Genomic DNA, 144179 nt, shown 5'->3' with positions numbered 1-144179 from the left:
GCACTACTTTGGCTTCTTCGGGCTTTTTAATGCCCTAAACTGCAAGACGCAAGCCAAGTTTTGGCCCAGAACTCGGTGCTGCCTGGGTGTTTATTGTCACTAACTAAAACTAAGAAAATATAGTTTATGTTTTTTGTTTAATCCACATATCCATATATCCATGCATTTTTATTAAATTTATTACAAGAAAGAACCTGCTTCTTCTCACGCCATGTCGAGAAATAGCCCAAATCATAAATCGCTTTATATTTTCAGAAAAGAAATCAAACGTTTTTCTTTTTTACATATTTTAGCCATTTATTAAATCTTGCGGAACTCGTTTTTTTTTTTCGTGTTATTTTGACCGGTCGATAATATTCATAAATATTAATGAACATCTAGATTGTTTCTATTTTAATGAGGCCTGGTAAGGAAACCAAATAAGAGTTGCTTGATGAATACTTTGCTCCCTTTTAAATCTACTCAAGCAGCACACCAACGTTCGACCAACATCGGTCTGGCAAGGGCAAGAATTGTCTCCAATATTGGCGTAACGTTGGTTTTCATAAAGGCGCTACACGATCCATTGTCGGACCACTCATTGATGCTACTGTTGGACCCAGTTTCAACCAATATTTAGACTGATATTGTACCATAATTCAGATGATCGCTGGACCGACTTTGACCAGCATTTAACCCGACGTTGGGCTACAATATAATCACCCCCTAAGCCATCATGGGACCACTATTGGTGTGGGTTTTACAACCCACAAGCAATACTGGTCCCATGTTGGCCCTTAACCTTAAGCCCTGGGCAGTTGAATTTCGGCATCCAATTTTAAGAGCGGGTTGCTATATTTTTGGCCGCCATTTTAGCGGGCATGCAGCTTATATTTAAGATATTTTTATAATGTCCTGCATAACTGTACATATCTGTCTGAAAAGAAAGCTGCATTAGGCGAGCCGCATTAACTGTGGAAAATTTTAAGTCAATTTTAAATGCACGAAAATATACAAGTATGCAATGCAAAAATTACCGTCAATATATTTTATTAGTAATTTCAACTGAATAAAAAGTAAAGCAAATATGAGGGGCAATATTCATCCCTGAAATTTGTGAACCGGGCAGGACCTTGATGGGATCCTTACGCAGGCCTCTGCGCATAAGGTTCTGAAAGAGACAAGCGAAAGCCTGAAATTAGTTGAAGGGTTTTTTGAGGCCACATTTTTACCAGGTCCCACAAGGCCACCTAATACCTCTGTAATTTCAAATTTTCCTTTACCTTTTTATCTTTAGTCGCTGAGAGTTTTCTCTTACGCATGTCAATAGTAAATCTCAAAATAAAATACAACTTCATTAGTCGTCGCCCTTTAATTAACGTATTGATTAATTGGTTCAGTTTCTATCCAAGTAGAAGATCACAGAAAGGCCCCACCTATTATTATTTACATTTACTTCTCAATGTTGTCGCTCCACCAATTCAACTAGGAATTAGGAGATTCTTTCTCAGCGAATTAATTCTTCGTGTTTTTTTATATAATAAACTTGAGTAATGTAGGAGACAACACTACCGCGTTCTGTAATAGAGGCGCAGGTAAAATATCTGGGCCGACTTGCTAGAATCTGCATCTTAGCAGAGACTCCGTGAAAGAATAATCCCTGCAGGAACCAGCGCACGAATGGAGTGGTACGAGAAGCCGAGTCTTGGCAGGCATCCTGAGATGAGAGTCTCCTCTGTGAACAGAGCCCATTTTCATCCATGGAGTTATCAGCTGACGCCGGCAGCTGACCCTCAGAGGTCGACTGCTTCGGCGGCTCCCCAGGCTTCTTTTGGAGAGCAGAGGTGAGAGGAGTTGACCTCGGACCCGAGGGGTCGAACTGCCAGGTAGAGCAGAGAGTGCCAGGCAGAGAAGTGCAAGGTAGAGGAGGTAGAGCTTGACGACTCATGCCCTGCCCAGGCTTGGATGCTTATGAGGCAGCATCCGCCTTGCGATTCGTAAGCGCTGGACACTGAACGTGACCCCAATTCAAACATATCTTTTACTGGAAAGTCATTTCCAGTGAAATATCAATTTTAAAGGATTATGGGACTCTTTACTTCCAGTATAGGCGGAATTTACCAGAAACGACTTAAATTTATCAGAAGTCACCGGATTTGACTGGATTTTCCAGAAACTTCAAGTAGTCACAGAAGTTGCCGGAATTCAGCAGAGTTCACCGGAAGTTACTGCGTTTTTTTTTAACGTCACCGGAAGGCACTCAGCAAGGAGCCTTTGAACCGTGGGCGGTCTATATATACGACATGCTGGAGGATTCATTAACCGGTTATATCATATGAACTTGAAAGTTCCACTTCTTTATATGACAAGGTTGCTTATAGTGAAACAATTTGCACAACCAAAACCATAATATCCATGTAGATGCTATTAAGAATGAAAAACCCATAATGTGCAACATAGTGCTGCCCCTGGGGGCAGTTATCTAAACACTTTGACCGAAAGAAACTATAAGGAAAAACTCGGCTTGTATAAATAGAACAATGCTTTTAGTACGGGGAAAATAAAATGTATAAGGAGAGAAAGACTGGAGGGGGTTGTTTTAGGTAGGATACAAGCCACTTCACAAGGTTAGGTAAAGGTGTTCCATAAACTTGTATTTAGCAGTGATATTAAAAAGTATATATATTCACAAATGAATTCGCCCAAAAACTAGGAAAAACAATGCGCATTAAAAGTACCGCCATTGGCTCTCGGAAGTCGGCATGACATTATAAATAGATAATAAAACAAAAACATTTGCAATAACAACTGAAACGCAAACCCGGGAGAAATTTGGACAATAACGTGACTCCCACGGGATATCTAAGGTAGGCCTGACCTAATAAATAATTCAAAAATGCACCTGCCTGCATAACTGGCTCACAGACAATTGAAACACATTACACATTAAATCTGCCTGCTATTATCCCTTTTTTGGCGTAGGCATGGCATAATGAACGAAATATATAAAATTGTCATTTACCGGCAGCACCGGCGCTCGAACACAGAAACAAATTGCATATTAAAACTACTGCCAGTGGATTTCTGAGGTAGGCAAGACATAATAAATATTATATTTAAAATAATAGCACCAACCAGCACAACCGACTCACAAGCAATAAAAACATTATGCATTAAAATGACTGCCATTTGCCTCCTGAGTTAGGCTCTGCCCGACAGGTCTGGTACCTGATCTGGCCAATACATTGTTGCCTGTCGCAAATAGCATGCTGTCAGCGATTGCTGCCCAGCTTTCTGGATCTTCAAAAGAGTTCGCTGCGCGCACTTGCAGGATTGCAACATTATTGCAGTCGTTCTCTCTGGACTGGCTACCTCCTTTACGATTCGCCCGCTAACCCTCTACAACAACCGCAAAAAATGTTTTTTTTTTCTAAAGACAGGTTAGCCCGTGCGTTTAGTGCGTGTGCCCAAGTCTGGGTAAACGCAATGAGCTCAGTCTGACACACATTGTTTCAAACAAGGAGTATAAATGTTTACTTTAAAAAATCGAAGTTTGGCGAATAAGCAACGATTGCACGACAAGAAAGCCAAGATTGAACGGAGAAATGCACAATTAGCGAATCCGAACAGACGACACTCTACCACATTGCTACCCAGGCAGCACACCAATGTTGGACCTACATTGGGCCAACAATGGCAAACGCTGGCTCCGGAGGTTGGTCCAACATTGGTATTATGGCCGAGCGGAACTTCTTCCAATGTTGGCCCATCCATTGGCGCCAACGTTGGGCCATCGTTCAACCAATGTTCCAGCCATCATTGGCAGCAAAGTTGGGCCATCGTTCAACCAACGTTCCAGTCATAATTGGTACCAACGTTGAGCCATCGTTCAACCAATGATACAGCCATCATTGGCACCAACGTTGGGCCATCGTTCAACCAATGTTCCAGTCATCATTGGCACCAACGTTGGCCCATCGTTCAACCAATATTCCAGCCATCATTGGCACCAATGTTAGGCCATCCTTTAACCAACTTTTCAGCCATCACTGGCACCACCTTTGTTAGGCCATCGTTAAACCTATATTTCAGCCATCGTTCGCATCCACACTATGTCATTGGCTATGCCAATTTTGGCTTTCACACTGATTCAATGGCTACGCCATCATTGGCATACAAGTTTATTCATTGAATAGGCCGTTATTGGCAGTCGAGCTAATTCATTGGCATGTCCCAATGCTAATGCCATATCTTTAATGCTGGCTATGCAATGATGGCAATGCGTTTAAATCCTGGTTATTCCAACATAAGGTTTTAAGAACCCCTGGCCCGTTTCTCATTAGCAGCCCACTGCAAGAAAAACATTCTGGGCACAAATGGCAAGGTCCTCCTATGCTTTGTCTATGCACTATTTTATCTGGCGAGCAAATGAGTAATTTAAGGTCAATTAATACTTTTTTCGGAACTTTTATCGAAAGGGCTAGGTAGGAAGCTCACCGAGGAGCCGCCTATGCCTGGTCGTGGGGAGGGTCTTGGGGAGGGTTTTGGGGCGAGTCCTGCGGCTGGGGAGCCATTACGGCTTCCGAACGCCTCTTCCTGCGGCCTCCCCTGTCGCAAGACCCTGGCAGCCACTTCAACACCATTTTTAAGCTGCCGATTCTTCAGTTTTTAGCTTCGCACTGATGGCATTTACGAAAAGATCCAAAGGTCGAAGATCAACGCTTTCAAACCCACATTGGTTTTAGTAAAGCCCCCTCCCAAGCAGCACGTTGTGAATGGGCCAAGGCTCTACATAAATTCACTTGTTTCTGTGGCATCGCGATGTTCTGAAGAGCTTTGGTCACAATAGACTAAAAGTTCTTCCGCAACCTCAACAAGGTCGTCGTGAAGTCAAGGATGACTGGCTGCCATTATTACCTCTTCTTGAACTATGTAGCTGAATCTGCCATGCAGAAGCAAATGAACAGACGCGATCAAGCCACGAAATGCAGTGCTGGCTCACTTGCTCTAGCAGGAGCCTAGCCGCGGCATCTTTCCACTGACAAATGCTAGCTGAAATGAATCGCTCTCGAGCTAGCATCTGGCACCCATGCCAATTATTCGTTATCTCTGAATGGGTATCGTCTGGAAGGTTGGATCTCTCAAACTTTCTTAAAACGTCCCTAACTGAATTAACCTATTTAATACACGAAGGAAACGCGCAAAGAAAAAGTACTCGCACATGAGTTTGTAAACAGATAGCAAAACAGACACGAAATATGCTCTTAAAATTTCCCAGAAGTTTATTACACGCAGCATGTTCCGCAGAGCAGTACAAATGTGCAAGTGATCTGCGAAATGCAAGGAGGTACGGTTTAATTCTAGGCCACATTGTCTGTTCTCCCGGCAGCTGGGAAAATATTTTCCCCGAAATTCTCCTGACAGACGCCTCTCACTGACGGTGGCAATATGTTCATCGAATGACGTGTTATTGACAGATCCTTTTATAGACACGCTGTTTCATCAGGAGATTGTTTTACAAAACATGATTAGCTTTTTTTTCTTTTTTCTGGTAACAAGTTACCCAAAATCGTCGCCGCAAATGGCATGTAGGGGAAAACCCTCGGGTTAACATTTTTGTAATGAGGAGTCTTAGAGCATCGCCACGCAGCTGCGTGGACGAGTCTGCCGGCCGGTGGCACTTCCGCGAAAAAAAGAAGTAGGTATTCTGCCGCCGGCACAATAGCCCTGAAAAACAAATGCCAGCAGTTGCGTCCTATTGGGTCGTGAAAACAACTATTTTAAGCTGCAGAGTAACTCCCTGGTAAGGTGCCCGTCTCTTATGCGGCCGGACCCTGGTTTAATCGTCAGTGTGGGATTACTTTTCTTTTTTCCTAGGCATATGGCGATACCTACGGCATTTCTTTTTTACGGTTAACACTGAAAAAAAATTATTAAAGTTGTCAACGAAACTTTATGAGACTCCCTTTCGGGCGGTGAATGGAGGACAGCGAGGCGTGGGCCGCCGGCGGGCCGCTAGGAAGCGGCTTATACAGGTGGGGCAGTTAGGTTTAAATTTTTCTAATGAGCAGCCGCAGACTGTGATACACACGCTGTCCATGTGATACAAGCGCCGTCCAAAACTGGCGGAATTTATTTTCCTCTGGCTGTGTCCTCCATTCTCCCCCGGAAATGGCGCAGTCCCATACCATTTGATTCAGCGAAGTTTCGTGCACAACATTCGTTTTTTTTTTTTTTTTTTTTTTTTTTTTTCTGTGTTAATTATTAAAAAAAAAACATGTTGTAAATATTGTAAAATGCTTAATATATGTTCGAGAGAAAAAAATAAGCTCGGAATGGTGGATTGAATCAAGATCACGCTGTGTATGAGACACACTTTACCAGTAAGTTACTCTAGAGCTTCAAATAGCCGTTTTCACGATTCGTTTTATACGAGACCCTATAGAGGCAACTGCCGGTATTCTTTTCCCGGGCTGCCGGCAGATTACCCACTTCCGCGAGAAAACTTCCCCGCAGCGTGCGATTTGCGTAGCGAGTGTCGGTGGTATGCTAGTGTCGACGAAACGTGTCCATGAAACGTGTGCTCATGAAAAGTTGTTCATGAAACGAGTTTCCACGAAGAGCCGGGAAAACAAGAAAGTCAGTATTCTACCGGGAGTTGCATAAATTTAGGCAGCTAATGGGAGGCGACTCTTCATATAATTTCGAAAAAATTATTGTCCCGGCTGCCGGGAGAATAGACACTGCCTAATTCTATAGATAATCTGGAAGAGTACCCGTAGAACAGCGGCCACTCGTTGCTAACAAGCAGGTTGCCGTGCACTTACCAAAAAATTAGCGGACTTCGTAGATGTATTACGAGATATTCGTTAATATGGGCACTGGAGAACAACCACGTACACACACAAACGAGATGGTAGGGCTCTGTGAAGATTCACCCCGATGCGGTACAAGCTGTCATTTGCCGAACCAAATCACATCACGAGAATTTCTGTGACTTCTTCGAAGAAATCGCCTGTTGCCAATATTCGCGTAGGACTTTTCAAACACTAAGCCACACAGGCCGCAGCCAGGGACAGGAATGCTGCTAGGGGGAAGCAGGTGGGTTGCTGGAGAGGAGAGGAGGAAGCACTTCCCTCCCTCCAGCATTTCGCCTGCATCCTGCTTTTTCAAGCTTCCCAGGCGGGTGCGCCCACAAAAGGCTTATCTTCGAGGGTCATCCGAACAAAGAACTAGGCGAGAGGATTTGTCCCTGGATACATTTGTGTGTTCGTCCCAAAGTTCATAGTGCAGTGGATGCTACGTGATTGGTCTACCAAGCTGTGTCGTTCAGGCAGGTGCCGTTCTCTTCTTGTGACCCGCTTGGAGAATATAGTCACGTGACCGTAACCGGAGACACGCTTGGCCTAAAATACGCATAGCGTCTACTCTGCTGTCAATAAAGAGAGAACAGGACAGCAGTACGAAGGCTACTCGGGGACAACTTTTCTTGGCAATGCAGTGGAAGATACAGGCCCGCCCGCCCTCTCCCTGTTTGAGCGCTGAATGTACCTGTGCGCGGGCTATCTTCCTTTTACTGCATTTCCAAGAACAGTTCTCGCCGAGATAGTTTTTAGAGTACCGAAGGAACTGCCCTTCCCAAATGTTAACCAAAAACGGGAGGCATGAAGATTCTATGTTTTACGAAAACCCACACTCTAAACTAAAATGCAAAAATAACAGCGTCTTCTTTCTGCGCACGATGCCCCCAAATAAACTGAAATTACAAAGAAAAAAATAGTACTCAGAAATAAGCTGTGCCGTAAGATTTGTTTTTTATTTCGCGAGGGTTGTGTACATGTAACGAAAACTGTACCATTTCTTAAACCCTGTAATCATAAATGCAACACATGCAAAGATTCCTAAAGCTGAAGTTAAAGGAAAAAAACGCGAATCTCACAAAACGATGGAAACACATGGAGGAGTTCTGGGCTCGAAAGTGCTAACGACTTATCATATCGCAGAATAATAAAAAAAGAAACATACCAGGAATAGCGTCTGCACATTTGAGGAATTTGCTGTACAGTGAGGTAATAGAACGTCTCTAAGGTGGAAAAATATTCATGATGAAGTAATTAAATATTTGTTTTGGGTGTTAAAAAGTGTTTTTAATGTATATTTCGTCGTTCTCGACGTGGGCGTCGACGGACACAGCGCCGCTGCTTGCGCCCCTGTCGAGGTGAGCACTACTTTTTACACGTTGTAACGACATTATATCGCGCTATAGACCCGCGTATTTGGCCCGCATGCAGCCTCGAGCGAGCTGTTTCGAATGTCGATGCAAGACAGAGCATCGGCGCAGCAATCGCGGGATGGGAACCGACTGCGCCTCGATCCGGCCGACCGCGCTCACTCTGCTGTAAAGTAAGCGTGGGTACTCCGAGCACCGTCAGCTCACTGGTGTTACAAGAGGCTGCTTTATAGTTGAGACCTTGCAAACGCCTGCGGAGCCATTCCAGTGCTTGGCGCATCTGTCGCGCAGCATCGCAACCTTTTTGGCGCCTGATAGGCCAAGAGAGACCGTAGCATGGGCTGCGGTTCATACTAAGCTGAAGCAGAGTAGCCGCGAAGTACGTGAACCGTTGCGACGATGCGTGATGTTGAAAAATAAACAGAGAAAATTTATCTTGCGGTTTTTCCAGTTTCAGATGTGGTGATGTGAGACATGAATGCTGTAAATGGTTATTGAGGGATCAATTTGTTGCCTCTATTATTGCGTTCATTCGGCTCGCACTCTACACTCATGAACTGATCTTTTGATTTTTGAGACTTGCATTTTCTAGAGAGCTTCGTGTCAACGCCAGTAGTTTCTTGGCGCACCGAATCCTGCAAAGCCAATAAACTCCACCCAAAAGCACTCCGTTGTAGTTCCGTGGGATCCTGAGGCCAATGATTACAGTGACACGTTACAATTTTTTTTTTATTTCTGGTGACCGCCCGCCTGTCTACCCTGGTCGACTCGGACCAAAAAGAGACAAAAGACGCCAAGAAAATTCCTTCCCTGGCAGTTACGTGTAATTCTGGTGACCGGGAAATACAGTGAGACGCCATGCTGGCAGTTCACCGAATTCCCTGGGCAGTCCCGGTCCAGTCTAGTATGGCCAAGGCAAAATCTTGGCCCCATCGTAAGTCTAAGCAAGTGTGCTGCCTGGGGTGTGTCATGTTGTAAACTTCTTCATCAAGAATCTTTTCAAAATACAACTTTTCAATTGACACCTTTTCCCTCAAGTAAGTATTTAATAAAGATTGCCAATCAGTTTTAATTCATAAATAACTTATTTAATTACAGCGTCTTCCTAGCAGCCTTTTTATCAAGACGCGTTCTGGCAAAAGTGATCTTCATTCCCTAGAGTACTTCATTCGTTTCTAAAGCTAGGTTCTAGAAAACGAGGCACCCTGATACCTTGCGCCAACACATTTGCAATGTTGGTAACCCATTGGCTAAGACAGGCCAACGTTGTTTAGCCTAAGCCAATCGATAACCAATGTTGGTAAGCCATTGGCTAAGACAGGCCACTGTTGGCCAGACTAAGCCAATCAATTACCAACGTTGGTAGGCCACTGGCTAAGACAGGCAATTGGTGGCGAGCTTAAACCAATCGATTGCCAACGTTGGTAACTTATTTGCTCTATTACAGTTTATATTTCTGCGGGTGTTGTCACTACCGTAGTCATTACTGCAGTTGCCGTATTTTGTACGCACTTTGAAGGCATTTTAGGCAAGGAGACTTAATGCTCAGCTCCTTCTGTTATATGTTGCGTGATAACCTTTCTTTGCAGATTGAAATGCGCATCAACTTTTTGTCACCTCCTACCTCAAACATAGGGTGTTCGAGATGTTAATTCAACGCGATGTTTTATTCGTGAAGACATGTAATTGCTTAATCAATCGCTGGATATTTTTTTAAGGTTTTGTTTTGTTGCTAACAATATAAGTGCTTTTTATTTATTTTTAATTTTGTCCGGTTTGGTCTGAATTATAGGCCCTGTTTTGCGGCTCAGCAAAGCGGGTTGCTTTAGTTTTTCAAGATCACATACAGCTGAAAATACACACGTCTCCTAGGTACTGGGGAGGCGGGTGGAGCTTTCGTGGTTGAACCCTGCCTCCCCCCTCCTTTGGAAAGGTTTCCCGGCTGCGTCGCTAAATGGGCTTAAAAGAAGAGGCACTAAGCTTTTTGCCGTATAAACATATACAGAAATCGAAGGAAGCGTGCATTTTGTATTTCGTGTGGAATTTACTGAGCATAACTATCAGTTTGGGGAAGACGCGTGTTAGTTATAGTCGGTGACAGGTGGTAGAAGCTCCTCCCATCTCTTTCCATATTTGTAGATCGAAAGATTGGGAGGAGGCGACATCCTCCGCAGCGTTTACTTTTAACCTGTCACCGACTGCGGTTTTTTTTTCTTCGTGGACGTTCAAAATTGCTACAGCTCGCAATGCATACAGCGTTCTAATTCAGTTGCTAACTTGCTCTGCATGTGAAAACAGAAGAATCGTTCCCCCCCCCGAGCCGTAGCTACAGACTGTTCTCAGCGTGCGCGATGAGGACATTAAAAAAAATAAGCCAATTAATTATAACATTGGTAAGCTACTGGTTAAGACAGGCAAATGTAGCCCAACCTAAGTCAATCGATTACCAATGTTAGTAATCGATTGGCTTAGGCTGGCCAACATTGACCTGTCTTAGCCAATCGATTGCCAATGCTGGCAACTCAATGGCTACCATAGACCAATGTTGGCCAGCCTAAGCCAATTGATTACCAATGTTTGTAACCAATTGGCTAAGACAGGCCAATGTTGGCCAATCGAAGTCAACCGTTTACCAATGTTGCTAAGCTGCTGGCTATGATTGTCCAATGTTGGCCTGTCTAAGCCAATTGATTGCCAACGTTGGTAAGCCATTGGCTGAGATAGGCCAATGTTGGCCAGCCTAAGCTAATCGATCACCAATGTTGGTGAGCCGCTGGTCAAGTCAGGCCAACGTTGGCCAGTATATTCCGGCGTGCAGCCAATATTGGTTGTACGATGGCCACATTGGCCCAACATTGGACCAATGTTTGCCATTGAACCTTTTCCACATACCGACGGCAGCAGGCGGTTGCTGCACGAACTAAAAATTGAGGAAGTAACCTATCTGCTCTACCAAACGATAATGGGAGCTACGCTACCAGTTTCTTCGCTCTTTGAGCAGCGGCGCCTGCCCAACGCGACTTTAAAGAGGGCATCCGTGGCGTCCACCCAAACGTCGTATTTTTCTTTCCGTCGACGTTCTTTTTTGTGTAACACAATGATACATATGCTGCAGTTACGTGTTATACTCGCTGATATACAGCCTCCTTCCGAATTTCCTCGATATTTTGTTCCGACTTCCGCCGCTTGGCATCGGGAGCTCGCGCGTGCGCAGAACGCTTCTCGGAAAAGGTCCATTAAATTCCAATGTTGGCCCGACGTCGTGTGCTGTCTGAGTAAGGTTCTAAAGAGAACATTGGACAATTCAATAAACGGACAAAACAGTGGAGGGGAGAAAAAAAATGGAATAAGACGTGAACTCCAAAAACTTCAAGAGGCAGGCATCATTCAAATGGAAGTCGAAGGGGCATTGCAGAGCTCTCCGCGGTTTGAGTCCAGCAGGTAGATGACTACTTTGAGTCCGACGATGAAGAGGCCTGAAGTATGACTTGACCTGGCCGCCGATTTTTGCGGATCACCGCGCAACCACTAACGTCGTGTTTACTTCCTGACCCCAAAACTGTGTCTGCCCGCCCTCCGAAAACTGTTCCTCTCTCCCACGCCGCGTTCCCTGCCTCTCCGGCCCCGAGGGCGCAACCTTCATCGGCGGAATTAAAATACCGGAATTCGCCTTCCCGTGCCAGGTCGCATCACGAGGAAGACCCACGCAGAACGGAAATTGGTGGAGCAGCACCGGCGAACAGGACAAAGATGCAAAGAAAAAGTCCATGAAAGCGTCGGTCGTGGCGAATGTTTGTGACAAATGTTGTCCTGAGCTAATCAATCACGTGAGTGAAGCTGCGTTGGCAGCCGCCATTACACACTCAATCCCATGTACGAGACTGCTTCGCCCAAGAGGTCTTGTACCCGAACTGTCCCAGACACTTCTGCCTGTCTCAAAGATCTAGTTGCCGGCGATCGCTGCGCAACTTTCTGGATCTTCAAAGCAGTTCGCTGCATCTAATTCAGTCTAATGATCGACTAAAGCAGAAAGATATTGGCTTTCTTGGCTTTAGACGATCCCCTCGCGTCGACTTCCAGTGATATCCGGTAAATGAGGGTAGCTGCCGGTGAAACTTCCAACAAAGCCGGGTACGTCTGGTAACGAGAGTGGCTGCTGGCAAAACTTATAGTAAAGTTTGGTAAACTACACTGGTAGCGGGTGAAAACTGGTAAAAACTCACCCGTTTTCTCCCGATGTCACTGGAAGGTTTGGCCGGAATGTTTAATAGGGTAACGCTCAGCGCTGACTCCTGTTCCTTGTCCCCCTTTTTACTGAGAGGCTTCCATCTGAATAATCTTTTGCCATATCACTGTGTAAAGAAGCCACATGTTCCCACTTAAGGGTCTCAAAAAATATGATGTGCTGAGGAGAGTGGTAAAGAACAAAAGTAGAAGCCTGCGCTCCAAAGCTAGAAAGTGTTAGTAACGTCTACAACAAAAAGCATGAAAAGTACGGACCACTATCATGAAAGAAGCTACCCAGTACATTAAAGCCCTTCTTCCTAACTGGCATGATGTGATTTAAAGCACATCTACACAAGGCAGCAAAAAGTCACTATTTATGTGTTGATATAAATTTTACCAATTCTGACACATAAGTTGAAAAATAGATACGCGTGTAGGTGATGTCTTTTAACTGGTATTGTATTACTTATATTTATGCATGTTCCGGTCATTTATTGCCCCAGGATCTTTCATCAATGCCTGTAAAATAGCGAAAGAGAAGGAGCTGTACCCTACAAAAGAGTGCGATGATCTGGTTTGCACAAGCTCTGTGATAACAGACTTTATATCATCTTTCCGATTTTTTTCTTTTTTAAGAAACCCTGGCTAAAACAAGGATCAGCCTGGTAACGCTACGCCGAAACTATCTGCAAGTTCCATCAAAAAATATTCAAAGTAAGTTCAATTCTTGCCTTTCTCAAATGCCTACTTTGGAGCCACAATCTGCAAACTCAACAAGGTTAAAAGTGCCAAAATATAAAAGCAAAACACAACCTTGATGATCTTAAAAGAAACAAAAACTAGCTCTATAAATGTGATTAAATCAACGCTCCATACGCTTTTGAACCAGAGGCGAAAGCTCGATGCTCATTGTGCCAGCCAACCGTCAGTCTTTGATCGCCTGAACCTGTTTTCTGTGAATACGTCTGGGCTGAAAAGCGATTATGTGAGGAAAATTCGCCGCACGGACTCTAACAAGCATGTGGTTTTTACCTTGCTAGCATAGCAGTGAACCGGCTATATACCTTTTCATTCCAGTAATTATTTGACCAGCAGATTAAAGGCACTTACGCATTCGGCGCCATAAGGTGGCTTTACCGTGGTTGATGTCGATTTCAGCCTAGCCGCGAGTGTGATGTGTCTTCAGTCATTTTCGAAATGGAGATAAATTGCGTGTCGTGTTGTACAGACCCAATGACACAGTGTGCTGGGCCAATTTGAGAAGTACACAGGGGTTTCAAGGTTAAATTTCGGAAAATTTTACAAACACCTTAATTTTGTCATGTTTCCCATTCGGCCAGGTTCCGCGCCGATACATATAAAGTGATGCAGAACGAGTATTGTCATTATCTGCAGTCGCACTGTCCATAACTCCTGGCACTAGATTCCACAAAAATAAACTAATGACAAATATTGCAATGAGGCGCAGTGGAATAACATAACGACATCTTGAAGAGCAATGTGTTGCACCACAAAATTTGATGACTTGTGTATTTCAGAGTAACAGAACGTGAATGTGCAGCCAGCAAAGGTAGCAGAAGTTGAAAGCTTTGGAATGTATACTAAGTAAAAACTTCTGCGATGACTGGTGTACTCCCGTCTTCGATTTGAATGTAAATGCCGAGCCGTCGACTGCTCCACACTATCAGCGCCATGACGTGGTGGCTGTGGTGGCTTGACGGTCTACCACATGCTTCGCCGAGGTTAAACGCTTTTGTCAAAAGCTGTTCTCAGCTCAGCTGGTACTCCATGGAGGATGGCGAGGAGCCTTTCAGACGTTATCGGAGGGGGACTGGGGAGCAGCCTGAGACTAGATAACCTTTCTTCAAATGTAATACGATGTCTTTCGACTCGTGCGGACACCTGGCACGTAGCCAGGGGTGTGCTCGAAGAGTCCGGACCTGTTTTTACCCTTCCCCATCTATGGTGTTTTGTCATATCTGACACCCCTCCCTATCCCCACCCACCACAAAATCCTGGCTATGTGCCTGCGGTACACGCTTGTTACTGCAAACTCGAGGCAACAATTGTGTTGAAACGCTCTAAATTCTTCCTTCTGAACAAATATATATATAGTTTTTATCACTGAATCGCTGCCCATTTCACATTATTTACTTTCTCCATCTATGTTGCTCCTTTAATTGTTATTACTTATAAGGTTTATAAGCCTCAGCACTGCTTTATTGCCGCATTGCTAAGACCACGGTTCTCCATGGCTTGCTCGAACGAGTGTCTCACCTGAGACTGAGTGAGAAAAAAAAAACCTGTTAAGCCTGAAGCTCACGGGCGCCTGTGCCGAAACCGAGTCTTCCACTTCGCGTTTGTGCTAGCCTCGGTTGTGCTTTCTTTCATCTAGACTCAGTTGAGACGCTCGTATGACCAAGCCGGTTCTGATATCCCCCAAGAGAGATGGAAGTTCGTCAAGATGCATATTGTATGAGAACCCCTGGTCTGGAATTTACCTTTTGCACGTTTTACGATGCAACAACTTCATAAACTATGAATATATGTTAGAAGAATCGTCGCCTGTTGTTTTGTGTTCATTGTGGGTTTATTACCTGATTAGCCTGAAAGGGGATAATGTTTTCCGTCCTCAATGTGGAGGCCCACGTGGTCACTTTCGCGTTGTAATTTTTGAGAACATCAGTGGAACAGTGACACGAGGATGTGTAAAGTATAATTTCTCTGCTTTATTTGAATTGTATTATCAGAGTAGCTTTTAGAATGTTCTTTCTTTTCAGCTCACAACATGGGCAAGTTGGGGGGCGAGAATATTATAACCGTGCGATCGTTCCTGCAGCGAAATTGTAACAACGTAGCCTTGCAGAAGAGACCAAGTCCTGCGGAGTGAACCTTTTTTAGTATTTAATTAGCACTGAAATGCCCCTTTCAGTCGTTTCAAATAGTTGACGTTTATGCTACTACTGCAAAAATTGGCAGTTAACACCATTGTAGACAATAGCAGATGACAGAGTCGTTTGGGCTCTGTCATCTGCTATCGCTGTTTGGTTGTCGTAGGTAGCAGAGATATAAATATCGTTTACAGTAATTATTGTTATGCTTCCGCCGTGTCATTTGTACGCATTCAGTAGAAGTTTTCTACCGTAGAAAAATTGCTTTTCCTTCATATTTAACGCTTACTTTACGCTGTAGTGCAAACAATTTATGGTGGTCCGCGTGCTCAACAACGAAAACGACCTACATTCGTCCGCCAGTTTGCCTGACCAGCGCGCTCCCATGGTTGGCTGGAGTCGCGAATAATCAGATACAATTTAAGAGCAGGGCGAAGGAATCGAAGGCTGGCGAGGTAAAAGCCGATGAAACGTATGGAGGAATGGAGGGTTCCCTTTCCCTTAAGCGTTCAGCCTGTTTCCTCCTTGCCAGCCTTCGTTTCCTTTGTCCTGGTCTTAAGTTGTATCTGACTAACTACACAAATTAGGATTTACTCTGCGAAAACAATCGGTACGTCATGCAACTTCACGGCAAAAAAGCAAACAACAAAACCTGTTCCGGTTGCAACGAGAAATATAATTATTTTACTTTCTTTTTTTTTCTGTTGTATGAAGGAGACAGTTTGTAACAAGTGCTGAATGAGAACAGCATTTTATTTCAAGAAACTTCTTTTTTAACCAAACGACACTGCAAAGTTTTTACTTGAAATTCGAGTGTCGTTGGACTCTTATTTATGGAAGGAGTGAAGGAGCTGGCATTCCAGCTTTTTTATCTTACCTGTTGTTTTAAGTGGCACAGGTAAAAATTGAAGACTGAATAAAAGCTTTTTTTTAACGAAATGACAACTATTACAACGTTTGCAGTGTTTTACACCATGCCACTTCAAATAACAAAAGCCGATGAGGTGAGTGTTTTTTTAACAAACATTTTTAGCGAAATAACACTGAAAAGATTTCTTTGTACAAAAAAATAGAGACCTTATTTTCTGTTACTACTCCACATGTTGGCAGTTGTTTTACCAAAGAGCAGCATTACGAGATTTACAAAATAGAAAATACATTATAAAAGTGCTTGCAACCTGTGAGGAAGGGTTGATCAATAGGTATGCAGCCATGTACTAACTCATAATGCCTCCTTCATGAAAAGCAATTTCTATTTTTTTTTCCTTTGTAATTGTAAAGGTTGCAGTGAAGTTTCTTGCGGCTTTTTTCCCAGAACTTTTAGATTCCTTAACAGTGGAAGCAACCCGTTCGAGATGTATATTGCAGAGTCAAGTGTACATACGTTTTTAACCCTGTATAGATAGGTTCAATGCAACCTAAAAAATGTTTCTATGCATCTAAAGTGTATATCAACTTCTTTATGAATAAAGTTTCCCTGTTGGGTGCATGCATTCATACTTCTCTTTGCTATCATAGTGCAAAGGGGCATTATCGTTCAACCCCATGTTTCTGACAGTGCATATAGAGAGGTACTGGCAAAGAAACTATAAATGGGTGGAAAACTGAAATGTGAGCCTTCATCGCCTACATTGGCAATTTGTTTTACAGACTAGGTTTGTGTCCACTGCTAGCAATTTCTTTTTACATTCTCATTTCAGTGTTCAAGTTAATATAATGTGTTTGCCTTTCCATTAAATCTTCGTTATCGAGTGCTTCAAGTGCCCTTTTAACAGAATAAGCTCACAAGCTTAGAGATCACTGCGAATAGGCTGCGTGCTTACCAAAGGTATTCTAACCTTTACCTAGCAGTCTGCATGGTGTGTCCTGATAACTATTGTGAAATAGAGCTAAAAGCATACTAATGGTATGCTTCTATGATCGGCGAGTATACTCGAAGTCGCAAAATTTAACACAAAATTATTTCAGGGGTAGCATGCATAATACGCAGAGCAGAAGTATACTAGAATTGAGCTACTTTTCGCTGAGGGTAGCGCTTCTGACATATGAATTCGTGTTGGAAAAAATGCCTTGCTTCGATTCCAAGTCGAAACAACCAGAGCTCAGAGCATACCAGTCTTAAAGCGAAATTTGTCGATTGATCGCCGCGTATTTGTATTCGGGGATACTTTTTCTGCAATTTTCGCAGAAGTACATTTAACTATCTAGTTAAATAAAAATCCAATGTACTTTTTTTAATCTATTACGAGATTTAAATACATATTCCTCATTACTCCAATTCCCCTAACATTTTTTCGGTATCTCTGCCGGGTGCAGTAGATAAAATCGCTATACCGATACCTTCTAATTGCAACACTGTCCATTCACCATCAACGTCATGACTTCATTGTAAAGAACGCCTGAGAAGAACGGAACAGCTGAATGCAATTAGTGGCATCAACATACGCGATAAAACTTTTGCAGTCCCCATCTTCAATTAGATTACTTATCTTCTCAGAGTTAGTACAAAATCAAATGACCAGGTAAGACCTGATGAATATCTTGTTTTGCTTACCCGCTCAGTGCAAACTTTAGCTCTTGGTTGCAGCAGCTCAATCTTCTTTTCCTGATGCAGGCCAGAGCAGGACCTGAATAAAAGTAACAAGAATCAAAGGCCAGAACTTTTTAAGGCTTATCAATCTAATAAAAAAATCAAACAACAGATAAAAAACCAAAGGTTTTTTTGGCGCCATGTGTAATGGCATGTAAATAATATATATATATATATATATATATATATATATATATATATATATATATATATATAGCGGGGAAGGGAAGTGGAAGAAAAAGTCAGGTCGCCGGAGACCGCCATCGTTCCAGTCAACTATCGCGCCATTCAATTAACCCTTCTACAGGTTGGTGGAGGTGCGAACAACTTCCTCACCTCTCGCAAACATCCTCGAGCTCCGCACTGGCCGAACTGCGCGAATAACCATGCCCGAAGAAAATGGGAACGACGCCGACGAACCCATCACGCAGCAGACCACCACTGCCCTTTCTTCAAAACACCGCCAGCGGGATACTCCAGTTTTTTTCAGGAACACTGAAACTGGACGATTCCTTCAAACTAACCAATGCCGTGTTTTTTTGTTGTTTTTTTAAAGCAACGGCGCTCCGTTGGTTTGTCAACCCCGAGGACACAATAAACTACTGGAATGGGTTCAAGGCCTCGTTTTCCGAAGCGTTCGGCAAACCAGAACATCGGAAACAGCAGGCCAGGGACCAATTGCTCCGACACTACCAAATTAAAGATGGGTCCACTACCGCCAACATCGAGGATGTTCTTCGCCTCTGCCGGCTAGTAGACCCCGAGATGACCCAAGACGACAAGGTCCGTCATTTGCTGAAAGAACTGTAAAACGAGCTTTTTTCGATCGTCACCCCGAAATCCCCTGCAGTTATCATCAGCCTTGTTGAAGAATGCAGGAAATATGAAGAACTCTATTGCACACAAGTTTTAAAATGCCCTTTTGACCGCATTCCCGAAGTGGCTCACAGAATCCCAATCAACAACAATTTGACTACCCTAATACGCATCATCATTCGCAAGGAGCTGCAAGAATTCAAGGCGCAGCAACGGACAGCTCACGATGGTCTGCAGTCTCACGGAGAACTCTGAAGTCTCCGAACTACAATCCAGAACGAGATGCGTGCTGAATTGCACCACTTGACGACCAGGTCACCCGCAAACTTACCAGCGGCACCCGCAGTCACCTTGCTCTGCGCCTACCAGACGTTCCCCACTTAGCACCCACCAGCTCAACGAAATCAACCGCGACGAAGAACAGACATCTGGAGGACCGAGGACCAGCAACCTATATGCTACTTTTGCCATACACCTGTCCACATTCTGCGCTACTGCCGTCGGCGGCTGCATGACGCTGGCTACCAACGTTCTACATTCGGTCGTACTCTCCGCACCGACAGTCCTGACGGCAGCGCCGTACTTCCGGTAAGCCAAACCACCATACGACCCTACGCTCACTCGCTTCCCATCACGCGGTTCACCAACCTATGAAGACAACAACCGTTCCTCCACCCGCCACTCGCAGAGTCCCGTCTTCACACCCCAGAACCGCCGTGTGAAATGAGGTACGCGGAGCCTGTTCAGCAGCTTGTCTGCTCTGCTGTTCACCTCTCCTGGGAACATAGGCTGTACCAAATCTGGTTGTTGGTTGTTTACACCAGCGGTCACTTCTCCCGGGAGCAGAGGTGAGTGGTGCTGGAGCGCGAGACTCCGCTGCAGCTTTGTTATCCGGGCGGGTAGAAAATCTTGCAATGACTGCAGTAAGTCCTTGGGTGCTCTCACTTGCACTTGTTTTTTGCAATTCTCGTGGTAACACATGGGTGAATAGCGCAGTTGTGGCGGATGGGGGTATTTTAATCTCAGCAAGCTGCAGTAGCCTTCTCTTTAAAAAAAAAAAAAACTCCCGGAGAGTACCAGACCCAGGCTTAAAATGAAATAGTATGGCTTGGTCCAACTGTCCACAGCATTTCCTTGGAACGTAGTCAAGAAGTTGGATCTCCATTCGTTCCGAGGCTCGTCAGCGTGGTCAAGCCAAGCGTAATTCGTACCATTACTTGGCTGCTGCTCCAAGAAAAAGCCGCATGTTTAGTATGGAGTCTCGTCCTGAAGTTCAGGATTTTTTTTTTTCGAAGATGTACACGAAGAAAGCAATTTAATTTCCGGACTCTTATATAAAACGTCGAAGGCGTTTGGCTTTACCGCCTCGTATCTGGGCCTTTTATTCTCCATGTTGATCGTTCACACAAGCTTTGAATACCGATGTTATGTTGTGACTTTTGCTGCTCTTGAGCATGAGTCGCTTGGAGCACTTCTGCCACATCAGAAGCCGAAGACGCTTGCGGGACCGTAGGTGCCGGAGTCGCCACTCGTTGCAACACAAGCTTGTGAAAGACAGCCCTTTGTATGTTAATTTTCACTGATCCCTTTCCCATATCTCCTCCGAAGAAATGGTACCTTCCTGGAGGACGAGTTTGATGAGCTTCGGAGATGTGACGTGTTGTGGCCGCTCCACGTCTGATTCATCTTGAGCTTGATATCGGTTAAAAACCATTCGGTCTAGCTCCCGAGCAACAAAAAGTAGTACCCCTATGTTCTGAATCCTGTCGACCGCGCCAAACTATGTAAAGTTTCGAAAAAATAGATATCAAATTGCATCTATCACCATCTTAATCCCCCGCGTCCTTTTTTTCCTTTTCATTCGGCCCCCTAGATATTTCGCTCTGCTTCGTCTTCTCATTTTTTTTTCTTTTGGTCTTCTTCACCCTTTTGGCAAAAATAATGAAGTAATCATTTCTGAAGTTATATAAGAATATGTTGAAAAACAAAATATTTCAAAACTGAAACTATTTTGATAAAACTTGAAGCCGGAATGTTTATCCGCGCAGGGCACATCACCTCGCTGACCTATGCAGGGTACTTTGTGGAGAAGCTTAATTTTCTTACTTATTCGTATATTAGTACATAATCCTTCTGGGCTTAATAGCTCAACGGAGGAGGGCAGGTGCTGAAAATGTAAACCAAATCCCGGATGATTTGCCTAATTTAAACTATTTTTTTACTTAATTTGTGTTAACGCGTTTACGAGCTAATATATCAGCAGGCGTTCTATAAGAATATATGATGCTTATCTAATTTTCATTTCTCTGCGAGAATATGTTTTCATGAAACGGTCGCGCATGTCATTTTCGTATCATATAATACAGGCCTCGAAATGTCGCCAACATCGCTGAAGGTTACGCGCTTGCTAGAAAATAGCGCGGCTCACTTTAGTACATTCAATTTAAGAGGAGGTGGATTCGTGGATTTTTGGTAATGGAGAAGACTCAGGTTCGTCCGGACAAAGAAAAGTATCGTAAAGAAATGTTGTTTTATAAAATACTATTTATCGTATACATGTTCCTGCGAAGCAGCTTTCGATCAGAATAAATAAACACAAAACTAGATATGTGTTAGTTCATTCTTTTATTGCATGTTTAATTATTCTTTGCTCATGTTGTAACCTTGTGCAAGCGGATCGACGAATATATTTGGTTTGCACTGAAAGCTATCGTGTAATTTCCTTCATGAAGTCTTCGTTGCGCTATTAGTGATGTGTGTAGCGACGAAAAGGTCAAAATCAGCCCTATAACATATTGTGCTTTAACACTTCACCCTGACCATGCCCCCTCCGATATTCACCTATTGTATCGTTTCTCTGCCCATCGGTGACTCCGGGGCAGTGGAACGAGTTGTGAGCATGCGCTCTAGCTATCCTCCTGCTGTGCTTCCACTATTAATTTCCACTCAAGATGGCCTGTACAGTGACTGGCCTTTCTTCTCAGGAGTTATGAATACTGGAAATCTGTATATAGAGCATCAAATGTTGTATTTGACAAAATATCATTCATTACAGATCCGACCAAATAATCAAAATACATAAATATTACACTTTTATTTACTGGAAAAAATAAAACGAAATTGTAACATTTGTGAACATCGCGTCTTTAATATTTTATAAATCTATGTGATGTGCAGGTTTTTTGTTTTTTTTTTTCTTCACGAAGCGCAAGAAAGCCCTTAATTAGTAGCATCCACTATTTCTGAAAGGGTGCAAGAGTAAATTGATCCCCTTAAGTTTGTCGCCTACATAACTAACTTAAAACTAAATGCTTTTGTTTAGACGAGGAAGAGGAACGCATGACCATCCACCCATAACGCGCTTCGCTGTCTTGTCTCCACTCTGAGTTAGGAGATATTAAATATGATTGCCGAGTTTATTTATTTATTTATTTATTTGGACATACTGCCAGCCGCCTGTTGGCAGCCAAGGCAGGGTTGGGCATAGACACATACAAACAAAAATAACACGATAACCTAGCACACAGCAAGCATACATGACAAATCATCGGCGATCGTAAAAGAAAAAGTGTTCAATCATGGTAAAAATAAATAAATAAAGTGGCATCGATTCACTTGACTCAATCAACTCTCGAGTAAACGGTACTAATTGCGTACACTCACACGCAAAAAAAAATATTGTTCGCAAAATAAAAATAGAAGTTTAATAATGTCACTGCAATTCCCCCATTCATGTTTTTTTTATATCCAATACTTTACAGGTGCGTGTTATGCAGTACTCGATATTTAGTGTGTTGCATATCCGCAAAGAAATGTACTGATGGAAGTTTATTGTCGAGTGTGAGTTCCAAATTTGCAGGAGCACACCCGAGTTATCCACGATTTCTATTCGAATTTTTCTAATATCTGCGAAATAGTTACCTTGCTTTTTCTAAGAAGGTTTTCTAAGAAAAGCAAGACGGGCAGGATTTAGTTTTCAAATATACCTAGAAAATAATACATTTTATGGCGATCACGGTAGAAAAACTACAACTTTATTTATTGTAACGTAGAGCAGGGGTATTCCACGAAGAGCAGCGGTAGTCTACAAGCAGCACCTGTATTGTATTACCAAGCAGCTTATGATTGTACAATCCAGCTTAGACTGCCGTTATACCAGAACCAGAAATGGTTTCCGGGACGAATGAGTTAACGCAGTAAAGCATTCCGCTCCAATTGAGCAAACATCTGGCAGCAGCATGATCACACCTGGTTTATGCCATTGCTAATAATGCTGATATTTTGGTTTGAAAACAAATTCAGGAGAGAGATTTGATAATTAACGTGTAATTTACAATAAACGCATCCAGCTTTCGCACTTTCCAATTTTATTTTATTATTCAATGTGAAGACATTCGTCTTAATTTTTTGGTCAAACCAACTTTGAAAGTGACCTTCTAAACGCAAAAAATAGTGTCGTGGTCTGATCATTCAGGCATTGTATAAATGGAGAAATCGTTATTTTACTGTAATGAAAAGGCACATGCTAGTGTGCTATGTATATTTTACCGTCACGAGTAGCAGTGCAGGTAAATGGATGTAAAAATATTGTAGGAAAAATATAAATAAAATCATGCTTATTTTTCTGATTAAACAGTACTTAGGTTTGAATGGCCAGCAGGCCAACCACAGCGAAAATGATCAGTGTCAGTTTTCGTGCCATCTTCAACACTCAATGACTCTTCAGTCTCCGTAAACGATTTTTGGAAAAAGTTATAATTTCACGGGAAGGTTCAGTCTTATTTTTATAGAATAATTTCTATTAAAAAAGTGCCTTATAAAATATCTTTAGAAATGATTTAAATTGAAGTTTATTTGTTGGGATTTTAATAGGTCGATCCCGGCTGGGATGTGGAGACAAAAGGCAAGTCTAACTCACTCATGCAGAAATGCACCTGCTGCAATACACCCCCCGCAGATTACAGCATGTGCATGATATTCGTAAAAGAGGAACAAACAAACGCGGAGAAAAAAAAATGAATTTTGACAGACTTGTGCGTAGTAAATAAACACTCTTTTTTAAGAGGCTGTGGAAATCTTAGAACGTATTCAAAAATGTTATCGTCGCTTTTTGCCTAAAAAGCCGAAAACAAAATGGATTTAGCCAGACTCATTATTAAAAAGCGGTCATGATAATAACAATTAATTCTAGTGCACAATAAGTATTCGACTCATTAAAAAGTCACAAGATGATGCTCTCATCATTAAGGTACAAAGCAATCTACCCAGATACGCTGGCGCAGACAATAATTAACACGAAATATTTCTAAATAACCCAAAATATTAATCTGGGCAAAAAAGCATTAAGCTCATGTTCGGTGTAGATCAAGAGTTTGAAAACATGCTTCACGAAACTAATTTCACTGTGAAGGAGCTTCTTTTTTTGTTTCCTTCCTTTATTGAATAAAGAATGACGAGTAGTCATGGTCGTAAAAACTACTTAGCAGAAAAAAAAACTAGAAATTATAATTTTTGTTTACTTTTAGAGCAGGAGCGGCGCACCTTGCGCTACTTTTAAACACGACGGGATTTTACAAGAAAGCAGCAGCTAGCGTCATCGGTGGCCGCTTCAGACGACGGTGCGTCGGCGTAAGATATGGCTATTGCGAGAAAGAATCAGTGAATGAATCGGCAATACGGTGCGCGGCTCTTTATCTACTATGCTCGTCGCCTCGAACATTCGACGTAGAATGTTGGGAAAAGAACTAGGGCGAGCCTGACTAGGCAACATTCTGTGATCCCTATTTTTTACACTTGGCGTAAGAGTATACACGAATCTTCGAGACGAACGGAAAAGCTAACTTCTGGCACTTGTAAAAACGCATCGTCCAGATGTAACACAAAACTAAACATAATAATGGTCAGCTAAAAACGTCCTCTGGGATAGGAAAAGCCCACAGTCCTACAAAGGGCAGAACGGCTTGAGTTGAGCTACATGTACTACCTCGGGTCGTGGTAGGCGTCGTGATGATGTGTGCAGTCCGTCGGGCACCTCTTTGAAGTTGAGCTCCCGGAGGCGACGAAGTATTTTGTACGGTCCGAAGTACCGTTTCAATAGATTTTCGCTGAGGCCACGGCAACGAATGGGTGTCCACACCCACACCCTGTCTCAGGGCTGGAAGTGAACGTCTGAAGGACAAAGATTGTACCTGTCAGCGTCGACACGCTGCTGGTCTTGAATATAAAGTCGGGCGAGAGGAAGAACTCCTTCGGCCAGAGTGTGTGCGTTATATCTTATGTTATGTCATCGTCTCTACAAACACAGTTGCATAAAGTCTAAGTTTTTTTTTTCTTTTTTTTCTGGCGGGTGTTTTGTGAGAAATTAATTTATTCGATCAGGTACAGTTCAATCATCATCATATTTTTGATTATTTCCTTTTTGGAGACCGCCGTACAATAATGAAAAATGCCCGTGATATATTCAAAAAGCGTGGCACTTTATTTTCGCGGATGATGATTACACCGTGTTTCTAAAGCTCTCAAAAAAGAACACTAAATGGACTAGTGACAAGACAAACAGTGTAAGTACTTCTGGAGCACAACGAGCATGTACCACACACCTGAAATCGCCATACTGCGTTCCACGCGGCGGCGCGTGGTTCCTGATCACCTCTGATTGAATATATTTTTTATTGTGCATTAATAAGACAAATAGAAAACGCCAGAAAGCCAAGGTGGAGGAATGTAGTAATTAGCACACCCGACCAGACATTGGGAGGCCCAGGGTTCATATTCTGGCTCCCCGGTTAATTTTGTATTTCGGGTGTTTCATAAGACAGTGATTGATTCGATGAAGTAAAGTTCAATCATCATCCTTCTTTTGATTATATATATATATATAGAGAGAGAGAGAGAGAGAGAGAGGGAGAGAGAGAGACGAAATAATGGGATGCCTATTATAAAACCTTCTGGGGGCTGATGTCTATTATATAGAAGGGACTTAATTACATTTGTTGCGATGACAAGTTCCTTGTCAGACTAATTATAAAAGTAAACTATAATGCTTCTTTGAATCAAAAGTCTTAGTAAGAACAAAACCAACAACCAAGTGTGAATAGTCTGTTTTCTATATTGGCCAAAGTTTGCCCTTTATAACCTCGACGGACAATTCCGTTTATTTTTGATTTTGGAAGTAATATTGGAAGTGGATGACAACTTTATGTTTATCGAAATTCCTTTGCTACCTGATCTTGAAAAGGAATCTTCTGGTAAACCTATGGACAGCGGGTCGACATTTCACTAGGAGATTTAGCTCATTTTATATGTTTCTTGCGCCTCTATATGTTTTTGAAAAAAAACGTAAATCCGTAAATAGTCGGTAGATTTTGATATAATTTACATCGTGTTGCTTATATTGAGCTGAACTTCGCAATATTTACATATGCAAATATTTCTGCATGCAGTATAATTTTGATAACGCTTGACAATATTGAATTACAATAGTGTATACTTATATATATGGTCAATGTTTAATTTCGTCAACTCTAGCTTCTACTTTTGCCTTAATATCTTATCAAACAAAATATCTCAAACTGCAAATCAATTCTGTTGGATGTGAGAAACTTTCTTGTGTCACAAGCGCTTAGCGATAGCAGCATCTCGTGGTTGCACCAATGTGCAATCGAAATAACGAAATGTATATTCCCGCTAAATTTGTCGTGGACGCTTAATTGGTGTATTGTTTACGTGACATCAGTTCACGTGATGTCATTTGCCCGCTAATTTAGCAAGGAAACTGTACTTATGTGCCAGTAAAATGACATCTTTTTTTCCGCTTAAAGGCGGGGGCACAAAATTTTCTTCAGCGTGGCAGAAGATTCCCCCTCTTTTCTTTTTTTCCTCCTCCCCTTTCCTCCTCCATTTTCCTCCTCGCTTTTTACGGCGTTCTCGCACGAGTGCTAGTGGGCTTACCGGCCCCCCGACAAAATCTCTGTAACCCTTGAAGGTTCTCTGCTTCAATCCCAAACACCAGGGATTAGTTAGGCAGGCTGGATGTGGAGCTCGGGAGGGTTCGGGCTGGCTCGCTTTTCTTCTTTTCTTTTTTGCTCTTTTTTTGCAGTTCTAAAAAACAAGCAGATAGTCAACACCAACTAGCCCAAAAACAAGTTCTTTTACATTCAGATACTTCCGCATGCGGCCACACACGCTACAACACCGCATATTTATCTCGAGTGAACGGAACTTGAACATCACAGCAGAAGGAAAAAAGATGGGTATTTTTATCCGAACTTTGAGATCTACCCAGAGAGTTGAAAATTTGTCGTTCTAACAACGGCACACTGAAGAGTGATTGTATCACTATTGTGTTTTTTTTTTGTTTTTTGCAATCGTACAAACTAATAATCATGGGTGATCACAAGTCAAAGATATTGCAGTCAGAGGGACACAGTCTGACCATTTCTGGGGCATAATATATAGGTTCGTACTACAGGTGTTTTCTAGAGTGGCGGCCGCCTCGTTGAAGCTACAAAGAAGAGTAAAAACAAACTTCCATAAAAACTGAAACGGTTTATGGTATATTTCATCTATCTTCAGCCTTTGAAAAAATATTTCTTCGTGGCCAAACGTGCATTTAGTTTCTGTCAACAAATGTAACTGAAAAGTTGACACCCGACAAATATCTTGCGTATCAGCAAAGAGAACGGGAAACACGGAGATTGAACCGCAAAATCACAATTTTCTTCGCGTAAAATAGTGCAACTAGCAATAGTAGCATATTATGCCATTTATTAAAAGAGCAGGTATTACGAAGTTTTCATTCTCTTCTGTTCGCATTATTCGCTGATGAAGAAATGGAATGCCCTGATAGCCTCTGCAGCCCTTACATAATTGTTTGGGGCTTTGTCAGGGTGGGCGAAGGCCATCTCCAAAAAAACCCAGAAGTTCAGAAGGTGTGCTACCGCAAGTTTTGGTGCTGCTTGGCTAATTTAGGCGTCTGGCGTTCCCCGTCTACTTAGAGAAGAAGCGGAACAGCGGTCAGCTCAACGTCGTCACCAAGTGGGAAATCATGCCGAAATGTGTCCTTGAACACGTGCGAGATCTCTACCCGAACCGAGCCGGGATTCGTTACAATTCATCTGCGAAAAAAACTATAAAAAGGGGTAGGCTTAAACGATTTGGCAGTTTTTCAATATAGTCATGCGGACTAACTGTCCACTAGTACGGAAACAAATGCAGTAGAAATGCAGAGCTCTATTGTGTTCTTTATGTCCATACTTGTCTTTCGCGCTGTACGCCAAATAAAATGAATTCTGCAATATCTGTAGATTATGCCTGGTTATGTTGTCTCTAAAAGAAAAGTAATCAAGCAAGTTCGGTATCGTGCCACTAATGTGCATATACAATTTTATGTGGAATTCAAAGTCAAAACAGTACTTCCGCGGGAAATAATGCGTCCGTAGAAAGTTGTCGGCCATAATCGCAAGCCACCCAACCGTCCATTCTTAAAAATATGTAACGCGCGTACGCTATTATACGGCGTCCTCCTAATTTGGGCGCGAAAATATAGTTCTGATTTTATGTGGGCTCCATCTCCGCGTGGCACAGCCAAACACCATGAAGCCAAAGCGACAAATCATGCGCATCGCTGTGACAACGCCAGTGTAGAAGGGGCGAGGAGTGCGGTGGCCGAAAAGATTGCGGTAACACGATTCGCGTCCAAATTAGGCTTTTTAGGACGCCGTGAGCCACTTCACGTCCACTACATCCCTTTAAAAATGAATGATTTGGTGTTTTTGATGCCTACAGATCAGGCACAAACCGCAATTGCGTAACTCTGGCGTCTTTTTTAGAAAAATGTCTAGTCGTTAAAAAAAAAAAACGCCCTGTATAAGCACGATTGTAAGGCAGTTCTTTACGTCCGGCGACATCATTACGGCATGGAAGGAGACGTTGACCACAGATCTGTCTATGATCTGTCTATGATCTGTGGTCACCGTTTTTGTTTTTTTTCGTACGAGAATGAGCAAATATTTGATACCAAATAAAATAGATTTAGCCTTGACCAAATTCGGCTTGTTTACTGGATTCAAATCGATATTTGATTTGATTACACTTATTTTGTACCCGCACACGCCTACTTTATTTCCTAATGAGTTACAAGTGATAATTACATCGTTTTTTTTTCGTTTTTTTTTGTCGTGCGAGGTCATCACAATTTATTATTAACAATCGAAGCTATGCGATTACGCGGAGGAGGCGCATTTGAAGATATTCAAAATTGTTCTGAATACACAAACAACTTCAAACGTCTTGCTGTTTGAGTCGTTTCCTACACGCAGGGCCAATAATAAAGCCAAAACCTTATAGAGAAGACTATCCTATCAACTCAACGCACAAACACGATGTGAAGCGTGTCTGCGTACGTTGGAAAAGAGGTACCGGCGAGGCAAACCATAGCGTCGAATGCCCATGCATCATAATGTCCGTGCACCGAAATATCCGCGCACCGAAAAGTCCCACTCCGAAAAGTGTTTGCGGCAAAAAGTCCGTACACTGAAATGTCTGTGCACCAAAAAGTCCGCACCGAAATGCCCTACAGCAAAACGCTCTACACCGAAAAGTACTAGACCCACTACGGACAAGATCCTCCGTCACCTCTGCCGGTTTACGAACCATGATGATTCAGAACCACTGGTCTATGGAGCGCCATCCCTGATATACAGAAAACGCCGCTCGTACTTCCCGTTGTCGCCATGAATCCGCCTAAACAACGAAAGATGCCAACTCAGATATTTATATTAAAATTGATACTTCACTGACTACTTCTTTGAGCAGGACAAGGCATTCGTGCTCTCACAACCCGCAAGAATTATCTTCCAAACCAATGCTAAAAAAGAGGCAATGCAACTCGTTGGGAAGAGCAAGTGCCAAGCTCGCTCAAAACAGCTACTCGGTTGGTTCAGCTCCTCGTCGCAGGTGTGCCGGCCGGCTTCTGGATAATCTTTTCAAATCCTCGAAGCTTTCATTTCCTCCACCCCAAACTTGTAAAAAAAAAAAAATCGGAAAATGGCGAGGAGGAAACGAGAGGCGATTTCCTCCATTCCCAGTGGCGAGAAGGAAAGTGAGGGTCGGTTTCCTTCTCTCTGCTTGCGGGCCGGCCTTTAACATAGCAGTGAAACTGAACAGGTATATTGGCCTCCTGACGTAAAATTTTCCACTAACTCATCGAGAAAACTTAATCTGGCTTCTGAAAACTAAATCTAGCGGGGAAACTGAACTTTGTGTATAAGGGACGTGAGATGACGTCATGTGGCATCATGTGACATCATTGCGCAACACTGCGCGAGTTGCAATATGGTATGGGACATCACGGACCTATAGACCAATTCAACTTGACCGCAAAGTTTAGCGGAAAAACTGAATTGGTGTAGGTATTTGACGTCCCCTAATGCAACACTGTGCGCGTTACACTATGGAACGTCATAAACCTATATAGGAATTCAATTTCCCGGCTCAGTTTAGCGGAGAAATGGAATTTGTGTGTAGGTCTGTGACGTCCCATAATGCAAAACTACGCCCGTTGCATTATGGGCTGAATTGGTTTTGAGGTCACGTAGCTTCAATTTTTAAGCTAAATCTAGCGGGGAAACATAATCCGCCTTTTGTTCATGCGGCTTCACAAAATCTGGAACCACTGGCCAAAGAACGTTCCACACTATTGGTTTGGAGTCGTAAATTTGAGCAGTGTGGAATTTCCTAGAGTTGCTCTTTTATACATATCACAGAATTCACTCTCACCTTTTGGTTGTCTTGTTACATCAGCCTTTATATAATTATCATATGCAATACTTGAAAGTTCCACACTGCTTATATGTTTACTATTAATTCATAATTAATGTCCACTATATGTGCTCCCGCCTTTACACCCTTTTTTCCCTGGGGCAATTTCGAACAACATAGATTGGAATGGAAGAGGGGAAGTAACGTTACAATAAGCGCGAGCAAACAAGCTGTAGTAATCTTATAGCTTTCAATTTCTCAATATTACACACTTGTTTGGCCCATCAGCCATAGGCATGCAACTGCATCTGCGTGTTTAAAAACCGGGGCAAAGGTGGAATGGAATTTACCATATCGGAAAGCACTGGCGACACCAAGCAGAAGAGATGTTCCTGAATTATAAAAATGAAACAATGCTCGGATTAGGAAGGAGAGAAATGAAGCGTCTTAGCCAGAACTATGGGACGCAAAGATAAGCCTCGAAGGAACAAGCGAAACCTAGGTGGAGCCCAATCTAGATCACTGCAGCTCCATAGAACCAGCGGGATCTTGCGTCCTTGGTCGACGAAGTGCCCACGCTTGATTCAGCAAGTGTCCATATGTTTCATAGCAGAGCCTTATGTACCGGCGATTATTTATTATTTAAACCAAAAAAAGCATTTGCAAGGACATGGCGCAGATCAGCGTCGGCTGCTCTTACAAAGTAGTTGAACGAAGTGACGAGTTTGACGGAGCACATCTAAAGAATATAGCATTAGCGCTGAAAACACATTTTCGACTCGCACAAAATTTTCAATATAAATGTTAACTTTTCATTGGAAATTGGCCTCGTTTGTAACATTTACTAACACAATAATATTTTTTTTCTTTGCTTTCTTACTTGAAATTATATTCAGACCATAATAAAACCACGCTTCGGAGAAGGCATATCCTTTCCATTAAGTAAATACAGCTTATATTTGTAAGTTCGAACGTTCAATAGGGTGTGCCGGTTTAATCATGTTTCAATGTTGATGCTTTTGATAACCTTCTTTTTAATAGAAATCTAAGCAAAATAAAGCAAAATCAAGTTAAACGCAACAATTATATTACTGTAAATACTCTGTAACGTTTATATGTATAGGAAACAAAAATGTTTGCTTTCTGATTAAAATATGCATTTCCATTGTTCAAGATAGCTAACTATTGATTTTCTTATTATGTGGGACTTTCCAACACTTAAATGACGCCTTTTTAAAAATTGTATCTTGTCAAGAGGGTCAAGCCTAGCTCAAACCATGGTAATTATCGTCACTATTTTTTTATTATGAGGCAGAACATGGCATTTAAAACGAATTTCTTCAGAGTAGTGCTGATCGACAACGGGACAGGAGGGTTTTTCCTTTTTGTTTGACACGTAATCAGTTTGTGTTTCTTACGTGCTAAATGGAAATAACTCAGTTCAATGTTTATTATTTATTCAGTAATTTAATGTTCACTCCCTTATCTCCCTGTAAATGGGGCTGGTCTCTGCCAGCTCTGATTGCGGAAATTGGTTTTCGCATATCCAAATTATGATAGTTATATTTGCTTCCAGTCAAGTCGGGTCAAGCCGCAGTTTCAGTGAAATTATATTCTGGCTATTTTAAATTTAGAAAAAAATGTATCCTATTTCACTCGATGTCCACATCCAGTTCATATTTCCGCAATACCTTATGCTGCAATTACAGTTTCGCCTAATTATATACCTTTACTCCAGTATCAGATATATCCTTTGTTCAGGTATTTAAGAGTTTCGACCTTAATTTCCAATCACACCTCAGACTGATTTATGTGGGGGGGCCTTTTATAAATTCTGTATTATATGATGAACGCACTCTGTTTTCAATCAAGAATGCATTACTTTAGTAGTACTTTTTAAAAACATATTATTATTGCTTGTGCGTTGCTACATTTTATGTAAAGTCAAATATAAAATTCATGAAGAATGCTCTGCACCGTTGTCGAATATTTTTAGGATAGAAAAAACAAATTCTTGTTGAGGGTGAATGAGTCATTTTTCATAAAAATTGTGCCAAACGGGCTTCATGCATTTCCACTTCAATATAATGAGTTGTGCTTCATTTTCCTGCCCTGATACATTCTATATTTCAACAAGCGAGATCTGGTAATTCTTGATATATTTTGGTAATTATCTAACAAAATACATTAGGACTCTCGTAAGATATCCAAGTGACATCAAGCTCTATAAATTAAATATGCACGTGTTGAAATAACAACCGACATGTAAAGGTGTTTTATGCCTTTCCGAAGTGCGTGTGGTGCACCCTATGTAGGGTGACAACCCGTCCCGCTGTTCGCGGGACTGTCCCGCATCGAGGGCTCGTGTTCCACGTCTCGCGAGAAATTCCCGAATCTTCGAAATGTCCCGCAATTCACACTGTCGTAAAATTCACTCTGCAACTCATGGTGCTGCCGATTAGACGGCAACGGGAAAGCGCTGAGGTCGCTGGTAATCGTGCGAATCGCAATGGTACGCCATTTTCTAACAAGCATTGCGGGAAGCGACCATTATCCTCGCAGGAGATCCGACGCGCATGCCCCATGGTGCCTCTTGGTAGAAAAATATTCTAAGAAATAATTGTTCGCTAAAATTTTAAATACAAATTATTGTAATTATTGTCAAATTGCTGCTTCAATTTGAAAGGGTTGCTGTGTCATTTTTTTTTCTTCGGTGAAGCCAGTCACACATTGAAAAAAGCCTGCAACCCACAAAGGTCGAAAAGAACATAATCTTAAAAATTTGTGTAGGACCATGTTTATAAAATTAAGCGCTAACAGGAAACAATAACTCGAAAAAGATTTACGGTTTCTTATTTCCATTTGATGCATTGAGATCTGCTGCAAGTGAATTTTATGTTTTCAGCTTCGACAGATTTAATAACATATTTAGCATTAAAATATGTCTCTAGGAGTCAAAATTATTTGAACTTAATTGCAGCTATACATTTTGTAGTTGTATAAACAGCACAGGGATATTAAATCTTTTCACAGCCTCGGTTCGTGGTGTGCGTGTTAATTAACTTCCACTTACCACCCCCCACCCCCCCCCCCTACCCCCCCACCCCGCCTGCCCCCCGTGTCCCGCATTTCGCTAGCAGGAAGCTAGTAACCCTAACCCTATGTATTGTTCGTTTATTTTTTATTGTTTTCCATCTAACGTTGCCTTAGACTACTCCCATTGTTAATTGTTATGACATCAGCCATGGTGTTTACTTTCTGCAATGACAGTCCAACCCGATATTTAGATGTTAATTTGTCATGGCATATAAAGCGGTCCCTTGTAACAATAGCCTAAAGGATTACCCGCAAACATCACCTTACAGTAAACATGACATTTTTCTAACAGCTGATATTTTAATATATTTTACGAGAGTCCCGCCTCAAACGCGTATTCTAAAGCATTGTTTCGTTTGAAGTTTCCTACTGACGCACAGGTGAAAATACTTAAGCTCTTAGAGAGCTGCTATGCTTGACATTCAATTCTTAGAGCATGTCAAACATTTACACTGTATGTCTGCAACGCTGCATGAGCTTAAGTACGCATTATATAGCTTCGTATGTTCTTTTAATTAATTTTCTGGATGTTTTATAACTGCTTCAAATGAAGTTAATTATATTCTTGTTAAGACGAGTAACATGCTCAAAACGTTTTACTTTATAAAATATTCTTAGAGTTCTAATCTATATTCGCCACATAAATATCACGTCATAAAAATAAACAAGCAAAGCGTTATAATTTGAAACCTTGCAGAACTTTCCATTATATTATTCTGTGAAGGTGAATTTTGAAATCGAAATATTTTTTTCTGTTGATCCGCATTTTAACTTTCTAATCGGACTACTTGTTAAAGTACAGCACTCTAATAATTACATTATTTGCTATGATAAAAAACGATTAAATTGAAAATATTCCTAACTAATCCCAGCTTTTAAAAGTGAAAAGATACAAAATATCACCATATACAAAAGTCGTCGGGATTGAATACGTGGTATCAAACCAAAGTAATCCTTAATGTCTAGTGAAAGTAGACCCAGACTGCACACGCGTCGGGCCAACATTGGTATTTAATTAGCAAACAATGGTCCAATATTGGGCCAATGTGGTCATCGTAGAACCAATATCGGTGGTACACTGGAATATACTGGCCGACGTTGGCCTGACTGGACCGACGGCTCACCAACGTTGGTAATCGATTGGCGTAGGCTGGCCAACATTGGCCTACCTCAGCCAATGGCTTACCAACGTTGACAATCGATTGGTTTAGACTGGCCAACGTTGGCCAACCTCAGCCAACGGCTTAAAAACGTTGGCAATTGGTTGGCTTAGGTTGGCCAACATTGGCCTGTCTTAGCCAATTGGTTACGAACATTGGTAATCAATTGGCTTAGGCTGGCCAACATTGGACTATGTTAGCCAATGAGTTGCCATCATTGGTAATCGATTGGCTAAGACAGGCCAATGTTGGCCAGCTTAAGCCAATCAATTACCAACATTGGTAATCGATTGACTTAGGCTGGGCAACATTGGCCTTTCTTAGCCAGTAGCTTACCAATGTTATATATATTTGGCTTAGTTCTTTTAATGTGCTGATCGCGCACGCTGAGAACAATCTCTAGCTATGCCTCCGAGGGGAACGATTCTTCTGTTTTCACACGCAGAGCAAGTTAGCAACTGAATCAGAACGCTGTATGCATGGCGAGCTGTAGCAAGTTTGAACGTACACGCAGAAAAAAACCGTGTTCGGTGACAGGTTAAAAATAAACGCTGGGGAGGAGGTCGACTCCTCCTGATCTTTCGGGCTACAAATATGGAAAGAGATGGGAGGAGCTTCTACCACCTGTCACCGACTATAACTAACACGCGTCTTCCCAAAACTGATAGTTACGCTTAGTAAATTCCACACGAAAAACAAAATGCATGCTTCCTTCGATTTGTGTATATGTTTATACGGCAAAAAGCACAGTGCCTCTTCTCTTATGCCCATTTAGCGACGCAGCCGGGAAACCTTTCCAAAGAGGGGGGGGGGGGAGGCAGGGTTCAACCCCGAAATTTCCACCCGCCTCCCCAATTTAGGACACGGGTGTATTGTCAGCTGTATGTGATCTTGAAAATCTCAAAGCAACCGGCTTTGCTGAGCCGCAAAACGCGGCCTATAACTCAGAATGAACCGGACAAAATTAAAAAAATAAATAAAAAGCACTGAAAATTTTAGCAAAAAAATAAAACATTAAACAAATATCCAGCGACTGATTAAGCAATTACATGTCTTCACGAATAAAAAAATGCGTTGAATTAACATCTCGAACACCCTATGTTTGAGGTAGGAGGTGACATAAAGCTGATGCGCATTTCAATCTCCAAAGGAAGGTTATCACGCAACATATAACAGAAGAAGCTGAAAATTATGCCTGCCTCCCCAAAAATGACTTCAAAGTGCGTAAAAATACGGCAACTGCAGTACTGACTACGGTAGTGACAACGCCCTCAGAAATATAAGCTGTAATAGAGCCAACGGGTTACCAAAGTTGGCAATCGATTGGTTTAAGCTGGCCACGAATTTCCTGTCTTAGCCAGTGGCCTACCAACGTTGGTAATTGATTGGCTTAGTCTGGGGTGATGAGCGAACCCGCGACCAGCCGAAGAGGACGAGAAAGAAGAAGACGAGGTGGGGGCATGCGAGGAGCGCGAGAGGGGATTCGGGCGGTTGACAAAGGACGGTGCAGACGCGACCAGGCCGGACCTCCGTCGGCGTGACCAGACGTCAAGAGGCCCGACCCACAACCCACTTCTCACGCAGTCCGGGCGCCAACCTTCCGGAGGTAGACAAGACTGCATGCGTGGCGCAGTTGAACACCCGCTGCCACTCCGTGCCACGGACGTTCTGGGCCTGACTCAAGCCTTCGGCCAACGCCCAACTGCCTCGTCGCTACGTCCTTCGGCCTAGGCCTTGGCGGACACCTGGTCATAGGCTGCCACCGGCGTACGGGGCCTGATTCAAGCCTTCGGCCATCGGTCAACTGCCTCGTCACTACGTCCGGACCTCGGCCCTGACGTCGTAGACCCCTGATCATCGGCTACCACGGGTGCTACGCCGCAAGGACTGAAAAGTCGTGAGCGAGGGACTTTTTAGTGGACACTCAAACCTTAACATTTGTTGAAGTGCTGCTTGGGAGTGTGCTTTACTAAGACCAATGTGGGTTTGAAAGCGTTGATCTTCGACCTTTGGATCTTTTCGTAGATGCCATCAGTGCGAAGCTGACAATTCAAGACTCGGCAGCTTAAAAATGGTGCTGAAGTGGCTGCCAGAGTCTTGCGACAGGGGAGGCTGCAGGAAGTGGCGTTCGGAAGCCGTAATGGCTCCCCAGCCCCAGGGCTCGCCCCAGAACCTTCCCCACGACCAGGCATAGGCTCCCCGCTGAGCTTCCTCCCTAGCCCCTTTCAATAAAAGTTCCGAAAAAAGTATTAATTGATCTTGAATTAGTCATTTGCTCGCAAGATAAAATAGTGCACAGACAAGGCATAGGAGGACCTTGCCATTTGTGCCCAGAATGTCTTTCTTGCAGTGGGCTGCTAATAAGAAACAGGCCAGGGGTTCTTAAAACCCAATGTTGGAATAACCAGGATTTAAACACATTGCCATCATTGCATAGCCAGCATTAACGATATGGCATTAACACTGGGACATGCCAATGAATCAGATTGACTGCCGATAACGGCCTATTCAATGATTGAACTTGTATACCAATGATGGCATAGCCATTGAATTAGTGTGAACGCCAAAATTGGCATAGCCAATGACATAGTGTGGATGCCAACGATAGCTGAAATATTGGTTTAACGATGGCCTAAAAAAGGTGCCAACGATGGCTGGATCATTGGTTGAACGATGGCCCAACGTTGGCGCCAATGACGGCTGGAAGGTTGGTTGAACGATGGCCCAACGTTGGTGCCAATGATGGCTGGAATATTGGTTGAACGATGGCCCAACGTTGGTGCCAATGGCTGGGCCAACATTGGAAGAAGTTGCGCTCGGCCAAAATACCAATGTTGGACCAACCTCCGGAGCCAGCTTTTGCCATTCTTGGCCCAATGTAGGTCCAACATTGGTGTGCTGCCTGGGGAAGCATCAAAATGAATTTGCATTCGTTTAGGTTGCACTTTTTCGAATTCTAAAGTCAGTGCAATATGTTGTCTTATTTTTGCCAAAGTCGGCTCGAAAGAGGTCCATGTCTGGCATTCTTGATGGGGTGTAAGTGCTACTCAGGCAGCACACCAATGTTGGGCCTACATTGGGCCAACACTGGCTCCAGAGGTTGGTCCAAGATTGGCATTCTGGCCAAGCGCAACTTCCAATGTTGGCCCAGTTATCGGCACCAACGTTGGGTCATCGTTCAACCAATGTTCCAGGCATTATTGGCACCAACGTTGGGCCATCGTTCAACCAATGTTCCAGCCATCATTGGCTCCAACGTTGGGCCTTCGTTCAACCAATGTTCCAGCCATCATTGGCACCAATCTAAGGCCATCCTTTAACGAACTTTCCAGCCATCAATGGCACCATTGTTGGGCCGTCGTTAAACCAATATTTCAGCCATCATTTGCATTCACACTATGTCATTGGCTAGGAGAATTTTGTCTTTCAGACTAATTCAATGGCTATGCCATCGTTGGCATACAAGTTCATTCATAGAATAGGTCGTCATTGGCAGTCAAGCTAATTAATTGGCATGTTCCAATGTTAATGCCACATCTTTAATGTTGGCTATGCAATGATGGCAATGCGTTTAAATCCTCTTATTCCAACATTGGGTTCTAGGAACCTCTGGCCTGTTTTGAATTAGTAGCCCACTGCAAAAAACATTCTGGGCACAAATGGCAAGGTCCTCCTACGCTTTGTTTATGCACTATTTTATCTGGCGCTCAAATGACTAATTCAAGATCAGTTAAGACTTTTTTTGGAACTTCTATTGAAAGGGGCTAGGGAAGAGGCTCAGCGGGGAGCTCATGGCTGGTCCTTGGCAGGGTCCTGGGGAGAGTCCGGGGTGAGTCCTGGGGCTGGGGAGCCATTACGGCTTCCGAACGCCTCTTCCTGGCGCCTCTCTTGTCGCAAGACCGTGGCAGCCACTTCAGCACCATCTTTTAAGCTGCCGATTCTTCCATTTTTAGCTTCGCAGTGATGGCATCTACGAAAAGATCCAAAGGTGAAGGAAGATCAACGGTTTCAAACCCACATTGGTCTTAGTAAAGCATACTCCCAAGCAGCACGTTTTGAATGGGCCAAGGCTCTACATAAGTTCACTTGTGTCTGTGGAATTGCGATGTTCTGAAGAGCTTGGCTCACAGTGGAATAAAAGTTCTTCCGCAACCTCAACCAAGTCGTCGTGAAGTCAAGGATGACGGGCCACCACTAGCTCCTTCTGAACTATGTAACTGAATATATCATGCAGAAGCAAATGAACACACATTCGTGTGTTCATTTGCAATATAGCATTCGTGACTCGAGCTAGCATCTGGCACCCATGCGAATTATTCGTGAACCCTGAATGGGTATCTTCTAGAAGGTTGGATATCTCAAACTCATTTAAAACGTCCCGAACTGAATTAACCTATTTAACGCACGAAGGAAACGCATAAAAAAAGTGCTCGCGTATGAGTTTGTAAAAAGGCAGCAAAACAGACACAAAATATTCTCTTCAAATCTCCTAGAAGTTTATTATACACAGCATGTTCCGTAGAGAAGTACAAACGTGCAAGCGATCTGCAAAATGTAAAGAGGTACTGCTAAACGTTTATACAGCTGAAAAGATTGCGAAGCAAACAGAACCGGCGTAATTCTAGGCCATATTGTCTGTTCTCCCGGCAGCTGTAAAAATATTTTCCCCAAAATTCTCCTTTCAGACGCCTATCATTGGCGGTGGCATCAGTTCATCGAATGATGTTTCATTGACAGATCGCTTTATTGACACGCGGTTTCATCAGCAGATTGTTTTACACAATATCATAATTAACTTTTTTTTTGTTTCTGGTAACAAGTTACCCCAAATTGTCGCCGCAAATGGCATGTAAAGTGGGACACGTGGGTTAACATTCTTGCCATGAACCGTTGTAGAACGCTGCCGCGAAGCTGCGTGGACGGGTCTGCCGGCCGGTGACACACCGCAGCAAAAGGAAGTAGATATTCTGCCGCCGGCACAATAGCCCGGGGGGGGGGGGGGGGGGGGGGGAGGGAAATGCCGGCATTTGTCCTCTATTGGGTCTCGTATAAAACGAATTGTGAAAACAACTTTTTGATGCTGTAGTGTAACTTCCTGGTAAGATGTCCGTCTCTTATACGGCGGGAACCTGGTTTAATCGTCAGTGGGGATTACTTTTTTTTCTTCTAGGCATTTGGCGATACCTACGACATTTCTTCTTTACAATTCACACTGTAAAAAAATTAAGGTTGTCAACGAAACTTCGCAGAATTAAATGGTATGAGACTCTCTTTTGGGGGATGAATAGAGGACAGCGAATCTTGGACCGCCGGCGGGCCGCTGGGAAGCGGCGTGTACAGGTGGGACAATTGGGTTAAAATGTTTTAATGAGGAGCCGCAGACTGTGATACACGCGCCGTCCGAAACTGGCGGAATTTGTTTTTCCCCGGGCTATGTCCTCCGTTTACCCCCGGGAAGGGCGCAGTCCCGTACCAAACACATCAGCGAAGTGTCGTGTACAACATTCGTTTCTGTTTCACTGTTAATCATAAAAAATATGTAAATATCGTGAAATGCTTATAAAATGTTCGAGAAAAAAAATAAGACCACACTGGTGGATTGACTCAGGGCCCCGCTCTGTATGAGGCCGACACCTTACCAGTGAGCTACTCTATAGCTTCAAATAGCCGTTTTCACAATTCGTTTTACACGAGACCCAGAAAGGGACAACTGCCGGCTTTATTTTCCCGGGCTGCCGGCAGATTATCCACTTCCGCGAGAAATATTCCCCGCAGCGTGCGATTTGCGTAGCGAGTGTCGATGATATATTAGTGTCGACGAAACGTGTCCATGAAACGTGTGTTCATTAAAATTTGTCAATGAAACGTGTTTCCACGAACAGCCGGAAGAACAAGAAAGTCAGTATTCCCCCTGGAGTTGGATGATTTCATGCATGAAGCTGGTAGGAGGGGACTCTGGATAGAATTTGGGACAAATTATTGTCCCGGCTGCCGGGAGAATAGACACTGCCTAATTCTATAGATAATCTGGAAGAGTACTCGTAGAACAGCGATCACTCGTTGCCAAAAAGCAGGTTGCCGTGCACTTACCGAAAAATGAGTGGACTTCAAAGATGCATTCCGAGATATTTGTCGATATGGGCACTGGAGAACAACCACGTACACACACGAACGAAATGGTAGGGCTCCGTGAAGATTCAACATGACGCGGTACAAGCTGTCATTTGCCGAACCAAATCACATCACGAGAATTTCTGACTTCTTCGAAGAAATCGCTTGTTGCCGATATACGCGTAGGACTTTTCAAACACTGAGCCACACAGGCCGCAGCTAAGAGTTCAGTCAGGGCCAGGGAAAGGAATGCTGCTAGGGTGAAGCAGATGGGTTGCTGGAGAGGTGAGGACGAAACATTCCCCTCACTTTAGCATTTCGCCTGCATCCTGCTTCTTCAAGGTTCCCAGGCGGGTGCGCCCACAAAAGGCTTATCTGAACACAGCTGGAGGATTTGTCAGTGGATACTTTTGTGAGTTCGTCCCAAACTTGATAGTGCAATGGATGCTATGTGAGTGGTCTATCAAGCAGTGTCCTTCAAGCAGGTGCCGTGCTTTGCCTTGAGACCCGCTTGGAGACTATAGTCCCGTGACCGTAACTGGAGGCACGGTTGGTCTAAAATACGCATAGCGCCTACTCTGCTGTCAATACCGAGTGAACAGGACAGCAGCACGACGGCTACTCGGCGATAACTTTTCTTGGCAGTGCAGTGGAAGATACAGGCCCGCGCTCCCTCTCCCATTGTGAGTGCTGAATAAAGCTGCCCGCGGCCTCTCCTCCTTTCCACTGCATTGCCATGTTAAGTCCTCGCCGAGATAGTTTTTGAAGTCCCAAAGGAACTGCCCTTCCCAAATGTTAGCCAAGAACAGGAGGTATAAAGATGCTATGTTTTACGCCGTCAAACACACACTCTAAATTACAATGCAAAAATAACTGTGTCTTTAACGAAAAAATAGTCAGAGCGCAGGCGAGCTGGTGTAAGTTTGTAACCTGAGACTGGGGCAGAAAGAGAACACAACAGAAGGTAGTAAAAGAGGAGGCAATGTCTCAAACTCCGCTGCAAAGTTTATTTCGAACACGATTTATATAACCCATCTCCAACGCCATCTCCACAAAAAAAAAAAAAAAGAAAACATGACAAGAGGACAATGACACTTCGGTAAACCTTCTCTTATCTCCCTTGACCTTGGCTGTGGGACACTCACACAAAAGGTCGTGGTGGCGGTGGTTATGCTAGAATGTGACCCTTTGTGTGAGTGTCCCACAGCCAAGGTCAAGGGAGATAAGGGGCGGTTTACTGAAGTGTCATTGGCCTCTTGTCATGTGTTTTTTTTCTTTATTTTTGTTTTGTAGAGACGGCGTTAGAGATGGGGTATATAAAGCGTATTCGAAATAAACTTTGCAGGTGAGCTTGAGACGTTGCCTCCTCTTTTACTACCTTCCGTTGTGTTCTCTTTCTGCCCCAGTCTCAGGTTTGCAATCATGTTCAGCTGTGTCTTCTTTCTGCGCACGATGTCCCCAAATAAACTGAGATCACAAAGAAAACACATTACTCAGAAATAAGCTGTGCCGTATATTTCGCAGCACGCTAATAACAGATTTGTTGTCTTGCGAGGCTTGTGTAAATGTAACAAAAACTATACCATTTCTTAAATTATGTAATCATAAATTCAACACAGATGCAAACATCCCCATAGCTGAAGATTAAAAAAAAAACGCGAATCTAACAAAACGATGACAACACATGGAGGGGTTCTGGGCTCGAAAGTGCTAACGACTTATCATATCGCAGAAAAGTAAAAAAAGAAAAATATTAGGAATAGCGTCTGCATATTTGATTGATTTGCTGTACAGTGAGGTAATAGGACGTCCCTAAGGTGGCAAAATATTCACGATTAAGTAATTAAATATTTGTTTCGGGTGTTAAAAAGTGTTTTTAATGTATATTGTCATGAATTAAGGCGACGAGAAAGCAAAGAGTAAACTGAAAATTAAGGTTTAATGGGCGAACTTGTGCCAAACAAAAATAAGTAACGGAAGAGCGTCGAGGCAGCAGAAAAGCGGGCGGCGATTCGGCGGCACTACAGGGCGCTAGCGAGACTGAGACTGACTCGACAAGGTCGCGGGAGCCGCTTATCTACCCTGCGTCACTATCTCGAAAGTTCGGCAAAGAAGGTTCGAGCGTCGCGCGCTCGGGGCGAGGATGAACTGGCACTTTCGAGAATAACAAAGCAGAAGGAAAGTTACGTCTGCTGCGAGAATGACCGGGAATCTTCTAGAAGACCGTGACCGAGCGTTGCCTTCTCGGCTCTGCGGGTGGCATTATCCCCCCTTTAAAAGTGCATCGCCCCGATGCAAAACGAAAGGAAAACGGAAATGGCTAAAACAATTACGGCGAAAAAAAGCAAACATCCAGTGTCACAATCCTAACGCGCGTAGAACGGCTTCAGTCGAACTACGTGGACGTCTTCGGGTCAAGGCAGGCGCCGTCCTGATGGTAGAGTTCCGTCGGGGAGCACCTCGTAGTTCAAGTCCCCAAGGCGGCGGATGACCTTGTAGGGTCCGAAGTAGCGCTTTAACAGTTTTTCGCTGAGGCCGCGGCGGCGAATGGGCGTCCGCACCCATACCCTGTCTCCGGGCTGGAACTCCACGTCGCGGCGGCGGAGGTTGTAGCGGCCTGCGTCGACACGTTGCTGGTTCTTTATTCGAAGACGGGCTAGCTGTCGTACTTCTGCTCGTTGGGTGACCAGCTGGGCGTCGTCGGTGCCGTCGTCCGTTGGATAGTGGGGCAGCATGGCGTCGAGCATCGTCGTCACCTTTCTGCCGTGCACCAGCTGAAAGGGTGTAACGCCGGTAGTTTCTTGAATCGCCGTGTTGTACGCAAACGTGACGTAGGGCAGCACTTCATCCCACGTCTTGTGTTCCACGTCCACGTACATAGAAATCATGTCGGCGATGGTCTTGTTTAGTCGCTCCGTCAGCCCGTTGGTCTGCGGGTGGTATGCCGTGGTCCGGCGGTGGTCGGTGTGGCTCAGGCGGAGTATCTCTTGTGTCAGTTGCGCCATGAACGAGGATCCTCGGTCCGTAATCAGGACTTGGGGAGCGCCGTGTCGGAGGACGATAGACTCCACGAAGAATTTGGCTACTTCCACGGCGGTCCCCGACGGGAGTGCTTTTGTCTCGGCGTACCTGGTGAGATAATCAGTTGCCACGATTATCCACCGGTTTCCCTGCGCCGACGGTGGGAAAGGTCCGAGAAGATCCATTCCAACCTGCTGGAATGGTGCAATCGGGGGCGCGATCGGTTGCAGGAGACCTGCCGGCTTCGTCGGTGGTTTCTTACGTCGTTGGCATTCGTGGCACGAACGGACGTAGAGGTGGACAGTCTTCGGAAGCTTGGGCCAGTAGTATTTTTCTCGGATCCGTGCAAGAGTCCTACTGTAGCCAAGGTGACCAGATGTTGGGTCGTCGTGGCAGGCTTGGAAGATCTCTTCTCGAAGACTAGCAGGAATCACTAGCAGCCACGTCGAGTTGTTGTCCCCGAAGTTTTCTTTATAGAGGATACCTCTCCGGACGGCGAATCGTGGCAGGTCACGTGAGAAGGCTCGGGGAATCGTACCCCCTCGTCCCCCCAAGTGGTCGATCAATGCACGCAGCTCAGGATCGTCCCGCTGGAGCGCTGCCATGCCGTGAATGCTCACCGCGCCAAGAAAGTGGTCGTCGTCGTCGTCGTCTTTGGCACATCCGGCAGCTGACTCGACAGGGGCTCTGGACAGGGAGTCGGCGTCGCTGTGTTTTCGGCCTGACTTGTAGACCACGGTTACGTCGTACTCCTGCAGTCGTAGGCTCCATCGAGCGAGGCGTCCCGATGGGTCCTTCAGGCTCGCTAACCAACACAGCGAATGGTGGTCGGTGACCACCCGAAAAGGAGTTCCGTACAGGTATGGGCGGAATTTCGTGATGGCCCAGACGACGGCCAGACATTCCTTCTCGGTCGTTGAGTAATTGCGTTCCGCGTTCGACAGCGTCCGGCTAGCGTATGCGATCACGCCCTCCGCACCGTCTTGTCGTTGGACCAGTACCGCTCCGAGTCCTGTATTACTGGCGTCCGTGTGGACCTCCGTTTCGGCTGATTGGTCGAAGTGGCCGAGAATCGGTGGTGACTGGAGCCGTCGCTTTAGTTCGTCGAATGCCTGTTGTTGTTCTCCACCCCATTCGAAGTTCACGGCGTCTTTCGTAAGGCGCGTTAGCGGCGCAAAAAACTTGGCGAAATCCTGAACGAATCGCCGGTAGTGTGCGCAAAGTCCAAGGAATCTTCGGACGGCCTTTTTGTCGGTGGGCGGTGGAAAGGCCGCTACGGCGCGAGTTTTCTCAGGGTCAGGACTTACACCTTCGTTGCTCACAACGTGGCCTAACAACTTCAGTTCGCCGTAGGCAAACCGGCACTTCGTCGGCTTGAGTATGAGTCTAGCGGTCCTGATTGCCTCTAAAACGGCCCGAAGGCGTCGCAAATGCTCGTCGAAGTTGGCCGAGAATACCACGACGTCATCGAGGTAAACAAGACAGCTCTGCCACTTGAGGCCTGCCAGGACGGTGTTCATGACACGTTGGAACGTTGCCGGCGCCGTGCACAGTCCGAAGGGCATCACCTTGAACTCAAACAGCCCATCGGGCGTGACGGAGGCAGTCTTTCCCCGGTCCCGTTCGTCGACTTCGATCTGCCAGTAGCCACTCTTAAGGTCCATCGACGAAAAGTATCGGGAGTGGCGCAGCCGGTCCAGCGTGTCGTCGATGCGGGGGAGCGGATACACGTCTCTCTTCGTGACCGCGTTGAGCCGCCGGTAGTCAACGCAGAATCGAAGCGTTCCGTCTTTCTTCTTTACCAGACCGACTGGAGAGGCCCACGGGCTGCTTGAAGGCTGAATGATGTCGTCGTTGAGCATCTCCTGTACTTGTTCATGAGTGGCCTCTCGTTCCTTTGGGGAGACCCGGTACGGCGGCCGATGCACAGGGAGCGCGTACTCGTTGGTAATGATGCGGTGTTTCGCAACTGTTGTCTGGCGCACCCTCGACGTCGTCGCAAAGCAGTCGCCGAACTCGGCGAGGAGGTCTCCGAGCTGTCGTCGTTCCGTGGTGCTGAGCTTGGCGTTAACGTCGAGCTGTGGCGGCACTGTACTGGACGGCTGACATGGCGAGGGCTCGTCGGAGATCGCGGCGATTTCGGCGTCGGCCTGGAGTTCCTCGACGTGTCCTATAGTGGCACCATTCGTGAGATGCTGCGTCTCCGGTCGAAAGTTCGTCACGAGGACCACACAACGTCCATCCTGCAGCTCTGCTACGCCCCTTGCGACGCCTATTCCTCTTCCGAGAAGCAGTTGGACGTTGCCTTCCAGAAGGACTTTCCCGCTGGCAACTGCGTCGGTAACGACGGGCACAAGAACACTCGACCGTGGCGGCAGGTTCACGTGGTCCGCAATGACTCGGACGGCGGCTGGTGACGTTTTGGATCCCTCTGGAGGTAGCACGGGCTTTCGCAGCGTCAACCTGTTTGCTCCAAGGTCGATCACTGCACCGTACTCACAGAGGAAGTCCATGCCAAGGATGACGTCTCTCGAACAGTCCTTGAGGACGACGAACTTCGCGGGGCAGGTCTCTCCGTGGATGTCCACGCGCGCAGTACACCTTCCCACTGGTGTGATGAGATGTCCACCGGCGGTTCGTATTTTCGGACCTTCCCACGGCATCATCACCTTCCGAAGGCGGCGAGAGAGCTTCCCACTTAAAACCGAATAGTCTGCTCCGGTGTCGATGAGCGCCTTCGCGTCGTGGCCGTCGATGGTAACGTCGAGGTTATTCCACACCGTCGAAGAACCGTCGTTCCTATCCGTCTCGTGGTTAGTGTGGGAGCCCTCCGACGTTTGTGGAGGATATTGGCGTCGTTCGTCATCGGCAATACCACCTCCCGGTATTGCCGCACTCAGTTTTCCCGGCGGGACACGGGAGACAGGCTCTCTCGGCGGGACCGGCGGAAGGGCGATGGCGAGCGTCGGGGAGATGGTGAACGGAATCCTCGGCGGCGAGACGACTCAGGAGATGAAGAGCGGCGGAGGTAGTCTTCGATGTCCCGAGGTCGCTCTCCAAGACGTGGACGAGGGTCGTTGGGCGCAAACCCTCGTAAGCCCAGCTGTCGGTAGGGGCATCGTCGGTAGATGTGGTCTGCTTCACCACAGTGGTAGCACAGGGGGCGTCGATCAGCCGTCCGCCACGCATCAGTCTTCCTGGGCGCCGGTTGTTCTCGCCGGACGCACTGAGGTCGGTCGTCGAGACGTCGGAGGTGCGGCGGTGCTGGTGTGTCTCGTCGTTGCGGCGCAGGAGGTTGACGGGCAGGAAGTGGCGGTCGTCGAGCCATGGCGGCGTAGCTCACCGTTGGTTGTTCCGGTGGTGGCAGGTCGACGGGAGCCTCCTGCTGGAAGGCTCGCTGCACCTCCTCCCGCACTACTTCCGCCATAGAAAGCGAGGCAGGGCGATCGGCAGTGGGCAGAACCTTCCTGATTTCTTCTCGAACGACGTCGCGGATTATCTGCCGCAGGTGTTCGATGCCGATACTATTGACATCGGAGCGAGGTGGTGAGACAGCCGGAACCGTTGACACACCGGTGCGTCGTTGATAGTGCACAGCTCTGGCCAACAGCGCTCGCTCGATGTTGGTTGCCTCGGCCACGAAGCCATCTACCGTCGTCGGGGGGCTGCGGACGAGGCCACCGAAGATTTCACTCTTGACGCCCCTCATGAGGAAGCGCAACTTCTTCTCCTCGGTGGCTTGAGGGTCGGCGCGTGTACAGAGTCGTAGCACGTCTTCAACGTAGCTTGTCACGCTTTCGTCGGGGGCTTGTGTCCGCGTCTGGAGCAGGTCCTCCGCATTCTGTCGCCGGTGTTGGTTCGAGAATGTTCGCCTCAACTCGGCAGCGCAGATATCCCACGATGTAAGCGAAGCCTCGTGGTTTTCGAACCAGTGCCTCGCGGTGCCTTCCAGCGAGAAGTAGAGGTTCTGGAGGCGCTGCTCGGCGTTCCATCCGTTGTGGCGGGCGACGCGCTCATAGTGAAGGATCCAGTCCTCGACGTCTTCATAGATTTCGCCATGGAAAGTTGTCGGCGATCGGGGGGCGACGGGCAGGACAACGACGGGCGGAGCGGTCATCGTCGCGGTCTTCTTCTTTGATTTCCGCGGCGGGGGTCCGAGTTCAGGAGCTTGCCCTTGAAGACGGCGGCTGGCACGATGCTCTGAGTCTTCAACGGAAGGTCGTTGGGAAATGGGGCTTGTTGACCGAGTTCTTCTAGGGGTACGCTGCACGGGTTTTTTACCCCCAACCTCCACCAGAAATGTAACGAATTAAGGCGACGAGAAAGCAAAGAGTAAACTGAAAATAAAGGTTTAATGGACGAACTTGTGCCAAACAAAAATAAGTAACGGAAGAGCATCGAGGCAGCAGAAAAGCGGGCGGCGATTCGGCGGCACTACAGAGCGCTAGCGAGACTGAGCCTGACTCGACAAGGTCGCGGGAGCCGCTTATCTACCCTGCGTCACTATCTCGAAAGTTCGGCAAAGAAGGTTCGAGCGTCGCGCGCTCGGGGCGAGGATGAACTGGCACTTTCGAGAATAACAAAGCAGAAGGAAAGTTACGTCTGCTGCGAGAATGACCGGGAATCTTCTAGAAGACCGTGACCGAGCGTTGCCTTCTCGGCTCTGCGGGTGGCAATATTTCGTCGTTCTCGACGTGGGCGTCGACGGACATAGCACCGCTGCTTGCGCCCCTGTCGGGGTGAGCACTACTTTTCACACGTTGTAACGACACTGTATCGCGCTATAGACTCGTGCATTTGGCCCGCATGCAGCGCAGCCTCGAGCGAGCTGTTTCGAATGTCGGTGCAAGACAGAGCAACGGCGTAGCAATCGCGACATGAGAACCGACTGCGCCTCGATCTGGCCGACCGCGCTCGCTCGGCTGCAATGTGAGCGTGGGAATTCCGAGCGCCGTTAGCTCACTGGTGTTGCAAAAGGCTGCTTTGTCGTTGAGACCTTGCAAATGTCTGCGGACCGGAGCCGTTCCAGTGCTTGGCGCATCTCCCGCGCAGCATCGCAACCTTTCTTGCGCCTGATAGGCCAACAGAGCCCGTAGCATGTGCTGCGGTTCATACTAAGTTAAAGCAGACATGCCGCGAAGTACGTGAACCGTTGTGGCGATGCGTGATATTGAAAAATAAGCATAGAAAAATTATCCCGCAGGTTTTTCAAGTTTCGGATGTGGCGATTTGAGATATGAATGCTGTAAATGTCATGGAGGAATCAATTTGTTGACACTATGATTGCGTTCATTCGGCTCACTCTCTACACTATTCAACTCATCTTTTGAATTTCGAGACTTGCGCTTTTCTAGAGAGCTTCGTGACAACGCCAGTCGTTCCTTGGTGCACTGAATCCTGTAAAGCCAATAAATTACACCCAAAACCACTCCGTTGTAGTTCCGTGAAACTCTCAGGCCAGTGAATACAGTGAAGTGCCACAAAAGTCTTAAGTGTTGGTGGCCGCCCGCCTGTCTACTCTGGTCGGCTCGGACCAAAGAGAGACACAAGGCGCCAAGAAAATCCCTTCTCTGGCAGTTCTGTGTAATTCCGGTGCCCGGAATATACAGTGAGACGCCATACTGGCAGTTCTCCGAATTCACTGGGCAGCCCCGGTCCAGATCTACTACGGCCAAGGCCCAATCTTTGCCCCATAGCTAGTCTAAGCAAGTTTGCTGCCTGGTGTGTGCCATGTTGTAAACTCCTTCATTAAGACTCTACTCAAAATACGACTTTTCAATTGACACCTTTGCCCTCAAAAAAGTATTTGATAAAGATTACCAATTATATTTAATTTATTAATAACCTATTCAATTACAGCGTCTTCCTAGCAGCTTTTTTATCAAGACGCCTTCTTAAAACAGTGATTTTCATTGCCTAGAGTACTTCATTCGTTTTTAAAGCTCGGTTATGAAAACGAGGCACCCTGATATCTTGCATCAACATATTTTCAATCCTGGTAACACAATGGCTAAGACAGGCCAAACTTGGTCAGCCTAAGCCAATCGATTACCAACGTTGGTAGGCCACTGGCTATGACAGGCAAATGGTGGCCAGCTTAAACGAATCGACTGCCAACGTTGGTAACCCATTGGCTTTGTTACAGTTTATATTTCTTCGGTCGTTGTCACTACCGTGGTCACTACTGGAGTCGTCGTATTTTGTACGCACTTTGAAGTAATTTTTGAGCAAGCAGACATATAATGCCCCAGCTTCTTCGGTTATATGTTGCGTTATAACCTTTGTTTGCAGATTGAAATGCGCACCAACATATGTCACCTCCTACCTCAAACATAGGGTGCTCGAGATCTTAATTCAATGTCATTTTTTACTCGTGAAGACGTGTATTTGCTTAACCAATCGCTGGATATTTGTATTGAGGTTTTATTTTTTGCTAAAAAATATTAGTGCTTTTTATTTATTTTTAATCTTGTCCGGTTTGGTCTGAAATAGAGGCCGTGTTTTACGGATCAGCAAAGCGGGTCGCTTTGAGATTTTCAAGATCACATACGGCTGACAAAGCACCCGTGTCGTAGATACTTGGGAGGCGCGTGGACCTTTCGGGGTTGAACCGAGCGTCACCCCCTCAATTGGAAACGTTTCCCGGCTGCGTCGCTAAATGGGCATAAGAGAAGAAGCACTATGCTCTTTGCCTTATAAACTTACACACAAATCGAAGGAAGCACGCGTTTTGTATTTCGTGTAGAATTTACTGAGCATAACTATCAGTTTTGGGATGACGAGTGTTAGTTATAGTCGGTGGCAGGTGGTAAAAGCTCCTCCTGTCTCTTTCAACTTTTGCAGAGCGAAGGATTTGGAGGAGGCGATCTCCTCCCCAGCGTTTACTTTTAACTTGTCACCGACTACGGCGTTTTTCTTCGTGGACGTTCACAATTTCTACAGCTCGCAATGCATACAGCGTTCTAATTCAGGTGCTAACTTGCTGTGCGTGTGAAAACAAAAGAATCGTTCCTCCCCGGGAGCCACATCTACAGACTGCTCTCAGCATGCGCAATCAGCACATCAAAAGAACTAAGCCAAATAATTATAACGCTGGTAAGCCACTGGCTAAGACTGGCCAATATTGCCCAGCTTAAGTCAATCGATTACCAAAGTTGGTAACCAATTGGCTAGGACAGGCCAATGTTGGCCAGCCTAAGCCAATTGATTACCAATGTTTGTAACCAATTGGCTAAGACAGGCCAATGTTGGCCAGCCTAAGCCAACCGATTGCCAACGTTGGTAAGTCTTTGGCGGACATTGGCCAGTGTTTGCCAGCCTAAACCAATCGATTGCCAACGTTGGTAAGCCATTGGCTGAGATAGGCCAATGTTGGCCAGCCTAAATTCATCGATTGCCAGCGTTGGGAAGTCGTTGGCAAAGGCAGGTCAATGTTTGCCAGTATATGCCAGTGTACCACCAACGTTGGCAGCACGATGGTCAGCTTGGCCCAACATTGGACCATTGGTCGCCAAATAAATACCAATGTTGGCCCGACGTCGTGTGCTGTGTGGAAGCATTATACCGCATTGTTTTTGTCACCGCCTTATGCCTACACAGTCCTGCTGAAAAAATATCGAAATCTATGAACGAAACAATAAAAATTAGGCTAGTGCGACTGAAATGGTTTTCGGTATCATCTTTTTGTGACTGTAACTCAATCTGTGGGTCGTTAGAATACTTAAAAAAGCAAGATAAAATACAAAAGTTCCTACTGTCCCAATTAAGTTATGATAACTATAAAATATAAAAAGTCAGTCCAATATTCTGAGCAGTTATTGCAATGACCGGGCAATATAAAATCGCCTCTGGCTTCTCAAATGGGTTATTGGTTCCTCTTCATGAACTTTTGCCGTTGGCACTAACCCATGCCTGCACGAGACTGCATCAGAAAAAAATTAAACTTTTATTTTTTTGTGTACAGACCGTTAAAGTGTCAAAAAGGTTGTTCTTCGTAACATCAATTTACGAAAATACCTCATTATGTTAGCCCTTAGCGTTCTAAAAAACGCAAGATTATATTGATACCATTCTGATCGCCTCAAGTGAAACAGGATCAACGACCACGACACGTGGTCGTTTTTTGCGATTCGGAGCAAGAAGCTTAGGGTGCCATTGGGAGTTCGATAGCCAGCCGAGAGTGATTCCTCCTAGGGAGCCTTTATGTGCGCTTTGCTAGGGTGATGCCACCCTTTGTAATACCACTCGCCGACAGACCAGCAGCCATTTTGATTCTCGGCGATAATCCGTGGGGCTTATAACCCTCCCGGAAACAAGCACCTTATCTCAGAAGTTCGGAGCAGCGTTGTGGAACCCACGGGGGGAGGATTAGCAATTTCCCTCTCGGATGGGATTACCGATGGACACAAAGGCCACTTTCCGGCGCACGGGGAAACAATGAGAGAAACAAAATGGCGATGGAAGAGGGTGTGGGAAAGGGAAAGAGGGAGTTGGCATCACTCTATGCGAAGCGCACATGAAGGCACTCTAATTCCTCCCTACGCGCGACTCTCACACAATGGGAAATCGGTCCGCCTTCTGTCGTCTGTCTCGCCGCGATGGAAATCATTACACACAATTGGCTGTCACAAGTCAAACGCATGTCACCCTCCGGGTTCCGCGCGAAATCATCAAAAACGAGCTTGTCGCAACACTTGATCATGCTTCTAATAGGGGAACCGGATGCACCAAAATAGAATCAAGGTTTAATGCACCTTTACCAAAGGAGATAACATAACTTTATATTCAAATGTGACAGCATTTTTTGTGTGTCACTCCTACTAGGATAAGGAACGTTGTGCATCGCACGAAATATAAAGAAACATAGGTAACAAGTTAACTAACCAGGGAGACCTCGTCATCAACGACTACAGCAAAGTCAAGTAGTCTTTTCCATGGTTTGCTTGCAGTATCTGTAGTTCATGTAACTAAGCATTCAACTTAGTCTTGTTAATGTGCTGTGATTATTATAAGATTAATCTAAGCTAAATTATAACCCGCCACTGAGGCTGCTGCTGCGGTTATAAAACAAAATAAATGTAACGCGTCACCGGTTTTAAAAAAAACAGCGTGTTGCGCAGACAGTCAAGAAATTTTTAATTAAAGCGTTTTTCTGGTAAAAGAGTCACCGCTCATAGAATTTTTGGTGTTGTTTCGGGTAGGCTTTACTATCAGATGTCCGTTCCTCATCCGCTTTTTTTTTTGCATTAGAACAAATAACGTTATTTATCCGTTTATATTTTCCTGAATGGTTCAACACGCCAATGTCGTGGTGGATTATAAGAGCGGCTATGTCATCACTGACTCATACACGAGCGCAACTCAAACACTTAAGTCTCGTGTGAAACATATACTTTAGAAAGTAGAGATGGCGACACAGGTCACAGTAATTGGGTTTTGGAGTATAGAACAGAGGCTTGAGCGAAAAAGACAACAAAAAACGCATGTGACGCACGCACATTTTTTTGTGATTTAGGAAGCATTCTATGTGTATTGCGGCTATAATCGATTCTTCGGCTTGAATGCTCATATTTTAAAAGTGTTTTATTGCTTTGGATGGTAAGCAGAATCTCGTTCCTAATAGATAGATAGATAGATAGATAGTTTACTTAGTGCCGGTCAACAGCCGTGAGGCCTACAGGACAGTACAGTTTGTCATGTTTCGCACAGTGGCGTTAACAATAAAAAGGGTATTACATAGGACAGTGTGGTTGGCGAGGAGCACAATAGAAATCAGTCTGACGCGTCATCAAATCCTAGTTAGTTAAAAATAAAAGTGGTTGCCACGGGCACACTAAGGTTAAGTCAAGTGAATATGTCATCTTGTAAAAACATTGAATTGTATGTATCTTGTAACCGAGTCATTGGACACTTTGAATGAATATCTGTATAAAATGTGTGAATACATTTACACTCCTTCCCAGATGGGACACGGAAGCACAATGATGACAACAACTCCTCGTAATCAAGAGTGGCATGCACAACTTTTCTCAAAAAGTGCATATCATGTGCAAGCCTCCTGTCGTGAAGAGACTGGAGGCCTATGTCTGCTAATACCGAACTATAGCTGTAAAAACGCCGACGACCAATGTGCCTATCGTATGCAATACGAATTAATTTCCGCTGTACCTCTTCGATTACATTGCTGTAGCCGAGAGAAACAGAGTTCCATATTACGGATGCGAACTCTAAACGGGGCCGGACAAGTGAACAATATAAAGAGAGAACACAATGAGGGCTTCCAAATTTTCTAGTTATCCGTGACACCGCACCAAGACTTCGCAGGCCTTGATTAACTATCTGTGACACATGTTGATGAAAAAACAGCCTGGAGTCCACTTGAACACCAAGATCCCGTACAAGAGATACACGCTTTATATGCCCTCCGGAAAGGTTGTAGCTGAACACTATGCTCTCGTGTTTCCTGCTGATTGACATGACTGAAGTCTTCTTGAGATTAAGTTGTAGTCTATTTGTTATGCACCACTGCTCAATTGAACATACGCCGTTTTGTAACAACAGACAATCCTGTACATTCTCTACCCTCCTGAACCGCTTCAAGTCATCTGCGTACAATAATGCTTTGGAGGGCAGCACCTGCGACGGCAAGTCGTTGATGAACACTAAAAATAACAACGGCCCAAGGTTAGAGCCCTGCGGTACACCAGATAATGATAAAAACGGCCCAGACAAACAATCTGAGAAACTGACTTGATTCTGGCGGTTTCCCAGGTAGCTGGAAAACCATGAACAGTAAGTAGGGCATAAGCCATATTTTTTTTAAATTTTGACAAAAGTATGTTGTGCGAAACCCTGTCGAAAGCCTTTGACATGTCAAAATAAATAGTGTCTACATGACCACGGTTGGCTACTAAAGGGCCGGTATATCCAAGGAAGACACTCATATTAGTCTCGATCGATCTACCTTTCAGGAAGCCATGCTGTAATGGTGATATTTTTTGTTTAAAATAAAAATAGAGACGTTCATAAATAACCATTTCGAAAACTTTTGAAAAACCACACAACAGTGACACTGGGCGAAAGTTGCTGACATCGCAGGGGTCGCCAAATTTGAATATAGGTATGACCACAGACATTTTCCATCGAGAAGGAAACTCCGCGCGCCGTAGCGACAAATTGTACACATGAGTTAAAGGGGGAACAAGGTATTCAGCGCATCCCTTGATAATAAAATTTGGAATACCATCACAGCCTGTGGAAAGTTTTGACTTGAGCCTACGTACCGAAAGTAATACTTCATCTTCTGTTATACTTTCATAAGCTAAACCATCAAAACTTTCTTCGATGTTAAAAACCGGAGGCGTGCTATCCGACTGCAGAAAAGTGGAACTGAAATGCCGAGCGAACATCCCGGATACTTCTTGCGGTGTGCAACATAGCTTGCCGTCCGCTTTTAGCACCGATGCGCTGACATTGTCTTTACTTGTTTGCACGTAACGCCAAAAACGATGCGGTTGTCCTTTGAAGTCATGTTCCAGACGATCCTGGTAAAGCCTTTCATCTCGAGCGAGAAGTTTTTTAACTATTGCTCTACAGATTGAGAATCTGTAGTACCAATACTCGCAATTTAGCTCCTTATTGGGATTATGGTAACGTCGCTTCTTGCTTATGTAATATTTCAAATCTGCAGAAAACCGATTAGGGAATTTTGACCTTTTTGGGCAACTTTTGGGTATAAATTCATTCATAGCATCCTGGACAATCGCGGTCAGCATGTCGGCGCAAGAGTCGACGTTCGTAATGCTGAAGAAGCCAAACCAGTCATGGCTGAGCAGACCACCGTATAACCCCTCGTAATCACCATAAGCATATCTGAACTTCGCCACTGGTTGTGTGTTGTGCACTTGAAATAAACAGGTAAAAATGTAGGGAAAACGGCGGGTGAAACTTGTCGACTGGCACAAGCGTGTCGCATGCCTGATAGATATCGAACACGGGAGCATTTGTTATTATCAAATCTAAAATGTTTCCGTACACATTAGTTATCGTATTATGCTGAAAGAGTTGATTGAAATTGATAAACTCAAATAGGTGTTGTGCCTTATCATGAGTGCCAGTACAGTCACTCTGGGTTAAGTCAGCTGACCAATCGACCTTCGGAAGATTGAAGTCGCCATGAATATGTACCTTGTAGTTAGAAAAGTCAATAATACTTGAGAGAAAAAAGCAAAGCAGTACAAACGAGGCATGAAAAACGAATATATTTTAATTATCAATGAGTGGAGTACATCTCGATATTTCTTCTGCTATCGGTAATAGAGCTGCCTTCTTCCCTATTCATTTTTCATATAATTACCATCGACTCTAGGTTAAGAAATATTTTATCTTTAGATTTCTAATACCTAACTTTCAATGTGAACTAAATAAAGTTCTTGTAAACAACACCAAAGGCAATGATTTTTGCATCCCAAGATGATTCTGCGTCAAAAGCAAAATTTAGAATTCGAACCACGCTCTTTTATAGCACGTGAAAATTTGTTGAAATGTGGTTCTATAGTATAATATAATATTTTATCTTGTATATGTAATAAAAACAAATGCCTAGTCAATAAATGCGCAATACACTAGATAAAAATTGATGGAGTGCTCAAAATATAATAGGAAAGAGCTTCGTCCGAATTTGGATGATGTGTCATTCAAGGGTGCTGCATTAAACACTCATACTTTTTGCTCAATAATTAGCTTTCTAACATAGCGTGCGCGGGAATGTTTCTTGTAATAGTCATATATTTACTCAACTAAAAGATAACCATGACGAACCTAAGATCTATATATATTTAGACAATATTTGTCCCTGGGAAGAGGGGTTAATTATTGCTAAATTAAAACACTATTTATAGCTATTACCTCTTAAGGGCTATAATACTCACTCGGTGAATTGACCCCAAAAGCATATTTATTGTCAAAATTAAATTATTTCTGATAAGATAGTCCGCATTGCGTGAATAGTGTGCACTTCGTGCGTAATCTGAACGTAAATATTATCCTACGCAGCCCTCCTTAAGAAATGCCTGATGAATTAGCTCGCAAAGAAGATTGCATCATATATTAATCCACATTAATGTACACTGTTAATAAAATCATTCCCGTCTTATGACAGCGATCTATCTATAATCTAAAACAAATCCGTGTAATAGTCCGCACCGGGCAAAATATAAACTTGCAAACATGTATGCAACGCGGACAATATTCGGTACAATACGGATTCAACATTATATCTTAGAAAACTTGTTTTCAAAACCGTAAAATCTAAGATTAGTTTGACGACTGGCAATAATAAAACACTTTAAAAAAGAAATGATAAACTTCGGCGTGTTCCACAATTCTTTAATTGTAGCTTAGATGAACATTGAGGACTAATAATGATAGCACGCTTTTTGGGTGTACGCAGGAATGTTTGGGATCAACAAAATACATGATATAAATACAGCATGTGTGTTATACAGTTATTAGTTTTTCCAGCACATTTCACAATATGGCAGCTGCTGTATGAAGTTATTTACATTAAAACAGGACGCGCACACTAAAGCGCAAAAAAAAAGGGCTCACTCGCTAACCTCCAGGGGCTTAGCCTGTGAGAGCCCAAGGTTTTGATGGTGATAAGCGCCTGATGTTGCTGCCTCCATACTACTTCTTTGGGCTGTTGACCAAGTGACGTCCAATTCTCTATAACCGAAAATTAAAAATAAATACAAAATAAAGGAATGAAACTTCTCTCCTCAATATATTATAAATGTAATAAAATATTAAAATATAATTATATAGTGCTGGACGAAAAACTGCTAACGCGAATCGAGTCAGCAGTTTTATTCTCCTTGTCAAGAGAAACACCAGATCAGGAAACTTAACGAACCCGATAGCTTCAATGTAACACCTCAAAATCACCTGGCCAGACGAATCATCTTTTTTTCGGTTAACATCTGGAATCACAATAATGGTGTCAATACCTCTTATTTAATTTTTTTTTCTGTGTTGGCGATCACCGTATTATTTAACGACTTTATTCAGTAATCAGGCACTAAGTAAAAAAAAAGACTATTTTCAGTAAGTTGCTACCATGCAGTATACTTACGTGTTAAAGAATGGGGACATATTAGTGTACAACAAGGCTGGTTGTTACAAGAATACGTTGCTTGCGCAAGTATTGTGCAACACGTGATGCAGTGTAAAACGTCCCACGTAAATCATTTTTCTGATTCGGTACTCAATTGCAATTGGCATTTTTTAAAATATGATTGCTTAATATTATTAGTAATTAGCTAACGTGTCTTATGGTTTTTACACAAAATGTTTATTTGACAGCGAAGCTGTATACGACTCTTTTATCGGGCGTTTTCGCGTGCATCGCCAGAATAGTAGTGGACCGAATAGTCGACAGAAAAGCATCACGCGTGCTTTCACACTGTTCGCGCACTTATCCTTTATCATGTAGGTTTGGCCTTGTTAAAATAAGAAAACAGAACACGCGCGAAAACTACATGATATATGATAATGAATACACGAAAGATCTAAAGCACGTCGCGCTACTGGCATGCGTTTCTCGAAAAGATTGAGGGCGCATAATCAGCCTCGAATACGGAAACGTACGAAGTATTGCATATATGTAAAAACGTTTTGGTACAGTAGACTTCCTTTTCTTTCGTCCATCATTTCGCAGAGCCTCATTTGCTGCTTACAAGCATTAACTGCCGCTTGCGTCCTAAGTGACTTCTGGTCGAACCGTTTTAGAAGCCTGTTGAGCTCGTTTATGTCTCAAGTGCTAGAAGCATAAATGCTACACAGAGAACACATTTTGATATTTAACGAGTGCCTTCGGCTGTATAATATTAAACCTCGGGCGAGGCACGTTGGTTAGCATGGATACTCGAAATATTTTAACAGATGTCGCACTCCTTTTTTTCTTTTGTGTTTACCTGAAGAAATGATGATTATTTGTTTCGCCTACATTTCACGCAGTGGTGTTAAGTTGGTTTTGTTCATTATTTTTAGAAACCGAAAGCTTTCTGGTCTGTCAAAGACTGGAGTACCAACTGGTGGCGCTTAGATGAACAGGGTCTATAGTGAAGTAGCCTCCTATATACCAACCAAGCCTGGCAGATCGCCACAAGAAATGGCCCTCGAAATGGAAAAGGTGAACAGCAGACAACGGATGAGAGGACAGTCAAGCGACTTGCGCCCCACTGCCGTGAGACGCTGAATAACTCTACTCCCAAGCGAACAAATGTGTTTCGGGTCTTTTCTGCTGAAAATGCTATGCGCTGTCATCCAGGTTCTCCTAGAATTAGCACTTTGATGCTCTGCTACCAGATACTCAGGCTCCAATTCTAAAACCGGGCACTCTATGTCTCTGTCATCGAACTGCCAGGGTTTGTGACTATAGAGGAGGCTATGATAGTGCAGTGGGCAATCGTTGCAGCTGATACCACAGTTTCGTTGTCCAACCACCTTTACGGTGTGGTTTGGAGCAACAAGTTTTTCAGGTAACATTATTTTACCTAAAGGAGATTGAGAAAGATACACTAATGTAGTATCTACAGGTGAGTTGTGCGGCCATAAAGACATTGGTGGCTAATGACCAAGATAATTAAAACAATTGACAGAAATATGTTCATTACTTTTTTAAATATTTAAAAGAAACAAATGATTATAGTTAGAAACATGCTGAGCTTCATCAAAAACTACAAAATAAGTAATAAATGATGATTGAAAACCTAAGACTGTGGTTTGACACAGAAAATCGTGAAGTAGAAAGAAAAAGGGACAGACAACGTTTCAAACTCAGCTAAAAACTTTATTTCCTCTACGTCTTATATACACTTCCCCCGGACGTCGAAGCTCGCCACCACCAGAACGGTTGATCACTGAACTACTAACAATAGACCGGAATTACAATACACCGAACCGCAACCAATATAAAAAAAAGCGTTATACAAACAGAAACACAAGGTCGTAACCACCGCACCCGGAAGGACTTCGACGCGAACAATCGAAAACCAGCACTTCGAAACACGAAACGACCGTCTCTAACTTACCCCCCTTTCCCCTGAACTGAACCCTGATTCACACACAGTCCCCAACACCACCCATTACGATCCGGAACACAACAATGCATACAACTGCGAAGCAGCCTCCTCCCCTTTTACGTTCACCCCACACTGCCATTACAGCCGAAGAAACTTTTTTGAGTGACTTCCAATTTGCAGTGACGCTTGGCTAATGCAATTTCCCGAAGTTTTTTATGCGAACAGTTTCTCGCTCCACACGTCTCATCTCCTCACGCTCTTTGTGTACGATTTCTGCCTCTGATCAGTTCGCTGTACTTGCATTACACTCCAGGAGATGCGTCGCTAGTGCAGGGTTTGAAGCGTTAATCCGCACACTCCGTTTATGTTCTGTCAACCTATCGTTAATGCATCTTACAGTCTGATCAACATATTAAAAAGCCGCATTCTAAAGGAATTTCATATATAACTCCACTCACACATGGAACAGATCTGTCGCGATGCACTTTTTTCAATATTTCTGTCCTGCCTCAAAATGAGACAGTTTAGCTCATTTGAAATCACATGTTAAAACAGTGTTAACCCCAAATCTCTCTGCACATGCCTTTAAGTTATGCGAAATGGCGTGAAAATATGGAATGGCAGCCCGTCAGTTCTTGACACTTTGCTTATCTTCAATCTGTAGAGCAAGCTGCCGTTTCATGGAGGATTCTTGATAGCCGTCCCTCTCCAGTCTTCCTTATTTTCGTTTCAAAGACTGCTCCATGTAATGAATGAATCACCTTTGTGGAGCGTTCTGGGTAGAGACTTCACTACTTCTGCCTTTACAATTTTAGAATGACAACTCTGCTTCGATAGGACGGGCTTTGGCGCCTGCTTCCGATATTCCCACCGCAGCCCACTGCCCACATGAATGCGTAAATTCAAAGATTGAATGACATTCTCCTCCGGTTTTTTTTTCAGTGAAACGCAGCTCCGTGGCCGCTGAACTTATTACATTTTGTAGAGTATCAGAAAGGTTATCTTGAAAAGTGCACACAGTTATATCATCTACGTATCTTCGGACAAAACCTACATCTGGGGGCAACTCTCTCATCTTCTCAAGTTGTTGATATAAATCTCGGCCAAAAGCGGCACGACCGACGATCCTAAACAGACACCCTCCTGCTGTACGTACATCCGTTCATCATACTCAATAATTGTTGACTGCGGGTATCGGTTAAGAACTATGAGAAAACCATCTACAGTCACTCCCGACTCTGACTGAAATTTCATTAGATTTGGCTCTAACAGTTCCTTTACCGCCGACGTCAGTTTGTTTTTCAAGAGAATAATATAGATCCTTTATGTCCATTGAGAAAACTGAACACTTCCTTCCGTGATTGCTATATATGATATCAATAAGCTCTCCTCAATTTCTTAAAGATAGAGAATGCTCCGAGGAGATTAGCCCTAACCCACGCTGGAAAAAGAGATGATCCTCTGCTCGAAGAGGCATGTCAACATTGTGGTCTTTTAAAAATAATTTCAAACATAGAGTCGTCTTCGATTGGGACATGATGCTTTTCACTACACTTTAATCTTCCTCATCTTCCTTCCGGAGTCCTTCCGGGTGACGACCTTGTGGTTCTTTTTGTATAACGCTTCTTTGTATTGGTCGCGGTTCGGTGTATTGTCATTCTGGTCTATTGTTAGTAGTTCAGTGATCAACCGTTGTGGTGGTGGCGACCTTCGACGTCCGGGGGAGGTGTATATAAGACGCAGAGGCAATAAAGTTTTTAGCTGAGTTTGAGACGTGGTCTGTCCCTTTTTTTTCTACTTCACGATTTTCTGTTCTTCAAACCACAGTCTCAGGATTTCAATCACGTTGAAAATAAGTAATTCGTGGAACCATTTCTGCACGTTTTTGTTTTTTTTTTTGTCCCGACATCGCAGAATGATATGATGCTGTCGTACGGTTTTTTCGGTACTCATTATCCGCATTTTCACACCTTCTTCCTCGCGTAGGTAGCTAAGGTCGCAACTGTATGGCTTTAGAGCGCTTCCATAACACTTAGAATCTGCACAAAATATGCGGATTCGTCAGTTTCGGAGCAAGTTTCTTATTGGAACCACATGTTTATTTCCACTAGCTACAACTAAGGAAATATATTTTATGTTTTTTTTTTTTTTGCTTTATCCACATAATCATGTATTTTTTTTATTTATTATAACAAAAAGCCTGCACCTTTCCACGCCACTCTCGAGATATTGCCCACATCGCAGATCATTTATACCTTTATAAACCGGAATCAAAAGTTTCGGTTTAACATATCTTAGGCATTTAATAGATCATAATGAGATAATTGTTTTTCTTTGCTGATGTTTTAATTAGTCGATATTATTTATAAATATTGATGATCACCTAGATTGTTTCTTTGTTAATACAATCTGGTATGGAAGGCAAATAAAACTTGTCTGATGAATAGTTTGCTCCTTTTTAAAACTACTCAACCAGCACACCAAAGTTCGACCAAGATCGGCACGCCACTGGCCAAACATTGTCTCGAATAATGACGTAGCGTTGGTTTTCTCGAAAGCGCTGCTCTATCCAATGTTGGACCACTCACTAATGCTAGCATTAAACCCCGTTTCAACCAATATTTAGACTAATATTTTACCACCATTCAGATCATCGTTGGACTGACTTTCACCAGCATCTAAGCCAAGGTTCGGCCACAATTTAACATACACCTAAGCCGTCATTGAACCACTGTTGCTTGTAGGTCCTACAACTAATATTAGCATCCAAGCTTAATATTTGACTCATCCCATATTGGCTCCAAAACGTATGCCCTGGGTTATGATCTTGTGAACTTGATATGATCCCCACGCAGGTCTCTGGGCACAAGGTTGTGAAAGAGACAGAAGCGGGCGCCTGAATTTAGTTAAAATGTTTTAGAGGCCACATTTTTACCAGCTCCTACGAGGCCACCTCATATCATTGTTAGAGCTAACATAAAATACCTTTAAGGAACGTAGCAGGCTAAAGTATAGTCGGGTAAGAGTCAAAAAGGTATCGGCAATGCTTCCCAAAGGGAATCTCGTAATCCCCCACAAGCAATCGCGTCCCATCGTTTCCGTCACGTCACTACTTGCGCGAACCAATCATATTCTTGCAAACAAATATTTCGAAAAATGGCTGCCAGGAAGATTTTCTACGACTCGAGCATGTAGCTGCAATTATTCTCCATTTGCCATGGCTTTACACTTACCCAGGCGCACGTCGCTTAGTCGTAACCGCGTCCACTGATATTCGCAATACGTTGTGCGTGACTGCCTGAGAATACAGTGAAAGCATTGCCATCAAAACTTCGTTGTGGGTGCTAGGCTTAACATCGTACGTCGAACACCGTCTGTTTCTTTGTCTGCCTCAGGTTGCGTCTCAGCATCGTAACGACATCGGCCGTTCTTCGCAGTGGTCTCTGTGGAGCGACGCTAAAATTCAGCGGTCACTTAACTTTTTTTTTTATAATGTGTAGTGCGCTGTGTGGGATGTGCATCAGTAAACCCCCAACACAGTGAGTTTCCTCAACCGATTCCGACCCTATCGTTACTGGCGTCAATGTATAATCTGTCGACTGAGATGACGTCTAAGAAGCAGTAGGTATTCATTTGTGAAACGTTGCGTCCTCTCGAGTTTCCCATTCGCAATCAGCTGCACGCTAATCTATGACTGCAATGGTATCATCGGATGCACGCCCGTTCGCAGTAATGATCTGTTAGATTCTTGTGACATTCAAATGATAAAGCGAGTTGTACGTATGTTACAAACATTAAATTAATATAGTTTAAAACGTTCAGACGCAGCTTTCTTAATTTCGAGAAACAAATATATAAAAAATTTGAAGGAAGTTGATTTGGTGCTTTCAAATGCTTCCAAACATTCTGCTTGCTCTTAGAGCGGCTGTCAGTCGTATGTTTATGCTTCGAAACCTGAGTACGCGACGCGAGTACCCGCACTCGCCTCGCGGCTTATAGTTTACCAGACGCGTTCATAATCAGACGTGTCACCGGACTTAACCCTTTGAACCCTAAGGTTATTAACATAAAAAACGTACCAACTTTCCCATTTTACTTTAAAAGGGAACTTTTGTTCACACTATTTAATGGCAGCAACGGTTTAATATATTGTAACTGCTGAAAGTATTATACAAATTAACTGTATGGGACGCTTCTCTTCAAGTCGTGAATTGTGGCTTTCATATATGCGAAATATTTATTTAAATCAAAAATGAAAGAAAGAAAACATTAAGAACACCCAGAGGTCCTCATCTTGGCCCGAATGCATGCAGCATAATTGTTTGTCTTCATAAAAATAAAATCGACAATGTTCGAATGAAGCAACGGCTCCAACCTCCTAATTTTCTTTCTGGCGTATGTTTCTCTTTCCAATATAACAGGCCGTAGCCGCGAACAAGCTATTCAGAGCCCGACAACGTCTTTCGGATCGACCTTGGCGAAGTCAGATTCGTGTAGAAAACATATCGAACTTCTTCTTGGAGGCAACCTCGCAGTCTTTATTGTTGGAGCTTCTATGGAACTATCAGAGAAAAGTGTCTGTGGTTTTGTACACTCGATTCATCAACATATGTTTCATCAACACTCGTTTCATCGACAACGATCGTCGCATAGACACAGTAAAGTAAAGTTTCATCGACACGCGAAATGCACGTTGTAGGAGCATTTAGTTGCGCGCTTATCTCCGAGGCGCGTGTTAAACTATTCTACCCACCTCGTTCACGACGCTTTGCGGTGACAGCTTGCGGCATTTATTTACAAAAATGACAACCCACTTGGCCCACCCGTACACGCCACATCGCAGTAGCGTGTACAGGTGGTCCCGTACCCGTGGAAGTACCCGTACTTTTGCTCCCCAACAGACCAGCACATTCCTCAACAAAAGGAAAAAAAACGTTCTCGACAAAAACATAGCAACATATGTTGATAAAGCGAGTGTCCATGAAACCATCTGTTGATAAAACGTTACAGTGTCGATGAAACAAACTGTCGGGGAAATGGCATTTGATGAAACGAGTATTACCGGAGAAAACCCCTGCCCCCGAGTCGCAAGACGTCAACACCATCGAACTGACATCGTTTTTAGATCCCCATTGATAGACAAAATGCACACTAAACAGAAAATGAAAACTATTTAATTTCACGTCCCTTTCCAGTTAAAGTTCAGGACCTGGAATTGAAAACGGAGAATTGGCTCGTCTCCACCAGGCAAATTTATTTGGTTCTGGTCTGGACAAAGACACGTAATCGGCAATTTTGGTGCAAAATGATAACGAGTACAGCAAGCTCGGCCATGAGACTTAAGGGTTAACGCGTTCCGGTGTGCTCCCTAAGCCAAAGAGTATGGCGACTGCACACCGGGAGTGGGAAGTGCCCACCTACCTATTTAATCTCGTTGCAAGCCTCACGACCTCGGCGTTCAAAGGACTCTGCATGATTTGTTTTATGGGATAACTTCTCAGCAGCCCATTAGATGGATCCCACGGTTTCGCTCCAACAGTACACCATCAGCCCTTCCTGGAGGTGACCCACTTGATATGGGTGCAAGAAGGAACCCCAAACCGCGACCTGTAACTGTTTAGCCTGTGGGCCAGCTGACGGGGACACTACAGCAGCACCAACTGAAAAGTGGATTATGCCTGTTACAAACCACGGCATCACAAAACCGAGGAGAACCCCTATTCATTCTAAACCAGTTTCAGAAGCCATCCAAGCACTCAAGGAGGGAGGCAATTCATTACTCCACAACACTGTATTTGGCGACAAGCCTGGCTGAAAACTGTGCATTGTGGTTCTGATTGATACTAAGAAGGTTCGGTTTAATTATGTACACTGCACTAGTCCGCGCGGTTAAACACTGAGGGCTTTAGGGAAGACGGCTTCACTTAAAACACGGCATTCCTGCAAGACTCACGATATCAAGCTTGAGTCGGAATAACAGTAGGTCCAGTTGCCTGCAAAGGATTTGTCAGTCCCCAGATCTCAGTCGCCTCAAATATCTTTTACCAATCTAGTAGCAGACTTCCCCTCACGTCAAGCAATCGGTGTTGTTTTTACACTATTTTTCAACCAAGAGCAATGGCAGCTTTGAAAATCAGGAAATCTATGGCACACCAATTCAGACCGCAGCTCGGTGACAGGACAGCCTGCTCGTCATCCACCACCACGTGTTAGCCAACTCGCCGAAGTGCGACCCAAGAGTCATAATGGCCATCGACTTCAAGTGACATTTTGACGTTCCTATTATGGTTCGAAAGAGAGCCCAAGCACTGGACTTTTGATCTCCACTGTGCTAACACAAGTTATTTTTATTCCCATTGAGGCCTCAGTCGCGTAAATAGCGAAATACCACTGGCTGAGGTGTTTGAGATTTTATGCTTCGAAACAGGCCACTGGCAGTGAGATTTCAATATCCACAACGCTGACACACGTTATCGCCATTCTCAGTCGCAGACATTTTGTTTATGCTTCGAAACAGATCACTAGCAGTGAAAGCTCACTGCACACGGTGGTGACACACGTTCTTGTGATTGTAACAGTGTCTTCAAGACCTCAAGATTTGACGGAAGAAACTCCTCCTCCCCCCCCCCCCCAAAAAAAAAAACTAAAAAAGGACAGAAGCGGAGAGACGTTTGTTGGAGTCATATCGCCTCACGATTTAGTAAGCATCTTGTTTGGACGGGCGTTCAATTGAGTGACTGGCCACATACATCCTCTTATGATTCAAAGTAAAGCACCGGCAGTGATTTGTTAAGTCTGCTTTAAATGAGTCTCCTGTAAAGAAATGTCAACAGGCGAAGGTGATTAAAATGAATTTACGTCATCTATGTTATAAAGTAGATTCTGACATTTCAGCTTTATGATACATAACTCTTAACTATATCAAAGTGACGTTAACAATCAAGCATGTAAAACAATGCTGAGGTTTAAAGTCAATTCTTGTTTGTGGAGAGTTTATCTTTTTTGTGCAATCGTTCGCCTCCAAACACAGTAAAAGCAAAAAGGGCTCCGATCCTGAGATGAGAACCTCCTCAGTGAGCTGAACGCATTTTTATTCATGGACATTTATGTTGACGCCGGCAGCTGACACTGCGAAGGCGACCGCTTCGGCGGCTCCCCTGGCTTTCTTTGGGGAGCAGAGGTGTGAGAGGGTTGACCTCGGCCCCCAGGGTCCAAGTGCCAGGTAGAGCAAGGGGTGTCATTCCTTGCTCCGGGGTGGATACTGATGAGGCAGCATCCGCCTTGTTATATATAAGCGCTGGACGCTGAAGAAGATCCCTATCGAAAAAAATATCTTTTGCCAGAGAGTCATTTCCAGTTAAAGGTTGACTTTAATAAATTACGGGGCCCTTTTTACTTTTAGTATAGCAGTAATTTATCGGAAATGGCTGGAACTTATCAGAAGTCACCGGCTTTGCCTGTATTCTCCAGAAATTGTCGGTAGTCTCCAAATTTGCCGGGATTCATCGGAATTTAGTGAAATTTCGTACTTTGATCGCAGTGGATAGAGCCGTGTCAGGGATATTTACTACTGTTTGCGTAGCAGTAGGCCGCTTACGGTTACTACCCTATTTTCCGCCATCAAAAACTCAGAGAAGGACGCAATTGACAGACGTAGGAATGCTGGGATAGGTTTGGGTTCGATGGTGTTAGCTAGCGACTCTAGTTTTGGCCAATCACTTATTTACATCAAGGGTTGTTTTTTTGATGGACTTGCTAAACTCAGAGCCGGACGATTAATTCAACTGTGAAGAACCGTTATTCGATAGTTCTGTTGCAACTAAATATATGAGAGTTAATTGCCATTAGACATATTCCAAAATCGAGATTATAAATTGAGTCTTAGAAGTAAAATTATATCGAAATCACAAGCACGTTACTTCTATTTTGTTTGTATAGGAGAATCCAAAAGCCTGCACGCCTTGGTTTCACAGAGGTTAGCGCGCCTGACATAAATCTTGCCTGGAAAAACTGTCTTGCTTCCATTCCAAGTCAAAATAACTATATCTTATGTTTTTTTGCTTTTTTTGTTGTTTTTTTTGCTTTCCTAGCTCTTATGAACAACACCAAATGTGAATACCGGACACGGAACAATGACAAAAAACAAAACATTTATCTGTTGGTGTCTACGTCCATTGCGTGCTAACCGCGGCGTTTGTCGACTGATCGACGCATATTAGTTTACGTTTTCGCCGTTGTGGACGTTGGGCATCGAAACTTCCACCACTTATTTTTGCCTCTATAGGACGTCGAAACGGTGACACCGTGAGTAGTATTGCACCGTTTGAATCAGCCACAGCGGTTTTGCAGGAAGCGAACAATCAAAGCACGTTCTCGTGCCTAAGCATGCAATATCGCATGGCAGTCTGCAGATATCGCCATGATTACAATGATCTACTCTATTTGTAGTAGTTGGTAGGGTATTGGATAGGAAGGAAGCACAAATATCTCGCATTTGCGTTTGCACCAAGTATTGTAAATTTTAGCTGACAACATTTCCACGTATCGCTTTCGATCGCCGTCCACTGGAGAGGCCTCCTTATTGCAATTAAATAATACAAAGCTGTATTTAAACAAAATAAGGCGGAAACTGCAAGTGTAAACAAACGTTTTGTTCTCAGCCTACTCTCCTCTGTATCAGAAAATATTGAAACTGCCGTTTCCCCTGCGGGTCGGCGGTCAGATATTCTACCGGGACGCCTTCGACGTAATGTACGTCGACGCAACACGGTCGCCTTTGCCTGACACTGCGTGTGAGCAATGTTCATACCTCACGTCCGTATGGTTCATCGAGCGAGTACGTGCGTCGACGTGGACGATTCTCTGAGGTTACAACTCTGAGAAGCTTCGCAGCCTTAGGAGCCTTACTAGGCTGCTCGAAGCGTCTGCGAAAGCTTACAACTCGATAGAGTTCAAGAGGTACAATAAAATTAGTTTGAGTATGGGTGCTGATGTATATCCTACGTATGATCATGTGTTCAATTTTCGCAGAGGCAGCGGTTTCCCCTCAAAACAATAAACGCGAATAGTCGATTGTAAACATGCACGGCGTGCTCGATCTTTGACGGCTGTTCTGTCGCGGGAAACACCGATGAAACGATGGCGGGGATTTTCGTTTCGTTTGACTGGCGTGTTTGTTGTTCCCAGAGCGACCTCTACAGACGAACGCGGTACATCTGCCATGGTTCTCGTTGGCGCAGGTGCAGGCCATCTGTACACGGGTCGCAGACTGCGGTCCAAAAAATACAGTAGTCTTTATTTCCATTTTCAAACTACACTGCGCGCTGCCCGGCCTTCGTATCTCATTGACTAAACCCCCTTCTCACCTTACCTTTTCCTCCAGCCACAAGACACGGGGTATTTTCGGCGCAGAAGAGGAGTGAAATTCGATTTGACGCGTATCCCTTATCCGACAGTGTGTCTGAAGCTGCAAGCTCGTTAAACCAGTCGCGCGTCATTTTTCGCTATGTGGTCACGCTCCCGCTCAAACCCAAAGCAAAGAGATTGAGGTCAGGCGTGAATGGGATGCGGACGCGAGGAAAAACCGAGAGCTGACAAAGCCTCTAAGGTATGGAAAGTTTTCAAGAGGACACACTCACTAAAAGTGAAGAGTGATGTTGAATTCACGGTGCTTGGTTTGTTTAACTAATGGTCGCAAGAAGCGCAGAAAGACGACTAACGCTTACATTGCGCTTTTGGCTCGGCTTGGTGGCGCCATGGGTGTGTTGCATGGGCGGTGCGCACAAATTTAAAGGGGTACCGCATTGGAATGACGAAAATATCATGATGCTTTGAAAGGCGTGCCTGTTAATGTCAAACACGAGCGTTCAGGAACAGCACGGGTTTAGAGCGTTGTATAATGACGACACATAACTCTGGAGCTCAGACTAACAAAATAGGCGCACGTGATTCTTTCTGATCGTGTCATGCGGGTGATTCTCAAATGTCTGCTTGGAACAACAGTAAATCGGTGAGGCGTTGACATCTTTATCACTAGTTGCTAATTGCACCAATCAGGAAGATCTGGCACCGTTGTTGCAAGCTCTTGTCGTTTCGATTTTCTATTGGTTCAGACCAACAAAATCATAAACAATAGTATTTGAACTCAAATGTTCGAACTTCTTTCTCGTAATGTATTTATAATGCATCATATGTCTCGTTTATTATAAATCTAATGCGTTGCTAGAGTCCCACACAATGAATCAAACGAACCCAATACAAATTTAAAAAAAAAATAGCCCAGAAACTTATTGCCGGCCCCTCGAGGACGAAACGAAGTCCAGATCCCACGCAGTGGCGTTCCTGGATGCCACTCGGCGGACGGAATATTGTGACTTTCTTTTTTGCTGACATTTGTTTGACATTTAAGAAAATCCAAAAATTACTTTGCTTGTGTCCTCCCCAATATTTCCTTCTCTTTGCGTCTATCATATGATGCGGCTCTAACCGTGCACAATACCTTTCCTAAATCGTCGCTTTGACCGCACCGACAATGCATTGATACAGATGAACAGAATTAAAAATCTACTGTCAGCAAGACGAGGCTAAGCCCACGGGAGGCGCATATGCGCCGAGTAGATAAGAGCATGCACGTTGAAGTGAAAATAACTCGAGTTGTTAGGCAACTGAGATAAGACTAATCTAAAAGTCTCAGAATAGAATGCCTTTAGCAGGCTAAACGAATATAAAACGTTGATTGCGATTAAGAATAATTCTGAAGAATGTAGATTTTTCTTATAGTTGACCACAGCAACAATCCAATGTCGGTTAGTAGTCGAAAGTCATGATAAGAAACAGCGCGGATATACAGGAACAACGAGGGAAATGAAAGATGTTTAGAAATCTCTGTAATGCGCAACTAGAGCGCAGCTCTTGAGGACGAGGTACTCATGTAGGGAGGGTACGAATAGGAGCGTATGCCACTCCTGCTGCTCCCATACACTCCCTAATTCTCTCCTCCTCCTTCCAATGCCCCTCTACCCCAGTCCCCTCCTCCTAATCTCCGTCTCATTCTCTCCTTCTTCTTCTTCCTTCCTCCTCCTCCTTTCCTCCTCCTCTCTTCCTGCCGCTGTGTTCGTGAGTGATGTGAAACGAAATCGTGGCGTAATTTTCCCCGCTAAATTCAACAGGGGAACTGAATTGGTGTTGAGGTAACTTGACGTCAATTTTCCTGCTAAATTTAGCGGGGAAACTTAACACGCTAAAGTTAGTGGGGAAATGTTTCTGTTTAATTTAGCAGGGAAAATTTTCCGCTAAATTTTGCAGACACAATTCACCGGTTCATTTGGGGGGAGACTTCCCCGCTAAATATAGCGGAAACTTTTCACACTAAATTTATCAGAAACAATTCCACGCTCCATTGAGAGGAAAACGTTCCCTGCTACATTTAGCGGGTAAATGTAGCCGGAAGATTCTGCCTCTAAATTTAGTGGGGAATTGATGCACGAGACATGTATCTATTTCAGTCTTTCATCGTAAACCGGAGACACGGAAAAATAAAAAAAACGGACAAAACAACAACAAGTCTCAAACACAGCTTCTAGTTTATTTGAACACCTCCGCTCTTATATATACACAACAACCCTCCTCTCCAAAGGTCGACACACCTCCTCTCCACTCCATCAACGACATCTCAAACTGAACCAATGACACATGCTACCTCCCTTCCTTTCATACCAACCAAAAACTGACCCCTTTCCAATCCAAGAAACAGGCACTCAAACCCTGCTAACAATGAAAACACCCCCCCCCCCCCCTCCACACAAAAAAAAAAAAAAAAAAGATAGGTTTTTCGGAACCGACCAGCCACAACTGATAACAGGCCTATCGAACAGACACAATGTTAGCATTCAACCACCCCTCAAAAAAAAAAAATTAAAGACATAGAAAGCGTTTCAGTTCACTTCCGAAACCCAAGGATGGTGTGCTGACAGAATTGCCACGCTCCAAAATACATAAAGTCTCCCTCACAACTCTCCTACCATTTTCTTTCTCTTTATGCAATACCTGGGTATCCCCCCACTCAGGCTGACAGTGATTGCAGTCTACAACATGTTTAGCTATTTCTGAATACTGCGCATTGTCTTTTACCGCCCTTTTATGTTCCAGCAACCTATCATTCAAACAGCGACCAGTTTGGCCTACATAAGACAATCCACACCGCAACGGAATGTCGTATACAACTCCTACTTGACAAGTTAAATCAGGGTTTTGGTGTTTCTTTAGGCAACCCTGACGACCACCCGAAAAGGGGGTTAAGCTTTCCAATTTATGTTGTGCCTTGAAAACTAAATTTACTCCGAACCTCTTGGCCACTGACTTCAAATTGTGAGATATTCCATGATAGTAAGGCACACAGACCGCATTTTTCACAACCGGTTTTTCTACCGGAGCCGAACTGAACTTTCTTAACACCTTGAGCATAACGCTAGAAATCACATCCTGGTGATGGCCCGCTTCCACAAGACGCAACTTTTGCAACCCTATTGCCTCTCCAACGGGATGTACACATGACTTTTTACACGCGTTATCTACCACAGACGCGATTACACCCCTCTTGACTAACTTCGAGTGGCAGCTGTCAGCAGCCAACAAGGGTTTTGCCGACCCTTTCATCTATTTCAGTTAGTCCGAGCTCTAGAATTATTTTTCGTCATAATCCGACGTTCGTGTTTGACCACGTCGTTAGAGCACGCTCCTGTTTGACACAAATGGGTACAACTTTCGAACCAGCAGTAGGTTTCCACTGTCCCATTGAGGTACCCCTTTAAATTCGTTAGGGGCGAAACGTAGAGAGAAATTTTCTCTGCTAAATTTAGCCGAAAATATATCCCGCTAAATTGAGGTAAAAACTTCACCCGCTAACGTTAGGAAGGAAAAGTTCCATAATGCAACGCGCGGTTACACTGATGCCGACGCCTGCAGCGCTCAACCCGGAAATGGACTTCTAAGAGCTCCGCTCTAAAAAAAAGGGCCAATGACAATCTAGCCCGCCTGTTTGTTCTAGTAAAATGGTGGAAGTTGAATGGCTGAAAATACAGTAAGAAACCAATGTCAGCCTGTAGATGGAACTTTCAAGGCGAGACAGGCCATAACGCGCATGGAGGAAGCAATGCCGGCCAGAAGCTTAACCTTTCACGGCGAGACTGACCAGAAAGTACGGCAAGAGACCGATGACGGCCAGTACGCGGAAGTTTCACGGCGATAGCGGCCAGAACGGAAAGTAAGAAATCGATGTCGTCTAATAGCCCCAACTTTCACGGCGCGACTGGCCATTAAGGCCAACGAAGTCCCAATGCCGGCCGGGGCTGGTTGCTCCTTGGTGCCACTGGCCGGGCTTTGCCGTCCAGCTCCTGGTACTGGGTGACGTGGGCCCAGTGCTGGCCAACATGCTTTCCACCTGGTAGGGTGACTAAGGCTATTCGGTTTAATTACTTGGAATAGGGTTTCCGGCGCTCCTTTTGCATTCGAAAGTAGTCGAGCGAGAAAAAAAAATTAAACGCGAATCAATAAACATCGTAAAAGCGTTTTTTTAAATAAGATTTTATGGTTTGTTTGTTGAAGGCTCTAACGACTCCCTCTTCACAACCTTGATTGCAACACGATCTTTATCGCATGTTTAAATAGAGAATGAACATATTTAATTTAATTTTCGCGCTAATTATTACGTTTATTGACGCATCTAATGTCCACCGTGTTTAAGAAATGTTCTTTAAACGCGATCTTCATTTAACGATTGATATAATAAAAGGAACTCTGGTATATAGATTGGTCAATTAATCGTGTGTTCTATTTTGCCCTAAAATAGCTGGTACGTTTTAAAAAAGAGGAGCACGTACAGCCAACTGAAGAAAAATATAAATGGTGAGTAAATATAAAAGTACATTTTTCCGACTTTTTTCAAAATGATTGTGGAAGTCCACGCAAAATATTGCCCGCGTCCTACATGAGGTGCATGGGTGTCAATGGAGGGCCAGATTTTAAGTCCAACGGATAAAAAAAAAAAAGGTTTCCACCTATTTTGTTTTTGGGAACATGGAATAATATTCTACTTCGTAACAGGAATCCGATAGTAAACAACTGCGTCGAGCTTCATGTACAGAAACTCCATATCGCGAACAAGCCGTCTCTGTGAAAACCTAGGATGTCTAAAGCCAGCGCCGCCTAGCTTGCTTGAGCACCACCGCCAGCGGGTGCCGCAGCAATTCCGAACGACCGCAAAACTTGTACCCGGCGACGCCAAGACGGACGTGTCGGCATTTTTAGAACATCTCTTGGTAAGCTTAAGCCTCGTTTCCGCTTGGCTGCATCGGCTCAAGCGGCAGACAGGCTGAAGTGTCATGCCAAAAACGTAATGCCAGTTATTGTCCCATATGTATCGGGTAGATACAACTCTTACGCACCACTGTTGCTCAAAACTCCAACCTAACGTTTCACTAACGTTTAGGGAATATCGCACACTAGAAAACAATTCCAACCTTGCCAACACAAGCGAAAAATTTGACGAGGTATGCAGGAGTAACTGTTGCAGTCGAGTCACTCGTTAAACTGCGTGCTGCAATCGTAATTTCACGCATGACAATAAAATATTTTACGTAGAAGGTGCACACCCACTAGCCTATATAATACAACTTACATGCAATGTTCACAAACAAATGGTACTTTGAGGTCAACATTCACAATTCCGTGGCAATGTTTTAACAATAGTCACGAACCAATGGTACTGGATGGTGGATATTGGCCATTTCGTGCCAGTTTCCTACTGTTACCGAGTATATCGTTCTGATAGAACAACATCGTCTATTTCATGCGTATGCTTTTGGATTTGTGAAGCCAATGTTTGTGACAAGCAAACATTCAACATTTTATGTCTATTTATGTCATTCTTCATCCAATCACATTAAGCCAATGCAACTGACATTCCGAAATCGCCCATTTTATGTCATTGTTCATTCAATATTCGTACACCAAGGAAGCTGACAGTTCAATGTTTTTCACCTGATGTCAGCGTTCTTCTACGCATAATTTTCATCGTATAAGATGGGCCATAATACAAATCCTTATAGAATGACACAGTTAACATTGGTAAGCGACAGGGACGAATGAACCATCTTTGGTCCATATTTTCCAGTGTAAATCAAATTGCTGCTTACCACCGTGTGCTCCCTGGGATAAGTAACTACTAGAAACGTCCCGACAAAAGCTAATATTAAGTAGAAATTGGATCAGCCGGTAATATTATTAACGAATTAGGCAGCCATCGCGACTTTATTTCTACATTACCAGCATGTATTAAAAGTTGGTGAAATTCAATACTTTCCACATAATTCCGCTTTCTTTTCAGAATTTGCTAGCATTGTAATGACATGCTAGACTACCTCAAAATAAATCTTGGCAGCAACAGCAGATATCTGGGGCACCACATTCCTAATGTGCACGAACAATACGCTGCGCAATTTACTCATCGTTAAGGATTTGTATCGTCGAAAGGATCGGTTTTTAGGAAATCCAGATCACTGTTGCCGTTTTAGTGATTTTGTCGCTAGATTTACCGATTTCATCTCCATTCAACGACGGACTTATTACTTTCTTATTTCTCATTAGGATAGTCTGCGACTATTAACCGATTAAGTAATGTTTTCGGGTTAGAAATGTTTCAAGCTACCTTTCACAGCAGTTAATGTTAGGGCTGGAAGTATTATTAATATTTAGGCCACGTGTTAGGGCGGTACATCTATGAAGGCTTATTAACTGATTAAAATAACATCAAATTGAACACGAAAATAATAAGGTGCACGTGCCTTGCCGAGGCGCGGAATACACGTGGGCCACACTTCCGTCCCACGAGGCAGGCGAGGCCGTAGCTTCGCGCCTTTGAAACCCGGGGGCAGGAGCGATAGGAAAAAAAAAACGAAACAGAAATCTAGAAAGATGTCCAAATCGAGCGTTTCTTCGGAACGCCATCAAATGCTTCACGTGCCTTAGACCTTTCTAGAACAGGTTGATTTAGTAGTTTCCCAGGATGTTCAGCAAGTTTGTAATTAAACCAGTTTAACTTCACAAATAAAAAAAAAAAAAACAAAGACGAATAAACTGTAGGCAGTATTTACCTTATTTTTTTTTTTTTTGCCAGAGACAATTTTCACGCGCGGGGACGTGACCAAGCCGGGTTGAGATAAGGCTCCATCCACGCATAAGTTCACGTGACTTATAGGGACGCAATTTGTTTTATGTGCACAATATGCTTTCTTGTAAATAAATATAGGAATAAAAATAGAGAGTTTATAATTTATTGCTGTTCTAAATTTAATATCTCGCGTGACCTTTAGACAATTTATCAATAGTTTACCGTTATCTTACACTAATAGCAAATATCGTGCGTCATAAAAATAGTATAAATAGGTAACGTTATAGCTCTGTTGTCCACGAGTCACACGTGTGGGCGGCGTGCGTGCCATCCGTGCGTGTGGCCGTGCGGGCGTGCAGCCATGTGTTGCGGGTGCGGCCTCCGGGGCCTTCGTCCATGTGTGCATCGCTGCCGAGGCGAGGAGGTGACGCTTCGTCGTGCATGTGGGTGGCTTGGTTTGAGGCGTTTTAGTGTGAGCTTATGTGCATCGAAGCGCAGGAACGCAAGTAGCAGTGGCCGCCGAGCACATGACAAAACAGTGGGAGGCAGGACCTGAAGTTGATTTCTGCGTGGATGGAGAGAAGACGAGAGAAGTGAATCCGTCCACGGAGGAAGTGACGTAGTGCGTGGATGGAACTGTTTCTCCTCCGGCTTGGCTACGTTTCCACGCGGGGATCTAGACGCGTTTTTTTTCAATCTCTGACATTTGCCATGGCTGGCAGTTTGTTCTCGGAAGTGTTTCTAATCTTTTTAACCACCCTTGTTAGGGATCTTTAAAAGTTTGCTGAAACATCCAGTATAATTAGGGTTCCGTGTTTTCGGATAAATCCGATAAATACCAAAAAAAAAACACTCTCCGCTTAAATTTTCGGCAATTCGGATTTATCCGAAAAACTCCTAATTTAAAAGTAACAGTAACCAACAAAAAAAAAGAAAAACAAGGCACGGTACTTACGTATGAAGTTTGTCAGAGCACAAGGCTAGTGGCTCTGAGTAAAAACCAATTCAGTTTTTTTAAAAATTAATGTTATGAATTTTGACATAGAAAAAATGAAAGCCGTTTACAACTCGGTGTAACGCCGAATTAGAGCGCATCTCTTGAGGAGGAGGAGGGATAGGGGGGTCAAGTGACCTCGGGTGGCGGGGGTCACGTGACCTTGGAGCGGTTTACGTGACCTTGTGGGGGTCACGTGACCGTGGGGTGTCACGTGACCTGAGGGTCACGTGACGATGCCGATGCCATTGACGTCATCAGCGACGTAACTGATGACGTGACTGATGACGTCCTCAGTGATGATGACGATGACGATGCAAATGCCGGTGACGTCACCACTGACGTGACTGATGACGTCATCAGTGATGATGACGATGACGATGCGGATGCCGGTGACGTCAGCAGTTACGTTACTGATGACGTCATCAGTGGCGATGACGTCAACGGGGGTCACGTGACCTCGGGAGGGGGGTTCGCATGGTGACCCTTGTGAGGGTAACTCTCCTCACCCTCGTGAGGGTAACTCTCATAACCTTCGTGAGGGTAACTCATAACCCTCGTGAAGGTAACCCTTTTGAGGGTAACTAACCCTCGTGAGGGTAACCCTCGTGAGAGTAACCCTCGGAACCCTTACGAAGGTTACGAGGGTCACGCCGACGGCGTTACGAGGGTTACGCCGACGCCAACGGCGACGGCGACGCCGCTCAAGCCGAGAACGGGCGCCTAAGAGCTGCGCTCTAAAAGATGTTTCCCGTTTATCTGGTCGAGGTTCGTTCAGTACGATGCGCAAATGTAATACTAAACCTCGACAAAAGTCACTGTTCCGCCTTACAGTTTGGACCATAGAGGAAGGAGAGGTTGTGTTTTTGTAAAAGTGAAATATGTAAACTTTTAGATTTCGTAGGATGGCAGCTGAAGGTTTTATACGTGTTTGGCTATTTTAAAGTACCGACGTTTATTGAAGTAACATATGTTCTCGCGATTTACCTTGGGACAGGTAGTACCGCCAATGGCGAGGTCACGAACGCCAAATACAGCTGCAGAAATATCTTTCGATACCGGTGATATTTTTTTATGAACTTACTGTACGTTTTCGTCCGAAAACTATTTTTATTTCGGAAAAAAAATGAGAAGGGTAAACTTAAACTTAGAATTTCTGAGAATTGGGAATCTAACAAAAATAAACTCCGATAAACCGCAAAATTTGTTGAGAAAATAAACTCCGAAAAACAACTTTCGAACTTCACAGATTATAAACTCTGAAAACACATAATCCTTAGTATAATGTATGCCATGGTTTTGAATCCAAGAAACAAATATATCATCAGAACAAGGTAACTTATCGCCAGAGGTACTAGGTTTTTAATTAAAACTACATTTAAAAGCAAAAACACATTGATTGTCATTCCGCTTTTGCTGTACCCTATTGGAAAAACGTACAAGAAACAAACCTGCCGCTTTTACAATTCTGGTATGACACCACCATAATTTTTGGTATTATGTATGCAGCTAGTTTGGAAGTCTTCGTTGTCCGTCCCCCCTTTCTATGTATCTTCCTCATGTCTAATTACCGTTACCAACACGCTCGTTTTGTTCTTAATTTGGTTTGGCGTTCTGCAGAACTGGAGATACCGGCACCGCTATGGCTCCGGGTCTGTCTATACTGGCAGCCAGTTTGCTTGCCGACATGATTCCGTGTGGCTGGTATGATTTTGCGTCCGATGACGTAGGCGACCGCCTTCTTTCCAACGAAACGCTTACACCACAGGACACCCGTTATAACTAAATCATACATGCAGAAAGACGACCGCCATCTTCCAACAAAAACGTCCATCGTTCACCACCGGTATCGTACATACACCATGTATGTCGAAAAAGAACATAAGCCGCGTTTACATGAATGCGACTTAGTCGCATTGAATCCAGTTGCCGCATTCAATATATGGTCATGTAAACGGCATAATGCGCAAAGCGCATCGCATTTTGGAACGGGAAGGATAATCGCAAGGCGCTCGCTGCGGGAGCGAGTGAACAGCTGAGAACATGGCCGCGGCCAACCTCGTCGGCGGCGCGGAGAGCGGTCCCGCAATTTGTTTTCCCGAGAACAAACGCAAGCTTTCGTTGCGATCATAAGTAAGCGGAATATAGCGGAGCTGCTCGGTGAGGGCGGCCCCGTCCAAACCTTTGCGAAGTACGACTTGCGCTTCCGAAGGGGTCACAATGACTTCAGTGCAAGCACGAATGACACCGAGAGCTCCGAGCACTGTAGAGCACTGCATGGTAGCGCAGAACGAGCAGCTCCTACTTCGGTGCCGTTCCTGGCTGCGCAAGAGCCTCTCGGAGTCGGGGTCCGGTTGGTCCGGTCGCGATCGGCGAGGTCTGGCGCGGCGAAACGCGGAGGCTTCCTCAAAGCGTGCGCACACACGTCGCCTCTCGTTCAGAGTGAACCGGCGGCCCGGCCTGGAGTCCTAAACGCCTTGGTTTTGATGCTTCTTCCGTCTCGCAACTTCTTCCACAGCACCGAAGACAGCGGACACGATCTTTACTTTCACTGAATGCGTCGAAAGGACTCCACGTGCGAAGCACCGGAAAACGTGGTGCGGCTGGTGCCGGAACGGAACTGCGGAACTTCGAGCTTTGAGTTAACGTGCACGGCAAGAAACCGATCGTAACACCAAGCCGCGGATACCGCATCGCCGGTCGACAGCGGCAAACGGCCCGTTGCTCGTACTAGGCAAACTCGGCGTCTTTTCGTGGCCCCTCGCGTCCTCGCAACCAGCCACAAACTCACCAGCCCGCAACCGTAGCGACCGTAGCCGGCGTTGGAGAAAACCGAAACCGAAACTTAAGGCTTCCGCCCAGCGGCTTCGGTGCTTCCGCTGCCGCGGCTTTTCTAACTTCGCGGCTTCCACTTCCGGTCGTCGCGGAGATGGCGAACAATGGCGAAGATTGCGCGATGTGGTTCGTTGGCTCGTTTACGGTTACGGGACAGATGTTTTGCGGTCCGTTTCTACTGCGTCTCTGGTTCTAAACTCGACGGCGCCTCTCATAGTTCAACCAGGTGTGGTCGGCCTGGGTCAGCGCGGTCGGCTCGCCTCGTCCGATCTCCGGACTGCCGGCGACTTCCGAGTTCTTTAGGCCTGGGATCCGAAGGCGTCTGTCTCCGTGAAACGGTAAGCGAATCTCGTCCCGTTTTCGTTCTACTTTTAAATTACGTTTGGTGCGCTACAGTGTAAGCATGCGTGCCAAGTGTTCGTGACAATTTTGAACTAGAATAATTGTGCTTCATTGCGGTTTGTCATTTACCGCAAATGTAAATCGAGCAATGAACGAGGAGTAAATCGAGCAATGAACGAGGAGCCATGCTTGAAAACGATGTATGTACGATGTTAACTTCTACCTGTGCGGCTTTAAAGAAAGTCAAGACTGGTTACGGTTGGATGCGAGGCTGGTCCCAATGCAATGTTAAGTACTTAGAGCGCTATTCTGAACGGCATGTAAGCAATATAGCGATCAACGAGACGAGCGACGGCGAGAAGCTACGAGTGCCGGCGCCGAGCGACGAAGATTTCTCACTCCCGCTGCTTGCGCCGCTCGGTTCTTGGGCTTCTAGAAAACGTCGCTCATCGCCTTGGTCGCTCGCACCAATCGCTTTCATAATGTGTGTATCGTCGCGCGGCCGTGTTTATTCGAATATAAGTCGACCTTTTTTTTTTCTTTTCTTTTTTTCGGAAATTGTGACTAAAGAATTTCGACACCTGCATTCGCGACCAAATTTTGCAACCCTACCGGAAGCATGAAGCTATCGAGTCACCGAGCCGGCGTTGCCGTAGAGCCGCGCCGCTTCTTGTTTCAAAAAGCTTTTGGTAACCGAAATGGCTCGCCGTCCGCGGTGGCCCGTGCCGCTCCTCGGGCGTCGGATTTCGACATCACGCCTCTAGCGTTCCCCTTGCTGGGCAACGGGGAAGGAGAGGAACGCGATGCGCCACGCACTTTACCCTCTATCCTTGCAAACGCGCACAAAAAAAAAGAAGAAAAAAAAGAAAAAGTTACTTTTGTTAGTTGCTTAAGGCGGCTCGGCTCGCGTGTTGCTCATGGCGACACGGCGGCTTTGCTTGCGTCTTTGTAGTTTGTCTTCCGTCGCTTTGCACCTTCTTTCGTTTCCTGTCGCCATTTTACAACGGTGTCAGTGAAGTATTGCTCCGAATATGCGAGGATGTCTACCCAGCTGAAGAAGCTTCGGACGACGATGAGGTGTCCAGAAGTTCTGACGGTGATGAAGTTTTTATCATCGCCCCGTGATTTAGCTGAGAGTGATGTAAATAAAGGTTTGTTTCTTTCTTTTGCCCAAAACTTCCCCTGTTCTTAAAAATAAAAAAAAAGTCGACCAATATTTGAATTTTTTTTTTATTCTCTATGGACCCAGTAAATAGGGTTCGACCTATTTTCGAGTAAATACGGTAACTTTAATTTTTATTTTGGTTTACGTCGGACGCAACTCGAATGCTTGACAGTTACGTTGGGCGTAACTTTAATTTTTATTTCGGGTTCCGTCGGACGTAACGTTAGACACTCCGTTACACTTAAGGAAAATAGGGGCTGCTGGTTCATCATATAAACCAACCATTTGTGTTTGATTAAAATGCATCACTGACCTCAAAAAAAAAAAAGATACTGCTATCCAAGAGTTTATGCTATAGGAATATAGCGCTTCAGATAAATTTGTTAATTTTTACTTTTAGTCCCTGCCCCCTCCAGATACCACATCTGGCCTAAAGCAGTGTTCCGGATCTCCTTCCAAGACCTCAGGCGGGTCGTCATTCAATCCATGAGTCGGCGGCGTCTCATGGGCGTGTTGCTGTTGCTTACTGGATGGTGCTACCGAGGGAAAAGTGGTCATGCTTGGGAAAGGCAAGTATGGCCGCCGTAAGTATACATATTGTCTTTACCTTTGCTCGAATCCACTTTTTAGAAATGCACAGTTCGCATGTGTGCATCTCTCAATGTTTCCACAGTCGGCTGTGTTTTCTTTTTTTTTTTTTTTTGAGTGCTCCAACTCTGCTAGCGCTAGTTTCTCTAGATCATGCAAATGGGATGCAACACTAAACCACATATGCTCTCGCAACAAACAGTGCTGTGCAGAAGCACAGTGGAATTTACTCTAGCTTTATAATGCAGCACAAAATAGTTGACTCCAAGTATAGCTACTTTTGTGACTCCGTTTAACCAAAAGCTCTGCCGAAACAAACTTGCCGCCTTATAGGTAGTGCAAAAGAACCTCGCTTGCCTAACCTGGAGAAGGGCATTTCTTCTATAGGTCAATTTTTTCTTAAACCAATACCTTCAGCCTCCTTGAAATGTTAACATCATGTGACACACGGAATAAAAGTAAACTCTTTAATGTTGGCGAATCTTTAATTTTCGCGGCCTTTAATTTTGCAGAATTCAGTGGCTGCGATTATGTGCTCTGTGACCGATTCAAGAAGAAATAGGGGCCATGAAGATAAGGGGGTTTTACTGTACATCGGAGGAAAGAGGAAGTCACTTTTGTTTGTATGCAAGAGTAAAACCAACAGCAACAATCATGGTGTCGACACTTTGTGAGCCTATCTGTGTCTATTGAATGATATCAATTTTGTTTTAGTTCGTTAAACATTGTTGCCTGTACACTGTGGGATGTCGTCTTCAACACGAGCAGTGGTTTTCCCTGAAGCAGGCAACATGCACGCGCGCCGCAGCGCAACATAGTTCATTTGCAGGTGGTACCGCAGGTTGAAGGATGGTTGGCACAATATGGGGGAATCACAATTCAATGTTCTACCTCGGGCGTAGACAAGATTTGTCATTCTAAATCATTTTGTCTAAAAATCGGGGATTTGCGATGAATGTACCCGCATGGTTGGAAGGGCCAGACAAGCCTTGTGAGCGCTTCGTTTTCTAGCGTCTCAGTCCTGAACCCACTCACGCACCACACGTGTAGATGTTCCAATACATGGGACCACTTATTTGGAAAATGGTGAATGGCAACTGTTATCTATATCAGACTTCTGTATTATGGTCAAAGTTGGACTGCATATTTGCAATACTTTTTCTCACTTAAAAATATGTCATACTAAAATATGTAGAATAGCCGATGACAAAAAGAGAATGGCTGGGCGTTCTCCAGCACGTGCTTGTGCTTTTCACCCCACTTTGGACAGATGTGCTCGCTCCAGGCTCATGAGGCGCTGAAACGTCATCGAAGGTAGCAGACGGGCTGGTGGTGGAACAACGGAGACTTCTCCCTGCCTTCCTCATGCTGTCAGTGAGCGTGTACCTCTATACTCTAACTTAGGTTAACCTGCACAGAGCTGAGGAGAATAGGCTTGGCGAGTGCCCTTACTGCATATGCATTTGTACAGCTGAGGCACTTATTGAATCAAGAACATTGTGTATCTTACCTTCAAAAACACATCATTTTGGGGGTGCAAAAGGAATTGTAAGGCATATCTTTGTTTGTATTGTCCTATTACGCATCACAGGCACGTAGCCAGGGGGAGGCTTATGAGGCCCGCCCCCCCCCCCGATATCTTCCATTTTGCATGGGTCCTCCTCTCCCCCGTCCCCCTCATACAGCATTTTGTTATGAGTGGGCCCCCCCTGAAACAAAATCCTGGCTACACACTTAAAATTTTAACACCCTTTTTGGTGTAAATGGCTTGTCCTATGGGGAGCACCCTTATTCGTGTAACAGAACACCCTAGGAAAGGGGTGTAATTCCTAGCACCTTAAGAAAGGGGTGAGATATTCTCACACCCTAAAATAAAGGTGTGATTTTTCTAACACCCTTCGTCATGGGTGTGATTTCCAACACCCTAAAAAGGTGTGTGATTAATGTCTAACACCCTAAAAAGGGGTGTTACTTTCTAACCCCCTCCTCACCACCCCCCCCTCCCCCCCCCCCCCCCCCCGGTAATGTCCACCGCTCAGAAATCCCTGGGGAGAACCCTGCTTGCGACATTTATTCTTTCTAGCACTGGTGACGTAAGCAAAACTCGACAGGCTTGGAAAGACGGAACGACCGGAAGTTACTTGGGACGCAAGCGGCAGTTCATGTTTTTAAGCATGCTTGCAAAGTACTTACAAATAAGAGAGCGATCTCATGTAATCCGTGATAGATGTATAATCCGATTCGGGCAGCACAGAACAATTCGCAAACACAATGCCGGGGATGAAGGCGGTCGCTCACATTCAACGGAAGCCTCGCGGTCACCGATGAGCAGCTCTCAGTCGTGGTAGATGCACAATCCGATTCGGGCAGCACGAAACACCGCAAAACACAATGTCGAGGATGGAGGCGGTCGATGACATTCAACGGAAGTCTCGCGTCCGCCGATGAGCAGCTCTTTGTCGAAACTCGTCCAACAAACACAGCACAATAATTCCATAGACTCCGACGAAATAAATGGCCAATCGATAAAAAAGTTTGCATAGATGTATTCTGGCCGTTCACGACGAAAAACCACGGTCGCGAAATGGAACTCGTCAGGACCTGCTTGCACGGAAAAGAGAACACTGACGGACGCTTTTTGGAAACCGGATTTACGTGGTCCCTACAACTCACCATAAACTGGCAAACGGCGAAGGCTATGACTCCAGTAAGCCATCAGCGCATCAGAGCGAGTCGCGTGACATATGTTCGTCCAAGCGCTTTTGTCCTACGGAGAGCGGTCACGTGTTTAGCTCCACACCTCTGATTCGCTAGAACCGGCCTTCGCACTCGCTCACAGCCACACGGACACAAAAGAAAGTGGGGAGGCTTATCAGAAGAAGAGGTCAAAGGGGGGTGGACAAAGCTGCTAATGTCCCTCTGCTGCCTCCTGGGCTGCACAGGGAGGGTCGCCTTGTATGTGGGACCTTGAAGTTGTTGTTGTTCGAGTGGCGGTTCCCTTTCGAAAAGTGTGGAGCCGGGGAGTGGCTTATCCTTTCTGGGTAGAACTCGTTGATCGTCGTCTTGTTCATGCGTTTGAATTCCTTCAGTCTCTTTCCTTTTTTTCTTCATGTGTTTGGAAGTGTATTTATTGGTTCAGTCAGGTGAGTTTGTGCTACACAAAAAAAAAAGCGCCACTGTTTGTCCCAAGCTTCAGCGCAGTTAAAAAGAAAATGAATAAAAAGATTAAGCAAAGCGGAATTTGCTCGCTTTTTGCCCGGGAAAGACTTCTCGGGCTAAAAGCAAGCAGATTCCGTTTTGGCTAATCTTTTTTTTTTATTTTTAACGTCGTATTTTAGGCGGCAAATAAATAGAAATACCTCTCCGGCGTAGCCGATTCACGCAGGATACTCTCAACACTCAACTAAAAACGGCGTCGCGTACGTTATGTCAGGATATCGTTGGCGCGACTCATCCCATTCGTTAAATATTGGCTAAACCAAAATGGTGTGCGCACAATCCTTTCAAATAGATCCAACATCGGCGACATACGGTGTGTTGCCTAGGCTGTATATTTACACGTCTACGGTCACCTTTTGCGAGGGGAGGTGATTTTTTAAATCGAAGTTTAACTCATAAAACTGATGCACGCGCGACACGTAATTTTCGGCTCCTCTCGGATGAAGAATTCGATCGGAGTTGCAAAAAACATTCTCTAGGACTTCCTAATCATACGCGCCTTGGTGTGGCGATTAATTATATTCGATGTTGGTACCGCCGCACATCAGCAACCGTTTCATCAAAGCAATAAACATGAACGGTTATAAAATCAGTTGTGTAATCGACAGTATCAACATTACGCCCGTCTCACACCGTGTGGATGAAAAGTGTGTGGACGTCCGTTAAAAACCACTCGACCGGGGACGGAAGCATAGAGCACTGCTCATCGTCATTTGCGCCGGGTTGTCGGGCAAAAACCGGTACGAATAAATGGCCTCTCCTCTGGCGTGAAGAAAAACGGCGTCGATGACAATGATATTGACCAAACAGAGCGGAAAGCGGATTTGTGTAAGATTAATGTGACGCGCATTCTTGCACGTTCTCGTTGATGTCCTGAAGTTTTGACGGGACGCGGACCTATGCATGGCTACATAATTCCAAGCAATTTGAGCTACGTCTTGGTATTGCACAAAGTATAAAATCCACCGCTTAAAGCAGATATTAGATAAAATTCGAGCTTGCTAATGCAGGTGACATTTTTTTTCCGACTCATTTCATAGCTAGCTCCTCGATTTGGGGCACATGCTCCTATACCGCGATGACGATCAATCGATGTCACGATCTCCTTACCGGCTCCTCTCGTAGACAAGGGTTTCTTCGACGTGATTAAGTCCGACTCCTTGAAATCATACAAGTCCATACACCCTTTCTACACGTTATGAAGGGGGCGGGTGTTGCGACGAGTGCCTACACCCTTCTAACGCGATTTCCTGAGCATATTTCAAATTGTGGGTGTGATAGGGGTGCAAGAGGGGTGTACGTAGGGTGTAAGCCTTCTCGTACACCCCTGTTACACCCACCAATACTCAAAATCGTGTAAAAAGGGTGTAGGAAGGGTGTAGGGAGGGTGTTGGTTAGAAATAACACCCTTTTAACACGATTTTGGGTGTTAAAATATTTACTGTGTACGTGCCTGACGCATCGACTACAACTTAAGGCTGCGGTCCCACGGCGGCCATGACATATGACGCTTTCCGCACGTTTTCAAAATGCGATTGTGGCGTGTTCAAGCTTTCTAAAATTATGTGTTATATATCACCTTGTCCTGTAGAACATTATCTTTCCTCTGATGTAGGATTTGTTTTCCTAGTGCAAAACGCTAATTCAGAGGGCACCCGCGAACATTGGCCTTTTCGGCAAAACATGGTTTCGTAGTACAGTGGTACAGGGTGCACAATTGGAGCAATTTATTTCAAATTTTAGAATGTTATAGAAGAAGAGTGCGTTCATTGTCAACGGAGGCCCTTTTTTCGTTTTTTTTATTTTATTTTGACAGATATTTACTTTAGAAAAATTGACTTTGCGGAAGCACTTCAGTCGCGAAGTTTTGGGCGCCTACTCGGTCATTTTATTTGAAACTTTTTACATCAGTTTATAATTATGGTCGAAAGAGTTACGCTAAATTTCATTGTATTATGGCTTAAACTTTTTTCGGAATGCTCACGTGAAAAGTGACAAAAACCGTTAATTTTGGCAAACTTCATTTGGTAGTACAGTGCTACAGCGCTTAGGGATCGGCACACATGAATAAAATTGTAGGCCCGCAAAGAAACACATATTCTGCTTTGCAAAGCGAGGCCCTTTTTCTAAATTTCACCTTTGAGTTTCCATAAAAAAAGTTTGAATATAGGCGAAATCACGAATTTGTTGATAGTCATAACCGAGTATTTTGACCCTTTTTGCAGACATTTGGGCCGATATTTTTAGTATTAAATGGAGATTACTGTTCCAGGTCCTGATTATTAGCCCAAATTTTCACTAATCGAGCCTATTTATTAAACAAAATCATAAAACATACAGAAAACACAAATTGGATGTCTGGTTGCGCCCTCTATGTGCCGGTGGCTGAAATGTGACTACGCGAGGTTCAGGAAACTGCCGAGGATGGCGCTGATTCCAGCTGTGGTTGCCAGCTTCGGAAACTGGTTGTACACTTGGCTTCTTCCGTTTCTTGCAAAATAACGTGCTGGAAAACTTGGTCGAAACTCGTGAGGTCCTTTATAACACGGTACTTTCTGCTAATATAGCTTTTAGGAAGAATTTCAGTCGCTTTCATATTGTCAGACGATTTTTTTTTATGCGAGGCTCCACCGGTTCAGTTTGCTGAATAAATTGTTCACGCAATCGATATCGAAGTTTCAAATTACCGAAATGCCAAAATCGCCAGTTCCGCGTAGATACGCAGCGTGACGCACGTGCTTCTGGTGCGTCTGCACGTACGTGTTTGCTGCGTGGTTCTTCGGTTGCTGCGAGTTTTCGCGTATTTATTGTGCACTGCTTACCTCCGTCTGCGCACGCCTCTCATCCTTGTAACTACCCCTGCTCTGTTTGCCTAGAGTGAAGTTTGTGTCTGCCTTTTCGTTCGCTGACTAAGCTCGTGTCGGTGTCCTTCCTACTAGCTGCTGTTCGTGTTTGCGTACCGTGTGTGTCGCTTTGATTACTAGGTCCCCTGCTTATGGGGTGGAGCAAACGGTGGGCGTCGCGCCAGGGGTGGGTCGTGATTGGGGAAACAGCTTAGCAGCCGACGCCGACTTGGTCGCGTTTCTTCTGCGCACGCGCGTACTGTCATTGATATCGCTACTTCGCGCCGTGACGATGCGCTGATCTACAGGCCGGTCGGCGCTCGCGTGATATTGTTGAAAATTCTCGAGCGTGTATTTACGTTTCGAAAGCCATAATAGAATTAAAGTGACTATTTGGCCGGCAGCCGGCATACCGTGGCTCTGAAAACAAATTGCCAGGAGTGTCCTCCCATTCGGGTGCGCGCAGTCCGTGTTTCTGGCCGCCCCGGCCGCCCAAATGCGTTTTTCTGATGCTTGTTTTGTTTTCAGTAAACAGACAATAGATTCCTGCTGATATTCTCCTTTATAATCTTCACTCTTGACAACTCTTTAGTGTTGGAAGGAACTCCGTCAAATTTGACGATAATGCATGTGTAAGTACAACTGGAACCTCATAGTTGCAAGAATACTTTTCCTGGATTGTCTGCATTAGAGTGCCTCCATGTGCGCTTCGCGCACATGAAGGCTCCCTAGTCTGCACCTTTCTGATAATATGATCGGTCTCCATAAATTGCACTTCCCCGCTTCGGGAGCACGGCCAGCGGTGGTTCTCTGTCGGTCATCGAACCTCACACACGTGAAGCGTTGTCAAAGCTGTGATATATACCGGGCGTTTTATTATTATGTTTTGTTTTGTTTTGTTTTGTTTTTTTTTGCTGAAAGAAATTATACTTTTGGTATTCCCGGGGATAACATTGTCGGCTGCGGCGGACGTAAACGAACGAGCGTCAATTGACAGTTAATGGCCTAATAAACTAAAATTTGCCATTTGCGAACGCTGGAGAGGGGGCGACCTCCTCTCCCCCGTTCGCTCCGCTGAAGTGGAACAGGCTGGGAGGAGCTCCCACTTCGTTCTTGACCTGTCACCGACTACAGTTGCGAATTCCACTTGTCATTTTGGAGCGATGACGAGATAGAGCTGAGTCATGTATTGCGTTCTCTGAGATGAAGAACGCAATGCGCGCGGAGTTGCTTTACGTATGCACCAGTCACCAGTAAAAACGACCTGTCCTCCGAGGAGGTCGAGCGAGACGCCGGCTGACATGGGGGTCGGTCACCTCACCGTCACCACCGTCTACCGTGCCTTCAAAAACACGGGGCGCAATGTGTTTCTGCAGTATAACAAAAAATTGAACAAACAAGGTGCAAACTTTTATTTTTTTCTTAAGTGTGGTTTGCAGGGCTGAACCGAATACAAAAACGATACGCCGTGCTGGGATGACGTCGACTACAATGGTACACGATCATAACAAGAGCACAAATCCTGCCACATTATTTTGCTACAGTGATAAGAGCATATATATCTTTGTCCGCGATGCGGCAACAGAGACATTATTTCTAAATTAGAGTTCGAAGTTAGCCTTGGATGCTAGCACTGACCAACTCACTTCACTCACAGGGTGAAAACGTGAAACTTTGTATCATTCGGACAGAGATCGAAAAATAACACGCACCGCTTCAACTTGGACACCCCAAAAATAATTAACTTTAGTGGATCGCACGCAAAAGCTTCGTGCACGCAATAAAATTGCCGGTCAGAAGTACGGTTCCGCAAACGAAATCAACATATGAGTCATCAAATTATGAAGAAAAACCAGGTGTGAGCCTGCCAAAAATATTCGACATTTATTGTTGTCAATATTTGTTTTTCTATCCACGTGCTTATGTCGCAGTGGAAAGCCGTGAAACTCCCTATAAAATTATTTTGGGCAGTGTTTCCGACGGTGCTCGTTCGATCGTAAAATGCCGCTTTGTTGCTACTTTGGCGAATCAAACAAGGAAGCCACGTTCACCTACAATGCCCTGTCCACAAGAAGGGAAATCAAAATTTTCGCTTCGTTTTCTTTTTTTTTTAATATTCTTCTCTTCTGCACGGTATAGGGTATGAATTATTATCCTACCCTGTACTCTCGCTACGACGAATAGTCCGATAAACGAGTCACCCTATGACAAAGATGGGGGTCCCGAAAATCTCCTAAAATCGTGTTTGTTCTCAGAGACACATCCGTGTGTAAGAAAAACCGCGGCCCTCTCCACGAAGTACGGACATATTTGATAAATAGCGTTGACTTGAGGTTGAACTTTTCATTTGCTTTGTAAACACAAGCGTGACGTCACGTGCGCATCCCACGCGACCCGACTGAAGTCTGAACTGGTGTACTATGTGTGGACAATAGGGCATTATTTTGACTTCCCGGCCGCGACGACCTTGGCGAGGGAGGACAGATGGGGGTCCCGAAAACTCCTAGAATCGTGGTTTGTTCGCAGGGACACACACATCCGTGTGTAACAAAAAACGCGGCCCTCTCCACGAAGCTTAAACAGGCATTGTTGTGTAACTACTGAAGATGCCTCCCGCAAGGGAGGCGAAACGTCTAGTGAAATTGTTTTTTCCTGTTCTGTGAAGTCGGTGCTTTTATTTTAATTATGTTACCAGTCGGCCTGTGTGACCAGTGCTCATTTGAAGAATCGCCTTTGTCTTTCCTGAACTCTAACAAAAAAAACCTCATAACATTTTTTTTTACTGTTCGGCTACGTTGACATAGCCTATAATCGACATAATTTTTGCGAAAGCCTACTTTTATTTTATAATTATCTGTAACCATTTCAATTGAAGAAGTGGCAAGTATAATAATTATATTATGATTTCATATAAAAATTCGACGAACCGGGAGATGCGAAATTCGGTGAAACAGCTTTTCAAAAAAATATCCGGTGCCCGAAACTTGCTTATATTAAAATGTCTAACATGTGTATGTGTTCTAATACAGAAGATGAGTGCAATGTGGAAACTGAATGGCCTCACAGACAATTGTCAACGAGTTGGAATTTTTTTATGAATTACCCTTTGTCGAGTCATCCTACTACCGATTGGCCTCTTCAATCAATTGCCCGTCGACAAATATTGTTGTTGGTTTATTTGCCATCTGCTGTAAGGGGAGAGTGTGGGGCTCGTCAAGCCGACATCTGCCAGCATTTTCATCACGCCTCCAGCGCCTGTACCGACTGACGCCGACGAGTTGGCCTAGAAATAAATACATCTCTACGCGAGCATGATTTGTTTCCAAAGGGGCACCCGCCTGTCGGTGCTTCTTTGATTTATACATACGTCACGGTCAAAACATTCCGCAGCTAATGAGTGAAGGCCGACCAACCTATTTTGTCCAATTGTCCGTGTATGGAAGATGAGAATGCCACTGCGTCAAAGACAAGACGTGCGCGAGCGTTGCTAAAAATAGAGACCACTATCGATGTTTTAGTATACATGGTTTCATTCTTAGTCAGAGCGCAAACAGAGGTTAGATGTCACGAAAACACATACACAAAGACAAAAAGCACTTTATCACGGCGCATTGTATGAGTTGTTATATTAGTGGGTGGAATCACCCAAACAAAGATAGTGAACGCCGTGGCGTTTAGGTGTTGAGCTGTTGGTGATGCTTGATCGGCGCAATGTGTCAGTCGAGCTCCAACTGAGGGTGATATGAGGCGGGGACTCTGTGGTTTTACTTCTTGTTTATTCTTGTGTCTTTCGTTTTTGCGCGAAATATTGCGGATCACAACAGCTAGGCATCTTCGTCCGATGAAGCTCTGTTTTATTGATTGGCGTTTCATCGAATAGTGGACATTTCATCGAACACCGCTTCATTGAACGCCAACTCAAGTAGCTTGATCGAATTATGTGTCTGCTATCAAATTATTGCGGATATAATAACTACGCTCGTCATATTTTGTAAATAACGGTAGCCTTTAGCGAAAATTGTGTTGCATAGTTAGTTTTGGCCGTCAGCAAATAGTGAAAAATATCTATCTACCTATCTCTCTCTCTCTCTCTCTCTCTCTCTCTCTCTCTATATATATATATATATATATATATATATATATATACAAAGGCAAAAATGCGTACTGTCAGAGTTACTAATTCGAAGTTTACTACGACGTTTCGAACGGGGACCACTCTTCATCACCTAATGAAGAACGGTCCCCGCTCGAAACGTCGGAATAAACTTCGAATTAATAACTCTGACAGTACGCATTTTTGACTTTATATATATATATATATATACATTTTACTAATACAATGTCTGGACATTTACACTTACCAAGTAACCATTTTCAGCTGTGATTTGAGACTGTGTTGCGCTTATCCCGCTCTTATTTATTTATTTTTTGTTTCTCTTGTTTCTGGCCTTTTTAGTATAGGCTTCCACCAGCTCGCTTGCGCGTGAACTCTAATTTCAAGTGAAACAAATTTGTAAATTAGGGTGACACTATATAGGTTTGAAATCCTATACCAATTTTATTGCCATTTGGTGAGCCACGTACGAATTTTGAAATATATCTTTTCATCCAAATAATCGATTAGTAAATCGAATAGCGATTCGGACGAATTTACTACGACGGGAAGAACGAATTTGCAAATCTCATGGCATTTAGGAAATTTCAGCCATTCTTGGTTTCCGATTGGTCGCGCTCAGTAGCGGCTCCCTCCGCACAAAGTAGCCTCGAGTCAGAATTCGCGGAGTCTCTACTGACCGGCCAAAAAAGTGCGGCGCTTCAACTGCTCCCGCCCACACGACTTGATGTATTTGTATACGCCCATGACATCGGCCGCGATCGGCGATTGAGGTTCCGTTAGCCGACGCAAGCGTCAGCGGACGTCTCATATTTCCATACTCTCATTTAACTACAGAAACAAAAACAACAAAAAAATCATCCAGTTCATGTTCACTATGTTCACCACTGACAAGATAGTCGGTAGTCGACGAGTTTCCGTGCAAAGCCGATCAAAACGAGGCACCAGATCAACTTTTACGGCTGCCATCAGGAAAGATCTGGCTTGTCGCGTTCCCTCAACGTCACTCCGAATATTGTTTGTGCCCCGCGCACCATCCTCTTGTAGCAATATTTTTATTGTCCCCATTTGATTTCTTTTTTATGTTCTTACTGGTGTTTGATCATAATTCGGTCATTGAAATAGTTTTTGCTGCCGACCCTACCATTATTTTGACCCTCTGGCAGCAAAGGAATCTTATGCCGGCATTACACACGAAATAAGAATGTAGACACTCCGTCCCATATCTGAAATTACATCACAATGTGTTCACACAACTGTAGTGCAGAGGTACGATGAGCAGGGTCTGAGAAAATATTAGTTTCAGTATTTTCAAAAGAGCGACGAAACAAAATAAAGAAAGGACTGCCAATCGGCAGCGCGTGCAAGCAGAGGCAGTAGTGACAGGAAGCGCGAGGTCTGTCTTTCGTACGGCCGGCATCAACTCACGCACTGTCCGAAGATGTACTCTGTTTTACTCGTAGGATTGCAACGCTGCGGAATGTAGGCGTGTGATTTCAGAAAGCGCGTCCTACCATTTCTACGCGCGAGTGCTCCTGCAACCCAAGCATTGTATACAGTTACGTCCTCGCGCCCGTGCCTTGGCCAGCCCCGTACACAACTTATGCAGTATCGAAAAGGCATAGTTCAAAATTGACGGTCCCACTTTTCCATACCGCTTCAAAACCCCATCTCGCTCAAATCACTTGGCAGCCGGACAATTTTGGCAGGGGGCCTCAAGTTGGGGATTATCCGGTACATTGTCCTCCCAACAATGAACGTGGGCGCGACGCGCCAGAGGGTGAACACGTGAAAGGAGGGGCGTAAGAGTGGAGAAGGAAACTCAAGGTCGCAAGCGACGGGAAAAAGGGTTTCGAAATTGGCGCGCAGGTTTTGCAGCATTTGCTCATACGGACAGCCAACGCCGCCCTGGTGGTTCAACTAATGTTTTGTTCAAGATGGCCGCCGTGGTACCGCAGCCTTAATGCGGAGTCGACCCACCTTGTTGATAAATTTAATGCCTGCCAGGTAATTTGTTTTGCATTCAGTTAATATATCAGTATTCAGTTAGGTATCCCAAGTCATTAGTCGTTGAGATGCAGTCTCTCTGTAAGTCAGTCATGTTTAACATTCATAAAACTGCTTGTCAAATAATGGCACTGTCGAGGACATGTACTCGGCTCGAGCAATCGCTGTCCACAAGCTGGTTGTGTGGATACGGGCAGCAAACATCCCGGTTGAAACGTCCTTCCTCGCAATGTAGCTCAAGAGTAGGTGAGGGCCCCACTCACAAATGTCTATACTTTGCATCCCTTTAAGCTGGACCACTTTTGGCACTACAAGCCATTGCAGCAAAAACAGTGTGACACATGATTATAAGCTCGACGTACCATGGCGTCCAACTTGAAGGTCACATGGCTTGCAGCTTCTGCCGTGGTTAACTTTAAACTGAGATAGTTTGGAATAATGCTCTCGGTTTTTAGTGTTGCCCGGCACGGTTAACATTTTGGTGATATAGTGCTGCATTGAAAAATCTGCATTCGTGAGTGTATCACCTTATGAATGCATACTAGCTATTAAACTCTCCATTCTGCAGAGAAATGAAATGCACTTTGCTTCCAATTGCAGCTACTTCTGGAACTTCATGGTATGAAGCACCTTATGGCTGCAAGCTCTGACCGATCTTGTTCTCTGGTCTGCGCAGGCCCATTGCAGGGAGTCACTCCGAGAGCCTCACCAGAGGTTCCTGCCCGTGGTCGTTCTAAATTTTTTTTCTTGTAGGTATGCATCCTTTTTGTCTTTCCCTAATGTACTCGGGCGTTTTCTTTTCATTGTCGCAGATTTGCCTCAAAATTGGTTCAGCACAGAAATGGATGCTGTACAACTGTATCCCGCATATTTTGTTCAAGATAACTTTTCTTTGCGAAAGTTAGATTTTTTTATAAAGGTTAGTCTTTTTTGTTTTTATTTACAAATTTATTTGAGTTTCCATGGGCAACACTAAGACGTTATGCCAAGGGCAAGGACAAGTTCACTGCTCTAACTTGTTCTCAACTGATTGCAAGAAATTTTGTTAATGTCGTGAAACCTCTTTCCAGCACTTGCTTTGCAGCATGGAAACAAATTATACATGGGACGTATACTCTTTTTTAGACTGCTTGCTCATTCTCCAGGTCTGCCTTCTATAGATGTCGTGCTACTGGAGAGCAGGCGAATTCGATTGTTGGTTTTGCCATTGCTTTTTTTTAGCCGTTGTCTTAATAGTTCTTGTAAATTTAAAAATTTTCCTAAAAAGCAAGTCGGCAAGAATATCTAGTTTGACTAGTTAGCTGAAAATAATGATCTAGTACCCTTTAGTCAGTAAAATAGATAGTGTATGCCGCTGTTAGTGTCAAGTAGAGATGCACGCTTTTTAGGCATTTTGCGCAGAGTGGTACCCATTTTTATTGGTTAGCCTCTTGGTGCGCCAACTAAACTCTTTCTATCCAGACACCTGCCCTTTGCTTTTATTTGGCAGGCTCTGGCAATAAAATAATATAGTGTTATTCCTCGGTGGCTTAAAAACCTAAAGAAGTTTCTCCATGTTTAAACGCAAAGTTTTATAAAGGCAAAAATGAATTAAGCCAGTAGCAGACGACACATAGCCTCAACAGTGCTCCGCGCCAACAGCGTTGCGTCAAAATAGCGGTCGTCTCCTTTTTGTTGCCTTCTCTCTACCTCCTTCGGCGCTCTCCTCCCTTTCCTCCTTTCCGCCACCTTTGTCACCACACCCACTGGCTAAACTCTCCCACTATACGGCTCTGCATTGCAATAGTAGTTTTTTTTTATAGTCTTTAGAGTTAAATGTGAATATTTGACAGAAATCTCCCAGGTTGGGATGAAAGAGGGTTAAATGAATGCATTTGATCATTCGCCTTAATTCAGTACCCATCATTTCAAGGCCTGTGTGGCCTTGTCCTGGGGTGTGTCTATGACTGTGGCTGTGAAGGAGCAGTTTTTTAATAGATAGGTACAAGTACAAAGTATAAAAGCAAAAGGATCTATGCGCTGATCACGAAAGAATATGCTAGCCATTCTAATGAAGCTCTGCCAAGTACTTGATTGTGATTTGTTTTTATTTCCAGCTACTTGGTTGCCTCATGATCTGGGGATCCTAGTGGCCACAAGCTTGGACTCAATCTTCTTCTGTGGTCCGGCCAGGACCATGGGGGAGGTAATCCCAGCAACAAGAGCATCACAGTATCTCCCTGCTTGTGACTTTCGATTAGCATCACGACAAGGGAGTCCTCATGCCACCAAGTGTTAGGTATGCTACTCGAAATAAGCATTCTTACCTATTCTTGAAGTGAAACAGCAAAAGCACTGCTAAGCCTAAAATGCAAAAGAACATTCAAATCTCGGGTTGGATGGAGTTCCAATTACAAAAAGGCATCTGCAGACATGATTCACATGTGAACTTAAAGCCCACGGATGTAGGTTCGACGAAGTCACAGAAATAACTTCCCGCAGATGGCTTCGCTAGTGCTATACCCAAACAAATTCTTAAAATAATCATTGTGTTACGTTGGTGTCATCAATCTTATGTACCTACCCCACCCAGCAGTCGGGAGATTTGAAATATAAAAAAATGGAAACTTGCACATTGTCAGCTCGGCAAAGATAATATATTGAACCGAGCATAGCACGTTCAACTTAAGAAAGCAATTCAGTGCAGGCCTAGTTTTAAGGTTCACATATTTGTTACTGCCCTTCATAATGAAGTAAAAACTGCTGAAGTTGTGGCCCACTACAGGCTTTCTATTAGTGTTAAAAAGTGTTATGGCAGTTTAAACAGCTCGCTCCAAATATTTTCTTGAAATGCATAGGTTTATGGAAATTATTATGTGGATGTTTGCAGACAGTCATGGTGAGACCAATCTTTAGTGCCAAGTGTTCCACTTATTCAGAGTTGGTTGAGTCTGTAAATATTGTAGGTCGCAAATAAAATTTTTATGGTATGCAATGGGCACAATCATCCGTAATGACTATCTCTACCTAGGTTAACTTTATACGTTTACTACGGCAAGATGGTTTCGCAAAACTAAGTATTTAGTTTATTCAACTCCTGCACTAACCTTCTCTCTAGAAACTTTTTATATTCTTTACGATGCTGAGTTAGGATTCTGGGAGTAGTTTTTCTAGAACTACGCTAGACATTTCCAGCTCATAATTTTTCTCGCCAAGCATTCGAGAGAGCCAAACCCTGTAATATACGGATGGAACTCGCAGAATGATGCGACTGGCAGTTTGAAACATTCGGCACTGTAACAGTAATAATGCCATGTCACTTGCCTATGTAATGCTCATTTTCGCAGATCAAACTGCTTTTTCCGTCTGCACTCATTTTCAGTGGACTCATTCAGCGAACTCGCACCCGAGACTGCAGCGCTGGGTTCTGCGAAGTAATTTGAATGAATATAGATGCAACAGGTTTCTTTGAGTGTGCGTCTAACACGTATTCTTCACATTGAATCTGCTACTGTATTTATGACCGTGTCCTTAAATGTATCCACATTCCAGCTTATTTTTATTTTGACGTTTGAGTTTTCTTCAGTACTTTTCTCAACATCTGTGCTTGTTGAGCCGTACTCAAGACCATACATCTTGTGTTTCCCTATTACATTAATATATAAAACTGTTGATGCCGAGTGAGAATTCAAGGTACCGAATCTGTCATGCGAGTTAAATAAGAACCAATAGAAAGCTCTACAAAGGAAATTTTGTTAAAGGAGGCTGTATAAGCATTAAAATAGCACCTGCCATGCTAAAAAAAAAATATACAAATTCTTGTTAGGTAGGCAAGGATGACACTGCTGTGCTGTTTCTGATGTGTCGCAAAAAAAAATCAGTGCCATACAGTGTTCCTTATGGAAGTACAAACTGTCGAATTCAAAGCCCAGAAGTTTTATTCAAGAATGTTTCTCAATACAAATGTATTTAGAGATCTGAGCCACTGACTCATACATGACTATGTGGCGAACATTCATTTTCATGTGCATTATAGTTTACAAGGTCTAGTCTGCATTGATTTATTGCATTCATGCTGAAACTAGGAGGGGTTCTTTGGGTATGGATAAAGATATAAACATTTCTTGAAATCAAAACATTTGAGAACGGCCAAAAGGAAGGATCTGAGAACCTGATCTTAGATTCTCTTTTCTTTTTCTTATCTCTAATTTTCACTTTATTTCACCTGATGATTTAGCTTTTTTAGCGCAGCTCTTAGCACCCGTTTCCGCGCTTTGCGGCGTCGCTGTCGGCGTCACCGCCCAACTAAACTTGGCAGGAAATTGAATTAATGTTGCGGTCATGTGACGTTAATATTTCCGCTAAGTCTAGCTGAGAAACTGAATTTTTTATGGATTACATGACACGGTCGTGCGACGTCATTTTCCATGCTACTTTTAGCAGGAAAACTGCATTTGTGTTGAGGTCATGTGACATCAATTTCCTCTCTAAATTTAGTGGAAAACTTAACCCGCTAAATTTAGTGGGCAAATTTTCCCGCTAAAATTGGAAATTTCCCGCTAAATGGGAGGCAGCAGAAGAGTAGGAGGGTTAGGGGGTGGGGGGGTCATACCCTCCCATTCTCCTGTTCAAGATCTGTGCTCTAATTTCGCATTATAGAAAATTGTAAACGTCTCATATTTCATCTCATGTTTATTCAACTTTTATATTGCAGGTGCGCTTGCAGCACAAATCTGGGTTGTGCTGATCCTCTACGCACAAGTTAGGAACTCCTGAGTGGCAAGAGTGGGAGTTTGGCCTGACAGCTCAAGGGACACCATTGTTCAGTATTGAATTTTTAATTATCTTCTTTTGAGCAAAGTTAAGCTTTGCTGCATGCAGGTCTTCTAAAAATAAATACCTGCAACCAATTTTACCACGTCACGACATTTTGCCTCTGCTCTTAGTGCTCCTGGTGAGCCTCGGATAAGAGCTTTCTGGTGTGCAAACATCATGCTTGTTTGAAACCACTCACTGATGTAGAGACTCGCTGACATCCAGCATTCCAATGAAACGCTGGATGTCCACCAGTCTTTCTTGAACAATGCAAGCGGGAAAGGAACCATACAATCGTATCGTATTCGGTTCATTCTAGAGAGTGTTTATTTGTATGTTTTTCAGATATTTTTAAAAAAGCCGTAAAAGCTACATTTACGCGGTCTGTGCACGTGAGTTGCGTGTCTAAGGGGGAACAGGACCTTGGGCGCAGAGATGAGCTCTGATAAGGAACTGAAACCTAGAAACTCGTCCAAATAAAGCGTTTTTACAGAACGCGTAAAAGGCTACCCCTGCATTATATCCTTCTAAAAAGAGTTGATTTTGTGCTTTTCAATGACTCAGCAAGTTTCTAATTGAAACCATATTTTCATTTTCACTAATTAAAAAGTTAATTAACAAATGGTATATAATTATCTGACTGATCGTTACGATTAGGTCCCTACACTATGTACGCCTGGCCGTATAACTCGCCTGGACAAACCGCAATGATTTAGCTTTCACGACCTTTCTAAACATATATGTAAAGCTTAAAACTAAATCGCCCTGTACAACAGTGAAAAGGCGAAACCAGCATGTTGGAGCCATATGGCTCCACCGTGCTGGTATCGCCTTTTGGCTGGTATAGGTTGTCCCATATTACGTTATGCATGTATGGTTCCACATTTTCCGCCATATTCCACTACGCTGGTATAGGATGTCCCATAATACGACACGCTTGTATGGTTCCGCCTACCTGTATCGTTCCGCTCTAATCCACTATACTGGATCCGCCGAATCGCTTGTATAGGATGTCCCATATTACGGTTACGCTTGTATGAGCCTTTTCCGTCATCTTTCCATCATCGAAACTTTCCAACAGGGTAGTTCGAAATACCACGTCCAAGTTTACTTGTGCGAAGTCTATCCGAGCCTTACGAAACACGTAAATACGCGACTTTAAAAGGAAAATCTGCAGTTTTCTTTTATATTGAAAAACCACGGCAACTAAAAATTCGGCGTAAAAAAAACGCTTTCAGTTTTCTTCTAGTCAAACATTAACATATTTTTCCAAGCCTTTTTTTTTAAGCATCCCCTTTTCCTTGCACAATTTGAAATCGGATCACACAGGATAGGCCCCTAAAGTTGGTACTAAAATTAACAAAACAGGGGCCTTAAACTTGTCAAACACAAAGTTGGAGCCGAAATTTCGCAGAGCGCGCTGATTGGACGTTGGCGAAAAAAGCGCGAAGTCATCGTCGTGATCGATCAATCGGTGCGCTCCGTCAACTTCGGCCCCAACTTTGTGTTTGACGAGTTTAGGGGCCCAGGTAGGACGTATCTTGGTGGTTCCTCCGTGAAGCAATCAGGGAAACAACGTGCAGTTTATTAAGTCACTTATATGCAGGAGGGGTCAGGTTACAAATGCATTACGCCACGTAAATGGCTATGCAAATGAAGCAACTCTCGTTCACTTCCGACCACTTGAAGAGTTGGGACGACATCTTTGGCCTGTCCAACCAACTGGTTTGCAGACTGGGCATTTCGGGTCACACTGTCCACGATTTACACACTGAAAAATGCATTCATACAAAATTAAGGTATTGCATTCACCTATTCAAATTACGGGGTATTAACTGCGAGAAAAAATAAATGAAAAACAGCGAAGATAGGAAAGGTCAAAGGAACTTTCACGTGCTTAACAAGTTTATTAGTGTACTAGCTGCGTAGTTCCTAAAATATTTTAAGACCGTTGGTCAGCACTGAACGCAGCAGACAACCTTAACGTACATGATGATATTTCAGGTTTAGCTTCAATATAAGTGTGTTTTCAGAAACATTTTTACTGAAGTTACGGCCTTTCTAACTGACATATGTATACTTAAGTTACTTATTAAAATTTACTGCAAGTCGGGATGAGTGTCACCCTCCAGCTAAATAGAATAGTTCTCGAGATATGCTTCCTAAGTACAGCTTTCATGAAGACCATCATAAAAATAGTAGCGTGGAAGACAGGACTAGGAAGCGATTCTTGCAACTCACGTTTTATAAAAAAAAATAAAGAAATGGCCAAAATAAATTTATATAAAACAAGGATAAAACAATACAAAAAATAATATCGAAAAAGATTTGGTATTGATATAAAAAAAATCAGTAAAAAATAAAAGGAGGTTAAAAAATTGAAAACAAAGGGCCGAGAAGAAAAGGCTGTGTGTATTATGGCTAATCTGTCATGGCTACTATACTCAAAATATTTTTTAGTGAATTTTATATGTTTCGTGCCTCTTCAATGTACTATTTTAGTATAACCTTTTGAACGGCAGTTAAAGCAAAAAAAAAAGATCACTTTGTTAAAAATGTTGATTGTGAGTACACACGTTTTTTCTAACAATACCAATTACCAAAATACCTAGAACATACACAGGCCCCGAGCAAGTTACGGAGATCCATCAATTTTGTATAACTTGCCCGTACTTTTGAACAAACTGTTACATATTGTCACAAATGACAATTGATGAGGCGACAAAAAGTGAAGGAAACTAAACGTTTAATAAGTCGAACTTGTGCAAAAGACAAAATAAAAAGCCTAGCTTCGCAGGCGTCGATGGCGGCGAAACAGCAGGATCGAACGCTGGGGCAAGACTGACTAAGGCCCGCCATGCGAATGTTCTACAAATCCACCTGCGTAGATTTGTAGAACATTCGGCGTTGAACGTTCGGCACGTAGAACATTGGGCGCGTAGAAACTTCGTACCTCGATCAGACGACAAGATTCTCGAACTTATGAAAACAATAAATTGAAGAAAAAAAAAAAAGAATCACGCGTCTCTCCCAGGAATCGAAACCGGGACCCCGCACGAAAGGGAAGTACGGCAACCACTCGGCCACGCACGCGCTCGCTCGGCGTGGCGTGCGTGGGAATATTAATATAGTTCCGGAGATGTCCCAGAAAAAATTCGAGAAGACACTTAAGACTGCTTGTTCGTAAGATTGCCTAAGCATTCGTTACACCCAGCGCATTCCTACAAACAGCGCGCCCCGTCTTCCTTTTGCGCACGGCGCTCAGGCGGTGATATCAAGCTACCCCACTGCGCAGGTGCGGCGCCCCCCCCCCCCCCCCTTTTTTGGCTCCATGGCTTTCGTGACGATGCATCTGCGTTGCTATACTTTTCTTTGTGTTTTATGTATTTCTGAGGCGCGTCCGCTGTGACCTTGAGCAGCCCCCGGCAGCTTGCGTGACGAAGCATTTGATATGATGCGTCGTAGCCAATGGGAGTTGCTTCGTTGTTTCGCTGCTAGACTACAGGCTTCGCTCCACGGGACAGGGGAGTTCAGGTGCCGTCTATAGCGGCTTCAGAAGCTGATAACGCCGGTTCGCTCCATGGAACAGTTAACGCTTTCGCATTAAAAAGAGTTCAAGAAATAAGGAGGTATCGTAGTTCCTTTCTCGATGGGGTGTGGACACGTTTTTGTGCACGTCCGACTCCTGCATTATTTCGTCGTAATTGTAGCGTTCCGCCAGGAATCTTTTGCCGTATCAGGGACCCACGAACATCTTGCCCGCCCGTTCGCGCGAGCCGAGCTTCATATCGGGGCTGCCCACAGTCGTTCTACTGGTTTGGCCGGCATCGGTGCTAGACCTACTGCGTAGCTCACGCCACTGGCTCAGGCGCTCAGTGCACGCTCCCTCCAACAGCCTCCCATCAGCTAGGTGCTCCTCCTCGCAGGTCATGTACTTCCAAAATAGTGGATCTGTTTCGCGACCTGCTTGTCCCCGCTGTAACTGGCCGGTGCTTGAGAGTGTGGCTTCGCTACAGTGCGATGGATGTGGCTCGTGGCTCTTTGCAAGTGCGAGCTTCTCTCGCTCGCAGGCCATAGGAGACTCGTTGCATCACCCGCTGAATGGTGTTGCAGCGTCTGCGCGCTTTTCCCATTTGGACGACGACCCCTTTTCCCCCCGGACAGCCAGTGCTCAAGGCCTGCTCCAGTGGCCAGCGCCAGTCTGGCCCCATCTCCAACAGCCCGTTCCAATCACCGAGCCAGCCTGCACTAACGCAGATCGCGGCACCTGCCACCGCCGGGGAGAGACCAACAACTCCCAGCACTACGAGAAAAAAAAAAGAGAACATCTGGTTCTCGAACTTTAAGTCCGTCAAAAAGGAAATGCTGGAGTTCCGGGTGCTTGTCGAGTCCTGCCCATGTGCGTACTAACCGGGGGAGGGGGGGGGGGAGAGGGGGGGGAGAGGGGGGTAAGTGGGGCGCTTGCCTTCCCAGTTCTCAGAGCAAGGGTGCAAGGTATGTGTTGTGCCCCCACTGAAACAGCCGCCACTGGGCAGGCCAAACACTGGATGGCGGCGCCCAATGGATATTAAGGGCACCGTCCCCCGACCCGGTGGGTGGAGGTGGTCTGGTTTGCCCCCCCCCCCCCCCCCCCCCCGCACTCAAAAACAAGTTGGTACGCCACTGGTCCCGCCCAAACACCATATTCGCTTTGTGGGAGACTTGGTAAAGACACCTCCTTTTACGACAGCCAACTCGCTGACCCAGCACGGTTCAAAGTCTACCGGCAAGATCGTAACAGATCTGGTGGAAAACTTCTCGTTGCCATACCGTTGTCAATTAGATTCGCTAGAAGACAGGACCTGGACCGGGATAGCCCCGATGCCATTTTCGTGGACCTTCACGAAAAACAGGGGCTTCTCTATCCCTGTGTCGCATACAGCCCCCCGGCAAGAAAACAGGCAGCTATGATTTGTGACAGTCGTCACTATCCTACGTTACCCTTTCAAAAAAGAAGTACTCTAACGTGCTGGTTGTCGGAGGTCTCAATGCGCACATTAGCTGGTCAGACGCAAGCGTTCCCGTGCCCAGTGGACCATCTGATACTCTCCTCCTTGACCACATGGAAACACTTGGACTACTTAAGTGTGCAACGGACAAAGCTTCAGCACTAGCAATAGTAGGTTCTCTCCTTGACCTCACGTTTGTCCCTAATCCCACACTCATCTCAAATGGCTTCACGGAACCCAGCCTCACAGGCTCTGACCACAATGCATTAACTACGACCACATACCATCATTTATCTAAATCCGGATCCCGAGCCAGCCCTCTCTATAACATCGCGAGATTAGATACATACCAACCACCTTAACTCACTTATTCACCTCTTCCCTTGGGGCATGGTGTTTCAGAGCAACCACGACGACCCGTACGACATATTGCTCGACTTCATGCATTCCATTGAAGTTGAGTGCGTCTCTTCCAGAAAAAGGCCGAAACAAACCCCGAGCATCATGAATAGCAAGGGAGATACTGCTCCACGCCCGACGAAAGCCTCAGCTATTCGCACAGGCAAAGCAAAATAACTGCCCCGTTACACTTCAGGCAGCCCGCACTCTCCGGAGAGACCTGAAGAAATGCATCAGGTGCACCGGGACTACGATTTGGACATGGCACGGTAGGCCGTAAGGGATCCAAAGATATTTTGGGCCTATGTAAGACGCAACAAACAGAACACGTCTGCTCTCAACATATCCCAGGACGGCAAGGCTGTAAGAGACTTCGAAATTGCAGAACATTTTAGCAAACACTTCGCTGCAGCATGGATACCACCCAGCAGCCCCTCATCACAACCAGACAGAAACCTACCCATCATTGCTGCAGCTGGCCACCTCGCCCTTTTTAACCAGAATCCCCATAATCGAGGACGATGTCAAGGAGGCTCTCACCCGACTATATCCGTTACAGACACCCCGTCCCGACGGCATCCACCCTGCGCTCCTTAAAGCAAGTTGCCAACAACTAGCCCCATTACTGCCTCGAATGTTCCAGCAGCTCCTGGACACTGGGTGCGTCCCTGCCATATGGAAGCAGGCCTACGTTATTCCGATTCATAAAGGAAATCGTTCCCCAGCAGACAATCTATGATCCTACAGACCAATCACTACTGCATCGGTCTTCCGTACAATGAAACGAGTGCAAAACTATGCCCTACACAAATACTTAAACGACCATGATTTTCTGTCTCCAGAACAACATGACTTTTGCTCCGGTCAAAGCTGTGAGACTGTGATCACTCTTGTTCACCATATTAGCGACAGGCTGGACAGCTCCACACTGTGCCAACTGGCCCAGCTCGACTTCACCACAGCCTTCGACAAGGTAGACCGCAAGCTCCTGATAACCAAACTGGAGAGCATCGGTATCAGGGGCATCCTACCTCGCTAGCTGTCTAATTTTATTCTGCACATTCAACATGTGATGTTCAACGGATAAAAGTCCCAACCTTGAACTGCCCAATCTGGAATCCCCCAAGGCAGTGTACTCGGTCTGACCTTCTTCTCGATTTTTATTAATGACATCTTCCAGGTTATAGACTCTACCGCCATCCTGCATGCATATGATGCCCTTCTTCAGCCGATTCGATCTCAGGAAGACTATAACTAACTTCAGCGGACCTTGATTTCACCGAAGCCTAGACTATCAGAAACAAATTACCAGTGTGTGCGTCAAAATCTGCTACAGTTCACTTCACCACAAAAGAAAAGTGCACAGTCTGCCAGTAATATTCACTATTAACAGAACTCCGGATGAACGAAAGGAGAGAATATCTCTTGTGAGTGCCACCCTTGAGAGTAAACTCGGCTTCATCGCACACGTTACTCCGACGCCTTACGCACATGACGGATGCTGAGAGTTGTGCCAACTGTTAGCGAGGGTCTGGGGCCCGCTGCGCTCGCGCAGTTGTATACTGCACTGGCCTGTCTGGTCGGTACAAGGAGCCTCGGCCCAGACGACACTGGAGACCACCCAGCAGCGACCAGCTTACCGTACCCGTTTCCGTACCTCTCCAAGCACTCGCCTTCTCCGTCGTGACGTACCGACAGAACAGCTCCTCAGACCAGCCAAGTGGAGCACACAGTCCCAACGGCGTGATGTAGTCACCCTACGATTGCTGGTTCACGTGATTGCCCTGGGATTCAACAAGATGACTACCTTTGCTCTGTACGCCGGCTCAACCAACAGACCGGAAGCATCAACCCTCTCTTCACGCGGACCCAACAGCAAGACAACTCGTGGCTTCTCCGGGGTGTTTGACTTTTTAAGTGCCTGCCTGACGCCATCACCAGCCTGCCTCTCACAAATGGGGACGAGGTTACACAGCTCTGCACGGCAGTGGCCAAACACCTCTAAACTATCGCCCACGAATGTCTCGTGCACCTCATCAAACTTTACCCACCTAACCGTTCACCCTCTTCACCATCCCATCATTATAAACATTCCGCACGCATCGAGCCAAGAAGCTTCACATCGCCCACGTCACCATCATCGTCTACTTCAACCGGGCGCAGAGGCAAATGTGTATGGGCGGCCACGCCTTCTATGTAGACTGTACCTAAACGTACAAATAAATATCTATCTATCCCAGGGGTGGCCAGGCTGACCAGACCCAAGAGCCGCGGGGGGGGGGGGGGGGGGGCATATTTTTGCTTAGGGCAATACACCAAACTCGGGCTACTTTTAATCCCTCTGAGTCAAAAGCAGTCCCAACTGTACGTAAGGTAGCAGTAGCTCAAAACTACCAAACCGCAACCTGACCTTCGCTTTTAAACGAATTTCATTTCGTTTTTTGGGGTAGTGCTCGTGTGACCGGGATGGAGACGGGGGTGTGCGGAAGGGGGGGGGGGGGTAGGGGAGAGAAACGCGAGCCGCACTTTAACACGCGAAGAGCCGCAGCTTGGCCGCCCCTGATCTATCCATTTATGCAACGTACTAGCCACCACCCTATTTTGTTTCATAAAGACTACAGGGTGCGTCCACTATATATAAGCCAGAGTATTATCGCAGTCAGCTGCTGTCCACCGGGTGGGATCATTTTGTTTCTCCATGTGCTTTATTAGGCTCTTTCAGGCGGTCAGTAATAATCAAAACGATATAATCTAATTTCATTGTTGTTCATTCCAAACTAGATCTGGCGTCGTATAATAGCTGATCTAAGTGATCATTTTTTTGTGTAAAATCATGATTGCAAGCAAAAATTTATCATAATCAGCCATCGGTACGTTTTGAGGACGTACTGCTATGTGCCTAAATGACTCTGGCAGAGAAGCTCATATTTATACTAAAACGGTAAAAAAAAAGTTTAGCAAATTGGCTTGCAATTGTGTTACGTGAACCGTTCTTGGTTTAGCGGTAGTGGTGCAAACTGCTAGCGCTAAACCAATTGTTTAGTGTATTTAGTCTAAGAGTTCGAATTAGTGTTATTTGGAGTTAATGTTAGGGTTAGTAATAGAGTTAGTGATTTTCCTTTCATCCTTTCTTCCCTCTATCCCAAACAAAATAGTATGCCGGCACAAAATACTCCAGGTTAACTTCTTTGTCCTCCTCCCTGACCTTCGTTCCCAGTGGTGCTAACTCCACTTTTCACTTTTAAAATTTTCCGTTAAATGTAGCGGGTAAACTGAATTGACGTGCAGGTCACGTGCCGTCAATTTTCCCGCTAAATCTAAGGAGAAAACTTAAATTGCGCATGGGTCACGTGACATGCCACGTGACGTCAATCTTTTGCTAAATTAACCGGTGAAACTGAGTGGTATAAAGGAACATGGTATAAAGGAACATGACATCATTTTCGCCGCTAAATTTAGCGGGGCACCTGAATTGGTCTTTAGGTGACGTGAAGTCAATTTTCCCGCCAAATCTACTGGGAAAATTTAATTTGTTTTTGGGTCACGTGACACAAAGTCCCGTGACGTCAATTTTTCCACTAAATTTTGCGGGGATACTGGATTTGCTTATAGGACGCGGCACATATGAAGCCATGTGACGTCGTTTTCCCTGCTAAATATAGCGGGGAAAATCACGGTTACGCTCTTCGAGGATTCACTTCATATGAAAGACTAGCCTATAAACGTTTCACGTTAAAACTCATATAGTGCGTACAAGATGTACTTGGCGGAATTTCACAATATTGTATTCAAGTGTTTCGCATATAAACCAGGACGTGATTCTACGGAGAACTGTAAACCATGTATTTCAAAGATGTACTTATGAAAATCGATTTACGAACACGTTATATAAAATCTTCAAAATGAACAATAACTAAAAGCTAGTAGTTTTTTAGGGTTACCAGGACACAGTTCGCATGCTACGTATGAGTTTGGTGAGCGCTGTACGTCGCGGAAGTTTTCTTTTTCTGTGATCTGTTCACAAAATTGCGACCTCAACGTATATTTTATATTGTGACAGGCGGTATTCACTCATCTAACAGTCAGAATCTATGGTCGCGATCTAGAATGTTTGTACTTTTTAGTAATCACAGATAATGTATTATTTCCCTAGGATATATATTTTGCATTTCAACACCGTCTTGGTCATTGAAAACAAGTAAAAAAATAGTGTTAGGCAAACTACCCTTGCGTTACACTTGGACGCAGCAGCTTCATAGACACAAAACCTGGAAGAAACAGAATTTAGATGAAAGTCATAAAGGTGCCTCGTAAAATTAACGAGCAGTTTTAAAGCCAAATTACTGTTAATCAAATTATGCCCGTCATATACTTAAAGTTCTACAGAACGGGCATTTACGCATAAGTAACAAGAGTAATATTGAATGCATTTCTGCCTGGGCTGATTAGACTGGCAGTTACCGAAGAGTTATAGGCTTCGAAGAAAGACACCATTCATTCAAAACAAGTGCAGTACAGGTGATAAGTAAAAGTTCTTGCCCACCACCACGCAGTCCCGTGCACGATTTAGCGACTTTGTTGTTATCCTCGTGACACCCACCCCAACTGGTCCGTCATGTGTCAACAGGCTTGTGCAGTAAAGTGATGTCTCGTTGATATGGTCCCCATTAATATAGATACCTCGCTATACAGACACCAATTTCGGGGACAACTTCGGAAAAGAGATACATTTTTGTCTCGTTAATATGGATAACTCCCGTCATGGATGTTTTTTGGGGGGAACGGATGTGTCCATATGAATGATATCACTGTATATATATTCTCCAATAACTGAACCGCCGAATTACCGTAACAAATCACATGCACAAAGATGATGCGGTGATCTTTTGGTTAACGCGAGCCCCCCCTCCCCCCGGGGTCACGTGAACCCCCCGATGTCACGTGACTTCGGGGGGGGGGGGGGGAAGAGGGGGGTCACGTGACCTCGGGGACGTCACGTGACCCTCCCCCCTCATACGAGGTCACGTGACCCCTCGAAGTCGCGTGACTCCCCTAATGTCACGTGACCCCCGATGATGTCATCGTCACTGATGACGTCACCGGCATTCGCATCGTCATCGTCATCAGTGATAATGACGTCATTAGTGACGTCACTGATGACGTCATCGGCATCGGCATCGTCACGCGACCCCCCGACGCCACGTGACCCCCCAAGGTCACGTGACGCCCCCCCACCTCCCGAGGTCACTTGACCCACCCTTCCTAGTACCCTACCCTCCTCCTCCTCAAGAGCTGCGCTCTAATTCGGCGTTATAGAGTGTTTTAAACGGCTTTCACTTTTTTTTCTACTTGGCAGCTAAAGGTTTAATTACAGTCTTTGTTGCAGTTGAACAGCTTAACCTTGCACTCTGAACTTCAGCGGTATTTTATTTATTTTTGTAGATATAGACAACGATCAGGCGAACCGCATTGTCAAGGAAAACTCCAAGCCTAACTCGCTTATATATATATATATGTGTGTGTATAAATAGAAGTGCGCAAAAAGTCACATCGACTAGTAAAGCAAATGCACAGACACAGCGCAGTTTTGCTGTTTTATTTTCACTGTAACACGTAGTGAATCGCCCATCTGCAGTCTTCCCTGTCTTCAAGCGACAGACGCCCTCAATGCTGCGGACATGCGCCAGTCAGAAATAAAATTTGCGTAAAAAGGGTTTCTAAGCGGGAGAGATGCTCGAATTGACAGTTCTCTAGGGCATGGGTGGGCAACCTTTGCCGCGGGCCAAATTGTAGAGCAAAGTGGATGCAGAGCGGGCCAAATGAAAATCCGAAGGAGGGGGGAGTGGGCGGGAGGCGATTAGCTCACAAACAGATTGAATGTAAAGTGAACTGCTACCCTCAGTGCTGCAGGCCATATTTTGCGTGGCTCTTGAAGCACGATCGTTCACGTACAGCCACGCAGTTCTGATTCCAAAGTCTAATGACCGAAACAGACTGAAAAGCACTCAGCGTGCCCGTGGTCACGTGATATACCCTCGCGGGCCGCCGGTTGCAGACCCCTGATCTAGGGTATATTATAGAGGTTTAGTGTATCGTTCCGGTAATTCCGATCAAGATACCGATAACGATGCTATGCATGAGCAAACCCGCGGGTTGGAACCGATTGTTGTTATTGGAGTTGTGGTGACGTACGCACGAACCGACATAGCGGCTCCGAGAGCTCGGATTACCTTGCCCGGCTCAAGATGTTGCCGCACGCGTACATAAGTTCCGCGCAACATACATAAGTTCTCCGCAACATCGTTTGCACCAACATTGGATAATATCCTAGCAATCTCAGTATCCATAGCAGACAATACTCTCTCGTCCGGCTGACGTATTGCCTCGCGGTTGCACCACTTCACGCAGCCGCGAGGTAACCCTCGGCACGAGCGTACTAAAGAATTCTGCGTAGGACGACACAGGGAAACGAGACGGAGTGAGCAGCGAGACGACATGGGACGAGCGGCCTGGACAGACGCCGACATCGCTCTTCCATCATTATTATAAATTTGGACAGGTAATTATCATTTAACTAAATAAAATGTTAGTGTTCTCGCCAACCGTTCGAGACCATATGTCAACTTCCGAGTCAAGTCTAGAACAATCCGAGTAGATGCTACAGAGTTATCAAAACGATCTACCGAAAACCCCTACTGTTGTAGAGTACCAGAACAGAAATGCAACTTTGAATCGGTTCAGATGAAATCAATGTGAATACACAGGCGATGCATTCCAGAAAAGTGATGTACCGATTTAATATTTACTGCCATTCAGGCTCTGGGAATTTCTATGTTACCTACAGTTTTACTTTTTTCAACCGCCGTAAAGATAATTAAGAGAAAAAAAAAAAGCTTGCACAAAAGCCGAAGTATGCTCTTTTAATTTTATGTCAGTCATCCGCATCTCAAATGTAAGCGTATACGTAAATTCGTACACATATTTGAACCGCTTCTACGAGAGAAGAAGCGTTGTGTTCGCCATGGCAATTTGTTTATCGCTGGATTCATAAAACAATAAAAAAATGAAAACAAATTACTACGCAAAGTAGCTCGATTTGTTAAAGACATCGTTCAGCAACGACGACATTAAAGCAGCAATTCAACCGAGTTGGTTTATTCTCACAAAAAAAAAAAATTACCAGGCGTTTCCCCAAAAAACAAATGAACAAACAACAAACAAACTAACAAGCAGGGTTTTATTTTACTGCAAAAATGAGCTAGGCATCGCCAACCGCTCAGTCTCCGCCAAAATGTAGTGCCAGCGGTCCAAACCGCATGATAGAGTTCGCACGAACCTGTCACTTTATTCAAACGTTATAATAGATTTGCTGAAATTTTCAATGGGGAAATTGCGGCTGACAAAGATCGTGATTACACGGAGCTCCATCTATCGAATATACGGAGCTCCAGGAAATCACGTAACGTTTTACCGAAATACTGGTTCGTTTTGAAACTTTGACATCTGTTTTGGACCGCTAGCGCTACGTTTGGGCCAAGAATGAACGTTCGCTGATGCGTCGTTTCTTTTATTTTTCAATGAAAAAGCAAAAAAAAAAAAACCGAATATATGTTTTTTGAAACACGATGTGAAACGCAAAGAAAAACACAAAAAACCGAGAAGAGGTAAAAGAAAAGAAGACCGAACATGCGCTCACGCACAACTATTGTTTATTGAAAAACAAATAAATGAACGAACAAGTCAAGAAAACTAGAATCCCTGACAGCCTCACCCATTATTGCCCCGCGTTGCAGATCTGCAATACACACTTTAACAGCACAAGGATAAATAATGTAGCCTATATCCTGGCAAACGTTCTTAGTACTCTTTTTGGTAGACATTGTTCAATTCAAGGAGTTCATAACTTCACCGATGGCGGCAGAGCTACATTTATTGTATTATTAAAAATAAAAAGTTGCCTATCGCGCTTTCTGGCAGTTGCGAAACGCAGACATGTTCATATTTCAACGATCTCGTTCGAATCGCGTATAGGAGCTCCATCTTTTCTGCGCGAGTTGTAGAAACGTTCCTCGTTTGAACCCCGTCAAAAATATTGCACCCCTGACTGCGTTTGAACTTTGAATGAACATATCTATAAATCCCGGCATGTTGCGCATGTGCAACATCGGACAGGTGAGTTTCTCGCCTCGCGGTTCTCACAAATATGCAGCGTTTCCCTTTTTCCATTTTTTTCAAACTTAGCTTTCTAATTTCGTCGTTCGGTTAAATAGTAATATTGGGCTATCGTTCCGGAATGCCGTTGCACTTTTGGTGATTCATTTTCATCGTTTCTGGAGGTTTCTATGGCGCATTCAGAATTTTAAGACGAGCCGAAAACAAGACCAAAGCGTTGTCTTGGCCAGAAAAACTTGCTTGATCACGTCGATAGCAACGTAGAGCGAGTTCTCGGACGAAAGCAGCGATGAAGAATACGACCTAGCCACTCTTCAGGACAGCAGTGATGAGGAGGACATTAACTGCACTGACGCGATAATGACAAAACTGCGGCGCCCAACGGTGACGGGAAAGTGACGTTTGCAAAGAAGCTCTACACGTGGAAAAAAAACGCGTTCGACGAGTTTGCGGAAGTCATCGAATATTACTTCCACCTGCCTCCCGCTGTACCTCTCGATCCGAATGATATATTCGACCTAATTGTTTCGAGAAGCATGCTGCCGCATGTTGTCGCAGAGACCAAGAAGTACTATCTGCAGATGAATGGAACAGCCTTGAACATGACAGCAGCAGAGCTGTCATCAATGCTAACGATGTTCCTCCGCATGGGCCTGGTAGACACCAGTAAAGTGCTGGCATACTAAGAGAAAGGGAGCCGGTGTGAGCCCCGTAATCTGAACCTGGAGATCAAGGGGATTCCATAAGACAAAAACGAGAACGCTATGAATCTAAGCAGTTGCATCGGCACACTGGTGTGTGAAAACATTACGATTTAAGAAATAGACGTGTTTCACAGTGTGCCGGCCGAAGACATCATAAAAAGCAACTTGATTGTGCAGTTTCAGCAGTTTCGCCTTCTCAAGAATCATATCGCGCCTGTACCAGGCGCGATCTGATTCTTGAGAAAGAGAAAAAGAAACGAATCGATACCAGCAATCTTGGCTTTGATACAGCCAAGAATAGGTTTGTGATTGAACACTTATGGCCTCTTCTGAAATGGCCACTGGGAATGACCCAAGTTAAAAAGCGCGGGTGTAAACGGCGATATGTCGTGGTCCGAAGCTGCAAAATCCTTGAAAAATATTTTATGGCGCTCATGTGGTCACTATTAGCAATGAGGATGACCTTGTCTAATTTCGGTAGTTGATTTCTAAGGCAGGTACTTGTTTGTTTTATTATAAACTATTATAAATTAGTGTTATTGTCTTATATTGAGGCTTTTCGTGGTGCAAAATATATCGCTGTTTTTTCATCTGAACGAACGCTCCGTAAAAAAGAAAGTAGATGACATTGTCACTCTTTTTTGAGTTGTGTAAAGTTATTTTTGATGTAATAATGTTTCTGAGACTTGGTGTCAATCTGACCACGCGGTAAAAACTTTTCTCTAAAAAAGAAGTGGACGCTGAGGGCTTGTGTTTCAATGATGGTAATTGGGGACCTTCAGTGTGGAAAGCTACTTTCACTTACGCAAATTACAGAGGAATTGGAGTTTTTGAGTTTAAGAAGTGAAAATACAGTGTCCAATGTTGTTTATCGTCCGACTTCAACAGATTTGGGCAAATTTTTTTCTTTCCTGCACCGTCATTTAGAATTTGCGTCTACAAATTATTTATCAGTTATCATAGGAAGTGATTTTAATGTTGACATGCCAAAATATTCGAGTCTTTCACTGCAACTAAAAAAAAAACACTATTACTTCTTACTGGTTTTTGGACGCTATCCCTTGGCCCACTGGAACCACTGATTAGTCGGAAGGTATAATCGACCATTATATTACAAATGGTGACCCGAGAACTGACCTACATTTTTTACTTCCGCTTTCGGGTTCTTAACGTGGTCGAACATTTGCTCATCAATAAATTCTTTCCAGTGAAAAAAACAAGCAAACAAGAATTTATTTTTCATGACTTCTAGCCCGGCAATATTATTTTATTAGCTCTCTCTCAACCAAGTATTCCTGGACAAGAGAAAGCATATCGCTTTCGAATTCATCACAAACGCTGCGGGAACCCCATGTACCCCGTCTCCCTATCTAGGCCTAGCGCACTCAGGTCGTGGGCACAGCTATAGTGGCACCTTCCCGGATACGGGGCAAGGCCGCAATCCTCGAAGGGGGGGGTGTCTTCCTCGCCCTTTTGGGTGAATGCGCCTCGGGCGCACCCTAGAGAATGATTGTGGACGCGACCCATCTGCGGGATAAGCCACACTGCGCGAGCACCTTTAGAGTGGACGACACTGGAGAGCCAACGTTAGAGCGCGCAACGCGGGGGCGCTGCGACAGTAGCGTGCTCGACACTAGAGCGCGCGACGCGAGAGCGCTCCCCAGTTGAGCGAACACCGCAAAATGTGTGATGTACCCGCAGCTCCACAGACAGAAAAAAATCGTGTGGCTCATCGGATTGGAGCATTGGTGATTTTTTGATGATTGAATATTCCTTTAATAAAATATTAAAATAAAACGGGTACGACTTTTTCTAACCTATTCTTTACTGACATCGGAGACAAAAGTGGGCAGGGGAGTTGGGTGGTGCATATAGGTACCGGGAATGTCTGCAGTTGGGTGGAGCAGCGAACTCAAGATTTCTTCAAAGTGCTGCGTACGTGCGCCTGTCGGATATTCTATAAATAGTTTACTTTTTGCTCTATTTGTTCTATTCTTGACAGGCGTATAAGCTCTGATCTGTCGGGTGGATATCTAGACGTCCCTCACATAATTTTAAATGCGATTCTGACGTCCATGGGCGCAATGAAGAAAGCTCTTTTCTAAAAAAGTATCAGTTAAAAACTCATCGAAGGAAAGCTCAGCATATTGTTATCGGATGTAGAGCTTTCCAACCTTTTTTACGGATACAGGAAAACCTCCCTTGCAAATTTGTGAGATATAAAATGAAAGAACTAGTGAAGCTAGGTCGGCTGGAATGTTTTTTTTCTCGGCAAATGGACGCTGTAAATAATCATCTTTTTTTGTTTTTATGCAGTCAGCTTTTTGTAAATTTTCTTGGTTTGTCAAACGCAAAAATTTCGTCGACTCATTTTTCAATGTCCTTGCTAAATATCAGGTCGTAAATCTCCGCCAATTTCACATAAAACACGCAATGTCCGAACAAGTGGTCGGTCGGGTCGGGCCACTCGTCTTGACTGCTTGTGCGCTCTCGTCGCGGGCGTTCTAATGACACGCAAGCTAAGGTCGCTGCGTTCTCGAGTTGCACGCTCTAACATCGCGGCGCTCTCGTGTCGCGGGCGCTAGGGTTGTACAGCCTTCAGAATTCTTGTGTTTCGGAGTGATTCCTCTCCTCGGAGCCCACGGCAGCCTTCGGACGGTCCCGGCCGTTGCAGTCCTCAACATCGAACTGCGGGGGGATCTACCTCGTGGTGCAGTAAGGTGAGTTGAATCCCACAACGCTCAAGGCAGCACGCCAGTGAATCGACTGACCTGGCTCAAGCTCAGCAATTCTAGGGGCTGAACTTGGGCCAAGTAAGGCTCTCCTCCAAAGTGTTGGAAGGGTGCAAAGTAATTTACATTGACTGTTTCTGCTCAGCCACATAATTCCTACACTTCCCCCGGCTATCCCCTTTTTCTGTGAACAACTGAAAACAAACGAACAAAGCTTGAAACACCACGTATCAGCCAAGAAACTGGCAGTGAACCCTAACTCTGGCACTTCTTCGACCTTTGAGGGTCAAAATATCCTGATTCTGGCAAGGAATGTCAAGTTCGGTTATATCTTTGCTTTTTAGGGCTTAAAGGGCTCTGAATTACCAAACCAAAACCAAATTTCGACCAAATAAACTGTGTCCCTAGGATATTCTTTTGCAGTGGTAGCTTCTAGTGAACCTTTCCCCTGTTTACCGGCGGCATGAGCGTAAACACAAAGTTTCCCCGCTAAATTTGGGGAAGGGGAAGAGCGTCACGCGGCCTGACGTCACGGGAACTATTTGCAACCCCTGGATGTCTTTTCGCCCAAATGTCATGCGAAAAAAATAATATTCATTCTCAGTGCAAAAGTTGGGTGAAAGGTCATCGGTCCTTTGAAGATAAAAAAAATAAAGAGACAAATAAGCATCGGAAACTAAATGTGAGATTTCCTGAATTATTTTAGGCATTTGCGCATTTTGTTTACGCGGTTTTTTGCCAGCGCGCTCGCATGTTTATTAATTCTTTTGTTAAGGGACACCGAACCCAAGGGACATAACATATCAGGACAGCTGGAAAACGGTATAACCTAAAACAAAAAAAACAAACATGAGCGGGTTAATTAGGAAGATGATGTCAATAAATAAAATTCCACGTGTCGCGGTCGCGGCAGAAAAAGGCGATCGGTGGACGGTTTGAGCATCCATAACTTCTTTTCACGACAGTCGAGAAGTCAGGCCTAAACAGCCTTGCCGATAATGCATGCGCTAATTAAACGTAAAAATTATACACAACACGCCTTGACGAATGACTGTTGTATTAGATAAATTAGAAGCATGTATCATACATAAATAAACAGTAATATACTCCGTTATTCATAAAACCCTTCACGTCTCGTCCCTCTGAGCGACCGAGAGAAGAAACACTAGTCCCTGTATAGTCCGCACGCGAAGATAATCCACATCGGGTAAAATTTAAACTTTCAAGCACGTATAGTCTGCGGATTATGGCCCGGAAAGTACTGTATTTTGATTCGCGTTCTTGGCCAAGCGAGTAACTGAGAAAACCTTTTTATGAAAGAAATTGGTATATTACGATCTCTTGATAATGTGATCCAATCGTGAAGGGGAAATGGGATTATGGGAAGCGTAGGGTGAGGAGGCTAAATGTGAGAGGAAATCCCCGATGAACGAAAGAAGCTAATCAGGGAATCGAGAATGTGTTTGCGGTGCGGGTGCTCGAGCGTGGGGCAGGACCAGTCCTCGTTCGTGGCTCGTCTTGCCTCTTCAGGGAGGTAGATTAGAGCATTGGTTACGACGCTCTGCGACATCCTCGCACGTCCAGACGAGATGGATGCACGTGGCGGGAATCCCCCACTGACTGCAGAGCGGATCAGAGCCGGTGTCTTCTGGTAAAACGGGCGGTGAAACCTCACCAGTCATTAGACATAAGGAAGATACATAGAAAGGGGGGACGGACAACGAAAACCCTTTCTATGTATCTTCCTTATGTCTAATTACCGTTACCAACACGCTCGTTTTGTACTCACCAGTCAGGCGGGGATAATTTCTCTCTCTGTTTGAAGCCTGCGTATGCCGACCCGTCCTCACCTCCTGTGAACCTGATCAATAGGGTCGGCATCGGGAGGGAGTAATGCAGCGAGCCGGAGCTCCCTGACAGTGTTGTACGAAACGGCGTTCCAGGGAACGGCGTTCCTGAAACGCGTTCCTTTTAGGAGGAATGAAGGAACGCCGTCGTTTCATTTTGCATCTGTGGAACTGGAGGGGGAACTGGTTACATTTTTACGGGCACGGAAGAGGGACCGGCGATCCTTTTTATTTGCCCAGTAGGGTCCTTTTTATTTTATTTTTAAAAGGGGAATGGTTAAAGAGTATTAAAACAATATTTTTACAAAAAACAAAAACTCGCTAAGAGTTTTTTTTTTACTTAGGGTATATTTTCTAGAATCCTCGCTTGGTAACAGTACGGTGCAGGAGAGCTAGTGAGCATTGATTCGTGCCAGAGACTGCATTACAGAAATCAAAGTATTTAGTCGAAGGAAAAAAAAAAGGAAAAGGGACGCCTCAAACTCAGCTTATTTCTTTGCTTCCACGAATCCTCATACACCCAGCAATCTCAGGCTGACTGCAGCCATTACTGAACTTCTGCAAAGAAACCTACAATTACAACAAAAGATCGGGTTACAAGACATCAAACGAACCCTTGTACCCCAAACATTGTCCAGATGCACAAAAAATAACCTTCCTTCCCTCTCCATTTCTCCCACCTTGAAACTGGACAACGATTCATTTTTCACGAAGAGGAACTGGTGGTTTTCAAGACTCACCTTCCAAATGCGCTACCCTTCTCTCCACTTGCTCGTCTCGCGGACAGCAACATCGAGAAGCAAATGTTGTTAAGTTCGGACACGGGAGTTTGGTAGATTGAAACGTGTGAGGTTGTTATAAAACGCGCGTGCAATGTGGGGCAACAGTACATTTGGCTCGTCTGCATAGCCCACCATAAACATGAATTTGGCAAAAAGCAAACGCAATACGCAAAAGTGAATATATCGACAGAGGAAACCTTGCTTTCGCTTGTTTTCTTCTCCTGGTGTTCTTCCGTCACGGCATTCAAATTCGTATGCTGATTTTTGAAAGGATAGATAAAAAACTTGGTTTGATCTAAGTAAATATGGTAATATTTACTTATTGTAACGTATATGTAACGTATATGTAACGATGCGTTCCATTTCTTAAACTCTAAAGGGGACAAGTTCCTTTCTCGTACATGGAATTTGTAACGGTAACGCGTTCCAAAAACTAAGAGGAACGAGGAACGAGCTTCCGTGCCTCTTTTTGAGGAACGTGTACAACACTGCTCCCTGATAAGCTTCTACTCTGTCTTGATATCTTCAGTGTCTGGTGGGAGGCCGGGTCTTCTTCCGGGGGGGGGGGGGGTGGGCCACGGCCAGGTGAGGGCATGAAATTTGCATAAAACTGCCCTCTCGCGGCCACGTTCACCTTCTCGTTCCCCGGGACATCCTCCAGGTTGACCGATAATCCTGGCTGCCGAAATTTAGCGGATTCTGCACACCAGCCTTCTCATCAGTGCCTTGGAGTTTTGTCATTATTGTATCCTATGAGGTAAATGATGCCCTTCGTTTGGACACTCAACGTGAAGACGTAGGGATTGATTTTCAGAGCCTTGCGTTTCTGATCAATCGTTCTAATCATAAAGAGGCCTGCTGATTGCGGGTAGTTTTGTTGATCGTATTCCATTTCTCGTGGACACGAACAGAACATTCTTGGTCGCTGATGCTTGCTCGAGTGATGGCGTCTTTCGTGCGTTTGGTGGCGATGTTGAAGCCGTCTTTCCAACAGATGGGTTTCAAGACGACCGGTTACTTTGGTGTTAATGACGTAGAGCTGCTCATTAATTGAGATCTCTGACGTCAGTAGCGTCTGCGCACTTGATACCACGGTTCTGCCACACCTGTTTCTTGTTCCCTGTCCTCATCCAAAGAGGCTGTCTTGCTGACTCGCTTTAGCGATGGGGCTGTCTGCGAGAAATTGGCTACAACTAGCCGAGGAGTTTTCCCGTCGAGTTTTTGCGCTTGTATTATTGGAAAGCGGCCCTGTTCTGAATGCGCTCAGTAAAATATTAAAGCCGTTTACAACTTCCTGTAACGCCGAATTAGAGCGCACCTCTTGAGGAGGGGGGAAGGCGCGGAGGGGGGGGGGGTCACGTGACCTCGGGGGGTCACGTGACCTGGAGGACCACGTGACCTGAGTGGTCACGTGACCTGGGGGTCACGTGACCTTGGGAGGCCACGTGACCTCGCGGTTACGCCGACGCTGACGCCGCTCAAGCCGTAAACGGGCGCCTAAAAGCTGCGCTCTAAAAAGGCCCTGTTCTGCACATACTCGGTAGAAACTGACCCGTTCATAACCAGGATTGGGCACTATCGCGATACAAATGTATCGCGATAGTGCCCAACATTTTGTATCTGTATTTCTGTATCGCAATGCTTTTTTTTACCAGTATCTGTATTCCTCTATCGGAATACCTTTGGAAGGTTCCTTTGTATCGCGATACAATCAGGGTGAAATGTATTTCGATACATTTATCAAGAAATCCCCCCCCCCCCAAAAAAAAAAAAAAAAAGCAGAAATCCGAACGTTTCTTTTCTTTTTTTACTTCTGAGGGCACCAGGGTTGAGGAGATACTAGGGCAGTGTTACCATGCTGACCAAGGTTCCTTCCGATTCTCCAAACTATTTTTCTATGCGTCGTCTTCTCTCTTCTAAGAAGTGTTGCGTAGTTGGGGACTCGAACCAGGTGGCGTGCCAGGAATGGAGTCAGAGCATGTTTTGCCGCAGGTCCTTAGGCAGGGGTTTCTTGAGTCATTGCTTGCTGGTATCCAAATCTCGCTGCTGTGTCTCTTGCCTTAGCGTACACAGTGCACCCAGCCGGCAAAGCTGAGTCACAGTCCGTTGCAGCAAGAGCCTGGCGGTGGTTGACTTGAAATAGTGGGATGACTTACGTAGCGAAGTTCAACACATTCGAATGCGTCTGCGGCTGCGCCCGTAATATTGAACGGCTCAAGGATACGTCATCAGCCGAGGTGAGCGTGACGCGCTGCTCTGGTGATCCGAAGCCAAGAAAGGAGGCCAGACGTGGCCTCGGTGTCCCGACCCAGACTTCGTACACCTGCGACTCTTCTCGAGCGCGCTGTTTCTCGGAGAGCTCGCACCTGTGCCGGCAATATCAGGTCGCAATCCCTGAGGTCTCTATTTGGAGTATGCAAGACGAAATTTGAGGACCACAATCCATGCGTCGGTGGCGGAGGGTCGGCAGGAAGGACCTTCACAACAGGGGTGCCACCGTATCGTTTTTCAACCGTAACAGAAGATAAGACATTTGTTCCAAGATGCTTCAGCTGGCCCACTATTCTCGAAAATTCCAAATGAGACTGCCTGAACGATCTTCAACGAGGTAACCTACAACGAAATTACGTATTGTCCTTTCATACAGCAGTGCGGTAAAGTTTCATGCTCGAGGCCACACCTACAGATACAGAATACCCGTTCATTTCACCGTGATGTCATGTGATACATGTTGAAAGGTATGTCCTTATTGAACGGGGGCGTGGTGGCGTCTTCATGGGATTTAGGATGACATAGAATTTATTGAGAGGTTGAAGTCTTTTAGCATCCTTCGTCAGAAAGACAGGATGTCAAAGAAGGGACCGCGGCCAGTCCTTGATGGAACGTTTTTTTGTTATTTTTTTTTATTTTTTTTTTAAGCCCATTGAAGACTTTTCGTCGTTTGAAATCACTACCTTCAAGGCAAAGTGCCAAGCCTATAGGCACGGGAAAATAATTTCAGGTTCAAAACTTCCACTTCCAACTTCAAGCTTCATCTCATTTGGCGTCTCAAACAAGTTTGAAAAATGTATTTCATATCTGTATTTTTTGTACTTCTATTTCTGCCCTTTCTGAAATGTATTCCTGTATTTGCGTTTCCAAATACTTTTTGCCTCTATTTAAAATGTATTTCCGATACACTTGGACAGATATATTTCAGTATAAGTATTTTAGCTACTATTTTAATGTATCCCAGTATTTGTATTTCCAAATACATTTTTGAGTATTTCTGCCCAACCCTGTTCAAAACATACTCGACAATGGCGGCCTGGTTTTGTTAAGATTTATGAAAAGCTGCCTTGATTTTCATGCATTCGCAACTTTCTGCGATGGTGGTACCGCGGAGTGAGAATCCCTCTCCTTAGCTCCTGGATGATTGGCTTCACAATAAATGTGCTTGCCTACACCTTCCTGACACGAAAAAATAAACTACGGCTCTAGTAAGATACCTTTGAGATGAACGAAGCTGGTAGGAAGCTCTGCAAGGAATTCTCTTAGCGCCATGGAAGGTCCTGCTTGCTGTAGTACGTGATGATTTTACAGAAACCACACGCTCACGGCAGCAATTTTGACACTGCGCTTCGACCGCATGGCAAATCGACACCGCCCATCAACCCGTTATACCATTTTACAATTGCCGGGCATTCAACTGAAACCTCTGACTTCTATTTTGTTGACCCATCTTTCTACTAAGGTAGTTGCTTCCACACTAACGCAGTTCGAGAGAAGTGTGACAGGTCGGCTGTCGAACTACTTCACAGCCATCATACTTACTTCACCGCACGATGCAACGCATGAGTCACACGTGCCAAGACCTTTCTTTTTTATTGTCTTCTTATCGTCATTGCCTTCTCATCTCATGACCTTGAGTATACTATTTCTTACTCAACCAGAGTGTCAAATACCCCTTCTGGTTAATTCGCAGACCAAATCTGTGATTGAAAAAATGTTGTCGGAAACAATAAAATGGTTGTTGCGATAAGGGAGACTTGAACAAAGATGAAGCACGGCTCCTGTTCTGAGACCCAGATTAAACCCTTCTTAATATCCATAGAATCCCTTTCTGCGTGCTTGGTAAACATCAAAGTCATAGAAAAGTAAAGACTCGCCAGCACCGGCCTAGAACTTTAGACCCCATTTGCACTTCGGCTTGCCTTTGGGGGTATTGACGAATTCGCGACCTTCCCGGAAAGTAACAAAAATATCATAGACGCATGATGCGGTTTCCTTGGCGGACTATGGACATGTTGTCCCGCAACGTCGAAAACCACAACCACACTTTCCTGCATGTGTCTCACTTTACCTCTTCCGTTGCTGCGTCGTTGTCAACAAATTGCAGGCAAGAGGTTATTTTCTCAGATCGGTCACGTGGTATCAAATGTGCACCCGGCCGGGAGTACTGATCGCATTGAATCAGTCTCTGTTCAGTTTCTTGGGTGCTGTTGAGCACGACGTCACACATTTTATATAAAAAAACGATAGATTTTTTTTTTAATTGGAGGGTATAAATACTTTGCTTTTATGCCCTCATAAATTGTGTTGATAAAGTTCATGCTAGCCTTTATGCCCTGATGTAAACTACGATGTAAATTAAAGTAAAGCAACACTCGAAGGCATACGCCGCAGTGCGAGTCAACCGAGCGAGCGAAGGCGGCCAAATCACAGCGCACTCGGCTCTTGCGTCGCGATTGTTGATTCAGAGCTCTGCCTACCCCTACGACATGTGCGCGGGTGTTCATAAACGGTTCCTCTCGACTGCACGCGGTTCGAATGAACCATTATGAACAGCTAACAACGCGATAGGAATCGGTAGCAAAGGTAGCACTCACCCGGGGAACGGCGCGCGAAGCGGCGTGTTTTCTAATGGCACTCCCGTCAAAAAAGCAAAATAAAGACTGAAATACTATATATATATATACAAGAAATATCGGTCGCAGAATAGAATAGAAACATTTACAAGCAATAAAAATATACTGGAATAGATAAAAATAGGTAATGGAATATAAAAACAGAAGGAGGCAAGCTACAAGGTAATGCGATCTCAAGGCAGAGCGGCCAGGCGAGGGACGGTCTCTCCCACAATTCCTCACGCGTGGGCCGGGGCGCTTGGGAAAATTGCAAATCGTCTATTAAGACGGGGGACACGGGGGCCGCTCTGTGGCGACGAAAAACCAGCCCAGGCGATTCCGCGCGATTGGGGCACTCGCGAAGCAATAAAAGTAGAAGTAAACATATATATTTCCTTTCCTGATTAACGCTACGCAGCACAGCCTACCTCACAATATGTTAAAAAATGAGATATGCGGCCGATTATAGCATATATATATATATATACATATATATGCTCTAATCGGCAGCATATATATATATATATATATGCATGTTTGTGTGTGCGTGTGTGTGTGTCTGTGTGTGTGAATCCGGCCGTTGCGGCTACTCCGCGACGACCGTTATATAAAACTATATTGGAACAGAAGAAAACGCAAAAGCAACAACACACACATACAAAAAAAACAGATTGCGGAGGCCGCGGATTACACGCCCACTCGTTTATCGCGACCTGTGGGGTCCACACAAGCTGGACCCTTATTAAATGTTTGCTATCTTTGACGTTTTTCCTTCTTACTGAAGGCTGTGTTGTATCGTTTCAAACGCGTGGAAATTCAACAAAGCGTTAATTGTTAAGTTGGATGCTTTCATAATCTTAGGGCTGTGGTTTGTAGAACTTTTGATTCTATAAATATTTGTTATATCGCACAATCCATGGATTTTATAAAGCGTTGAATCTTGATTGGAGATAGGGGGTTCAATAGCAAGTTAATCCGACTGGTCGCCACCCTTTAATAGAGTAATAAATGAATAAACTCATTAATTAATTAATCCTCAGTCATATTACATGAAATACGATAAAAACTACACATTTTGAATCATTTGTACTATGTCATAAATGGCATATTGCACTCCCTTCCTTCCCTATTTCCTTGTTTTCTTTACAACTTATCCAGGAAGTTGGCTCCGCTGTTAAAAAAAACATACACAACACCGCATTGATATTTATAAACACGAGAGTCAGTGACTTCGCGCACTCCACCTCCCCTTCCCCGCCCCCCCCCCCCTCAACCCGGCTCGGAAATTTCGGGGGAATTGGGGGGGCCGCGGCCCCTTCGGTCCCCCCCCCCCCTTCGTGGGCAAAAGAGAACAAAGATGCTGAATGACCTGAAAACGGACGTTGACACAAGGGTACCTAACAGTTTGGTGACAGCGGTGAGATAAGAGAACCATACCACCAAACCCCTCTCGGACCCTACCGCAGCTGAGGGTAGGTGTTTCGGATTATTTAGTGTCAAAAATCATGGACAGCTAACTCTTCAGCAGACTCCCTGAGAAGAAAGCTGCCGACACCGCCGATGTATTGAAGGCCACTGATTGCCGCGTGGTGGGTCGCTTCAGTCAACTCGAGACAACGATGGGCAACGTTCCATCAACGAGTGGCTTACGTCCACCGAATCACGGCGACAACAAATCGAAGGGCGCTTTCTTGTTGAGGCGCGATGGAGTATTGACGTTGCGAACTACACAACCAATTTTGATCCTGTAGACATAAAAAAAGAAGCAGCGCGTCCCCCAGACTGCGATACTAACGTTGAGTCCGCCAGTATTGGCAAACCACTCTTCCTGGAGGTCGTTTCTCATACAGATTTAAGCAGTTGCGAAACAGGGTATTTGGAATGCGTTTACAAATGTTCGAGTGTTGGTAAATCAGCTGCGAGAAAAGGCTGCAGATATATTCCACGAAACTGACCTTTTTGCAGCTTACCATTTAACTTAGCGTTCAAGCTCTAGAGGCTCGTCTTGGCTATGCCTTTTTTTTCTATTTCAGTTCAATTTTTTACATCCGCACATGGAAGGGACCGACACACCGCAGGAACTTACCGTCGCGGTGGAGAGATTATCAAAAAAGCGCCTGTGGGGTGTCCTAAAACCACAGTGTACCATATGAAGACTGCTGATTCATTGACGCAATAGACCGATCTCACCACCTAGTTTGAGAACGCCACCGCTGCCGCCATTCATCGTGGGAGCTGCAGTCTTTCTGCACGCGCAACAACCCCGCTGGAAGTGTCGGCGAGCAGAGCGCGAGGCGGCAAGAGCCGTCTCGTGAACTGGCATCTGCCTCCTATGAACTACAGTTATGGCGCCGTCACGCATGCGTGGAACGCTTGGTGAGATCGGTCTATTGCTGAGGCCAATTTTCAGCACCAAGTTCGAATTTCCAGTCCCAGCACGTTGCGAACGACAATGGATCACGCACTTGAATTAGTGGCAGCCAACAGAACCATTCATCATGCAAATGCATACAAAGTGACGGTGCAGCAAACACAGCTCATGTGACCAATTATCCCAATGACACAAGGTGTGCTGGTTTCGTTGTTGCAGTGTTATCAATATTGCTAGGACCTGTTCACCTGTCAAAGTACAGTCCAATATTTCATCCTTAAAAAAGCAGAGTGCACCACGCAGCCATAGCGAGACTCGATAACGCGATGTGTTCAATGTTCCTCGTGTTTTATGTGTGAGTCATAAAAGCTACAACGCCTACGTTTAGGGTTTATGTTTAGGGGAGTGCTCGAAATATAAACCCTCTTGTAGAGATGAGCGCCGAGGTGAGTGTTGTTGATGTAGACCTATTTTCAATCAGCGGTACAGCATTTGGCATCTCAAATGGCAGTTTATCCCATATCTGCTGAGGTTTAGTGCAAAAACAAGACTGACATATTGTTCTGCTTGTTGAAACCGTACCCGAATAAAAAATGCACCAGGCAATCCTGGTGTGCCATCAGAGAATCCTAGTGTGACACCAGAAGATCTGGTGTGCCCACCACCAATGCTGAAGTATTGAGCACACCAGCCTGGTGTGCCCAGCAGCAATGCTGGTTCATAGAGCACACCAATAGAGTCTGGTGTTACACAACACGGACTCATATGTCCACCAGGCAGCCTTATGTGCACAGCCCGCAGTTTGATGTGACACCAGTGTTGCATTTTTGTCGAATTTTCCCTCCTTCCGCGAGCCTATTTTTGATTAGTTTTTGGGACACCCCTTCCCCCGACGAAGTGCCTCGTTTACTCCCTTCTTGGTGGTCCCCAGAGACTACGCGGCGGGCTCCTTTGTGTTCAAGAAATGTCCCCCTCGTCCCCAGCACTTTCCCGGGGGGCCTTGTGCAGCTTGGGGCGCTCGCCTCTCTGGAAGTTTCCCTTTCCCTCTCGGCTAATATTCTTGTTGAAGTTTGAGAAAATAAAGGAGTTTTTTCTGTAAGTCGAAGCCGAAAAGATGTGTGTTGGTGCTCTTTCCTCCCTTCCGAAGAGCTAAATATAGTTGGGCATGGTTTGGAACCAAAATAACAAAGAAAGCTAGCAATGATTACAGTTTTTGGTGCCGAAACCCGGTAATTAACGGCCAGATCATGCCTACTACGAGCCAAAAGGGCGTCGACCGCCTGAAGCAAAACAGGGCTACCCTGCAAGCCGCCTCAACAAAAATCATTTACGATATTGGCGTCCTGCTGGCCATGGATCCAACCGACATCGGTGAGCTCGAAGAAAATGTTATTTTCTTCTACTTAAAGAGGCTTCCCTGAAAGAGCTGGACAAGGAAATCGAGTCATCTGTCGAAAATGATGAATTAGAAAAAAAGATAACTTGTGCAGAGGGGTACGCGGAACGGATCAGCACAACACCGTACAAGAGTATAGCTTCCGAAGATTTACTTTTGTGCTTTTTGGAATCGAATATTTATGACATCAGCGTTATTGTCAAACTTAACACGGTACTATTTTTTGTAAGTAAAGCAACAGGTACTTTGGTATTACGTCACAACAAAACCTGATGTCACACCAGAACATCAGATTGCTGGTGTCACACCAGAACACCAGATTGCTGATGTCACAGCAGCACACCAGATTTCTGGTGTCACTCCGGAACACCAGATTGCTGGTGTAAAAATGTCCCAAATCACTTCTGTGAAAAAGACTGGATTCACATCAAGACACAGTAGCTCTCGGCCTGGTGTATTTTTCACTAGGGTTTGCACTCCTGGGTCTAGTCGAAACTTGTTTCCATCTGAGTCAACTTGGTCAGTAAGCGGTTTTTCTTAGCATATTCTTGGGTGAATGATCTGAAATGTTCTGCACACCGAGAAACACATGGAGCCAGTACACGTCGTAGGGCTTGGTAAGTTGGGAAATACAGGCAACTGACCCTTGCTGCGTATTTTTCGTTGCCCCGTCCAGAACTCTGCCTAGAAATACAACTTTGCTCCTGAAAAATTCACTTTTCGTGAAGTTGACCTTGAGGTTGGCCTCACAAAGTGCGGACAAAACTTGTGCCAGATGCTCCTCGTGTTCGTTCTCTGTCTTTGAGTATATGATATCATCAACATAGACAGTACAGCCTCCACGGGTAAGGCTCGCGAACCGCGTTCATCATCTTTTGGAACCAGCTGGGTGAATTTTTTATCCAAATAGCTGGCGATTATATTCATAGATGTTGAATGGCATTCTAAACGCTATGAACTTCTTGGTGACCTCTGGAAGAGGAACTTGCCAGAAGCCTTTACCCAAATCAATCCTTGAGAAGTACTTGCAGCCTCCTCTTTCATCAGTTACGCTGTAAATGCGAGGCATTGAAAAAGGAATTAGTGATGTCTGTTGGTTCACTGCTCGGTAGTTCACGCAAAGGCGAAATGTTGCATCTTCTTTTGAAGCGGTAGTGATGGGAGATGCCTATGGAGAAACAGAAGGCCGTATGATGTCAGAATCCAGTAGGTTCTGTAGCTCTTGTTTTAGCCACATCTTTTTTTAGAGCGCAGCTCTTAGGCGCCCATTTCGGGCTTGAGCGGTGTCGGCATCGCCGTCGCCGTCGCCGTCGCCGTCGGCGTAACCGCGCGGTGCACTATGGGTAAATTTTTCCGAAGGAACCCGAGATCCTCCCGAAGGACCTTGGGTTCCTACGGGAGGACCTCGGGAAAACCTCGGGTTCTTTCGTGAGGACCTCGGAGGACCTAGGGATCTTCCGGGCGGACCCCGGGAGGACCTCGGGTTCCTTCGGGAGGACCTTGGGAGGACCTCAGGAGGACCTCGGGTTTCTTTGGGAGGACCTCGGGAGAACCTTGGGTTCCTTCAGGAGGACCTCGGGAGGACCTTGGGTTCCTTCAGGAGGACCTCGGGAGGACCTCGGGTACCTTCGGTGACCTCGGGAAGGGGGGGTCAATCCCCCCAGGTCACGTGACCCCTCCTCGCCGGGAACACCTGACACTCAGTGCCCTTCCCTCCTCCTCCTCAAGAGCTCCGCTCTAAATTGGTGTTAGAGGGAGTTGTAAACGGCTTTCATTTTTCTCATGTCAGGATGTAAGGTTTTTCTTCACCACAGTTTTGTCTTCAAGTTAAAACGGCACTTCAAACTTAGAAGTACACGGTGGATATCTCTCTACACACACCAAATTTGGATACGTTAAGGCACCACGTCAGTTAACTTGATGGTGCGAAGAGAAGTGGTGATACCTTGTGAGTTAGTCGAGCATTAAGGTTGTGGGCCAACAGAAACCGTGGCGTTCCAGTAAAGTTTAAGATTCAGTTGGTTCAAGTCTGGGTGTGAAAAAAGCAACTCATACTCCACTCCGTTGATTGCCACGGCTTCGGTGTCTGCTGTGTGAGAGTGGAACTTGACTGTCACGTTCACTCACTCGGAGTGTTGTCTTGTGTGGCCATCGTAGCTCCGAGCAAAGACTTGCCTTCCTTTAAATATGTGGCTTGGGGAGATCCTCTCTTTTTTGATGATAGAAATGGAAGCTTACGTACCTACAAGAGCGTGCATTCGTTATCAATTTACTAAAATCTTAAAATGTAGCAAACTTGGAGACGTTAGGCAGACAGTCTCGATTTTGGTCTTAGTGTTAGACTGCGAACCCTTTTTTATTCGTTTTCTTGAGTCCTGTCTGGTCGACGGCGGACGTGAACTGGGACAATTGCGCATCCGCGAAGTGCACAGAAGACTAGTGAAATGGGGTCCGCAGAACCTGTTCAGCAGCTTGTCTGCTCTGCTGTTCACCTCTCTTGGGAACATAAGCTGTACCAAAGCTGGTTGTTGGTTGTGTACGCCAGCGGTCAGTTCTCCCGGGAGCAGAGGTGAGTGGCGCTGGAGCGCGAAAGTCCGCTGCTGCTTTGTTATCCGGGCGGGTAGAAAATCTTGCAATGACTGCAGCAATCCCTCGATGGTCTTGAGTGCTCTCACTTGCACTCGTTTTTTGCAATTCTCGTGGTAACCCATGGTTAAATAGCGCATTTGTTGCGGAGGGGGGTAATTTAGGCTCAGAAAGCTGCAGTAGCCTTCTCTTTAATAAAACAAAAAACTCCAGGAGAGTACCAGACCCAGGCTTGAAATGAAATAGCATGGCTTGGTCCCACTGCCCACAGCATTTCCTTGGAACGTAGTCAAGAAGTGGGATTTCCATTCGTTCCGAGGCTCGTCAGCGTGGTCAAGCCAAGCGTAACTCGTACCATTGCTTGGCTACTGCTTCCAGAAAAAGGCGCATGTTTTGTATGCAGTCTCGTGCTGAAGTTCAGGATTTTTTTTTTCGCAGGTGTATTCTTATAAGTCCTGTCGAAGATGTCTGGCTTTACCGCCTCGAATTTGGGCCTTTCATTCTCCATGTTGACTGTTCACATCAAGCTTTGAATACCGATGTTTTGTTGTGACATATGCTGCTGTTTAGCATGAATCGCTTGGAGCACTGCTGCCACATAAGAAGCCGAAGACGCTTGTGGGACCTTAGGTGCCGGAGTCGCCACTCGTTGCAACACAAGCTTGTGAAAGACACCCATTTGTATGTTAATCTTGACTGATCCCTTTCCCATCATCTCCTCCGAAAACATTATACCTTTCTGGAGGACGAGTTTGATGAGCTCAGGAGATGTGACGTGTTCTGGCCGCTCCACGTCTGATTCATCTTGAATTTGATATCGGTTAAAAACTACTGGGTCTAGGTCGCGCGCAAAAAAAGTTGTACCCATGTGTTTTGAATCCGGCCGACTGCGCCAAACTATTTAACGTTTCGAAAAAAATATCAAATTGCACCTATCATCATCTTAATCCCCGGCGCTCTTTTTTTTTCTTTTTATTCGGGCCCCTAGATATTTCGCTCTGCTTCGTATTCTTATTTTTTTTTATTTTTTTGGTCTTCTTCACCCTTTTGGAAAAAATAATGGAAGTAATCATTTCTGAAGTTATATATGTACATGTTCAAAAACAAAATATAATAAAACTGAAATTATTTTGATAAAACTTGAAGCCGGAATTTTTATCTCCGCAGGTCACTCCACCTTGGAGAAGCTTAATTTTCTTACTTATTCGTATATTAGAACATGATCCTTCTGGGCTTCATAGATCAACGAAGGAGGGCAAGTGCTGAAAATGTAAACCGAATCCCGGATGATTTGCCAAATTGAAACTTTTTTTTTACTTAATTTGTGTTAACGCGTTTACGAGAGAATATATCAGCATGCGTTCTATATCATATATCAGGGGTGGCCAGGCTGACCCGGCCTAAGAGCCGCAAGCAGAACCACGAAACTTCTAAGCGCCGCGGCGGGGGGGGGGGGGGGGGGGGAGCCAACTTTTGTGAGACTCTGGACAAAAGTTGGCACGACTTTGGTACAGCAAAGCTGTGCCCTTCCATGCAAGCGTGCCAGACGCTCCTTCACTAACCGCTGCCTAGTTATCCCCCCCCCCCCCCCCCCCGAAAGCATAAAAAGCAGCCTGCGGGTCACAACTGTAAGCCGGTAAAAATAACAGTGAGTACAGAGCATGTAACCGATCCTTTATAAACTTGAATATAACGTCTGTGACTAGTGGAAGCTATGTATGAGTTCAACCCGGGCTTCCGCGACCTTCAAGAAGAAACGATATGGAGGGAACATCCGTTATCCATTATCTAAAGAGGACAAGTATCACCGGCGAGCGACAAAGGCCTTGTGACAGAACATTTCCTCGACCCCAAGCCAAAGTGCATACAGGGTTTGAGAATCCCTGTCCTTGGTGCCTTTCCCCATAGGGTCCTGCAAACTCCCTTGAACATTGAAAGAAGCATGATCTGTGGAATTATACGAGTGAAGAACGGTTCGACTGTACGTATGGGGGTACAAGGCTGCCAAACCGCAAGCTGTTCTTTATTCTGAAGTCCTTTCCTTCATTCTTGGGGAAACGCGGAAAGGGGCAAAGGGGGGGGGGGGGGGGGGGGGGGTCACCTTCCGAGGGATCCGCGAGCCGCACTTGGACCAGCAAAGAGCCGCATGTGGCTCGCGAGCCGCGGTTTGGCCACCCCTGTCATATATGATGCTTATCTTTTTTTCATTTCTCTATGAGACGTTTTTATTAAACGGTCACGCATGTTATTTTCATATCATATAACACAGGCCTCAAAATGTCGCCAACATCGCTGAAGGTTACACGCTTGCTAGATAATAGGGGGGTCAGTTTAATACATTTAATTTTAGCAGCAGGTGGATTCGTGGATTTTTGGTAATCGAGAAGACTCAGGTTCGTCCGGACAAAGAAAAGTATCGTAAGGAAATGTTGTTCTATAAAATACTATTCATCGTATACATGTTCCTGCGAAGCAGCATTCGATCAGAAAAATAAACATAAAACTATATATGTATTAGTTCATTCTTTTAATTTACGTGTCTTATTCTTTGTTTATGTTTAAACCTTGTGCAAGCGGATGAACGAATATATTTGGTTTGCACTGAAAGCTATCGTGTAATTTCCTTCATAAAGTCTTCGTTGCGCTATTAGTGATGTGCGTAGCGATGAAAAGGTCAAAATCAGCCCTATAACATATTGTGCTTTAACACTACACTCTGACCATGCCCCCTCCAATATTCGCCTATTGTATCGTTTCTCTGCCCATCGGTGACTCCGGGGCGGTGGAACGAGTTGTGAGCATGCGCTCTAGCTACCCTCCTGCTGTACTTCCACTATTCATTTCCACTCAAGATGGCCTGTACAGTGACTGGCTATTCTTCTCAGGAGTTATGAATACTAGAAATATGTATAAGAGCATCAAATGTTATGTTTCACAAAATATAATTTAATACAGATCCAACCAAATAATCAAAATAAATATTACACTTTTATTTACTGGAAATAATAAAACGAAATTGCAACATTTGTGAACATCGCGTCTTTAATATTTTATAAATCTATGTGATGTGCAGTTTTTTTTTTTTTTTCTTCACGAAACGCAAGAAAGCCCTTAATTAGTAGCATCTACTATTTCTGAAAGGGTGCTAAGTTAAATTGATCCTTTTACGTTTGTCGCCTACATACCTAACTTAAAGCTAAAGGCTTTTGTTTAGCCGAGCAAGAGGAACGCATGACCATCCACACATGACGCGCTTAGCAGTCTTATTTCCAGTCTGGGTTAGGACATATTAAATATGATCGCCGAGTTTGTTCGCAATATTAAAAAATAGGAAGTTTAATTCACTGCAATTCGATCATGCTTTTTTATATCCAATACTTCACAGGTGCGTGTTATGCAGTACTCGATATTTAGTGTGTTGTATATCCGCAAAGTAATGTATTGATTAAAGTTTATTGTCGAGTGTGAGTTCCAAATTCGCAGGAGCACACCCGCAGTTATCCACGATTGCTATTCGAATTTTTCTAATATTACCGAAATAGTTACCTCGCGTTTTCTAAGAAGGTTTTCTCAGGCAAGCAAGGCGGGCAGTATTTAGTTTTTAAATATACCTAGAAAATATTGCATTCTACGACGTTCACGGCAGAAAAACTACAACTTTATTCATTGTAACGTAGAGCAGGGGTATTCCACGAAGAGCAGCGGTAGTCTACAAGCCGCACCTGTATTGTATTACCAAGCAGCTTATGATTGTAGAATCCAGGTTAGACTGCCGTTAGACCTGAACCAGAAATGGTTTCCGGGACGAATGAGTTGACGCAGTAAAGCATTCCGCTCCAATTGAGCAAACATCTTGCAGCAGCATGATCACACCAGGTTTATGCCATTGCCAATAATGCTGATATTTTGGTTTGAAAACAAATTCAGGAAACGGATTTGATAATTAACCTGTAATTTACTATAAACGCATCTAAATTGCTTTCGCACTTTCATATTTTATTCTATTATTCAATGTGAAGACATTCGTCATAATTTTTTGGAAGAACTAACTTTCAAGGCGACCTTCTAAACTCAAAAAATAGTGTCGTGCTCTGATCATTCAGGCACTGTATAAATTGAGAAAACGTTATTTTGCTGCAAAGAAAAGGCACATGCTTGTGTGCTATGTTTATTTTACCGTCACGAGTAGCAGTGCCGGTAAATCGATGTAAAAATATTGTAGGAAAAATTGAAATAACGTGATGCTTATTTTTCTGATTAAACAGTACTTGCGTTTGAATGGCCAGCAGGCCAACCACAACGAAAATTATCAGTGTCAGTTTTCGTGCCATCTTCAACACTCAATGACTCTTCAGTCTCCGTAAACGATTTTTTGGAAAACTTATGATTTCACGGGAAGGTCCCGTCTTATTTTTATAGAATAATTTCTATTAAAAAATGCCTTATAAAATAACATTAGAACTGATTTAAATTGAAGTTTCTTTGCTGGGATTTTAATAGGTCAATCCCGGCTGAAATGTCGAGACAAAAGGCTAGTCTAACTAACTCATGCAGAAATGCACCTGCTGCAATATACCCCCCGTAGGTTACAGCAACTGTATGATATTCATAAAAGAGGAACGAACAAACGCGGAGAAAAACAGAATTTTGACAGACTTGTGCGTAGTACTAAATAAACACTCTTTTTTAAGAGGCGGTGGAAAGTTTAGAACGTGTTCAAAAATGTTATCGTCGCTTTTTGCTTTAAAAGCCGAAAACAAAATAGATTTAGCCACACTGATTAATAAAAAGCGCTCATGATAATAACAATTAATTCTAGTGCTCAATAAGTATTCGACTCATTAAAACGTCACAAGATGATGCTCTCATCATTAAGGTACAAAGCAATCTAGCCAGATACGCTGGCGCAAACAATAACTAACACGAAATATTTCGAAATAAACCAAAATATTAATCTGGGCAACCAAGCATTAAGCTCATGTTGGCGTAGATCAAGAGTTTGATATCATGCTTCAAGAAATCAATTTCGATGTGAACGAGCTCTTTTTTGTTTCATTCTTTTATTGATGAAGAATGGCAAGTAGTCATGGTCGTAAAAACTAATTAGCGGAAAAAAAACCCTGAAATTATAATTTTTGTTTACTTTTAGAGCGGGAGCCGCTCACCTTGCGCTACTTTTAAAACACGAAGGGATTTTACAAGAAAGCAGCAGCTAGCGTCATCGGCGGCCGCTTCAGACGACGGTGCGTCGGCGTAAGACATGGCGATTGCGAGAAAGAATCAGTGAATGAATCGGCAATACGGTGCGCGGCTCGTTATCTACTATGCTCGTCGTCTCGAACATTCGACCTAGAATGTTGGGGAAAGAACTAGGGCGAGCCTGACAAGGCAACATTCTGTGATCCTTATTTTTTACACTCGGCGTAAGAGTATACACGAATCTTCGAGACGAACGGAAAAGCTAACTTCTGGCACTTGTAAAAACGCATCGTCCAGATGTAACGCAAACCTAAACATAATAATGGTCAGCTAAAAACGTCCTCTGGGATAGGAAAAGCCCACAGTCCTACAAAGGGCAGAACGGCTTGAGTTGAGCTACGTGTACTATCTCGGGTCGTGGTTGGCGTCGTGATGATGTGTGCAGTCCGTCGGGCACCTCTTTGAAGTTGAGCTCCCGGAGGCGACGAAGTACCTTGTACGGTCCGAAGTACGGTTTCAATAGATTTTCGCTGATGCCATGGCAACGAATGGGTGTCCACACCCACACCCTTTCTCAGGGAGGGAAGTGAACATCTGAAGGACAAAGATTGTACCTGTCAGCGTCGACACGCTGCTGGTTTTGAATATAAAGTCGGGCGAGATGCAGAACTCCTTCCGCCAGAGTGTGTGCGTTATATCATATCTTATGGCATCGCCTCGACAAACACAGTTGCATAAAGTCTAAGCTTCTTTTTTTCTTGCGGGTATTTCGTGAGAAATTAATTTATTCGATCAGGTACGGTTCAATCATCACCACATTTTCGATTATTTCCTTTTTGGAGACCGCCGTACGATAATGAGAAATGCCCGTCATATATTCAAAAACCGTGGCTCTTAATTTTCGCGGACGATGATTACGCCGTGTTTCGAAAGCTCTCAAAAAAGAACACTAAATGTACGAGAAAAGAGTCAAAGTACAGGCTAGCTGGTGGAAGTCAACCATTTCGTCGTTTACCCTGAGACTGGGGTTTTTTTAGAAGAGCAGAAGTAATAGAAAAAAAACAGACAGGTCTCAAACTCAGCTACAAGTTTATTTCAACAACCTCCTCTTATACTAAATGTACAAGTGACGAGACAAACAGTGTAAGTATTTCTGGAGCACAACGAGCATGAACCACACACCTGAAAGCGCCATACCGCGTTCCTCGCGGCGGCGCGTGGTTCCAGGACACCTATGATTGGATCTATTTCTTTTATTGTGCATTAATAAGACAGATAGAACACGCCAGAAAGCCAATGTGGAGGAATATAGTGGTTAGCACACCCGACCGGACAGCGGGAGGCCCAGGGTTCATATCCTGGCTCCCCGGTTTATTTTGTCGTTCGGGAGTTTCATAAGACAGTGATTGATTCGATGAAGTAAAGTTCAATCACCATCCTCTTTTCGATTATATATATACGTATATATAGCGCGGGCCTTAAATCAGCAACGGTTGTCGTCTACCCAGTTAAGCGAATTCGAAACTAATAGTATACAGAGAGCTGGTCAAAAATTGAGTCCGCCGAAACCAGTGGCCGAGACGGTCTAATCGGTTAAGGCGTCACCCCGGACAGGCGAAAGTTGCGGGTTCAATCCCCGCTCCTGGCACATTTTTTCTCCAGCTCTCGTTCGCTTTCCCTTTCCCTTTCTCTGACTTTAATACAATAAATTCAATATTCACCGTCTCTTCTCTTCGCTCACAATATATAGAAAGAGAGAGATACAATATATATATATATATATAGAGAGAAAGAGAGAGGTATGGAATAACAGGAGGCCTAATAGAAAAACTTCTGGTGTGCTGATGTCAAGAATTACGTTTGTTGCAATGACACGTTTCCCGTCAGACTAATTATAAAAGTAAACTAAATGCTTCTTTGAATCAAAAACCTTAGTGAGAAAAGAAAAGAACCGAGCGTGAATTGTCTGTTTTTTATGTCGGTCAAGTTTGTCCTTTATAGCCTCGACGGCCAATTCCGTTGATTTTTCATTTTGGATGTAATATTGGGAGTGGATGACAACTTTATGTTTATAGAAATTATTTTGCTACCTGATCTTGAAGAGGAATCTTCTGGTAAACCTATGGACAGCGTGTCGACGTTTCACTAGGAGGTCTACCTCAATTTTTTATGTTTCTTGCGCCTCTATATGTTTTAAAAAAAAACACGTAAATCCGTGAATAATCGGTAGTTTTTTGTATAATTTACATTATCTTGTTTATATTGAGCTGAACTTCCCAATTTTTATATACGAAAATAATTCAGTCTGCAGTATAATTTTGATAACGCGTGACAATATTGAATTATAATAGTCTATACTAATTTATCTGGTCAATGTTTAATTTTGTGAACTCCAGCTCCTACTTATGCCTTAATATCGTATCAGACAAAATATCTAAAACTGTAAATCAATTCTGTTGGATGCAAGAAACTTTCTTGTGTCGGAAGCGCTTAGCGATAGCTGCATTTCGTGGCTGCACCAATACGATATCGGTATCACGTAATGTATATTCAATCTAAATTTGTCGAGGAAGCTTAATTGGTGTATTGTTTACGTGACATCAGTTCACGTGATGTCAATTCGCCCGCTAATTTAGCAAGGAAACTGAACTCATGTGTCAGTAAAATGACATCTTTTTTTTTCCGCTAAACATAGCGGTGAAACTGAATAGGTATATTGGCCTCCTGACGTAAAATTTTTCACTAAATCTATCGAGGAAACTTAATCTGGCTTCACTTAATCGGGCTTTGCAGAAACCGGATCAACAAGTCACGTGACGAAGCCATGTGACATCAGTTTCCTCGCTTGATTTAGCAAAGAAATTGAAATGACGCCGAGGTCACATAACGTAATTTTTTCTGTTAAAGCTAGGGGTAAAAGAAAACTTGTGTAGATCACGTGGTGTCAATTTTCCCGGTAAATCTAGCGGGGAAACTGAATTTTTGTGCATAGATGACGTGAGATGACGTCAAGTGACATCATCTTGTAACACTGCGCGAGTTGCAATATGGGACATCACAGAAATATATACCAATTTAACTTGACCGCAAAATTTAGCGGAAAAACTGAATTGGTGGGTAGGTGTGTGACGTCCCCTAATGCAACGTTGTGCGCTTTACATTATGGAACGTCACAAACCTATATAGGAATTCATCTTCCCGGCTAAGCTTAGCGGAGAAATTGAATTCGTGTGTAGGTCTGTGACGCCCCATAATGCAAAAGTACGCGCGTTGCATTATAGGCTGAATTGGTTTTGAGGTCACGTAGCCTCAATTTTTAAGCTAAATCTCGCGGGAAAGCATAATCCGCCTTTAGTTGACGCGGCTTCACGAAATCCAGAACCACTAGCCAAAGAACGTTCCAAACTAATAATTTGGAGCCGTAAATTTGAGCAGAGTGGAATATCCTAAAGTTGCTCTTTTATAGATATCACAGAATTCACTTTCAGCTTTTCGTTGTCTTGTTACACCATCCTTTATATAATTATCATATGCAATATTTGAAAGTTCCACACTGCTTATATGTTTACCATTAATTCATATTTAATGTCCACTCTATGTGCTCCCGCCTTTACATCCTTCTTTCCCTGTGGCGATTTCGAACAACATGGACTCAAAAAAGCTCAACGGGGATTTACAAAAAAAAATGGAAGAGGGGAAGTAACATTACAATAAGCGCGGGCAAACAAGCTGTAGTAATCTTATAGCTAACAATTTCTGAATATTACACATTTCTTTGGCCCATCAGCCATGGGCATGCAACTGCATCTGCGTGCTCAAAAAACGGTGCAAAGGAGGAATGGAATCTACCATATCGGAAAGCACTGGTGACACCAAGCAGAAAAAGAGGTTCCTGAATTATAAAAATTAAACAATGCTCAGATTAGGAAGGAGAGGGATGAAGGGTCTTAGCACGAACTATGGGGCGCAAAGATAAGCCCCGAAGTAACAACAGAAACCTAGGTGGAGCCCAATCTAGGTCACTGCAGATCCATAGAACCAGCGGGATCTTGCGTCCTTGGTCGACGAAGTGCCCACGCTTGATTCAGCAAGTGTCCATGTGTTTCATGGCAGAACCTTATGTACCGGCGATTATTTAAACTGCATCAAAGGCCCGTAAGGCGGTAGCTGTTGCCGAAAAAAGCATTTGCATGGAGATGGCACAGAACAGCGTTGGCTGCTCTTACAAAGTAGTTGAACGAAGTGACGAGTTTGAAGGAGCACATCCAAAAAAATATAGCATTAGCGCTGAAACCACATTTTAGACTCGCCCAAAATTTTCAATATAAATGTTCACTTTTCATTGGGAATTGGCCTCGTTTGTAACATTTACTAACACAATACTTGTTTTTTTTTTCTTTATTTTCTTACTTAAAATTATATTCAGTCCATAATAAAGGGACGCTTCGGGGAAGGCATATCCTTTCCATTAAGTAAATACAGCACATATTTGTAAGTTCGAACGTCGAATAGGGTGTGCTGGTTCAATCATGTTTCAATGTTGAATATTTTGATAGCCTTCTTTTTATTAAAAATCTAAGGAAAATAAAACAAAATCAAGTTAAACGCAATAATTATACTACTGTAAATACTCTGTTACATTTATAAGTAAAGGAAGCAAAAATGTTTGCTTTCTGAGAAAAATATTCATTTTTATTGTTCAAGCTTGCTAACTATTGATTTTCTTATTATGTGGGACTTTCCAACACTTAAATGACGCGTTTGTAAAAATTGTATCATGTCAACAGGGTCAAGCCTAACTGAAACCACGGTAATTATCGTCACTATTTTTTTTTTTTTATTACGAGGCAGAACATTGCATATAAAGCGTATTTCTTCAGAGGAGTGCTGATCGACAACGGGACAGGTGGGTTTTTCGTTTTTGTTTGACGTGTAATCAGTTTGTGTTTCTTACGTGCTAAATGGAAATAACTCAGTTCAATGTTAATTATAAATTCAGTAATTTAATATTCACTCCCTTACCTCCCTCTAAATGGGGCAGGTCCCTGCCCGCTCTGATTGCGGAAATTGGTTTTCGCATATCCAAATTATGATAGTTATATTTGCTTCCACTCAAGTCGGGTCAAGCTGCAGTTTCAGTGGAATTATATTCTGGCTATTTTAAATTTAGAAAAAATGTACCCTATTTTACTCGATGTCAACATCCAGTTCATATTTGCGCAATACCTTATGCTGCAAATACAGTATCGCCTAATTATATACGTTTACTCCAGTATCAGATATATCCTTTGTTAAGGTACTTAAGAGTTTCGCCCTCAATTTCCAATCACATCTCAGACTGATTTATGGCGGGGGGGCATTTTATAAATTCTGTATTATATGGTGAACGCACTCTGTTTTCAATCAAGAATGTATTACTTTAGTAGTACTTTTCAAAAACATCTTATTATTGCTTGTGCGTTGCTACATTTTATGTAAAGTCAAATATAAAATACACGAAGAACGCTCTGCACCGGTGTCCAATATTTTTAGGATAGAAAAACAAAATTCTTGTTGAGGGTGAATGAGTCATTTTTCATAAAAATTGTGCCAAACGGGCTTCATGCATTTCCACTTCAATATAATGAGTTGTGCTTCATTTTCCTGCCCTGATACATTCTATATTTCAACAAGCGAGATCTGGTAATTCTTGATATATTTTGGTAATTATCTAACAAAATACATTAGGACTCTCGTAAGATATACAAGTGACTTCAAGCTCTATAAATTAATTATGCACGAGTTGGAATAACAACCGACATGTCAAGGTTTTCTATGCCTTCCCGAAGTGCGTGTCGTGCAACCTATGTAGGGTGACAACCCGTCCCGCTATTCGCGGGACTGTCCCGCATCGAGGGCTCGTGTTCCACGTCCCGCGAGAAATTCCCCAATCTTCGAAATGTCCCGCAATTCACACTGTCGTAAAATTCACCCTGCAACTCATGGTGCTGCCGAACAACGGGGCACGGGAAAGCGCTCAGGTCGCCGGTAATCGTGCGAATCGCAATGTTACGCAATTTTCTAGACAAGCAATGCGGGAAGCAACCGTTGTTCTCGCAGGAAATTCGACGCGCATGCGCCATGGTGCCTCTTGGTAGGAAAATATTCTAAGAAATAATTGTTCGTTAAAATTTTAAATACAAATTATTGTAATTATTGTCACATCGCTGCTTCAATCTGAAAGGGTTGCTGTGTCATTCTTTTTCTTCGGTGAAGCCAGTCACACAATGCAAAAAGCCTGCAACTCACAAAGGTCGAAAAGAACATAATCTTAAAAATTTGTGTAGGACCATGTTTATAAAAGTAAGCGTTAACAGGAAACAGTAACTCGAAAAAGATTTACGGTTTCTTATTTCCATTTTATGCATTCAGATCTGCTGCAACAGAATTTTATGTTTTCAGCTTCGACAGATTTAATAACATATTTAGCATTAAAATATGTCACTAGGAGTGAAAATTATTTGAGCTTAATTGCAGCTATACAATTTGTAGTTGTATAAACAGCACAGGATATTAAACCTTTTCACAGCCTCGGTTCGTGGTGTCCGTGTTAATAAACTTCCACTTACCACCCCCCCCCAACCCCCCCCCCCCCCCCCCCCCCCCCCGGCCTGCCCCGCGTGTCCCGCATTTCGCTAGCAGGAAACTAGTAACCCTAACCCTATGTATTGTTCGTTTATTTTTATTATTTTCCATCTAAGCTTGTCATCGACTACTCCCATTGTTAATTGTTATGACATCAGCCATGGTGTTTACTTTTTGCAATGACAGTCCAACGCGATATTTAGATGTTAATTTGTCATGGCATATAAAGCGGTCTCTTGCAACAATAGCCTAAATGATTACCCGCCAACATCACCTTACAGTAAACATGACATTTTTCGAACAGCTGACATTTTCGCATATTTTACGAGAGTTCAGCCTCAAGCGCGTATTCTAAAGCATTGTTTCGTTTGAAGTTTCCCACTGACGCACATGTGAGAATACTTAAGCTCTTAATGAGCTGCTCTGCTTGAAATTCAATTCTTAGAGCATGTCAAACTTTTATACTCTATGTCTGCAACGCTGCATGAGCTGAAGTACGCATTATATAGCTTCGTGTGTTCTTTTAATTAATTTTCTGGATGTTTTAAAACTGCTTCAAAGGAAGTTAATTACATTCTTGTTAAGATGAGTAACATGCTCAAAACGTTTTACTTTATAAAATATTCTTGGAGTTTTAATCTATATTCGAGTTCTAATCTATATATTTTAATCTATATAATAAACAAGCAAATACGTTATATTTTGAAACTTGCCTAACTTTCCATTTTATTATACTGTGAAGTAGAATTTTGAAATCGAAATATTTTTTTTCTGTTGATCCGTGTTTTAACTTTCTAATCGGACTACTTGTTAGAATACAGCACTCTAATAATGACATTATTTACTATGATAAAAACAACGATTAAATTGAAAATATTCCTAACTAATCCCAGCTTTTAAAAGTGAAAAGATACAAAATATCACCATATTCTAAAGTCGTCTGGCTTGAATTCGTGCTATCACACCAAAGTCATCCTTAATGTCGAGTGAAAGTAGAAGCATCGAAATTAATTTGCATTCTTTTAGGTTGCACTTTTTCGAATTCTAAAGTCAGTGCAATATGTTGTCTTATTTTTGCCAAAGTCGGCTCAAAAGAGCTCCATGTCTGGCATTCTTAATGGGGTGTAAGTGCTACCCGGTAGCACACCAATGTTGGACCTGCATTGGGCCAAGAATGTCAAACACTGGCTCCAGAGGTTGGTCCAACATTGGCATCCTGGCCAAGCGCAACTTCTTCCAACGCTGGCCCAGTCATTGGCACCAACGTTGGGCCATCGTTCAACCAACGTTCCAGCCATTATTGGCGCCAAAGTTCGGCCATCGTTCCAACAATGTTTTAGCCATTAGTGGCACCAACGTTGGGCCATAGTTCAACCAATGTTCCAGCCATCATTGGCACCAATGTAAGGCCATCCTTTAACCAACTTTCCAGCCATCATTGGCACCATTGTTGGGGTCGTTAAACCAATATTTCAGCCACCCTTGGCATTCACACTATGTCATTGGCTATGCCAATTTTGGCTTTCACACTAATTCAATGGCTATGCCATCGTTGGCATACAAGTTCATTCATAGAATAGGTCGTCATTGGCAGTCAAGCTAATTAATTGGCATGTTCCAATGTTAATGCCACATCTTTAATGTTGGCTATGCAATGATGGCAATGCGTTTAAATCCTGTTATTCCAACATTGGGTTCTAGGAACCTCTGGCCTGTTTTGAATTAGTAGCCCACTGCAAAAAACATTCTGGGCAGAAATGGCAAGGTCCTCCTATGCGTTGTTTATGCACTATTTTATCTGGCGCTCAAATGACTAATTCAAGACCAGTTAAGACTTTTTTTTTAACTTTTATTGAAAGGGGCTAGGGAAGTGGCTCAGCGGGGAGCTCATGGCTGGTCCTTGGCAGGGTCCTGGGGAGAGTCCGAGGTGAGTCCTGGGGCTGGGGAGCCATTACGGCTTCCGAACGCCTCTTCCTGCCGCTTCCCTTGTCGCAAGACCCTGGCAGCCACTTCAGCACCATCTTTTAAGCTGCCGATTCTTCCATTTTTAGCTTCGCAGTGATGGCATCTACGAAAAGATCCAAAGGTGAAGGAAGATGAACGGCTTCAAACCCACATTGGTCTTAGTAAAGCATACTCCCAAGCAGCACGTTTTGAATGGGCCAAGGCTCTACATAAGTTCACTTGTGTCTGTGGAATTGCGATGTTCTGAAGAGCTTGGCTCACAGTGGACTAAAAGTTCTTCCGCAACCTCAACCAAGTCGTCGTGAAGTCAAGGATAACGGGCCACCACTAGCTCCTTCTGAACTATGTAATTGAATATATCATGTAGAAGCAAATGAACACACATTCGTGTGTTCATTTGCAAGATGGCATTCGTGACTCGAGCTAGCATCTGGCACCCATGCGAATTATTCGTGAACCCTGAATGGGTATCTTCTAGAAGGTTGGATATCTCAAACTC

The sequence above is a fragment of the Ixodes scapularis genome, unplaced genomic scaffold (assembly GCF_016920785.2).
Source record: "Ixodes scapularis isolate PalLabHiFi unplaced genomic scaffold, ASM1692078v2 PGA_scaffold4__175_contigs__length_147842914, whole genome shotgun sequence".
Classification (NCBI taxonomy): Eukaryota; Metazoa; Arthropoda; class Arachnida; order Ixodida; family Ixodidae; genus Ixodes; species Ixodes scapularis.
This window is presented reverse-complemented; position numbering follows the sequence as displayed.